This window comes from Fringilla coelebs (genome assembly GCF_963513975.1).
Source record: "Fringilla coelebs genome assembly, chromosome: 3".
Classification (NCBI taxonomy): domain Eukaryota; kingdom Metazoa; phylum Chordata; class Aves; order Passeriformes; family Fringillidae; genus Fringilla; species Fringilla coelebs.
In genome coordinates this window covers 44,734,443-44,864,492 of record NC_140030.1, presented here as the reverse complement: position 1 = coordinate 44,864,492, position 130,050 = coordinate 44,734,443, and the positions used below count along the sequence as shown (strand labels likewise).

The 130,050-nt window shown below is 38.8% G+C and overlaps 1 protein-coding gene across 1 annotated transcript; it reads left to right on the top strand.

Annotated features, from left to right (window-relative positions):
- The first annotated feature begins 13,848 nt into the window (after positions 1 to 13,848).
- PDSS2 (decaprenyl diphosphate synthase subunit 2) lies at positions 13,849 to 123,845 on the top strand. Its single transcript, XM_084202862.1, has 8 exons — positions 13,849 to 14,266; positions 60,233 to 60,364; positions 83,149 to 83,347; positions 99,877 to 99,951; positions 108,363 to 108,536; positions 110,627 to 110,758; positions 114,367 to 114,402; positions 123,362 to 123,845. The coding sequence occupies exons 1-8, from the start codon at positions 14,043 to 14,045 to the stop codon at positions 123,518 to 123,520; spliced, it is 1,131 nt and encodes a 376-aa protein (XP_084058988.1). The 5' UTR covers positions 13,849 to 14,042; the 3' UTR covers positions 123,521 to 123,845.
- Positions 123,846 to 130,050: the final 6,205 nt, after the last annotated feature.

Sequence of the window (130,050 nt, the reverse complement as noted above, 5' to 3'; positions counted from 1 at the left end):
ACCCTGATCATGTGGGAATCAGTGAAGATTTTACTCCTGAGTTAAATGAGACCAAATCTCTTGTGAAATTTAGAAGGTGTTTTAAAATCAGCCTATTAGAGAGTGTGCTCTAACTACAGAGCAGTAGAGAAAGTCTCTGGCTGTCATGATGGTTCAAGGGTCTGAAGCTGGTTGGCTTTTTGGTCACTTTTAAAACTGGGAAGAAACTGTGGGATTCTGCCTACTGGTGGTCTCTAAGTCATGGCAAGAACCTGAGCTTTTCTTTCCATTGCTCAAACCCATGCTCTACACCCAGTGTTTTACCAAGCTCCTTATTTTTGTTCTATCACAGATTTGTTTCCAGCTCTGAATTTGCACTTGGGTGTTTTGCAAGCACAGTAATTTGGACTTCTGAAAAATAAGTATCATTCATAAAATTACATGTGGAAATGAATTGCCTAAAATAAATCACCCCAAGTTTAATTTATATTCTATTGCTCATAGTCCTATTTATTAATGTTTAAATGTTTTAAAAGGGGACCTATCCACATACCAGAGCTGCTTTTAAGGTGACACAAAAGAAACACTTTGTTCCAGGTTCTTTATTTTGGCCTTTATTAATGCATAAGTCTCTTTAATATTATTAATGAGCTATTTCTTCCCTGTTTTTTCCTGCTGTGGAGGACGAGATAAACAAGCAGGCCTGATTTTTCCAGCTGCTAAATATGTAAGCAGCACGACGGCTTCAAAGAGAAAGGTTTTTAGAAGGCAACAGCAACAAGCGAGCGGTGCACTGGGGGCACTCTGGAAACAACGTGCCGGGTTTCAGAGGCAAAATGTGACCCGCGGGACCATCCCCGGAGCCGCGGTGCTGCCCGGCGGGAGGCGGGGGCGGAGGGGCCGCGGCCCCGGCGGCCCCGGCCCGAGGAGCAGCATCCCCGCCCGGCGGCTGCGGCGAGAGCTCCCCCTCCTGTCCCGCTCCTTCCCAGCGCGGTGGGAAACGCATCATGGAGCCTCGGACACCGAAACGTGTTGAAGCACCAGTCTGCGTGCGATTATGCACGTATAAACCCACACGTCCACCCACACACGCAGGGGGAAAGCTGAAGGTAAAAAGGGAGCCTGTTGTCTAATTTTTTTTCCCCCAAGTAACAGACCCAGATGTTGCAGGCCAAAGTAAAGGTGAGGCTCGTAACTGGGTTCTCTTAATATTGCTGATAATTTACCTTATTATTTCCTGCTTGCCAAGGTGTTGTCAGCTCTCCATCAGGTTGCTTGGTAATGCCAGTCACCGTGGAAAACATATGTCTATGCAGCCTTTCACCTGTATCCGAGGGGAAGCCATAATAAACAGCAATTTAAATTCAGGTATTTGGTTTGCTGAAGTGTTTAATTAAACAAAGAAATTCATTATGTGAGTTCACAGAAAAGTTCCATTACGTTGGTTTATTTTTTTTTTTTTGTTTGACTTGAAGTGGAAATGTTCTTCTGACTTTTTGTTTGGCATGCTAAGATGATAGATTATTTATGCCATCAGAAGCAAATAAATGCAGTGAATAATTAAAATATTGGCTCCCAATATATTTTTTTAATAAGTAGACAGTCATTTTCATACACATGGAAAACATATATATGCGCTTCTCTTTTGCTTCAGTTCCACCCAAACCCCACTTCCACTTCAGTGATGTTTTTTCACCCATACCTTGGAGAAGGGGTACATTCCACTCGTTCCTGAGCTTGGACGAGCGCCCACAGCATTACTCGCACACAGTAGTGTCTGTAGATTCCTTTCTGCTGTGGATACTAATCTCAATCCAGAGCTTCCTCAGACGATTAGAGGCAGTTCTGCAAAATGTCAACAGCTAGCTTTTGCAAAGCAGACTCAGTATGGCAGTTGAAATGGGAGTAGTGGTGGCTTTCCAAATACAAAGGTCTGGAAATGTTTGCAGACATTTTAATCTTGATGAATTTTTCTTTTTATTTTTTTTCTGGTGCTGCTTTAGGGTGTCAGTGTCAAATCTGTATGAATTAATGGCAAGACAGTGCCTTAACACTGTTAATGCTTTTTGAAACTTCCAGAAAAAAGGGAGAAACTTTATTTAAGTTATTAAATTATTAATAACAATGTTCTTTTGGCCTGAATCCTCACATAATTGGATAAACAGAAAGAAAAATTAACTTATTTCTATGATTCTTTGTTGAATATTTCTAAGCATTCTGTTAAAATGCCTTTTTGTTTCTTGTTTATTTTCTCATGTTCCTTATAACAAAAGTAAGTAAGAACAAGTCTTTAGCACAAGAGAACACCCATGCTATTAAAAATGAATCAATATTAAACCTTTTTATAAGGTAGCACTGCATTAAAAAACAAATTAGTAAAAATATGTCCCGGACGCCTGTATTGACTGTGGGGAAAAATCTTTATCATCTGTCTACTGCTACACTCTGCCTATCCACTCTGGTTGGTTATCCAGTGACTCTTCTGTGATGCTTTCATATTGAATGCAATGCCAAAAATCAGGTAGAAAAAAATAAAGGACCTATGGATGAGCAAAAAACTGACACACATTATACCAGACTTGAACTTGGCTGTGACAAACTGTGGGTTTGCAGCTTCATTACAGCTAAGGTCTGTACCTCAGAATGAAATTAATCTTTTAAAAAGAGATTTTATGAATTTTTGAAGTTTCATTTGGTCCAAACTGGTGCTCTACTTGGTCTGTCACACAGCTTGGTAAGAGCATATACTAAGCCCTACTTTCTTGAGGGTTTTTTCTTTCATTGTGGCTGACACCTAAAATGCTGATCTCCAAAGGCTGCTTTGGAGAAGGTCTGAGGTACGGAGGAACCCTCCTCACTCCATGTGGGCTGTGCCCCTGTTTTTTTACACACATCAAAAGCAAGGAACTGTCAAAGTCAGAAGCAAAACCCGTGAGGGGTGGAGACTTGTGCTCCCTGCAACAGTCCTAAGGTGTAAACCTCCCTCTAAGGTGAACTGAGAATGTTTGTAGACAAGGCATATTAATTTCTTCACCTACCATTTCTTGACAATGACTGTTTCCTCCCCTTCCGATTATTTTACTTCTCCGTATAGAAGAAGGCAGGAGACAGTCTTCTTGGTTTTACTTTAAAAAATAGGCAAGTCTTCCAGATGCTACAATGCTACAATGGCAGGAGAAAGAGGGGGAAAGATTGTGTGGGATTGGGATATAGCAGAAAGCTCTCCCTTCTTTTTAACTTCACTCTTTTTTTTTAAATAGATTAATTTTGCTAATTTCTGAAAATACTGATACAATACTCTACATCAAGTTCTCCCTAAAAAGTATCCCTACTCTTTTTGTCTCTCTGTGTAGAATAAAAGATTTTTTTACAATAACGATAGTGGTTTATACATTTTCTCATAATCCTGTATTTCCCCTCTAAGCTTTATTGCATGATATAGTATGTCAGTTTAAGTAACATCTGTCAAGGGATGGAAAGCAATTGCAGGTTCTTTTCATTCATAAAGTCATTCTGGAGTTTCTTCATCCTTAATTTTCTTGTCATGTTTTCAAAAACATTACATAATTTTGTCCAAATTACCCCCTGCATTGCATATGCAAGATACAGTGGGTTATTCATTTCTTTCCAAGACCCAAAGAAACATGTCAAGGGAACTACACTGATCTATACTAAATGTTTTAGAGTTGGTAAAAGTTGAGCTTTGACATGTCATTATTTGACAATTACTCTTCCACTGCAATGCTTGTTTTCCTGCCAGCATCCCCCAGAATCCTACATGACATGTGATTCCATCTCTTGATCTTCTCAGTTATATTTACATTAATTTTACACATCCTAATATACAACGGCAATGCCTTCACATTGATGTGGTGAAAAGTCTGTCAGAAAATCCAAACGTATCTTGGGCATGCATAACAGAGATATATTCAGGATTAGAATGGGACACGTATTTAGCAAATCAAAGAATTGCTGGGATTGGAAAAGACCTCTGGAGATCATACAGCTCAACCTCCCTGCTCAAAGGAGAGCAGGTTGGTTCTGTGTCCAGTTATGTCTTGAGTAAGTATGAAGGTTCCATAGCATCTCTGGGTTGCCTCTCCAGTGTTTCACCACATTCACAGTAAAAAAAACCCTTTTCTTATATTTACATGGAATTTGGTACACTTCAATTTGTGCCCATGTGCCTCTTGTCCTATCACTGAGAAAAGCCTGGTTCTGCCTTTTCGACTTGCTCCCCCCATTTGGGTGCTTATACACATTGATCATACATTCCCTGGACCTTCTCTTCTCCTTGCTAAACAATCCCAAATCTCTCAGCCTCTCAAACGTCAGATGCTCCAGTCCCTTTATCATCTCCGTGGCCTTCCACTGTCCTTGTTCCAGTGTGTCCATGTCTCTCTGACATGGTGGAGCTCAGATCTGGACCCAGCAGTCCAGGTGTGTCTCACCAGAGCTCAGTAGAGAAGAAAGATCGCATCCATTAACCTGCCAGCAGTGCTCTTCCTAATGCACCCCAGCAATCTTTGCTGCAAGGTTGCACTGCTGGCTCCTGTTTAGGTTGTTGAATACCAGGGCCCCCAGGGCCTTCCCTGCAAGGCTGCTTTTTAGCTGCTTCCCCAGCTTTGTTACTGCAAATATTGTTCTGATCTGCGTGCAGGATTTCACATTTCTTTGCTGAAATTCATGAGATTCTTTTCAGCCTTTTCTCCTGCATCTTATTAAATTTGTTTTGATTCATGATCTTTTAGGTAATTAGTAATACTATTAGCTGGAAATATTTTGTTTTCATGAACTGTGTGGCTTTTCCTAATTAAATCATGCATGTAACATTAATGATAATAATCTATGTCTCTTACCATAAGTAGATTTTGCTCAAAGACAGCCCTGAGAATCCTTCTCTACACAGGCAAGATCTTTTGCCTTAAAAGATGATCATCCTTCTCCATCCAAGATTCTTGAAGTCCAGTGTAGTTATTGATTTCTTTTCACAGTGCTACTGGTTAAAGCAGAATCGACATGTTCTCACCACTTCTTTTTAGGTCACCAGAGGGTGTAGATGGGAGACAGACACATACAGCTTCCATCCACCCAGATGGCTCAGCAAAAGCTTCCCATAAGACTTGAGACTTTGAGCTTCTGGGAGTAGAGGGTCAGGAACACCATGCTTATTAGCATGCACTGAAATCCTGCTCATGCACTTGGCAAACCCTGCCATGCTGGTGTTTATTCTGAGTATCACTACAGGTCCCCAGATGCACCACAGTTCCTGCAAGCTCAGGCCTCAGTGGCTTGCAAAGCCAAGGCTCTGTACTACGTCTTCCTCTTGGCCCCCGGGACAATGTGAGAAGTTGCCTGCTGCACGCTGTGTGTCACAGCTCCCGTCTCTTGAGCCACGGTGAGAGGAGCTGCAGACGGAGGTTCACTGGCCTTGCCCAAACTGCCAACACTAAAACCAGGTCCAAGGCCAACTCCAAAACCTTGCCACCCATACGATGAGTTGAGGTCTTCTTGTCCCTTGTTAACTAATATTATAGCTACCAGTTAATGTTACAGCTGTTTCACAGATGAGAAATCATCAGGCAAGAGATAAAGTGACAAAACACATGTACTGGAAGACGCTCATGGCCTCAACTAGACCTCAGCTCTTATGTCTTGTAAGACAGTCCTGTCACCATTAGAATGTGTAAGCTACCCTTCTTGGAAAAAAATGTAATGTGAGCCTCCCTTTGAATCAGCTTGACTTTGAGCTTCCTTATGAAACACCAACAACCTTTGAAAGAACTCGAGGATGGCACCATTGACAGATTTTACCTCAGCTGGCTGCAAATAAAGTTATTTGAAATAACTGTCAAAGTTGTAATTTATCAGACTTTTTCACAGATTCCACAAAAGCAAGGAAATTCAAAGTTGAAAGGCTTTCTCCAGGCAGCACATGCTAGGCATTTGTGCATGAATTGCAGGAGGGGAAACGATATATTTCCTTTAGAGCTGTTGTTGCCATCATGGAAAGCGAACAAGCATCTGTGCTTTGGAAATCAGTGGATGGAAGGTGTTCCGTGAAAGGCAGCATGTGGGAAAGCAGCTTAAAATGGGGAGAGTGTACGAAAGTAGCAGGAGTTCTGAATGCCACCAGGGAAAAGAAATGGAACAAGGCTGACACATAGAAAGGTGGCGAGAAAGCAAAAAGAAATGCAAAGAGGAGTACACTGAAGGGAAAAAACCCACCCACTTTTGGCTAGAGAATAGGTCTGAACAAGTTCCAAAAGAGGAACAGAGAAAGAGAAAAAATTATAGGGTAGATGGAAAGTGTATCTATTAGATGATTGTGCAGGTGAAAATGTAAGTTGAAGTTTTGGTGGTTTACTGTGAAAACAGATACAAAGCTGAAAATCAGATGTTCCAGCAGCACTCCTGATATAGCAAATCTGTACATTTATAGTACATGAAACTTGTAGGATGATTCTCCTCTGTAGCATTTTCCACTGATCCTGAAAAAAAGAATGGAAAGATTCACATTTAGGAATATTTAATTAAAGAGTACTACTTACCTAAATCACCATAAGTAAGGGTTGTGCTGCCAGTCCTAAGGCTCTTAATTTCACTTCAGGGCTGATGATTTCCTATGTCACTACACTGTGAAGCTGAATCCAGAGTAACAATTTAATACCTGAGTGCCCAGAGTCAGGCAGATGCTTTGCATAAAAGTGTTCTCTTGTGCTTGTGGAGTGCCTGTAGCTCCCCCGGAGACCTGGTGGGTGCTAAGCACCTCTGAAAATCAGGTCACTGTCATTCAAGAGCTCAGAAAGCAACGGAGGTGCCAAAGTTTAAGACTAAACTTACAAGTAAGTGACATCATTGCAGAAGACTCTGTCCCTGAAGGACTGCTGTGCTTTCAATCATTTGAATTTTGCTATGTGATAGACATGCATTTGTAAATTAGATGCCTTTAGAGCTTATGACAGCCTCCAGAAATTAGGAAAAAAGAAAGAGGGCATTACAGAGGAAAAAAGGAAGATGAGGGGAATTAATAAGACAGAAATAGATGGAGATGTTGTTCAAGATTATTTTAGACTAGTTTGGGCATTTCCCATTGGTTCTGACTGCAGATAGGAAGCTTAAAATAAATTAAATGAAGTGGGGTTCTTCCACATAACACATGAAAAAAAAAAAAAAAAAAAGCTGGGGAACACTGTGTCCGCAGGATGTTTGGAGGGAAATAGGTCCAAACAGATTCAAAGAAGAGCTTGGAAAAGACAGACTTGGAAGATCTGAGAAATCACTCCATGTTCATTTATAAAACATGATAGACTTGACAGAGCATCTGGCTCAAGAAGCCTCCAAAGTACAGTCAGGTGGAAGTCGGGGGGACATACCACAGAACTAATTTCTCCATATTTGCATCATTTCTCATCTATTGCCTGAATCATTTCATTCTGGCTCTTATGGGAGACAGGCTGTACTACTTTAAATGTTCCTTTCATCCGACTCAATGCCCTCATATTCTATTTTGTATTAGTAGCTTATGTTTTCCCTTGCACAGGTTACTTAACTGTGTGGCCTAAGTCAATAGTTCTTCCTCTTGTCCTTCTGCAGCAGTAACCATGATTGTTGTGATGTCCAAATATGAACTATTTTAGAGCATGTACTGAAGAGGCAGGCAGGCATTTTAATTACAGGGATTAAAAGGAGAACAGATGCAAGTGAGTTGAGTGCTAGGTAAACATAAATGCATCACCCCTTGTACCCTGAGAGTCTTCACTTTTGTTTCCAACAGTGACATTAGGATAAATTCAAAAGCAGAGGGAATAATGCTGGAAAATACCTATTTTTAACAGAAGCATTTACCTAGACTGAGGTAAAGTATATAGATAGCACAGTATATTACAGATGGATAGCTTTTTAATTTCCTCAAATCCATTTATTCAACGCTACTTAAAATACATTATTTTGTTCAGACACAGAATTACAAGGATGGATTCAAATGGTTTTAACTTGAGTTTTCCAACTCAAATTGAAAAAACATTTTCTGTATCATCCATGTTCACTTTCATATATTGAGCTTGGTTCCCAGACAGACATTTCTCTCCACCTGGTAGGAAGGCAGCGAGTGGGCACAGGGGCAGAGAAGTCCCTTAGAAAACTGTTTCCTCCAGTGCTCTGGGCTTTAAAGTTGATCAGTAAACAGTAAGCCAGTGCTGAGTCTCTGGTGTGGAGTGCTCGTGCTGTGCAGCTCTGCTCAGGGAGTGGGTAGTGGCTTTCTTGGGAACTGGATCTTTCAGACATGTTTCAAAGGGGACTCACAAATAGAAAGGTACAGAAACCCAGGTGGAGCTAACAAAGACACTGATTTCTTCAGCAAAATTTACTTCAGAGGAAATGTGCAGCCAGCCTTAGCTTCCAGTCTAAGTAATAAAAAGAGAAAGAAAGAAAAAGGTGTCCAAACCCAGGACTACCAGCAGAAAAAAAAACTCATTTAGAATTGTATCTATGTTTTGATTATGCATGTGAATAGAAACCAGAAAAATCTAACACTTCATAAATTACATATATTTAATCCCCAAGAAGTAAGCATTTTAACCAAGAAATCAATTTCCATTTATTTAAGTCCACATGAAATGTGCATGTTGTGTATGTTTGCCAGTTTCCTATGACTATAATCCCTAGTTTCTATCACTACCTGATAAATGTTCCATGATTTAGGTAGAGTTTTTCAAACCATTTTTCACCTAGCATAAAAAATACCATTGTTTTCTTGCAGAACCCTCCCAAATCACATCATCTTCTCTGATTTTAAGGGATAAGGAGATGCAAGTAATTGAAAATAAGTCCATAAAAAATCTAGAAATTTGTGAGGTGGGGAATTTAATAGAGGGTACATGGGTAAGCCTTTGTTCAGCATGGCTGTCACTTCCTCTTTGCTGCACTTCACTCTTGTCCAAAACATGAATTCCTTAGGCAGGGGACTATCTCCTTTGTTCTGGTTCTGAAATAAGTCTGATTAGAGTTTTCTACTGCTACTGATGCTCAGTTAAATACAAATAATAAATAGTTAATGGTTTGCTGAGCTGCAGAGGTGGGGCTAATCAGCTGAGACTTCATGGGGTGGTTAATGATGGATTAGGAATGGGGGAACTGATAAAGCTGAATATTTAAAGACTAATATTGTACAGGATGATGGATGGTTTGTCTGCTTTGATTGCATATGAGCAGAAACTAACAATGTGCTTATCTTCCTCTTCCTTCTATTGTAGATTACTCTGCTCAAAACGTTGCTGTTCTGAGTGTCTGTCCAAATTCCCCTGAGTGGAGCACTGCCCATCAGAGGAGATGGCCTGAGAGGCTCTCACAATGGAAATTGGGTGGGGAGGTGAACAGTGACTTTACGAAGGGAGCGCGTTATCAAGCTGCACACTCGCCTGTTCGTGCTCAAACTCAGCTTGCTGAAATGGGGGGATTTCAATTGATTTTGCTTTCTTTTGCAGCACTGACTGATGAACCAGTGAGGGGGCAGCTGTGTTCTGAGGGCATGTGGCACAGGAGGGGTTTGTCCCACTGCCTGTGTGGTGCTGCTGAGACCCAGTGGGATCTTTGGCGTTCCATCTGTACCATGTACCGATGAGCTACTGTATCCCTGATGAGCTACTGTATCCCTGAGCCTGGTGTGCAGTGAAAAGAGTTACATACAACTTCTCTGTCAAAGCACTTCTGTGTATCACAGCTATATTTACTTGTTTTGAAAAAATCTTTTGCATTTGTTATCACTTATTAACCAGCAACGTATCAAGTTCTGATATTGGTATTACAGTAGGTATAATTAGACTTAAAAATTAATACTTCTAAGTGTCAAATTCTGTCCAAGGGACGTGACTCCTACTGAAAACAACTGATGCTAAATGATGGTGTTTTTTCAGTGTCTAACTACAGGATCAATACGGCCTTCGCCCTTGTCAGTAGTTCTGTCAGCTGCTAGGAAGACAGGCAGCCTTGCAGACAAGGCGCAGACAAGGAGGTCAAGAGAAGTGGATTCTTTTCTCAGTTTGCCTTAGGGCTTTTGCAATGCCTTGGACAAATCACACAACCTCTCCATTAAACCTCCTGACTTCCAAAATGGAAATGATCATAACTCTCTGCTTTCCCAGAATGCCATGGAGTAAATCAGTTCTTGGGAGGAGGGAAAGGTGAGGGGAGGGAATGGGTGTTTGTGGGAACAACATCTAAAAGGGTGCTTTGGAAGGAACAGATGTATTTCTGTTCACTTTAATCTTTGTAAACAGTCTTAGAGCGCACCTGGGATTTAACATATTAAAAAATTAAGCAGCATCTAAAAGATTTGGTCATGTAGACAGGTTACAGTAACTACAATATATAACATTGCTAGTTTCATTTTCCTATAGACATCATTTATTTTGGATAAGGCCAGGGTAACTATGAAAAATTGAAAGTTCAAATGTTCCCAATCAAACAAGAGTGCTTTGCAATTGTTTTACTTCAGATGGCAGTCAGGAAAATATTTCCATGTTTCATTTGCTAGAAAAGAGATCCAGAGCTGGCATTAGTAGTGGCTTTGATGTATTCTCTGGTACATTGGTCCAGAGCATGCTGATGTAAACAGAAGTGTCTCTTGACCTGTCATCTTTGTTCTTCAACTTTGATACTGGCCCCCTCCAGTGGCTCCTTTCTCCTCCTGGGAGGCTTTAAAAAGTCAATTGATACAGAAAAAAAAAAGAGTTTCAGTTTTCTTCTTTGCTTAAGACTCTAAAGAAATAGACATGTCTATTGTACAGTCACTGAAGCTCTTGAAATAGTGCACATTTTTCTCTCCGATCCTGAGGGGAAATGAGCAAAGAGAAAAAAGAAAAAAGCATGTAGTTTTGTACACAACATATGATATGGTAAGTACATAATATTTTTGCTTCTGATGGGTTTTTTTTTGAGAGGAAAACTGAGAAGCCCTGTTTCAGAAAAAGGCAGTGCAAACAACAATGCCTATGGGTAAGTTGGTCCATCATTGCCTATTATAGGGCCCTGGCTTTTGATGCCTGTAACTGTCAAATATTAGCTAATTTGTAATGATTTTTTCCTGTGGTTGGTGTGCCTGAAGCTGATTTTTAAAATAGTCCACTCAGTTTGAAAAATAGATTAGCAAAAAAATACATTCTCCTTGTGTTAAAAAATATCATTAGGTTGCATGACTGAGAAACTCTCCATGCTCTAAACCTGAAATTTGGCAAAAGATTTGCCAAGGATTTGGAAGGTCTCACCCATATACACATATGATAAGAGAGCCTATGATTAGGACACAAGCTATGCAGACAAGAGGATTATTGATGGTGAAACAAGAAGGCTGTGACAAGACTGAAAGAACAGTAGCCTGTAGGGATGGTGTGTGGGACTGAAGCAAAGAAGTGAGAAGACTGGGATAAAGAAACTATGAAGTTGGACCAGAAGTCAAAAATTAACCACTGAAGTAAGACTCTTAGGGTGCTAAGAGAAGGGAAAGGGATGAAGGCATTGGGTTGAGAGTGAGAGTCAGAAAGTCCTTAGGTATTACAGTACAATCTTCTCAAAGAGTCTCTGTGGTCAAGAAACAATAATAAAAAACCTGGAAAATTACTGACAAAATATTTGCTTTATTCCTCTAGCGATTGCTGCTTTTAAAGAACATCAACCTACTGATGGTGAATCCTGAGGAAGCCCTAGTGATAGTATGCAGTGTTGTGGACATCAAGGGTCTTGTCCTAGTTCTAAACCACTTGGACTTAGAAGAATTCTACATAAAGAGTGCAGAGGCATTCAGATTTTTAGAATAACATAAAGAACAGCAAATTTAAAAAGTTAAAGTCTCACACATTAGGAGATGGTAGGTTTATTGCCCACAGAACCGTATTTCTCCCCAGTTTATATGTATTATTTTAAGCAGACTTTAATTGTATAATCATGTTAAGTTTTTCACAGAACACTAACCACATTAAGTGCAAGAATGGATACGGCTCAGGAAATGAATCAAGGAACTTGTCACTGTTACAGGATGAGGTGCCTTAGTAGCTCCTCTTAAGTGCATCCCTCCAGCAATTTTCATTAACTTAGGCTTTCTGCACAGAAACATGCCACTGCATTCTGTCATTTCTAAACTGTGTTTATGAGCTGAAACTCCCTATTTAGCAACAGTTTGTTCTTGACACCAGCTAACGAAACTGCCTCAGTGGCAGCTCCTGCAAAGCAAAGCTTTATTCTCTCAGAGACAGGCAGCACAGAAAGTAAAGATTTGACACCAGAAAATTAACTCTTAAGTTACCTTTCCAGTTCTCACAGGTTTTCTCTATTCTAGTTTTTCCCCTCTCCATTGGAAGAGGCCCCTTATGAGACACCACAGGTGTGTCCAGGTGTTGTTGAGTCCACAGTCAAAGCCCTTCCTTAGGACCGTACCTTTTAGCATTTTGGAGTTATCTCAAGTATAAAAGCAATAAACATCTTGTCATTGTTATTGAAATACAATGGTTTTTAGCTACACAGGTCTTTTTTAGCATCTTCTCCCTTGCAACTGTAAGGGATATATTGTGCTTTCCTAGACATCTTTCTTTGTGATGGGACTGTTTTCTATTTGCATCTTCTTTTACAGTAGTGTCCTTCAATGTAACTCTCTTTAAAAAATGCAAACAAAATGAAGTGATCTGTATCTTGTATTTCCAAAGATAAATGTAACACCCTCATTTTCAACAGGAATGTAGTCAATAGAACAGTTTTCTCCTCAAAACTTTGCTTGATTTGTTGCAACAAAGCCTTGAAGATATAGAAGGAATTGATGTCAGTGATTATAAAGACAGAACACATCATAATCTTCCTTGGGAGAAGGAGAAAGTCACTTGAACCCAATTTCTGAAGATGGCAAATGAATTTCTCCTCTGTTAAGTCTTTTCTCTGAATTCACAAAAGTTTTGGGTGCAGGTACCTGCAAAGAGGCATCATGGACGGCTGTGCTCAGAATTAAGGAAACACTACATGATATACAGCAGCCCCCACTGTGGAATTGTGGGACCCTGAAGTCCTCACTTGGGCACTGAAAATTAGCTGTCCCTTTTGATGTTCACTGTTTGGTTGAAAGTACCTCCTCAGCTCACAAGGAGAGTGTCCATAACCTCTTCAGCTGGCTCACAGCAGAGCACCATACAACACAGCTACAGTGCAAGAGCAGGCAGTAAAAAAGGACTGTTGATGCCATGCTCCAGGTAGAGGCAAAAAAGAATTCCCATACACTGCAATTATAGAAGTATAGGATCATCAAGGTTGGAAAAGACTGTCTAGATCAGAACATCAGCCGTCAGTCCGAGCGTCAGAGCAGCACTGTCGCCCCTAAACCACATCAACGCCAGATCCAGGTACCTCCTGAACACACCCACGGTTGGTGTTTCCACCACCTCCCTGGGCAACTTATTCCAATGACTGACCATCCAAACAGCGGGGGAAAAAAAAAACCGCACAGAAATTATGCCTGTGTAGCTAAAGACTACGGACCAAACACTTTAGGTAGGACCTGACCTCTCTGCCCCGCTGGTCCCTGCAGCAACCCCGGGCGCAGGCAGAGCCCATCCCGCTCTGCGGAGCACCCCCGGCGGGCCGGGAGCCCGCACCAGGCGCGGGGAGCGCTCCCCCTCTAGCAGGACCCTCCACCACGGCTCTAGGAAGAGGATATGGGCAGAGAGGAAGAGGATAAGGGCAGAGTAAGAAGAGAAGCGGCGGCGCTTTATCCGCGCCCCGTCTGAGGGCGGAGGACGGCGGACAACTCTCACTGCCTGCGGGCACCACAGCGCCCGTCTGCAGCGCCCGCCTCGCCGCCCTCGCTTTACGGCGCGCCGCGGTTTGCGACGCCCAAGATGGCCGCCCCCAGGGCACAATGAGCCCGCTCCGGCCGCCGCCGCCGGAGGAAACGCGGGGCACGGGCAGGGCCGGCCGGGACACAGCCGGGGCGCTCCTCCGGCAGCGGGACTCGTCGGCGACAGCTCGGCGTGTGGGGCCCCGCCGGAGCTGGTAGTGGGAGAGCAGAGCGTCCCCGGGGAGGCGGCATGTGGGGTGCCCTGCTGCGGCGCGGGGTCCGCGGCGGCGGGCTGCGGTGCCTGTCCTCGGGCGGCCCGCCCTGGAGCCAGGTGGTGTCGGAGGCCGAGAAGATCGTGGGGTACCCGACGTCCTTCATGAGCCTGCGGTGCCTGCTGAGCGACGAGCTCAGCAACATCGCCATGCAGGTCCGCAAGCTGGTGGGCACCAAGCACCCGCTGCTCGACACCGCCCGGTAAGCGCTGGCGGGAGCTGTGGGGGCACGGCGGGGCTGGGGCCGCGGCAGCCCGCGGGAGCCTTGGCAGAGCTCCTGCGAAGTTTTGGGCTTCGTGCCGTGAGTGGAGTGTCCCCAGGGCAAGGCTGTTCCGGGGGTGGGAGGTTTCGCCTCCGCTCCGGGATCCTCGTTTCCCTGCCGTGGCAGGTTTTCCCTGCGGTTATCCGCTGTCATTCGGAAGTTGCTTCCTTGTGACGCCACGTGCGGCGCTTCCCCCGTGCGGTGCGGGGAAAAAAAAAAAGAAAACTCCCTTGAAAAGTGCGGCTGCCTCGCTAACAGCTTTGTATTCTGTTATAAATAAGAATTGTATTGCAAGGAAAGCAAGGAAAAAAGCAGAGACACTACTTAGTTTAAAAGCTCGGTATGACCCTTCTCGGAACTGTGTATTGTGTTACCAAGTGTTTTGGACTATCCAGCTGGGAAATGCGAGTTTTTGTGTGTTGTTGAGAATTTTAGGGTTGCTAAGCTGTGTATTCACCCTTTAATTCTTAAGGCAAACTAATGGAAGTCTTGCATTCCTGCCACCAAGCAGAAATTTGGATTGTTGAGCAGGTTGACTGTAAAACAAGAACTGATTGGCAGTGAGTTTTTTATACAATAAAACTCCAGACGCTTACCAAAATGAAGGAAAAAATAAAAGTGCAATTTTCTGAAAAAATAGAAGTGGAAAAATAAAAGTGTAATTTTTCACTTTTGGTTGTGGATTTGAGTATTTTGGTTGTGGTTTTTGTTTGGTTTTGGGGTTTTGGGGGTTTTTTGTTTGGTTGATCTGTGTTTGCTATAACTGCAGCTATAGCAACATTAATAGAATCCAAGTTTAGTATGCACAGTATTTTTTAACAGGTGTAAGACAAAAATGAGCATTTGTTTAAAGTGGATGTTCAGATTTTCTTTTAAGGAGTGGAAATGGTGGCTCTTTAGTGGTCCTTGGCAAATCCAGTGTTGTAATGATATAAAAACAAGATTTGTTTTTCAAGCTCTCTGTCTCTAAATCTGGTTGTCTTGAGTGAACAAAATGAGTGCAGGGGATAAACAGCTTTTTTAGAGAAAATAACTTTCAGGAAGGGGGATGTAGACATTGGCCTTGAGTAGACTTTTCTGCATGAAACAAATCAAATTGTTAATAAAAATGGAAAATACCTGACTTTAGAAAATGGTGGTGGAGGGGATTTTCTTGAACTTTTTATAAATGAAGGTTGTGATAAAGGGGAGGGATGAGAAGAAAATGCTCTTCTGTCATTGTAAGGTCAGTTGATGAAGTGGAGGAAATTAGGAGGAGCGAAGCACAGTGTCTTTGGGCTCTTAAGTTTACACTGCACAGAAGTCACAGAAGTGTCACAGAGACCTGCAGTGGTAAAGTGGAACTTTAGAGTGCCTGTTCAATGCATGGTAGAGTTGCTGGTTTGTTTGGGAATTTTAAATGCAGTATTTTGGGGCATGGTTGGAAATTTTGTGGTGATGTTAGGGTTTGTTGGGGTTTTTTTATTATTTTAAGTGGGCTGCTTCAGGGTTAATTCTGTAAGCCTGTGGCTTGTGGAACACCAGTAGGGATATTGTCATGCCTAGGCTCAGCAGGATTAAATACATTCATTTTAAAAATTCATATGTGTTTCAGAGCACACTACTAAACTGATCTGTTGTGCTGGAAAGAAAAAGTATTTTACTCACATAAAACTGAAACCCTATGCCCTTACTTTGGACCTTCTTATTTGGTTGCACTGGTATTTCCAAGGGCTTTGTTGCAGATGGATTTCCGATGGCCTTGACCTTTGTGCTGTAAGAAGAGGTAATATCCTGCTGACAAGTTTTAGTACACCCACAGTAACGCACAAATTGTACCTTACTCACTCTGTTTTATGGTGTGATGTTGCAATAAGGTGAAATTTGACCATATTCTTTCTCAATGATCTTGATAATTTATTTCTGAAATTTAAGTGTTGTATGTTTCAATGTAAATGTGAGTGATTTTAGTTTTGAATTGGAGATCTATGCCCTGACTTATCACAGCAATTTAGGAAACAGGTAATGATTTTTCAATACTAGGATTTTTAAAAATACTTTTAAATCTGTCTCATTACTCATTCCTAAAAAGTAATAACGGTTTCCTGTTGTGTGTTCAGACAAATGTTTTAAAGCAAGGGTATCTAAAATATTTTATTTGATGATTTTTTAAAAAATACTTAAGTGATTGATATGTTCTAGAACTCTAATCTTTGAGGCCCTGAGTGAGTAAATGCTATATATATCTGAGAAGTACTCCAGCATTTAAGGAGACTTTTGTATTTGTGGAAACTACTGAAAAATATGTGCTGTAAAATTGATTAGTTGCATGTGCTGTTTCTCAAGTTTCTACTCATTTATTTTTGAGGTTATAAGTGATGACAATCAAATTGATTGCTTGCTGTCAGGTCTAAACAATTTTCTTTAATCATCATTGACTGGTGGAATTTTGTCATCAGTGGTTTTGTGTCTACCCTCCCTTCCTGCCTAAAGGCTTTGCCAGCTTTTGAAGTCTTCCTGAGACCATTAAGGGTTTCTTAAAGCAGAGGGTTCCCTGTCAATGCTTGTCTGCATGGACTAAGTTCTGAGCTGAGACAGCATAGGACATAATTGCCACCACACAGAAAGCCTTTAAGGTTACCAGGGTGTTGATGAGTGTTTTTAACATTTTGCCAAGCTTTGGCTCACTAGGCTGTTGCAATGTGATGCCTGTGCCGAGAGCCTTGAAGAAGGCAGCTGAAAGGTATCTGTGCATGTGAGACAGGACATGTGGAGAAGCAGCTGTTGGGCCAGTATACATTTCCCTGATGATCCCATCCATTTCTTCCTCTTGTTTGGATGCAGCACTGGCAGCTCCTGGGTGTAAGTGCTTGCTGTGAATCAGGACTGCAGCAGGTGTTCTTCTGGGATGATGTGTGACCCTGATACCTCCCACCAAGCTTGTGCCTGGCCAGCAGCTTTAAATCTGAGATCTATTGCTGACCCTCCTCTTGGAAGGGCAGAGACAGGTAACTGAGCCCTACAGTGACAGATTTGGGAGTTCTGTAATCCATGCGGCAAAGTTGAGTTTATATTTTAATATTTTTTGGTTTATTTCTAAGATTTTGGTTTCTTAAAAGTCAGCTATGTGAACAGCCACTGTACTAGCTTTGCCAGACTTGTTAGAAGGAGGGCAAAATGTGAGGAAAAGGTTACGTTTAGTTTTAGAAAGGCTAATGTCTAGTGGTTAATGGATCATTGGAAGCTGGGGTATCTGGATGAGATTCACAGCTGTGCTTTTGGCTCTCTGACTAGAGCAAGTCACTTAATTTTTCATACTTGCATTCACTTATTTGTGAAATGAATAATGTAGCATCTGTTTACTGGAGATATTGCACTTCATTCGTTGCAGCCTGTATTGATCACTCTGATCTTTCAGTGGAAAATGGTGTATAAGCAATATTAACAAAGAATACTTTTAAGAAATGCTATCATTAAAAAAATATTTGCCTCCAATGGATACTCTGGAAACAAAATTGCAATCTGACTACTACTGGATCTTTCTGTTTGTAGTCCTGTAAGTCACTGTATGGTTTTTCAGAGCTTTAAGATTTGCTATAATGAAGTGTCTTCAGCAGCTACTCAAAACTAGTGTTTCTTGGTTTTTCCCCCTCTTCAGGCTTTGCTGGACTAAAGCAAAACTTTTTCAATGCATGGTTGTATGACCTCCTTTTCACTTGAGAAGCAAACAAATCTCCTGTCTTTTCTCTTTCCTGTCTCCTTTCTAGGCTAGCATACATCCTTCTTAGTATAGGAAAGAGTCTGTAATTGGCACAGTGATCTATTTTTCTCAAAAATGTAGTGTGAATAACATTTTCTTGATTACTTAATCTCCCTTGAGAAGGGTATAGCTTGCTGCAAATTGTAAACAGTAAACGTTATGGCTAATGCATCACTTTTATAATATCACTAAATGAAATGGAACACTTCATACACGTAAAATTATTATGGGATACTGTTTAGCTCCAGCCATTCTCTCATTAGCCTGCGGGAGGAATGATTATATTTTAGTTCTGTCAGAATTGTTTGTTGGTGATAAATGCTTAAGTAGACATGGTTACAGTTTTCCTGTATTATTACAGAAATAAAAAGTCTGGCTAGACCAGGTTTTGTTCTGTTGCAGCCTGCTCAATGTAGATCTCTAGACATTTTAAGGCCCAAGAATGCAATCCAGAGCAGTTTCAAGATGACATGCTTTTTGTTTATGATGTCTGATAACATTGGCTTCTTGATATTTCTGTTTCTTTATCAGCTTGAGATAGCTTAGTTCAGTAACACATCTTGTAACTCCAGGTGTGGCGTGCATCTGCCTTCCTATGCAGGTGACCAGTTTCAGCATAGACGTAGGCATTTGTTCCAGCCTGTTATTGATGACATTGTTATTGCCAATTCATATTTTGCCTTAACAGAATGGTGACCTTAAAATTGTCCTCTTTTATAATTTCTGTGAGTGACTACGAGTAGCTTTTTAGCAACTTGTTTCTAATGTTAATTAATTTTTATTTTCTGAGCCAGAAAAATGATAGCATCTATTTACTTGACAGTGGCTAATGAGGTACCTTTCTCTGAAAACAGCAGGCAGCTGGACACTCAAAGTGATAAGCAGAAGGTCTGGCCAAAGCTGAGCTTCTACTACAATCTTTTAAGTTTTACCGAGTTTCTTAATCTATTACAGGCGTGGGATCATAAAGTCCATCTCCTGCAATTGCTAGATTAGAAGTTAAAACACATTGGCTTTCAATAAATTTTATTCTATTTTCAGCCTGCTATAACACTTTGTAAAAGATATTTTTGCAGTAGAGAGATGTGATTTTTGGTCAGAATGCCTGTGAAGTTAGCTATGATGTGGCAGCAGTGTCGTTTCCTGTGTTCACTTCAGAAATGTGTTTGACTTCCTGCTGGCATTCAGGACACTTCTGCAGAAAGTATTAGTGGTGATGTTACAAATGCAGAAATATTTTTCCTGCTTGATATGTTTGATACTATTTGCAAAATATACTGGTTGTAGGAAGTCTGGCTTTGTCCAGGAAGACTATTTCCCAAAGCATTGTGTACAGCTGATGGAAACAGAGGTTTTTTCAGGAGAGTTCCAGTTGACTGAAACACCAGAGTTAACTTCTTGGTTTGACTCACGCCACCCAGAAATGTTTGTCTTTCAAGGAATGCTGGCCCCTCTTAGCTAAATTAGGTTTTGTGAGTATCTCCCAGTCAGTTGTGATAGACTTGAAAAACCTCCATCATGTTACATAACTTTGAAATATTGGTACTCCTTAGGGTTTTCTGTTACCATACTCACCATCAAGTAAACCTTTCTTAGACACCAAAACCAGTTTGTGTATTTTGGCTGAACGAACTCACAAAGAGCTAAATGTGGTAAAGTTAACTTTGGAAGGTAAAAAGACATGTAAGAAATTAAACCATTGCACGTTCATATATAGACTGAAATTTTCTTTCTGATTACTTCCACATTATTCCTTGTACCTGTGGCCTTCACTATGGTTCTTAGTCAGCCACCACTTAATATTGTCTTGTACAGTTAAGAGGAAGAGAGAATCAATTTTTGTAGGTCCCACTCTTCCTTTATGCTGTAATCAGTTAGAATGGATATGTGCTGTTTGTTCTTTCTTCCAAATGTTGTGTTTCATTTCTCAACCTGCATTTCTTTCACTAGTGTATGTTTTTTAATAGTTTTCTCCAAAAACAATAACTATTACACTCATATACTTAAATGCTCATATCCATCAGATATTGCTATTCTTTATTGCTATTCTTTTGAAGAGCTGTCAGTAGATGAGAGTTGCATCAATATTTGTACATTCAGGCTTCAGGTTCACAATTCCTGTTTAAGGGATCTTAGCTTCCTTTTTTTTTTTTTTTTTTTTTTTTTTTTTTTTAATATTACACTTTGTTGGTTTTGACAGTGATAATCTCAGTGTGGAAGGTAAAACATATTGGCCAGACATGTGTGCCTATCCATCCATCCATCCATCCATCCATCCATCCATCCATCCATCCATCCATCCATCCATCCATCCATCCACACGCACACACACACATACTGCATTAGTAAATCCTAGCTCAAGAAGTCAAGGTAGCCTTTGTCAGGATCATGGGTTTTCAGCTGTAGTGGTGCTGAGTTCTTGTCTTCTCATTCATTCACAGTATTTGTGTAGAAAAAATTATGTAAAGGATGTTTAATTGTACGTTACAGCACTTAGTTTTGATGAATATTTTGCCACCATAAGCAAAGTAGGATTGAGTAGGAAATCTGCAGTATGAAGGTGCAAAAGCAAGGCTGCTAATTAAATTCTTGTGCACTTGAATAATTGTGGTTTTTTGCAGCTATTCTCATTTAAATATCTATGTTGAATCCAGGTTTTTGTGCTTATGAAGAATGTAATTTTTTAGCATGTAGGGTGGTCTTTATAAACAAAGCGTACTCAAAGTAGGTGGTAATTCTGATTTTCTGATGGAAATATTTTTAGTGAAAACTAATATGCTTTTGTGAGATTGATAATTTTTGGTATTTTGCATAGGGCATCTGAAGGTTTCAGTAGAACTTCCAGTATGATTTGGTCTGCTTAAATGAAAGACTGTGGGAGTTCTTAAGCCTGTGTTCTCAAGCATGTGTCAGAGAAACTGAATGTATAATGACCAGATCCGAATGCCAATCAGCCTTGAAAGGATGTAGTATGGCACACCTAGAGAACATTTTGCTTCACTTTGGGCATGCAGTAGCCTAAAATGAAGGTAGTTCTTAAAGTTCACATCTGTTCTTTCCTGCTTTCACATACAATTGATTTATAATGCATGTGAATATTGAATACCAAGTTTAATGTACTAGTGAATGACTGTTAGGTCAATGTTTGCTCAGCGTAGGAAAAGAGTACTGAATAAGTGGAAATAGTTTCAAAATAATTCTTTCTGTAACACTGAAGAGAGTTGCCAAATATGCCTTTCTATAAAATGAAAATGAGAACCAATGTCAAAGAATAATCAAAATTAATATTTGGGTTACTGGAAGTGGTTTTCACTCAGTGAATCTTCTATTTGGCAATGTTAAGTTAACCTCTTTACCTTACAGGAATAATGGAAAAAGTACTTTACCCAGGGCTTTCTCTCTCTCTCTGAGGTCTGTGTTTTGTAGCTTACAAATAGTGTTCTTCCCTGCTGTGCTGCCTCTTTTGTTGCTGCAGCCTCCTGGTTGACTTCTCTCCTTGCTTTGGAGGTCCTGGCAGTGGCAGGAGGTATCATAAACCATGAGCATTTTCAGAGCTCCTCCAGAAAATGTGGGTAACACTGTATTCTCTGCAGCACTTTGTAAATCTGTTGAGGAAAATACAAGTTCAGGGAGGACGAATGTGAGCTCGGGAGTTAGATGTTTCCATGCTTACCTATTGCTTGGTCCTAGGGGTTGCAGACCACTGTCTTAAATTATTAATATTTTTCCTTTACCCCACATCTGAGTGTCTTAGTTTCCCTCAGGGTAGGCAGACTGTCTGCAGTGCTTGCCCTAAAGGAACTCCTGCTAGAGACAAACCTAACAGACTATAAAGGAACACCGTGAATTTAAAAATCGGATCTATAACAAAAAATAAGTTTAAAATCTGTTGCAGCTGCTTTGCTGTCCTTGAATTGTCCCTGCCAATTGTCAGACATTGACAATCACTTTAGCTTGACTTTTTTTTTTCTCTGTTGCTGAATGAATGAATTACATTTAAGGAAAGAAAAACTGATCATATAGGAAAACAGTTGAGACTCATTATATATGTGAGCTTTTATCAAACACATGCTACTGAACTACCTGGATTTTACTTATAATGATAGATAAGGCTTAGAAATTTGCCTCGATACTTAATTTAACTGAGAAACTCTAGGACCTTTTCAGTTGCTGATGATTCTTCAGGTGAACCATAGTCATCTTTTCTTCAATCCTCAGCTATTCCTAAAAAACATCAGGAGCTCCAGCATTTGCATTCATCTTTCTCATTTCTTTCCCGCGTAAATTACAAGTGATGGTTGTTCCCATTTCCTTTCTCGTCCCCCCAATTCCTTTCTTCAAAATAGCGCTAATTGGTTCTATTCTATGGCAGCTCTTCCATTTTGGGGAAAAACACAGAAAGTCCTAAAGATAATCCTCTGTTTCTTAATTAAATGAAAGTTTATACTTTGTTACATCTAGGTTTTTTGTTCCCCTCCTTTTTCCCAGCTAGGGAAGGAAGTCCTACACCATGGCGCCACTGATTCAGATTCATTTTTCTAGTTAAAAATATGAACAGGCAAACCCTTTAGCATTCATCTCCAATTTATTTCAAAAAGTACTGCCTTTAGAAGTAGATTTCTTCGAGATCAAGTGTAAATTATTTTAAATTTTTTATTGGTTAAATGATCCTATAAGTGTGAACTGATTGACTTGATAGCTGCCACTAAACATGTACAATTAATTAGTTTTATAGAATCTGTACTCTTCAAAGAAAAATATAATTCTCGCTAACAGCTCCCATTATTTCTTTTCTAGGTCTTCACACTCGTGGTGCAAAGTTAATTGTATGACAGCTATCTTTTTCATTAACTGCCTGTTCAGCATTCTCCATGAAATAATCATAATCAAAGGGTCAATATATCTATGTGTTGTCATTGCTCCTGGAAATAATTACCTGTTGCACCTTAAAAACAAAGAATAGAAAGGAAGATTCTGTGTTTCAGTCATAAAGTAGGACTAGGTTTGTTAGCAGGCTGTGCTTCTGTAGACCCATCCTGCACATGCATAGTCCAGATTAAGGCAATTTGAGGGTAAATGGTCTGTGCCAACACTCTTTGTGGCTGGTTGTCATATGAATTATTAGCCAGTAGTAGAAGCACCATAATCTGATTTGGTAAGACTGCTTTTAAGCAGACTTAACAGAAAGTTCAACTTGTTGGGAGCTAAATGGAAATTGTTAGGCCAAAGGCACAAGCAAAGCCACAAGTGGAAAAATCGCCTCTTTTGCACATTTAATAAATGATTGTGCTAGCATACATTTGTTAGTGGGTGGGGGTTTTTTCCTAAAGATCCATTGTTTTCCTGTTAAATTAGTGTTAAACTTTGAGATTAAATATGACCGGGCTACTGTGTTTTTCTATTATGGAGATTCATATATTTTCATAAGCTAGAATCTAAAGGTTCCTTTGATATACAAGTGCATCTTATGTTCATGCTTGTTATAAAAGGGTAAAATTTTTTACCCCAGTGACCTTCCAGTCTCTGATTCCCAAATGCTTTCTATTTAATGTGGTATGTGAAGATGAAGTTGTGCATATTTTAAAAGGATTGTCGTGATTTTAATGCTACATTATGAAGTTCCTATTTGGTTTCTTTAGAAGTTGGCTTCTGAATGTGATCTGTCTTGTATGACTTTATTTCAGTAATTAAAAATTTATCTACAGGAAAAACAAGTCTTCCCCAAACTTCATGGTTGCCTCATGGAAGTGATGCTGAAACATTTAAGTGATGGGCCAATTCATCATCTGTTCTTCATCCCCAGTTGTTAAAACCAGAAATACCAGAGAGGATTTGTATTTCATGTTTTATTGTCCACTGGAAGAATGTCACTTTCTGATTATTTCTAAGTTTAGATAGTATGGGAGTCATTGACAGGCTCTTCAAGAAATCAGATGTCATCTCTCAGTAGGAGTAATAATGTGAAAAGACCATTTTCAGAAATAAGGCGTAGAAAACTTGAGAAAGCTGGAAGCATGGAGACCTTTAGAATAATTGTGGGGAGAAGTCCTCCTTCCAGTCCTCCTTCCTTTATTCAAGGAATGGAAGACATTAAAGGAGTTTCTACTGTTAGAATTTACAGGATGTTTTATGTGTCTTTTGTCCATGATATAACTTCATAAAACTGAAACAAGTAGTCTTGCCAGTTGGAAAGTAGGAAATGAATCCATGTAATGACTATAATGTGTCGTAGCAACCAAGTTTAAAATAGTCAGATTCCAAAATAATGTTATAAGAATTACATCAGAGGGAAAAAAAATTACTGTGTGTTATGTTATAGCAACAGAAACATGGCCTTATTTGTTTGTTTGTGAATCACTTGGGATCACATTTCTGTCTGTGGATTTTTGTGGGGGAACAGGGCTGGAGTTTACATCCTAACACCACACAGTTTTTGTTTGAGGGGATGTGTGAGGTTATACTTTCTTTTTTTTTTTTTTTTTTTTGTCATCCTCATTCCTGTGGCAGTTTGAGAGGGCTGACGTTAATTTTTCCGGGTTAATTTATTTTCAAATAAAGCACCAACTGAAAATTCACCTTCTTGATTGCTTTTCTACTTCTAAGACTTTAAAGGGTTCCCTTGAATCTCTCTGAGTCTTTTACCAGGCCTTGTCAGGGAATGATAAAATTTTAGTAGCTGAAAATCATAAATGAAACTTCAAGAGATTGTGGGGTTTTTTCTAATTAATGCAAACATAGCATTAATTAGACTGTTGGTGGACACCATCCTGCAGAACAATGTTCCAATGCTTCCCAGAGCAACAGTGAGATTCACAGTGGAAATATGTGCATCCCTCATTCCTCCACTTCCATGCATTGTACATGGTGATCCAAGCCTGGAGGAGCTGCTCCTTGGGGCTGAGCCAGGCTTATTCTCTTAAGGAAGCAGCTCAAAATCGCAGTGTACATTCATAATTGTGAATGCAGGTGGTCAGCAGCAGAGCTCTGTGTCAAATTCAAAGTGTGGACACAGAAATGGGATAGGCTGTTTTGTTCTGCCTGCACAGATGTTCTGCAGTTAGCTCCTTTGAATATGTTCTCATTTGTGAGCTTTGATTTCTAACTTTCACAGGTCTCATCCTCAGTCCCCAGTGTTCTTTCCATCTTCCTAATAGTTAATTTAGAAAAAAACCTTTTCAGGTAGCTGCTAAGATGTAAACACACATTGCAACTAGGAGTTGAGGTGTCTTCATGGCAATAATTGTTCCCTTCTCTTTCCTTCTTCTATTACAATTGCTAGGTAATTTACTTCCTAGAAGTACCAAGTCTGGATTAATATATTGTCCTTGGGTGGTACCAGAGCTTCAGATTACTGTGGTGTACATGTAGGTATTAAATATTGAAAGCTGTTTTCATGTTCTCACATGATGGAGCTGTGGGTAAACAAGTCTTACTGAGCAGTTTGGGAATCATGTACACACTGGTTTGCCTTAGGAAATCTGCCATTTAAGCCTTTGTCCTGATTTCTGATGGCTATAGTAAAAGGAGTGGTAGACAAGGAAACACGGCAGTGAGTGTTACTGAGAGGAAGAACCATTGTCCTGACATTGTGAAGGAAATGTGTTTAAGCTCATGAATAACTGAAACACTTACCAACTACTGTCACTAATCCTCATGAAACAATTTTCAATCTTCTTTTTTTTCCAAAGGCATTCAAAAGCAAAAGTCCCTGATGTTGTATAGTGTCTTTGCTTTCAGGATTTGTTCCCCATGTGTTCAATCTGGAGCCAAATATAAGCCCTTCTTATAAATGTAAGCATTAGAGAAACAAGAAAATACGTTGAAGAAGTTTAATGACAAATTAGTACGTTAAGTCTACATAGAATAAACGTTGCCATGCTACAGAGTGTAATGTAAATGTGAAATGTGTGAAGGTGTTGCTAATATCTGGGAGAGTGTAGTTGTATGGTTTAAAAAACCCCAACCAACTGAAAAATCCTCCACTTTAGGGGGTGATGCTGTGCAAGTTTTATCTGTTTTATAATTTCAAATGTGTATTGTTAAAGACAGGAGATAGTCAGACCTAATACATGTTTAGTCTTAGCTTTATTATGAGTAATTTGGAGATGTTATTTACACTTCCATATCAAGAGGGGAAACCCCTTTCCTCTTTTGTGTGCTAAAGAAACATTTCAGAGCTAGTCTGGCTCTAGACAGTGTTAAAGAAAGAGTGAGCTAGATCACTTCTAGCTTTAAATTTCTCTTTTATGATTTTTATGAATTCACAGAATATTGAATATTTATTTTTGCTACTGAGACACAAAAGGTAGAAGCCTGCAGGCTTGTTATGGTGTGGGTAGCCTATTGTGTTTCCATACCTGATGTAATTTTATTTAAAAATTGAATTTTGCATTAGATTACCTCAAAAACATCATCATTTGTTGATGTGAAGAATTTTAAATTCTTCCCCTGTGAATGATGAATTATTCTTTCACAAGAGATCTAAATTATTTTAATTAATTACTTTAGGCTTTAAATCTTTAAATTTTAAATTAAGTTACAGGTGAGTTAAGCTGTTCCCTGAGGAGCTTTTACTATGTTAGCAGTGGAGAGGGATAATATTTGCTTCATAATTCTCTAATAGGCTGTTGTATCCTGCTCCATTGAACAAGTCTGCTGTTTTGCTTTTGATTTCTGGTTTGTGTCCAGCATTTCAGGGATCAGCTTGGACAGTTAGACGATATCACCAGAAGCATATTTTCCTGTCTGCTGTGGAAGAGAAAGATTAGGACCCATTGAAATACATTGCTTTCTGAAGCTGTTGAGGACCACAGAAATTTAATGTAAAACCAAACGAGGCACTGATAACAGGATGTATGAAATTTTGTAGAAAATGTGCAAAATACAGATCCAGGTTTATTGGTGTAAATTTCATATCCCGATCTCAGTATGAATTCCCTTTGCTTAAACTCTTTCGCATGTATGTATATAACTAGATACAATTACAACAAGGTAACCTAATCCTTGGTTTGTGGGCTGCAAGGATTGAACCAAGCCTTATTTTCCTCTTCTCGTGTATGATTACTTGTTGAAGATGTGATACATTTAGGTCATATTTGGCATGTGTTTAAACTGAGCCAGGGACTGATTTATGAAGAAGAGAAAGTAACAAACCTAAATTGTGTTTTCCCATGTGTGACTATTGTAGCCAAGCTGCAATTTATTTTGTAGTGTCTAAAGTTACAATAAAAGATACATTCACAAAATAAAGTAGGGTAAAGAGTTCAGCTCTTAAACTTTCTTTTTTCCTTTCCTTCCCTTTTTTTTTTTTTTTTTTTAAGTTAGCTTTCATCATTGGGCCTTTAATTGTGTTAATTACTTGAAAGAATTTTTGGGAGGCTAGTTGAAGAGCAAGAGGGAGGAGAAATTGCCTCTAGCAAAGACTTTTTTGTGAGAACATTCTTACAGTATCTTATGGGAGAGATATCACTAAAAGAGTCTCTTTTAAAATCCCCATCTTCATACTTTTTTTAATATTCAAGTATTTTTAGTTTTCTAATAATCTTCCAGAATATCAGATTTCAATGCCTGCAGCCAATGGGAGATAGCAAAATTATCCTGTAATTAATTTTTTATCATATATTTTAATTTTTTGTATCTTTTGAAAGTGGGATGCTAAGTTAGATGAGTTCAGTTGTTGAACTTTGTGTGCTCTCCCAGCATTCAGTGGTTCAAGTGCTGATTGCTCTCATGACAGGCCCAGGCTGGGTTTTCATTCTGTCTGTGTGGCTGTTGGCATGTCTTTTCCTGGGCAAATTGTGGCAACTTGGTGTGCACAGCACCACGTAGGGGTATGGACTCAGAACGTGGCAGGAGCATAACCCCCCATATGCCTTGAGATCAGAACATGTGTTCGTGTTCTGCTTCCCAGTCCTTGTGTCATGGAAGACCCCCTGGGGAACAAAAAAAAGTCAGTGTCCTAGCCTGGGTGCAAGAGCTGAAATATTAACTGAAAAGCTCATGAAAAACTTAAATGTGGGTAATTGCATGTGATTGGAACTTAACCATGATGTTGCACAACTGATAAACTTCAGTTTTGTTGTGATATTTTGGTGATTTTTTTTTTTACATTTTTAGTATCTGCTATTGTGAATTCCTCTGTTCAAACACTATTAGAAGTTAACTTGGAAAATGCTTAATTTTTTTCACTACAAATGATATGAGATTGTTTTGGCTGTTACAAACTCAGTATTACTAGGTCATTAACAGAAATGGAGTTTGGAATGTAAAATACTGGAAACATTATTTGTGGAGATGTTCAAAGTCAATTCTAAGTAAATGGGAACTTCTTATTGGCATCTTATGAAAAAAGAAAAAAAGTATTTGTTTTTTTTGTATGTAAAGAAAGTTGCATCCAACCTGATTTTTTTTTTTTTTTTTTGCTTCATGCACAAGTGGTCCTAACACATTTTCAGACTGAGGCAGAAGGTAATCTCCAGGTAACAATATTCTATGCTATTTTAAGGAAGCATGCCCACTGATGGTTTTTAAAGCACAAAATAATGATGACATACCATGCAGAGGTCTTGCTTGCCTGAGGCAAATAGTCTGAATGCACTAGATGCAGACTTCTGTTTGCTGATGAAAGTGTTGAAAAGGTGCTTGGTTTTATTTTTGTTTGGTTGGGGTTTTTTTGTGTTGGCTTTTTTTAAAGTGACAGTTATCTGTTTTGCTATTAATTATATTGCTTTCAATTAACAGCTGAAATATATTATACAGAGTAAGAAAAAAAGCATAAGGTCCCCTGGGAAAGAAGTTTGATGCTCAGTTTTGGGAAAAGTTGATTGCTTGATAATGGCAAAAAGAACACCAGGCAGCTTGGATGAAATGTGCCAAGCCAGGGGCAAAGTAGATTTTCAAGCAAAGGAAAAGCCTCCTGACAGATTTTCTAGCGAGTGGGGAATTGGAGTGTTACCACTAAATTATTAGAGAAACAGTTAATGAGGGAGGAAGGAGTCAAGGAGGCTAAGAAACCCACAGATTTCAGAAGGAAAAGGAAGAGGTGTATGTTACAGAAGGCAGATTGAAGAGGAGTCAGGGTGGAGTGTGTGTTCACTGAGGGCTCATCACAGTGGGGTTGTTAAAGACACATGAAACAATTCCAGTTTGCATCCAGAGCGTTCCAGTGGTTCCAAGAGGTTTTTGGCTGTGTAGTGCTTTTGAAAGAATGTAGTGCTTTTTTTAAGAACCATACATGCTTTTTTCATAACTTTAAATTGAAAACAACAGAAAGATGTAGTTCAGTGGACAAGCAGCTCCCCTTATGGACAGCGGTTCATGAACTTCATTTGTCTTCAGTGCATGTCTGAATTGTGCATGCACAGTCTGACAGCCTTTCTTCAGCATCAGCATGTACCTGTCAAGTAAAGCTGGAAATACTTAGTGGTTTTCATACTAATCTTCAGAGAACATATGATGCATAAAGGAATGCCATGTAACTTTTTAAATTCAAAAGGAATATGAATAATATGCTAGAAGAACTACAGGGAAGAAGAAACTTTTAATTAAAAATACAAAAGTCCTGGTAATGTCTGAACGTGCAAATGACCAGTCATTAGCATGCTGCATATACACTTATGGAGGAATTGGAAGTGCTTTCCTAGTTGGTTGGGACTTAAAAATATTTAATGTATTAGCTTTCTATTTTGTAGTGAATTGATTTCAATTTTAGACTCATGATTTGCTGAGGGATTTAATACTTCATCTGAAATCTTTTATTGGCTCTTGTAACAATTATTTCACCTAAAACTTTTGCAAAGCTTTTCCTTTGGCAAAAGAAGTTCTTGGTTATAGTGGGCTCTGATTAGTTTTATTCCTTTTTATTTTTGCCTTAGTTATTACATTCTTGCTTATTAATCTTCCAGTTCAAAAGAGCTCTGTGGAAGAGGAGAAATGGGAGAGAGCAAGAAAAACACAAAGAAATGAGATTTTTGTGAACAACAAATGAAAGCTGTACTGAAATGGAGGATTGTTATGGAAAATGTTGTTTGTATCAGGCCATTGTGTCTATCACTGTATCAATGACCCATATAGATGCTAGAGTTCAGAAATAAAAAATTTTTTTTTTCTTTTCTCATTTTCGTATCAATCTCATTTGTTCTGTAGACAATTAATATTTAAGATATATTTATTATTGCTGTATTATTGTATGAGTTTTAATTGCCTCTTTTGGGAAGAAAAAAATTTAAGGCAGAAAACAAAATCTTAGCATCTACAAGAACATGATTAATACTTTTGTGAACTTGTTTTTTAAGGATTCAGGAGAATATACTGCATCGAAAGCATGCAGAAAGAGATGTTTTTGTTTTGGTTGGCTCTTAAGTGATGCAGTAGGATAGTTTTAGCAAGAGACTTAAGGCTCATTGTGTTGAGTGCAAGAAGCAGAGTTGGCCGGAGAGGTCTTGAATTGTGGTTTCTCAAGCAGCTGAGTTGGTCTGCTGGCCATTGCTGCTGGAAGGGAGGGGTGATGCTCTTTTCTTCCCTGCTTTCACTTGTCCCTCCTGTGCTTTGGCTATGTATGATGTTGGTCTGACCTCTCTGTGAACTACTGTAACTCCCTAATCCAGGAGAAGAAAAAAACAGGTGTTTTCTTCATTTTGGGTGTGTTTTCTGTTTGATCTAATTCACTGATGGAGGTGCTTTATTGTGCACTCTCAATGCCTGGTGTTTAAGTTCCTTAGTGAGGCTGCCTTGTTCTGGAGAAGTGGCTACTTCCCTTTGTACTGGCAGTTTGTAAGGACACTCTTGTCTCTGCATCTGAAGTAGCAGCTGAGCTTCTAAATTCAGTAGCACCACCTGAGGTTCCTCCAACTGATTTTTAGCAAAGTGAAAAAAGCTTAAACAGTTCTGTTTCTCTCCTTGATTCCAAAATATGGGTGAATGGCCTTGCATATTGTAGTTGTCCTTCTTTGCTGTTACTACACATTGGTTTTATTTATATTGTAGTTCTGCAAGCAGCCATTGAAGAGAACGTCTAAATAATAAGCTTAGGTTTCTGTCTAGATGTTCTCTGTTTGCCCCCTTACTCAATGATTGAGACAGTAGCAGAGCTCAACTGTTGGCATCTGGCAGGAGCAATCCTTCTCTGTTTCATGATCATTTCATGTTAATGTAGAGATCAGTGTAGGAAAGGATGTGTCTGTCTTTCACAGGCTGTCTAGCCTTCTGAGGTGAATAGGTGTCAAGTACGCCTTGAATATTTTAGCAACTGGTTTTATCTTGGCCATAAAAAGAGAAGATTACAGATCTATTTTCTTTTTAAGGATAGCTGAGGTCATGCTCAGTCATCTCTTTATGTTTTCTGAAATTTAATTTGCCTTAGGAACTGAATTCATCTCAATGCTCTTTTTTTAAACAACTTGTCTGAGGAATCTCAGATAAACGGAGATGAGAATGGCTGCCCTCCCAGACAGGGTAAGTGGGATGCTTAAAATCTTCCAGCTGTTTGTCAGATACTTAACTTTCTGCTCTGAAACTGCTGTACCATCTGTCTATCTAAAAAAGGTGCACTGAGCAAGAAGAAAAGTATCTTTCCAACTCAGATGAGTCTGCTGCATCCTGTGAGATAATCAAGCCACAGATGATTATAGGAACAGTGAATTTTAAAATTTATAGGAATAGCTTCATAGAAAGCATGAAAGAAGAAATTTGAATGAATTCCTCTTCTGGGTATCTCAAAGGAGCAACAGTGCACCATCTTAAGTTTAAAGTTACATTTCTGTCTGCTATGTGAGTTCATTTGTTATTCAGTCTTATGTCTTGATAATAGACTTTGTTTCTTCTATTAAATATGCCATTTTACTTAAATTACTGGTGTTATCCATCCATTATTTTATACTATCTATTACAGATGCCTAATATTTGGTGACTAAAAGGTTTTTTTCAGAAATTTCTTAATAGATCTTGAAGGTGCAGCAGGAGGACAGGGTAATTTTTATCAATTTGAAGTAATCAAGATGCTTAAAAGATGAGTTCTGTGGTACAATTCAATGAACATAAAATGAATACAGAGTAGAAGACCTCCGACAAGAAAAATATGAAAGAATTTTCTTAGTCCCTAGTGCCATCTGCAGGATTACTACTGGAACAGGCAGGGAGAGCAGAGGAGTTTGAATGACAGTTTGCAGTGTTTTGTAAGAAAAGAAGAAAGTGTCACCTCCAACAAAACCTGAAGAAACACAATTTCTTTGTCATGCTGAGTTATATAACAATGTATGCATCAATTCATTTTCAGCTTGTGAGCAGCATTAGGTTTGGTGGGAAAACACCATGTCATGAGGCTTCTTCACACATTTTGTTTTCTGCTTCTGCAGTAGCAGGTGGCTTAACCAGGCTTTCTTTCTTTGCGCTTCTTGAGAGAAACATCAGTCATGTAAAAACACACGTCCATTAGAAGCCATTTTTGGGATGACTGGCTCTTTGGCCTTGCTCCCTTTTTGAAAGCTGTCTCTTCAGAGAGGAGTGGTGGACCCTAAATATTTTCCTGATATTCATTCCATCGGCATTTGTGTAAAGGTGCATAACAGAAATTAAGATGTAAATCTGCAGCTCCCCTGCTAGGTCTCTGGTATTGGGGAATTCTTTGCTCTACAGACCAGTAGGCAAGCTGACTGTAGATGTGTGTGTTGGCAGTAGGCAAATGATGTATACCTGAAAGGATAGGATATAAATAACAACCAAGACGAATCGAAGTTGTGGTTTTGGGAAAGAAGGAATGTAAAGTGAAGCCAAATGTGGGTAAGATGGAGGTGATAATGGTGATGGTATCTGGAAAATTGTTAAGCCCTACAAAGTTGCTGTGTGTTTGGCATGTGGCTTTGTTGGGAGCGTCCCCATCTGCTCTACAAGAGCTTAGCATTCACAAAGAGTGTTTTCTCTTGCCTCTCGCTGACAGAAAACTCTCCCTTGTCAGAGGCTGACCTGACCCCAATTTCTTATCTATTCATCACTTTTCTCCTGACTATTGTAATGTGATACTCCTGGGCACAAAGCCTGCAGTTCTTCTGATGCACCAGCTGGTTTAGGGTCTTGTTGTATGTCACGCTGACAGCACTGGCTGCCACAGGTTGAATCTGATCTTTCTTTCTTTGTTGACTTTCTGCAACACACCAAGCTAAGGTGTCTGTTCTTAATCTTCAGAGTGCTTGCCGTTTAGAGTTCAGCATGTGTAAAAGACTGCAGGAAGCTGCAGAGGGAAAGCTGTGGCTGCTTGCAGTGCTTTCTTGCATACTGGAGCCCTTTGGAGCGAGTGGTACATAGCAGAACGTTCCCCAGGACTGGTCTCACCAGAGAGGTAGGTCCCTTTGGGCCTAAGGACTTCTTAAGCCTTCACTGGCACATTTCTGGTAGATATCTGTTGTACACAGAAAATGAATCATGTGGATTTTTGGAGTACCATGGACTTGGGAACAAAAGCTTCAGCCTGTGTGTTTACATGTCAGTCAGGAATTAGTTTTTACTATGTCAATGTCTGTATCAAAATTTGTGCTGTGGACAGCCTTTCTAATGAGCATGGGGAACGAATGCTTCAGAAAGCACCACCTGTGGCATCCTGTGCTATGTAAGTTCAATGGTTGCCTTTTTGAGGAGCTATGCAGGAGGGAGATGAATGATGCATGCTGACAGTGTTTGAGGTCTGCAGGCATCACTACTGAATCTTAAGTTCAGTAGTCACTTAATTTGTATGAGTGGATCATTTTGGATCAGTGGAGAGAAGTGGGTGTGGGATGGAAGTACCAGAGGTCCATTGAACACTTTGCTGCTACACAAACTGAGACATAAGCCAGGCATACAGGGTTGATCTTGTGAGAACTTAAACTGAGGGATTCTCTTAATCTTTCTCTCATAAAAAGAGAGCAGATTTTTTTTCCCAGATACATGCACCAGCACAGAAGAGACACCAAGACTTGCATAACCAAAGCAGGATCAGTAAAGTGGTTTCAGCACTGAAAGAGTATCTTTACTCATGAGGCTGTTCTGATGATGAAAGTCAAGCAGAAGCACTGTACTAGGACCAGGAAGGAGGAAAGGCCTTACTTTGTAAGGACTTTCTTCTGAAGTAAGCTTTTGTATGTTTAGAGGAAAGAAAAAAGCTATAGCAGAACTGCATGTGCATATTAGTGAAAAATTATGCTTCTCTGGCTTGATTAACCTTAGTATTATGTTTCATAATTCAAAGAATTTTGCAGTTCTGCATAAGTTTTTTGCTTGGACCAGACTAAAAATGAAGTCCTGAAGTGAATTACTGCTCCTACAAGCCACCAGAGGAAAGTAACCAAATAGAAATCCTAGCTGTATTGTACGTGCAGTCTTTGTACATAATGTATATTGAAGAAGTAGACTTCTGGCTTTGAGTTCTCCACGGAATGCTATGTGTTTTTATTTTGCCCTTTTTTAAATATAGAATAAAACATGATAAAATGTGGAAGTTAACTTCTCATGCAGATCGAGCATTATCACAAAGCAAAGATGTATAGAAAGGTGCTGATGCTAAATGGACAAATTACAGGAATGTTGCCATCAGGCACTTTGTCATTCTTCACATTTGAGAGGCAGAAATCTGCTTATATGAGAGTATGTATGATGAGATGGTTCTCCATGGAAGCACAAACTCCATTTCTTCGGTTTGTATATTTTAATCTGCAAAATAATCCTGACTCTTATTGTCACTTGTGTCCTGTTTGTTTTTATTCCATCTTTGTTTAGACTATTACTGGTGTTTAGAGAGCACGCAGGGATAAAGAGCAGTTTCAAACAGCAGGTTGTAGTATGTGACATCTGTTCTGCTTCATTATAGAAAGAAAAGTCCTTTTGAATATTTTAAAAGTCCAAAAGAAATCAGTATTTATTTGTTGTTGCTTATTAGATCTAAGTAGAAATCGTAAATTGTTTGAGATCAGTAGAGCAGTTTGGGCATAGCAGAAGATGTTTCACTGTTTAAGGATATGTGTGCTGTTCTTTACTGTTCTGTAGCTTTATGTATGTATGTAAGCTCAGTCTCAATTTATTTCCACGGGCTTGTGGAGAAGAGAATAATTCCATTAGGCAAGTTTTTGTAATGAAAACAGATGTACTTTTGGCCCAAGTTCTCCTCTAATTTGAATGATTTTCTTTGAGAGAATTTGCCTATGAACGTGCCTGTGTGCATGCTGAAAAGCGAGGTTAGGATGAACGTAAAAGCAGATGCCAAAGTTGATCCTTGATTAGAAGAGTTCTCCTCTCAGTTTTAAGTGATGTAATTAGTCCTTCACAGTGACAAGGTGGGGAAGGTTTTCAGTGCAGCCTGCAAGAGTGCAGCAGTGAGTTAGTGTCCACAATGGGAATGGTGTAGTCAAATGCTGAATGTCTGTCACATCATGACACTTAATAAGGGATGAACCTACTGGGCGAACTGCGAAAATTTCAGAGGGTTGCTCTAGACATTATTAGGACCAATAATTCGTTTTGTAAGTGAGCTATACATGTATAGTCATTACTTGTCCTGTGCTGTGCTTGGATTGTAATGAAGTGACATTTTAAAAAATCCATGCAGTAGGGTCCTTTTGTAGCAACTTAAATAGTCAACATTTTGATACTTTTCTTCCAAAGTAAGAGCATAGAGGGAGATAAAAGATTTTTCTCTTTAACTCTGGTAAGATAATTTGACAAAAAAGAATTATTCTTCCTTTCATAGCTATGAAAGAGACTACCTGGACTGAGTTCAGGGCTTTGGTTTCATCTCCTAGCTTCTTTGTGTCTTTACTCCACTCTTTGTCTTTTCTTGTAAAAGAAAGAACTAACTAAGTGAAGTGCCTTTTTAATTATCTTTTTCTATATTTTTTTAAATCATTGTTTTAACTCCATTCATGTCTGTGGGAATCCTGCTAGTAGTGAATAGTGAATGTCTTAAAACTGAATTTGTTTTTCTAGTGTAGGGCCACTCTCCTGACACACAGCTTTCACTCAGCCAAAGAGAGAAGCACTGGCTGATAAAAGTGGAAGATTGCTCTGTGGCCTTGGAGCAGAGAGACAGGGGGCTTTGCCTGTGTGGATTCCTAGTTAAAATGTAAATTGAGCCACTCTCATTTCCTCTTACTTTCTCTTGAACCCTCAAAGAGACTCTGTATTCAGAATTGTGGCCTGATGGCATGGTGTTCTGATGCATTTTTGTAAAAAGAGATATTCTTTTAGAGACAAAGAACCAGCTCTCTTAAGACACTTTTTACTCCTTAATTTTTTTTCTCTCCTCCCATTCTTTCTTCTTTTTCTTCAGCACCTTCTGCTGTTCCACATGTTGCATATTGTTCAAAAGGTTTCTGCAACAGCTTTCCAAAATGAAAAAAATTAAAACCTCTGACCAGGAGCAGAGGAGATTTTTCCTGGTTGTGGACTACTGAGCTCACCTTGGTGCCTCCAAAGACATGTGTGGATTCATACAGAATAAAATACTTACAAAATGGACATTTGAATCTGGTAGAGTTGAAGGATGCTTTAATGAAAAAAGTTTGTTCTCTTTAAGTAAGTGGAACTTTTCAAACTGTCATGAAATTAATTTCAGTTTTCATTTGGGTGCAGGTTGTAGGAGTATCTCCCTTGTAATGATAATCTACACTTACAAAAACAGTGTCATTTTTCTACCAATTCAACAACAAAATAAATTTAAATCCTACATGAGAAGAGGTGGGCAGATGTTAAACAGTCTCCCAGTGGTGCTTACAGTGGAAATTCTGTTAATTCCTTCCATGGTTTTAGTATATATTTAGCTGTACAATAATGGTTTGTGGGTTTTTTTTTGGTTTTTTTAAGGACCAGGAAAGCAAAACTGTGTGCTTAATTTTCAGGTTCTTGCCATTGCATTGCCAGTGGTAGTGTACTGTAACTGTATTTTATCTCAACACATGGGATTGAGTCTTAAAACCAGAATTGTTTGTAAAGGGTGTGCAGTGAGGTTACTGCTCATGAGATGAGCTGTGAACACTGAATAATGTGCATTCATCTCTAGCCCAAAGCAAATGCAAAATAATGCAATGTAGCTTGACCTTTTCTCATTGCAGGTTAACCTGAGTCTAATTAGCCTAGGTTTGCCTCAGGCTAAAAGTGGACGGGAATCACAGCTTGGCTGAGTAATAACTTTTTAACTCTTTGTATCTTGCTTTTGTGTTTACATCCTGTACTGTTAGGGGGGAAGCAAGGAACTGGAGGTAGAACAAAGGAGGACTAACCAAAAGTGCTTGTGGCAGCAGTGGTGGTCACCTGCTAGAAATTTAAGCTGAAGTTCAGCACTAAACATCTGCTCGGTGTTGTGCAGTGGCTTCAGTAACTTACAGTCCACACAGTTTTAGGAACAATCCCCAAAATAAAAAGGGATCAGTAACTTAGTACCAACAGCACGAGAGCTTTTTTTTCCTTTTTTCCCCTTTTGACATTGTGAGAAAATGAAGCTGAATTGTAAATGTGCAGGGTCAAAACTTATACTAGTGTCTAAAGTGAAGTTCTTGAGTTTTAATTTTGTGGTATTAGGTGAACTACATCTTAAATATCATATATATTTCTTTAAACTTGTGTAATTTTTATTAGCCATTATGAAAGTGATTTCAGTTCATAAGCCTGTTTCCTTCACTGATTCCAAATAAGATCACCAAATAAGGGATTCAGTACTCAGGGCTTAAAGTTTAGAACAAAGAAATATCCAGTTTTGAGACACTTGTTTTTTCTGCGCTCTGTAAATTCACAGATTTGTTAATTTGCTCTGAAAGTACTCTAGATAGGCTTAAGAAATAATCTGTCAGTTTGTATGCTGAAGTAGTTGTTGTGGCAAAGCACTTTTGGAACTTTCCCTTTCAAAATGTGAGTAGCAGCTTTTTTTTCTTTTCTATTTTGCATGGCATGTGCTTTCCTTACTGTGTGTTCTGCAGTGAAAGGTCACTGCAGCTTGAGATACCAGTTGGAAAATTTGTAGCTTATACCGTCAAGTCACATCCAGAAGTTCATGCAAATTTTTGAAGTTCATTTTTTCACCACTGTAGCTGAAAAGCAGGAATTTCACTACCTTGTTTCAATTAATGTGTAATGTAATGAAACTAAGAATTATACTGCTACATTCTAAATTTGCAAAATGACATGTAGCTAGCATGAAATTTGGTTTCACAAGTTATTAAAAAATTCCTTGTGTGAAGATTTAAACCCCACACTTGCAAATAACTTAGCTTAGCTTGTGGTGGTATGTGCCAGGTAGTCTCAGTGTGTTTATGCCTTTATTTTGAGTGTGGTTCAAAATCTCCAACACTTCAGTCTAGTTTTTGTAGCTAGAAATAAGTATACCAAGTAAACTGCTTTCAAATGGGAATGGATTTATGCCATAGCTTTTCATGCAGCCACGACAAAGTGAAAAGTGAGGTAAGAAAGTCTTCACTGGTAACTGGACTTCAAAACTATGTTAGCAAGTTAGCCATGAATGATTTGAAAATTCTTTGTATCTCTGGACGTATAAGATATTTCATAGTGTGATATGGATGATTTAATGATACACTTGCTATGTGTGCAGCATCTCTGGAGAATTATTTAAAAGATTCAGAAAAACACTCTAGCTTTACTTTGAAGTAACAGTAGTTTTTGGGGTTTTTTCCTGTTAAGATTATGGCCAGAATCCCATCCATGTTCTCCTGTTCCTTGACTTTGCTTTGAAACTTAGTTTTGGCTTGGAAAATAACCCATTTTACTCTGAACAAACACGTTTCTGTAAAAATGTAGGTGAAGTCTGAACTACAGAACACTTCTAGTTTTGTTGCAGTTTTTTTACCTTTTAACTCAAAAAAAACCCCAGCCTTCTGTTTTCATCTGAAACAGCTTTACTTGAGAGTATTTTCAACACCTCTTGAGACTCGTATAGGGTCTATAGCTGAAGAAAAAGCAGTGTAAGCCCATTCACATAATAACAGAATCAACTAGGTTGGAAAATACCTTTGAGATTGAGTCCAACCTGTGATTGAACACCCTTATGCTAACTAGACCATGGCCACATCCAATCTGAATGCCACATCCAATCTTTCCAAGACTGCCTGGGACAGTCACTCCATCACCTCCTTGGGCAGCCCATTTCAATGCCAAATCACTCTTTCTGTGAAGAACTTCTTCCTGATATCCAGCCCAAACCTCCCCTGGCACAGCTTAAGGCTGTGTCATCTTGTCTTGTCTCTTGCTGCCTGGGAGAAGAGACCAGCCCCAGCTGGCTACACCCTCCTTTCAGGTGCTTGTAGAGAGTGATAAGGTCACCCCTGAAACCTCCTTTTCTCCAGGTTCAACAACCCCAAGCTCCCTCAGCCGCTCCTCACAGGACTTGCGCTCCAGATCTTTCCACCAGCCTTGTTGCCCTTCTTTGGACATGCTCCAGCCCCTCAACATGTTTCCCAAGCTGTAGGGCCCAGAGCTGGACACAGCACTCAAGGTGCAGCCTCACCTGTGCCAAGTACAGGGGAAGAATGACCTGCCTGCTCCTGCTGGCCACACTGTTCCTGATACAGGCCAGGATGCTGCTGGCCTTCTTGGCCACCAGGGCACACTGCTGGCTCATGTTCAGTCTGCTGTCAGTCAGCACCTCGAGGTCCCTTTCTGCCTGGCCACTGTCCAACCACTCTGTCCCCAGCCTATAATGCTGCAGGCAGTTCTTGTGGACAAAGTGCAGGACCTGGTGCTTGGTCCTGTTAAACCTCATTATGCTGAATTCAGCCCATCTATCCAGCCTGTCCAGGTCCCTCTGCAGAGCCCTCCTATCCAGCAAACTGACAGTCAAATCCAACTTGGTGTAATCTGCACTTTACTGATGGTACACTTGATCCCCTCCTCCAGATCATCAGTAGAGATGTTAAACAAGAGAGGGCCCAACACAGATCCCTGGGGGACACCAGTGGTCACTGGCCACCTGCTGGAGGCAGCACCATTCACCACCACTCTGTGTGCCCAGCCATTCTGCCCGTTCTTTATCCAGCAAAGGGTGCTCCTGTCCAAGCCATGGGCTGCAGCTTTTCCAGGAGTGTGCTGTGGGAGGCAGCGTCAAGGGCCTTACTAAAGTCTGGGTAAACGACATCCATAGACTTCCTCTCATCCAGAGGGTCACCTGGTCATACAAGGAGATCAGGTTGTTCAGGCAGGACCTGGCCCTCCTAAATCCATGGTGGCTGGTCCTGATCCCACAGCTGTCCTGTAGGTCCTGTCTGTTCAATCACACTCAAGATGATATGTTCCATAATCTTGCAGGGCACCAAGGTCAGGCTGACAGGACTGTAGTTTTCCCAGATGCTCCTTCGGGTCCTTATTGTGAAGGACATCACACTGGACAGCTTCCAGTCATCTGGGGCCTCCCCAGTGAGCCAGGACTGGTGATAAATGTTGGAGAGCGACTTGGGGAGCTCTTCTACCAGCTCCCTCGTCACCCTAGGATGAATCTCATCTGGTCCCATAGACTTGTGAGTATCCAAGTGGCTCAGCAGATTACTAACTGCTTTTTCCTGGATTACAGAGGGGCTATTCTGCTCTCCATCTCCGTCTACCAGCTCAGAAGACCAATTGTCCTGAGGATTGGCTTACTGTTGAAAACTGATGTAAATAAGGTGCTATATACTTCAGCCTTTTCCTCATCCTTGATAACTACACTCCCCACCGTATCCAATAAAGAATGGAAGTTTTCCTTGCCCCTCCTTTTGCAATAAATTTATTTATAAAAACATTTTTTATTACCCTTTATGAAAGTGGCCAGTTTAAGTTCTAATTGGGCTTTTGCCTCTCTGTTGCATTCATCAATACTTCCAATAATAATTTTTTATCCAAATTCTGCTCATTGTTTTTTACATTGGGAAAAATTTCTGTTGCACTTAGCAGCTGACATAGCAGTGTACAGTACATCTAGTAATAAAAAGTATTTTGCCCTTGGCCTAGAAGATTGAAGGATAAGCCTATCCATTGCTTAAATGAAAAACTAACCTATTCAAAACCCTCTATCCCCACATAAAAACTTAACACACAAGACCGTGAGCATGCTTTGCTGGCAGTAGAATTTTGATGGTTTTTTTTTTTTAATAGGATCCTCCATAGTGGTGGTGGTACTTTATCTACACACAGCAATTGATTTGCATAGCTATAGCAAACAGCTATTTTGGAGTAGGGTGTAGACTCTCTTACAGCATAAAAATGGTTATATTCTAGACATATTCTGGTCCTTTCTGAACAGACCAATTACTTAAAATTGCTCTCTTAAGTGGTGTTTCCCTATAGCTGCAGACATGAGTAGTTTAAAGACCTGTAGCTGTGGTCCCCAAAGCAGCATCTTGTGAACATCTTGCCTTTGTGGTTCTTTGTAGCCCTGGGAAAGGAAAAGTCAAAACTGGTGCTGCCACTGCTATACTGACATGGAGAGCAAGTTACTATGATAACACTTTGCAGGCCAGCTTGCTGAACATTTTTCCTGGGTCAGCAAATGTTTTGTATCACTGCTCTTTAGCTCTTGGTGATAAACTTCATATTTCAATTTACTCCATTTTCTTGTAAGAGAAAACAGTTGTCATTTTTTCAGTTGGTGCCTGATGATACTCAGGGTGTGGTATGTAGTTCCCTGTGCCTGACTGAATTAATCCTTTCTGTATATGTTCCAATATAAGAAACCCTGATCAATAGAGAATTCTGTGAATAGCACTCAGGAGGAAAGCCAGGGGAATGTTAGCTGTGCCTATGTGTAATGGATGTTTTGGTCCTCTTGAAAAAAAATCTCTTTGCCTGATTCCTTAGTGTGGATGGTGACATCCCATGTCAACAGTAGGGCTTCAGAACACTGCCTGCCACTAACATTTTAATTACTTTGCACAGAAATGGCATTGCTGATCACTGACCTGCAGTGGCTTGTAACATTAGCCAGCATCCTTGGATATTCATGACCCCTGGCTATAAAAGCACTTCCCTGAAGGCAGGAAAGAGATTTAGGTTGTGTTAGGAAAGCTCTAGTTTGAGTTGCTGTGTGCTTTACTACATGTTATTTACAAGAACACTGTCCTGTTGATGTGTAGTTAAAGAATCCCTTTCTCTCTATCTTTACCATTCAGGAAAATTATGGGTGATTTTTTTTTTTTTTTTTTTTTGTTTTGTTTTTTTTTTGTTTAAAAATAAGAGTAAGTAGTAAGATACGTGGCTGGACCTTCAACATTCAGGAGTTGCTGATGTTGTGCTTGTAATCTTGTACATGTTCTTGGAATAGTCATGCTACCCTCTTAGATGAAATAACAGAATGCAACAAATGTTTTTGCTATTCTTTTTAGCCGCAGACTAGCAACATAATTGTAGCAGATCCCCAAGAACAAGACAGTGTACCCAGAAGCACCAAGCCCTTGCTTGGTGGAAAGAGCTCATTTTCTTGCATTGATGGTACTTTATCCTTCAGCTATAGCAGTCCTATAAAGAACTAAAACCATATAGGCTTCAGCACTCTGTTAGAGTTACTGGATGCAGCTACTATCTCTGCAAAATTGGGAGGAAATACAAGATTAGCAAGGGAGTATTTGTTCCTGTCTCTGCTCATCTCATAAGTTACAGTGAAAACTTCCCTAAAAAGAGAGGATTCTAAGAGACTGTCACAAGCACTTCAGCCTAAAACTGGAAAGCCAGTATCACTATAAACCATTTTTCTTGTGAAATTGGTAGAAGATCATTGACTCAAAGGAAGAAATTAAATCCCAAGATCAGTTATTTTTGCATTAGCACGCTGTATATTTACTACAGTCGTTTTAATAACAGAATATAGGGCAAGAGTAAAATTCTATTCTAAGTGTTTATGTTCATGGCTACTGTTATATTTGAATATGACAAGCATATTCTATGTAGATATAAAAATACTACATAATTTCTATATGATGAAAAAGGGAAATTATGTAAAAAGAAGGAGTTTGTGCTGTTTTATAAATTGTTCAATTGAAGTAATTTAAGTCATCAGAATCTGACATTTTGATGACTCTGGATATACCTGGAATTACATATTATATACGTTACTTGTCATTTATACCACCCCATTTGAATTTTCTGCTTGATGTGCTCCTCTGCTTCAGAGTGAACTCAAAAGTGTTACAAACTCCAAAGTCTTTGTTTTTATGGTTTTTGAAGATGTGTGTGGTAAATTTCATGCAGCATTATTGACTGACAAAGAAGAATTGAGATGTTCCATATTTAGATGTTATCATATAAATGCTATCATATGCTTCTTGCATTATTTTAAATAAAGAATATTTTAAAATTTTGTGGTTCTGGTGCTGCTGCAAGTATTATAGACCTGATAAGATTGGAACACCAGTTGTACAAAATCACTGTGACTCATGATATTTGCAAGTATAGGTTAAAGATGGTGGGATATTTTGCTTATCTTAATATGAAGTCTTGGAAAGAGAGCTTGTCCTAATGCATGGAAATGCACTGTAACTCTGGTTGAGGGCAGTATATTTTAGGCAATTTTATGTTAAAATTAGCAGATATAACACACCAGGAATTAGCATGTCCTCTCTTTTGTTGCCTGGAAGAAGCATTTCCATTAGATCAGGACATTGTTATTAGATTCTCTAGCAAATAGAAATTTTCTGTTAAGAAAGACACCCAATTTCTCTCTAATATGAAGGATAAATATACTGCTTTTATTCTTTTATCAAAAGATAGGCTCTGTGGAGTCAGTTCTAAGAAGGTCAATAAGGGGAGCTAATTAAACTTTACTTGTTGAAAGTTTACACCAGGATTGACATTTTCTATACACAGTCTATTAACATTTGCAAATTCTTATTTTTAGATGGCTGACTTACCTATAGCTGTCAGATGCACCCTTGACAGTTGAATTTTCATTTGCAGTCATTAAGTCTAGAGCTGGAATCTGATTACTTAAAGACTACACACTTTAATTTGATCCCAAGTTCTGCTCAGTGAATATAACTGGTAACCACTGTTGTCCTTAAATTTAGTTAGCATTTAGTATTGTTCTAGATCATACTATAATGTTACAGTGCTCTCAGAAATTACTTTGTTTTCAAAGCAATGGGTGATTCTATATGTATTTGTGGTGGTTGAGAATGGGAAATATTTTTCTTTAAGGACATCATTCTCTGTATATTATGTAAGTTAATGTAGCTCTGTGTAAGTTAATGTAACCATATAGTCTTCTCTGTGATATAAGAGACTGTCAGTAAATTGAAGTTTTTTCTCTGTCCGAGATAGGCAAAACTGTGGCTCTCTCCAAAGATGCTATTGCTGGGCATTATCCTGCTTATTGAAAAGTGTCACCATGGTGCTATCATTCTGTTCTGTAGCACTACTTAGCAGAAGTCTATTTCTGTAGTGAGGATGCTGGTCTTGCAAAAGTGTGCAAACCACACCATGGGCCTGAAGGACCATTTGATTTTTGTCTTCTTCGTTGTCTTGCTCCAGTCCTGAAAGAGCAGCAGACTTGACTAGTAACTGATTTCAAGGATCCAGGGGTTGAGATTTGGTTGGCTTTTTTTTTCTTTGTGGCTTCCTACTTCAGTATTTTATTATGTGGTGAAAGAGGAAGTAAATTGGGGAGCTTGTCAAAATTTAGGAGGCACTGCCTGGCTTCTGGTCTGCTGACACAACAAAGCTCTTGTAAGTTTGCTTGGGGAGGGAGACCATTTGGAGTGAATGTGTGTGCAAAGAACCAGGTTTGTTCTTTGAATCTGTACCTTTTGGTAAAGTTAAGGAGGAGAGTAATCATGAAATCTGGAATAAAGTTTGCAGTGATGTTATCAGCATCTCATTAAAGTTGTAGCAAGGTATTTTAGAGTGTTGGGGTTGAACTGAAAGCTTGCCTTACTGGTTATACAGAAAAGTCAGGCTAAGCCTCAATATCTAGTGAATGGCCTTTTTTTTAATCTCTGGTTTTTACAGGTGTATCTAAAGAATTATCTGGGTCATAGAAAACAATTACCTGTGTATCTTCTTGGATGTTTTTTACCTTCTGAGATACAGAATAATGTTTGTGGCAGGAGGCTGTTGATCCATACTTGTCTTTCCACATAAGCACCTCTCCAGAGGCTCAGGTGTTAAGGAAGAATGTAGAGGGGGAGAAGCGTATATACAGATGTTTTTGTGAATTATATCTTGTGTTGGGTCAGACTGTTCATTGTGTCTGGATTTTTTTTTTTTTTTAGAATTCCTACTTTCTGTAGCGAAGTAAAAGTGTTTTCAGTTTCCTCACAGCAGGCTTGCATGTCTATTTCTCTGCAGAAGTTTGTAAGAAAGGAAGGACATTTATAATTATTATTTTTTTTCTAGAGGAATGAGTAGCCAAAATACAATAAAGCATAGAAACAGATACTGGGCTTTAGTGGAGAATTTAATATCTTCGTTTTCTGCCTACTCTTTGTTTCTGATCACTCGTACTTCACCACAAAATACAAATCACATTTCATTTTAGAAACCTCAGGATCCGCTGTGGCTGGCCTCATCGGCAGGAAGGAGATGTCTGAACATAGACCTAGAGGCACTGAAAGGTTCTAGCATTCTAGCTGGCTACCTCCTAGTCTGATGAGAAGAGAAAATGAAATTGCTGAAATTTTTTTTGGACTGGCATCTAACAATGCTAAAAAGCAGTATTTGCCAACTAGCAAAACAAAGCTGATAGGCAAAGAAAATTGTTGAGAGCACTGTATATTATAATGGTAGTGGTACTGGGTTAGGGCTTTTTCTTAAAAGCTCTGTATAATTCCAGTGGCATGCTTCTTGGATATCTGTACATTTTTCATTTACATTTTGACATTTAAATTTACGATCCTGTAATTTTGCAGCTCATCTTACATACGCTTTTTTCAATGGCAAATTGAAATCACAGATGAAGTGCGCTTGAGTACAGAAAAAAAATGTTTAGTGGGATGGGGGAAAAAAATGTTGTAGCACACAAACATATTCCTTGGCTGCAAGCTTGTATGTGCAAATTAGGCTCACTTATGAGAACGACCTTTTTCATTTTTTCTTGTGCTAACATATCCCAAGGAAAGTGCATATGGTTCCTCAAAGTATTAAAATGTATCCCGCTGCTGGCATGGGAGGGAACACAGTTAGCATACTCAAGAACTTGCCAGCAAACTGCAGTAAAGATATAACTGGACTATTGGATTTGTGGTGAAAGCTTAGCAACTTTGCTAGAAGTTCTTTGGCTATGGTCCAAAATGAAGTTTTGTCCTTCAGATGTAAGGTAACATAGAACAAAAAAAGTTCTTTACCACTTTTGTCATGCTCTCTCTCTTTATTTTTAAAAAGTATATTCTTTTTAAAAGTCAAGTGTATGAGAAGTATTTTCTGCTGAAGTATTTGCCCTGATGTTTGTGTTCTGAAAGAAACTTAGTGAATAGATTTCTACACATTAGGGCTAATAAACAGCACTACTGCAAGAAGTGTACTGCTAAGAAAATTTTATTTGAATGTATGACATTGTTTTGACCAAGGATAGCCAAATAGAAGAGTAGAACAGGCTTCTATTAGAATAGAAGACTAGAACACTCATCATAAATTTAAAATTTTGAGCATGCAATCAATGTATTTTCCTAGACTGAAATTATGTATAGAGGTTTTCATTCATCATATCAAATGTAAACTCAATCAAATGATTTTATGTGTAAGCAGCACAAAATGGCTGTTGATGAAATCTTACAAAAGGATGTAGAAATTGAAGCAGGAGTTTCAAGGCTGTCAGGTTGTGCTGAGACGGTAGTTCTGTCAAATTCATTCGTACTTACTTACAGGAACATTTGTAGTTGCATGTCATAAGCAGAATGTCGTTAGCATCATTGTGATTGATCAAGTCATGGCACATCAGGCAATGTGTATATTGGATTTTGTCTTCTTTTCCATGGTCTCCTGTGAACTAAGTGAGGTCAGGCATAGTTGGTGTTTAGCTAAAGGAACAGCTGGAAAACTGGTGGAGGGAAAACTGATTTTAACAGGTAACTTGTTAACTTGTTTCTGCAAGTCAGCACTTTATTAATATTGACAAAGTATCATTTGAGGAAAACTGCTTCATAGTACCTGATAAATTTGGGGTGGAAGTTTAAAAAAAATACTGAAATCGGACATATGAGTAATTTTTTCTTCAGATGAGATGTAGCACTGCCAGATCTGTGCCATAGTTACAGGTTTTTTTGAATGCTTCTGGTTTTTCAGAGGGTGGTGGTGATTTATCTGAACCCACTTTTTATTTTTATTTTAAGGTTCTGCTTTAATTTTTTGAGAGTATTGCAAGAGGCAGACATGAAAAACTATTTGTATTTCATTACAGAGGTGGCGTATATAACTGGAAAACCCAAAGATAAAATAATGGAACACTGGAAATTATTGTCTCTTTTTTTTTCATAATGGCATTTGCTCATTTTTTTCTTGAAGTGTCAGTACACCCAGGAGAATAAAAAGCCTGGGAATTTTCATACTTTTGTTATAACAGTTTCAAGTGAGTTATAGCTTTAGATGGGTGCCTTTTGTCATTGACAATAATAACAGTGTGCCTTTGATATAACTAAAGAATATGTAAAATACATAGAGAATTACTTTCAGAAGATTTGTTTTCTTTTGTTGGTAGGGTGTTTTTTGGTTTGGATAATATTATATTGCATGACTGAAAGCAGCATTTTGTTGATCTTCATTCCAGAAAAATGAGAAATCTTGTAAGATTTAAGATTCTAAGAGTTAAGATTATTAATACTAAGTATAAAGATGCTTTTAGGTCTTTAAAGAAGAAATATATACTCTTCAAAATAAGATGGACTTCCTGTAGCAATTTGAGTTGACATTTTTCATGTAACAAATTCTATCATCAGCTACTGCTGAAAATGCAGGTCCTATTCTGAGTTACTGTCTGCAGAAACTATTAGTGTTGTGAACTGCATGGCAAGATGTGTGCCAGGTTAGAGTAAAATACCTGGATAATCTATGTAATAATAAAAAAACCCACATGTAAACTAAATGTGAAAAAAAAAATTATCTTCGTGCGTGTCTCGGGTTTCTCTTTCCTCGCTTCCATTGTACTTTGTCTCAGCAAGTGTAAAATATCAGTGCTGTATTCCTTTGTCAGAACCTGCCAGTTTGTTTTTATTTGTTTCTGTATCTCTTGGAGGCAGGATCAGATCTGGGACTTAAATTTTCTTCCTTGTGACTCTTAATTCTGGGACAGTTTTGCTTCTGGCAGTTTCACCTTGGGCTCTCTAGTTTTCCCTAGGTAGTGGACCTTGGAAAATCTGTATTTTCAGATTACCTAAAGAAGATTCTTCTATTTTCACCTCTCCTATTGCAGTGGTTACTTGGAGGTGTTTCCAAGGCTGCCTGATATGTATAGTGAATAACAGTTTTCCTTGTACTGTAGGTAGCTGAAGTGGTAGATTTGCTTCTTTGAAGCAAATTTACAAAGGATGGCATGGCATCCATTTTTCATTTTTCGTTTCACTCATGCTTCTACTCCAAGAATGACATTTCAGTAAGGTGTTCTCTTTTTGCAGTTCTAGAGTGGCTCTTTTTACGCCTCTGTTAGCAGAGCTGCCTTCTACTTGTTTGCCATTCTGTCAAAATCGTTGGGAGTTGTGGGGAGAAATTAGGTTCCTGCTTCACATTCCAGCACTACTTCCTCTTGCCAGTTTTTTCTTGCGTACTCCAGATATTCCTACAGACTTAAGTTTCTTAACTTGCCTTCCAGACTCTGGCACCAGGCAGTCTAGGAAAAACTGGGGTGGTCAGTACCACCACCACCTTTCCTAAATAACTCTGTAACTTCAGTAAAGCAGCTCCTACTCTTTCTTTGTGTTGGTGTTCTGTCTTAGAATATTTTTGTGTTATGGCCAGTGCAAATGAAGCAGTTGGTGTGAGGGCTGAGTTGTCTTGTGTTACAGGTGAAGTGTGCAGTCCTTTTCAGTGATAAAAACATGGTTTTGCCTTTCACTCCCCACCCCAATCTGAATTTAATGCTGTTCCATAAACTTGCTAAACTGAAGTTCAGGTCCTTTACACAGTGCTTATTCTGCACTGCCATCCCTTTTGAAAGGGACTGTGTTGAATTGTAACCTGATTTATTTGGAGTACTAGTTAAAGGTTTTACCCTACCTGTGTACTTCCAACTGTCTTTGTAGCTTTCCAGCTTCTTTCTTGCCCTTCTTGAACATAGGAGTGATGCTTTCTTCCAGTCCTTGGGAACCTCCCCTGATTACCATGACTTTTTAAAGACCATGGAGTGACCTGGCAATAATGTTAGGTAGTTTCTTCAGCACTTGTGAGTGCACATCTGATTTTTTTAAACGTTACCCTCATTCACTGGCTATTGACCAAGTTCATATATCAAAGATCAGACTAGATTTATGTTTTATGATAAAACATAAAACGTGGAGCATGGAAATGGTGAATTTTGGTGTAGCCAGCAGGTGAACAACAGTATCCTGAAATAACAAAGGTGTATTAGGATTCCTGGAATGTTGACCATGGCAGTGGCCAGTGGATTGATCCTTGAAGATGTAGACAAAATAGAGACTTCTTGTCATCTGAATGTGTGCTTCTGAACAGGCTGTGCAACCAAGCCACCCTAGGAATTTTATGCCAAGTAATGTTAGGTGTCTACAGCTTAAGCACTGCTGGTAACTCTTGGAATGTTGGTGGAATGGACCCCACTGTTAGATTGTATTTTTGTATGGTTTGCCCGGTACCAAACAGAAAAACAACTACCAACAACAAAATTTGTACAACTACCAACACAAAAAATTTTGTGTGATTATCTATCTGTAGAACTTGTTGCTTAATGCAGTCTCATTTGATGTGCAGGAAGACTTCTCATCCATACACTAGCACATTTCTGGCTTCTCTGTGCATACTGAATGCTTGTTATCCTCTTGATCTTTGCCAAATATAGTCACATCTTTAGTAGTTCACACATTTCCAAAATGTATTATTGGTTGTTTTATGAAGTTGAGTGGGTTTTCAGAACTTTGGGTTGTGTGGTGATTTTTTTGAATCTCGCTTATTAGTGATAACTGGTGTGATATTGGGAGCAGATTGGAGAGGAGTGGACCTGGAAATTTGTGCTTGCTATAAAGATAAGTTTTTAGATACTCCATTTGTCCTTGAGAGGCTGCTGTTCAGTGAAAAAAACCCCACCAAAGCACAGAATTCACACAAAGTAGTTAACAAAAATAAGTAATAGAGAATTTATGTGCCAGCCCTCATGGAAAGGGCACGAATTTCAGGGGAAGTTGGATTAGAAATATCGATATTTTTATAGGCTTTTGATAATAAAATTATTTCTAATCTGGTTAGAATACAGGGGATACTTTGATCTGAAATGTGTGATTTGGACTCCTGACATGCAGTCAAAAAACCTGATGCAAGTTCTGCTTCGACCTTTCCTCTACTTTTTTCTTTTCCCCCTCATTTTTGGCACAAAATATATTAAACAACTAAACCAGTGGAGGAATCAGCTGAATTCAGTAGTAAAAAGCTATGTTAGCTTGCACTGCCAGCAGTTGGTACTTCAGACTTTTCCAGAGAAGTACCAAATTGAATGCTATACCAAATCAAATTCTCTTGATACTACCAACCATCTGTGGAAAAGAAACCACTTGTATATCATGTTCCATGGCTATAACTGAAAGATTTAAATGCAAAGAGATTTTATTTCTTTTACAAATCACCTGCAAGAATAACCTCTACTTATTATGACATAATGAAGATGAGTTTACAGTTCACTATATCTTCTCTGAATAATTCCAAATGCAATTCAACAATTCTGAAGTACACTTTAATATCAGTGGATGTAAACAGTCAGATTTCTATTCCTTGTTTGAATTCATTATTTTAATCCCTCTCAGTTCATATTTGTGGTAGTAATGTACCCTACGTGGTGAGTGCTGAGAAAACATTTATAAAAAGCTTTGCCAAAGAAATCTGCCTATATAGACTACAGTAACTTTACTGTTGAGAGTTTTCATGTGTTTATGGAAAAAAACCATAGTAGTTGAGCAAGTCTGATTTGTAGATTTTGTTGCTCAAATACCCAAGTTACTTAATAACTCTAATACAAGAGATAGAGTAGTACAGCAGTTCTATTGATATGTTGGCAAAGAAGCAAACATGACTGGTCTTTACCATCTGTTTATAATGCTATATAAAGAAGACCTTACTGGTTGCCATGGAAACCAGCATTTCCAAAACCACAAGTGTTTGCTTAAAATCTCAGGCCTTCTGAAGTCTTGCATTTTCTGAGGAAAAAAGAATTGAAAATATCTAAAGTTTTCTAGTGATTTATATTTCCTAACAATTGTTTTGCTGTAAAATACTTCCAGTATTTTTCCTCTGTATCTTCTTTCAGACTTGGAGAAATTTAAAGCATGCTGCTGGAAACTTCATGAGCTTACTTGATGCTTAGCAATCATCCACAAAAAGGTGACAGATACTTGTTGGGTTTTAGGTTAATCTTTGTAAAAGGAGGGGTTTTAGTTCAGATCAACAAGCCCAATTGTGATATTGACACAGTGGAGTGACAAATGCAGAATTTGGGGGGAGGTCACATTGAAAATACTCCTTAACCTTAAGTAAAATCCCAGATTCATCTCAGTTATCAGACTTGGTCACTTGGGTCTCACTGAAAAAAAAAAAAAGACTGTCTAGAATCAGAAGTCTAGAGAAAAAGAGCAAATGAAGATAATACTGTTAAGAGTTGCAGTCTAAGTGTGTCTGTGGTCTCCACTCTTGGCTTGAAATTGTTTGTTTTTTTTTTTAAGTTTGCTGTGATTACTTTGAACTATTGAAAAACCCTTTGGTATAGTATTTAGACTCTTGTCATAGAGTCTGGGAGTGTTTCTTTTTTTTTTCTCATTTGAGACTGTATGTTCATATTGCTGCCTTGCACTTTGTGCTAATTATCCACTATGTTTTAACGTGTTTTTTCCCCCCACTGGCATACAAAAGGCTTCTGCTGTATATAACCACCTAACTCTACTAAGTAGTGACACTGTAGAGGTGTTGCATTTGGAGTAATGCTGTTGGTTGAGTTTCAACCACCTAATTTTTATTTCTACCTAGAAGAAAGCTTTTTGTTTACGGCACTCTTGGCATGTGTTTGGCTTGAGCTACTTGAAGGGAGAGCAATCTATTGAAGCACAAAATTTGGAACCTCTTTTTCACTACCTAATAAAGAGCCTTCAGTGTTTTTAAGGAAGAAATATTAGTAATTAATTCATCTGAATAATGCTGAAAAACAGTGAAGTTGTATCTATCTTATTCAGTAAGGAAGGTTAAAGGAACTTTTTATATCATTCTGTCATGGCAATACATACCCTAACATTTTTCCTTTTTCTATTTCATCCATTTGTAAAACAAGCTGTGAGCATTTTCAGTCTGAGATAATGGCCCAGAGTTCACCTATTCCATTGTTACATTTAAAGTTTATTTAATGCAAAATACATTTTTATGACAGGCTCTACAATTGCTAAATATTGCTGAAATTACACTGAACCTCCAGAGGTGTCTGAATTCATTAGCCTTCTGAAGCCAATCATTTTTCTGTCATTCACTGAACTCTTCCAAAATATTTTTATTCCTTTCACTTAGCAGACTATTCCTGCATCTGAGAGAGTCTGTTCCCAGAAAAGTAGTCTTGTGCTTGAGTCCACCTGTTGATACTGGTTGGCAGTGGGGTGTTAGACCTCCCACAAAGTTTAAATAAAGCAAATATTGATGGAGAAATCAGACGCACAAAATTTAGGCTTCTGTCTAAGTATTTGTGGTTAGAAAAATAAGGGTGCCAGACCTGCAAGCTCCTCCTGGTCAAAGTAATTGCACTCAGATACTAACTGTATTTTTTGGTGTTAGCTTGCCTGCTATCCACATCACATTTCAAATCAAGTCCCTGACCAGGAAAAACAGCAGAGACTGGCAGTTGGTTTAAAAATACATTTTGGTGGTTTGTTTCCTGTGTGGTGCCTTTATTGTTATTCTTGAAGCGGTCCTTTTTGCCCTGCCTCTACCACTCATAGGATCTCATGGGTAGAGGGTAGAATTCCTTAAACTAATAATAGTAGTAAATAATTTTTTTTTTACTGAATAATCAATGTCTTTGAGACAAATGTGTGATTATAGCTGCCTTTTATTTTTACAGTGTGGTTTTACAGTGTCCATAGTAGGTATTTTTCAGATCTTAGATGACCATGCTACCTCAAAACAGGCTTTTTCTTGCTAAGTGTCAAACTGTTCCAGTGCATTTGGTTCTCTTCTTCTCACCAAGCAAATCTTTTTCCTCTTTGTCTTCATCTGGTCATGAGTTTTGCAGAAAAATGGGAGTTGTTTAAGCGTGGGCTTTTTTGTTGTTGTTGGGGTTTTTTGGGCTTTTTTTGTTTGGTTTGGGGTTTTTAGTTGATTGGTTTTGTTTGTTGATTGGTTTTGTTTGTTTATTGGTTTTGTTTTTAAAAGTAACTAACTCGTCCCATTGATCCTAAGGAATATCCTACCCTAAAGGAAATAAGTGCATCAAAACCCCTGTAAATAATATGCATCTATGTAGCTGATCTTCATGGGGTAATGATTCAAATAACCTCTGCCTTTATGGGAAATCAAATAAACCTTGCAGCACTCAATGGTAGACTAATACAAGTGTCTAAATAGGGTTCTACAGACTCCAGGGAAAACTTTGTGGTTTTTTATTTCAAGAATTCGAAGCCTGTATTGATTTCTAGGAGCTACAAGTGCTAAGTTACAATTAACTCCAAGTTACCATGGCCAAGTATGTGTTGGTTTGGTTTTTTTTTTGTGCCTGATCAAAAGCCTGTAGTTTCTTAAACTTGAAAATAAGATTTGGGTTTTGTGGGATCTTGCCCATTTGAATCTCCACAATTTTATTTAACCTTCTGACTTTTATAGTTTCCTGGAAGGCTCTATCTTTTGTGATCATTGTTATGTTTTAGAAGCTGTTGCAATTTTCTTCTCAAAAGTAGTGCAATATTTGGGATAGTTACTTAAGCCTGAAGAAATGACTGCATGTAGCAGTTCCAGAAGAGATCAGTCTCTCTTCTAGTCTTGAAGGGTGCTGTCGCTTTTCCTTGAGATTCTTGAAAAAGCTATGTGCAAGACTTTATCTTGTGATAAATTACTTCTGGGAATGATGCAATTGACACCAAATTCCATGTGCCTCCTGTCTCCTACCTGGGACTGCAGTCCCTGTGAAGATCACAAATAGTGTGATGAAACTTTGGATGGAATTTCCTCCATTATTTAAGAAATATTTCTCCTTGTAAGCAATATCCCATGAAAATTGAACAGTTGGAGTCACTTGAGTTGTAAAGGGCCCTAGGAGTTTTCCTCTAGGAGCTTTCTGTTCTAGAAGCTACGCTGTCACAACCTTCTTCCAAGATAAAGCAACAAAGACCACCTTTGTTATGTTTCTGTTCAGTTTGTGAAAAATATATATAATATTTTAAAGACACACTGTTATTTCTGGATTTCTGGGACTCCTGAACACCTGAATTTTGTACAGGCTGTATTTTAAATGATCTTCAGTCACTCTCTCCAACTGAGTAGGTGTCTGAGACTTCGTAAATGGAAGAAAAGGTACCCAAATCTATACAGTTCTTTGCATCCCAAAAAATGCTGCAGCTGTTGTGGAACTGAGCATTTTAAGGCCTGCTTTTTTACTGAAGACCTTGGTTTCAATTCATTCCCAAGTACTCTTTAAGTCTAAGAGTAGCCAAGTGAAAGCACAGATACAACATTTTCTGTGTGAGTTTTTCAGTGACTCTGCCTGTAGATGTGTAGCTATGAGCCCATAAATTTCAGGCAAGTACTTCCTCACAACCATTCTTGTTTTCACATGACTAAGTTACTGTTTTGGCTTGCTTTTAACTCTCCAATCATCACACCACATAACGGTTGAAGTTAGTAAAAGGTTTCCTTGTGTCATAAGTGAAAGCCACACTTCTAAATTACCTTTTTAATTTTTTTTTGCTTTCGGATGAAAAGCTAGTGTAGAGACTTCACACCAGAGCTTTGTTTGGTGTTTTGTCTGTGAAATCTTGTGTTTCTTTGTGACTGGCTTCACAAAGCTGATGGGGTGAGACTCCTTATTTCTCAGACACAGGTGGAGCAGGAGAGCTGTTAAAGACTCCCTTGTAACCTGGTCTAAGAGCATATTCCTGCAACGTGGGACAGGAACATCAATTCCTCCAAGCCTGGCATGACTCATTGCACAGGTCTGCCCTTACTGGATAAACTCTTTAATTACCAGGCAGTTACACAATGGTGATGAGCCCCATCCCATTTTTCACAAGCCTGTTTTTCAGGTAAGGAAATTTCCCAAACCTCAATATTCATTTTCCATATGCAAAGAGATGTTTAGTTGTCCAAACCCAAGAATAAGTTTCTCACCTGCAGCCTCTAGTGGGCTTTTGAATTGAGATGGCATGTGGGTGGCAGAGCATCCCCCCTTCTATAATTTCCTGTCAGCTGTGTATTTAATTTGAATCCCAATTTTTAATGCTGTTCTCTCCATGTGAAGTAAGTGTGTCTCCTCTCTCCTTCTGAATCATGCTCAAAGCACATGTCATGACAAGGCTGATTCTACTCTAAGATCTGGCTGTGGAAGTTGGAATGGGTCAGGGTTTTTAATGTGTTCTGAAGAGATATGCAGAAGGATATTTAATAAGTACTTGAAATTTGAGTAGCAGGTGAAAGCAAGTTGCTATAGATTGCTGTTAGCATATACCAAATGTATAACTTTGAATGCTCTGTTTAAATATATTCATATTTGAGTGTGATCATGTGGTCAGATGGTGAATCCTATGATTCAGATATGCACATCAATAATACAGCAGTTTTAACACCCATTTAAAAAATGAGTATGTCAGAGAGTTTTCTCTTATTTACTTCTGACAAGTCATTAATATAGCAAATTGGATAAAAGCCCTGAGGCTGGTATTTCTTGCATTTCTAATAAGGAAGCCAAGAATCTTGCCAAGTAGCTCCATGCCCTACCTCTAGTGATAGCTATAGAATTGTCTGTTATAATTAATTTCGACAAAATGGGTTGTGTTATTGTTAAAAGGTACCTGCACCTGTAACTATGACTGCATCCTGATAACCCTTCTATATTGAGCAAAATGGAAGGTGCTTTCCTGAGATGTTACAGACTGAAAACTCTGTTTATATTGTCACATCTGGGACTGTCAGTTTGAATTGAGGGGTTTCTTTTTCAGAATAGTTTGTAATTCAGCCTAAAACTAGCCGGGGTTTTCAATGACAGTATCTTGTGCTTATAAATCTTCTTCATCGGTGTAATTGATTTTGGTTGTGTTACAGACTTTCCCAGCTGCTTTTCATTAGAGCTGTGTGGACAGATCATTTTTTCCCCCTCCTTTTGTTTGACAGCTGAACGGGGAAGGTAGGGGAATGGAATTCCTCTCTGTTTTCCTTCCCCTTGTTTTCCCTTCCCCTTGTTAACTACATGGGGCTTGTGTATGGCCTGAAACAAAACGATTGATCTTGTCAATGGGACACCTTCAATAGAATGCATGGGAAGGAAGTGTAAAAATCACCAGAGGAGGTGAGGAGAACAGTGATCTGTCCACTTCAGCCCTTACCAGCAGTCCTGTGGCCATCAAACATTTCTGGATGGGGGTGGAGGGGCTCCTGTAGGGTAACTGATGAAAGGGCTGCAAGCCCCACAGCTCCTGCTTGCTTGGGTCATGAGCAGAACTTTTGGGAAATACTAACAACGTTTAGCTTGTGAGAAACTACTGCTCACTTCGAAAATTTAAAAAGGTTTATTAAACCTTAACAAAAATGCAACAAAGGACTACAAAAGGAAAAAGCTGCAGCGCTGGGAACTGCCCTCATGCATACCACGTGGCTGGTTCCTCTTCGAGATGGATGCTCAGTCTTTTATACCCCTGGGGTTTGCATCGGCCTGTCCTGGCCCCTCCCAAAGTCTGTCAGTCAGACATTTATCGGTGGAAACTGCTTTCTTGTAACTTGATTGCATCAGGTGTTGCCGTGCCGCACCCCGAGTACCCTGTGCACCCCGCCTTTTTACCTGTCCTAGACAGCCCAGGCTGTCTGCAGCTCACAATCGGGGGGAGGAAGGGAACCATGGACCATGGGGAGAACAGAGGACATCTAAACTACAATAACATCACTAAAGCTTTTCTTAATAGTCATACAATAGTTATCTTTTTATTGTGCTAGTCAATCATCTTATTATCCATCTATAACAAGCTAAACATTTAAAACCCCCCTTTTGTCGCTCCCAAAATACCTTATCACATCAGTTTTGTTGGGAAATTTGTTCTTCATAATTAAATTTGAATTAGCACTACTACCCATGAGTATGGTCTCTTCTGGTACACCCACTTGCAGAGTCAGTTGACTTTACAGTTGCCTGTGCAGGAGGTATTTTTGCTGCCTTTTGGTACCGTGAAATTATCACTACGTCCAGCTCTTCCTTATGGTAACTGTTAGAGTTTCCATATTTCCTCTCTATTGTTTAAAATCACAGTTTAATATAATGAAAAAAAAAGTGCTAGGAATGTGATTTTGTCTCATGCAAATAATTTTAAAATCTTTGTGGTATTTAAATATTTAATACAAATTACGTTTGCAATAAATAGCAGATTTTTGTTTTAATAAAAGTGTAACAATTCTACTGAAATAGCTGCACACGTGGAGCAATACACAAAAGCACTAAGTGAAACGTTTGCGTGATTTATTCTGCGCAGCAGACGGACCCTGGCAGTAGGAGGTGTAATTTGCAGCGCATTAGCCATTAGCCGGTGTCACTGGGTGAGTGGGCGGTGTGAGTCCCTTGTGCGTGTGCAGAGTGTCGCACCGCGCATGTGTCGGAGCCAGGCGCTTCTCCCCTGGGCTGTAGGATGGAAATTTCTGTTGTGAACACTGTGCTGTATTTAAAACTGTGAATCTGCCAGTTTTCAACTAGTTTTCAACTGGGTTACTCTGTCACACGGATAATATCAAGAGTAAATGCCTTTCCCTCCCCCGAATTCTGAATTCCAAAACGGAATCCTAGAGTGTTTGACTTTCCTACCTTTTTCTGGTATGCAGTCCCCCGAGGATGAAGTGTGTCATTTGCGGATACCCAGCCTGTAAACTTAAGAGGAAGCAAAATTGTGCTAATGATTGAGGGGGGTTTTTTTGGTACCCTATGCATGCGCTTGTGTTGTTCAGCAGAGGTTTTCCAAAAGACTGTCAGCTTGATGTATCTTTTTCTGTGTGCGCAATTTCACTTGGGTTGCTTTTAGTTCACTTTTTTCCCTGGAGGCACCTGTCTCCTGCCACATACCCATCAAGACTAATTGCACCATCTGGAAGACTTTTGTGTTGCTGTTACTTGTGCAGGGTATCTCTGGGGAGCTTAATTCAGAATGTGAATGTGACCCCTGAAGCCATGTCAAGTAGCTGCAGTAGTTTCTAGTGTCTAAAGGATGATCACCGGAGGCTTTATTTGTTTCAAGTCTAATGCGGTTTGCTTTAGTGTGGATATGATACATGTCAGTAACACAACATGCTTTGAAAATGGAGTTAAACTTTGACTAGTGGTTGGTAATTCATAGAAAATCCTGTCTAAAATTACATCCAAACCATATGTAACATAGAGGCTGTATGATTAGGTGTAGCCATGATAGACATACTGCTCCTTATTACTTGATTTTTGTGTTCTGTGCTTCCCCCCACCCACAGCTGCACTTTTCATTAACAGTTTTCTGCTAAGAATGTAAGGTATTCATTGCTAGTGGTGTTGGAAACCCCCTGAACAGCCCATAACACTTGCTTTTGCTATTGCTGCAGACTGAGTATTTTCAACACAGGTAATTTTCTTCTATTTCTTACCTGGTCCGAATCAGGTATAAGTGCTTCACTTCTTGTGTCTGTCTAGGCAGTGGTTTATGTAAAGGCCAGTACACCATGTTCCTGTGATGAACACTTTTTATGTCTACTTATGTAATGTCCTGTCGCTTGACAAGCTGTAGAGCACTGGACATGAAAAAACAAAGTGTTCAGAGTATCACTGTAATTTGCTATTTTATTAAAGCGTTATTCATTTCTCACAATATCTCTGCCTTTAGTAATACACTCTGATTTTATCACATACACGTGTGGAAGAAACCAATTTTTTTCCTAAAACACTTTTCCTTAAAAATGATGGAATTTTAAATAGTGTTGAGGAAATATATTTTAATTCAATTGCATCATCTGTATAACTTCTGTGGTTGTGAGTAATGTGGTCAACTGAAGTTCAAGCCAGAGAAGTACTTATATCACCACAAACAATTGTGCATTCTGTGTCCAGGATGCATACACACTATGTATTATTAATTATATGTATTTTCTGTCTTTTTCCTGGGTACCTTAATGTTCATTGTGGCTCTAACTTTGGAAATCTATAGAGTTTTAAGTGTATAACAGCCTTGGCTGCATTCTGTTAACTATATATTGGAGCATAGTAAGAAAGAAAGTATATATTTGGTTGTTTGGTGAGAAAAGAAATATGCAGGTTACAGATTCACAGAATGCTGAAGGCAAGCAGCTGTCCCCCTCCTCCTTAAAATCCTTCACTACCTGTAGCCAGTAAACAAAATAAAGGTGCATGCCACATGACTACAGTGTGTGTGCCCTTGAGCAGTGATCTGAGCAGTGCAATCTTTCATGGGTTTGAGTGGCTGGGAAGTACTGATGGCTGAGCTAAAAAAAAATTCTGCTTTGGGAAGTTATACAGAATCTCCCTTCTACTGCTTTTTATGTTGTTCTGGTCAGGGTTGCTGTGAGCATGGGGTATCCTGAGCTGCCAGGATCACTGGGTACACCTGACTTGTGCATGATGTGAAATGCAAGAGACATGATGCTCCTAGAAAATAATCAAGATTGAATTCAATCCTAAATACTTGTTTTTCTCCGCAGCAGTAGGATTTCATTGTAAGTGTCAGGTAGAGGATTACAGAAGATCAAGATTCATAATTGCAACTTATTTCCCTGCCAACATGAATATTAAAGACATGATGAATGGATGGCAGCCTGAGGTCTAAGTCTTTTTTTCCACTTTGGTTCAACCAGTGAACATGGATTGTGAAACTATGTCTTTTTTTCTTCTTCTGTTTTAGGGGTTTTGTGTACGATAGCCGAAACAATTTACAGATGCGAGGTTTGGTCGTACTGCTTATTTCCAAAGCTGCTGGACCCAGCACAGCAGAGCTCTCTTTTCAGCATGACATGGTCAGTGGAATTTATTCCAGGTATGTATGCTAAGGTATATTTGTTGCATCCTAAGTGGCCTGTTCACCTGTCAAGGAAAATCATACTTACCTAATCACAAAGCTTTGTTCCTCAGGTTTATTGTAAGCTTTCCACAGTGAAAACCATTTCCTACTCTTTGTGTAACTCTTATTGTATCTAATTGTGGGGTTTTGGGCACAACCAAATTGAAAACATTTGGGTCAAGATAGTTAGTTGAAAGTTTACATTAAGAGGTACTCAGAATAAAAAAAACCCAATGCTACAAAAGTTTTTTAAATAGAATATTTTCATTTTGATTTCCTCCAATGTTATTTGGGTACACCCGTATACTAGAAATTTCTGAGTGAGATGCCAGCCTTGTGGGACACCAGTTGGTCTCGCTGAGGACAGAAGTTTTTGTATAGCCTGTTTGGAGGGTGTTTTCTCATGCAGCAGCAGTGTAGAATAAAGTTTTTACCTCCCACGTGTCACAGCAGGTTTACTGAGCCTGCCATTAGGGTTCTTTAGGCTCTCATTCAGATATTTCAGCTTCATTGAGTTCCTAAATATTTTGTAAGCTTTTAAACTAAATTTCTTAATCTAATAACATCAGTAATGAAAATCATTGGTTGCTCTCCTTTGTATATTTGATAATGAACTATTCCATTGAAGCAAGTCATGAGATCTGTTGAAAAATTGTAAACTTTGAATTTTTTAAAAACCTTTTGAAAAATTGTGTATTGCTTGGTGGAGGAAACAAGACTGTTGTATTTTTTATTAATTGTGTTTCTGTAATACACTAAAGGAAGATGCACAAGCTTAGTGACATGTTTGTGTCCTGTTTTGTTTCAAAATGCAGAGGTAGTATCATAGAACTGGAAAGACCAAACAGATAAAAATTTTAAAATCTATTTAGTATCTTAAAATAGCTGAGAAGGAAAATATATATGAATTAATACAGCCAGAAATAAGTAAGAAAAAGGACAAGGGTTTAAAGCAGACTTGTTATGGAAAGCTGTGTTGTCCTTTTGGCTGTTTAATTCCATTCTTATTTTGTTTCATCCGTAATGTCCCCTTAGGGTTGTAAAATTTTTATATTTATATGCAAATGATGCAGTATGAAAGCATAATTTTAGTTAGTTAATTATGGCACATGAGGTATTTTAGTTTGTTTTGTAAATGATTAAAAAAGTTTACCTTAAGTATGCCTCATAAAAGAAGAGAAAAAGCATTTTTTTGATAACTAAGTTCTTGAGTATGGTGATTTTGACCATGGAGGTAAAGTTTGAGGATTTAAAGCTGCCGTTGGGAAGGTGACTAGTGGAAGTATTCATTAAGGAGCAAATAAGGCCTTGAATTAATAATGAGCCATTTGGTGTAAATGGACATCATTGGAATGATGCCAGTTCAACCAGCTGAAAATCTAGCCTAATAATCTAAGTTTGAGCAAGTCAATAGCCATTATCATATCTAGTTCAGAGTTACAAAGGTACGCCAAAAACAAAGCAGTTTTGAATACACCCACACAGGTTCACTTAAGGTTCATTACTGTCTGCAAAAGTGATGACTGTGGAGTTGTTAATTTGAATGGATTTTCAATGACACTTTAAGTCCTGCAGCATGGTGTAAATACAAGCAAATATGCCACTGCATTTTTTCATTTTGTGTCATAATGGTCACTTCTTACCCTCTACTGAAGTCGCTGTGGGCTTTGGCTTTGGAGCTCTGTCTTTATTTAAGGTACTTTTCCAACTACACTTATTGAAATGTGAGTCTAATTTCTGATTTCCATTTCTCTATTGTATATAGCTGAGATAATAGGCAGCTCGTAAAGGTTTTTTGTGATATTTTTAACGTGTATTAGAAGCAGTGTTTTACAAACTGCCCTCTCCTGAAGACAAACAAAAGGATGTTGTTTTCCATTAGTGCATTTTTGTCTGCTATCTTGGGTGCAATGTAATTATATATGGTTTGTGTATATTTGACATATATATCAAAGGCAAAATATATCCCTCAGTGATATGAAGTGAAGAAATATGCTTAATCCTTTATTGCTTATATGTCTCCAGCTTTGGATAGTATTTTTTGGAAATAGATTCTCACAGATTTTCAGCTCAGCTGTAATCTATACAGCTCTTTTTGTTGCCATGCCATATAATTACTTCATCTTTATATATAATGTTTTGCTGGAAATATTATTTCTGGCACTGTAATGAGCATCTTCACTGCCTGATACTTACGTGATGTGAACATTATATTGTGGACTATTAGCTGGGATATGGCTGACTTGATTTTAGGATACTTAGTAGTGATTGATTAATTGCATTTCTGAAATCTGAGCATGAGCTAAGTTGTTCCAGTACTTGTCAGCAACTGCACCAGCCCAGTCTTTCTTTTCCCAGTGTTTGTGTTGGAACCAGTTCTTGTTCTGTATTTAAATATTCAGTCCTGCAGCAGATAGCCAGGTTACATCAGTCCTCTGTAACTGGTACTACACTAAATGTACAATCTGTGACCAGGAAGACTGTGCTAACCATTTAACTTGAAAAAACACAAAAAAACCATGGTAGACCTTTTCATCTTGGAATTTGGCACATTCTGCATAGCCTCTTCTCACTATTTCATATTCTTAAATCACAATAAAGCAATACAAAAATTAAAGTTAAAACAGAAAGATACTGAGAGGTGAATTTGGAATAGAAAAAAAAAGATCCTATTTTCTTGTTCTCTAGATATGTCAATTCAAAGGACAATTGACCTAAATGTATAAAAATAGATAATCTAGCTTCCTAGCTGGCGTCTGTTTTTCACTCATACACAATGGAACAAAACCAAAGCCTGCTACCAGAGAACAATCTTTTCCAGAATAATGAGGATTACAATTTAGGTAGTTACAGAAGCAAGACTAGTGTAGTTAAATGGTGCTGCCTCTGGCCAGCATTGCCTTCAGCTTTAGCACTTCATAATTTGCAAGAGTCGTGATCTGCCTGCATTAATCTGGGGCCGTGGGGGTCATTGTGTGCAAGGGTATCATAGTAACTGCTGGTTGCCTTATGAGCCATGCTGAAGATAAGGGAGGAAGTGTTATAAAAGCCTGCCTGGCATGCTTTATGCTGTACAGCCACCTCCCTGTCGTGTTGGCAGCAGCCTGACTTTATTCCTATTGGCGAGGAAAAGAACCTGGCTTTGCTTCCAGCTCAGCACCAGTGATCCCAAAAGAGGATGAAGAGAAGTAGCAGCATGATAAACAGCTCAATTTCAGCTGCTGGACAGATTTCCTAAATTAAAACTTTCTGCTGGTCACTTAGCATTAAAGAAAATATTTCCTTGGCTACAGAAGCATTGCAAATATAAAGATCAATTGTAGTGCTCAGTACAGAGTATGCAAACAGTATCATGTAAGAGTTGATGTCATTGCCTGTGCTCAAGCAAAGCGTGCATCCCATATTCCCTTGAAAGTCCTTAGTCCTGTGCTAAAGAGAAAGCAGAACCCACATTTGGGTTTAGGCAGAATCAAATTAACAATAATTTATCATGCTAATAGTATCAGAGAGTGCCTCAGATGTGAAACAGGAGGCTGGAGCTTCATAAGGGCTTTGAGATCCATTTCCTAACTAGTGATTATACTTGAGTCTGACACTGCATTGCCCTCTCTCAGAGCAAAGCTCACTTGGATAGTGGAGTATGCAGCTTGCTGTTATTTTACTTTGCTGCTGGTAGTGAGGTTTGTCATTGAAACTCCAGGATCATGTAGTTCACTGACAGCTGACAGCTTCATGGTGGAGCTACAATCTCACCGCTGAAGATACCAAGACTGGCTTGGGTCCTCTCTCAAAGTACCCAAAGGGGTATCTTTTTCTGTTCACATCTGGCACTGCCAGACACTACTGTCTGGGGACTGAGGGATCGCCTTGCCTTTATATTGAGTAATGAATGCCTGACATAGCCTCTGTATTGCAGCTTAGAAAGCAAGTGACACCAAAGAACAAACTTAGGCCATCTCTTCAGCCCTCAGCATCCTTGGCTCTAGCACAGCAAGTTATTTTCTTCTCTCTGTTTTGCCTTTTTTCTTTTGTTTTTTTTTCCTTATTAGTGCCAATTTTAAAAATACCCTCTAGTATTGACATCCATTGAGTCAGCTCTGCAGATTTCCTTGGATGCTTGTCAGAGGTCTAAAGCAATCCTTTTTTCAGTCAAATCTGCACCGGCATCCACACTGGTGGATCCTATGGCCATTGACAAGCAAAGACCTTTTAATCAATATGGAATATTGAAATTGGAGTATAGGAAGTACTGTTTCAGTTCTGTACTAAAACCTGACAAATCCAGCAGATTGCTGGATTTGGACTATCGATACTGGACTCTGTCCTTGCACCTTCTTCCTCAGGATGATGCAACTGACCTTTACAGCTCCAGGAATTCATTACTTTGCAAGCTGGACATGCTTTACTACAAGAAGGTACTCACTGGATAAACTTGTCTCTGAATCAGAAGATTCATGCTTGCTGCTACTTGGAAGAGGGGTTGCAATACTGTAGTGACAGGAATCATGAACATAAATACCTTTGCCATAGCGTTTTCATAATTATTTTGGAACAGCATTGATGATGATTCCAATGAAAGCCCAATTTAAGAGTAAGCTGGCAGCAGATGCCAAATCCTTGTTATGGTGGTGCGTCTTTTTCTTGTCATGTTCCAATACTAAGTTGTCCTGAGTACCCTTTTTTGGAGGTGCACACACACACAGGGGTCACAGAGTGATTTTACGTGCTCTTTGTCATTGTGGCCATATCACAGTGCTCTTATTCTAAACTACTCCAAGGAACACGTAAAACTTAAATCCAGATCTTAACCAGAGGATTCATTCACCCTTCAGTTTCTTTTTCTCTGAATATTTCTTTATTACAAAGAAGTCAGAGGGGGGTAGGTGTTTTTCTAAGGACTGTAAGGACAGAGGACATACTGTTCTGTCACTCTGCAGTTCTATCTAGGTTTCTCCCAGCTTCTTGCAAGATATGAAAACAAAGCTTTTGCCTTAATTTCCTTTCCTATATTCCAAAGAGCTTTATGCCATCTGCAAAGAAAGTTTGATCTTCCATTAACCTCCTTTAGGGTTAACCAGATGATGCCGATAGTACATCTAGGTTCACAGGATAATTCAAGTTGGAAGGGATATCAGGAGGTCTGTAGACCCAGCTCCTTCTGAAAGCAGAGTCAGCAATGACATCTAGCTGACTCTAGGTCAGGTCTTTCAAGAACAGAGTCTTCTTCACAAGGTGATAATCAAGATGTGTTTTAAACAGATGAGTGAGCATTCTAGCCCCATCCTGTAGCCTCAGCTCTATATCTAATGGTGTCACTGGTGTGCATTCATGACTGTGGAGCTCACAAAAAGCTACACTGATGTGGGCATAATTTAGCCTGTTAGAAGTCTTTATGATCATTTGTCAGTTGAGGTAGCCAAAGAACTTTCCATCCTAAGATTTTCAGAATTAGAAATGGTGACTGTGAGAAATGGCCTACTTTAAGAACACAAGTGTAAAGGTCTTGTCTGTTTTAGGGATATGCCACTGTGTATTAGGGACAAATTGCTGTGTATTAATGGGGACACTGGGAATCTCTCTTCTATTTCTCATGTGTGACAGCTCACCATCTGCAGCTCTGTCTGTTCTTCTCCAAAACCCATGCCATGGCTGCCGTAACAGAGGTGGTGCTGTGCTTGTTAGAGCAGTCTTTAATCGCTGTATGCATGAGGAGCACTCAGGCTGCCTCCAGGGAATCCAAGCTTATGTGAATGATGGTCCTTGGACAATGCCAGTCTGCAAAGATAAATATGGACTAGTGTAGTCAAAAGCCCAGAGGTAATATGCTGATTATAGTATGCTTTTGAGACTTGGCAGTCTGCAAAAATATGCACAAATGAACATTGATTGGTTGACTTATGCCTGTGGCCTGGACTGCTGTAGGACTGGGATTTTATGGGTGAGAAGAATCTGAAACGGCAATACTTTGCTTTATGTAATTAGCATTACAGCATATGAGGTGTGAGCACACCTCTGGAAATTGAGAAGATGCAAAAGGTGTTCCACCTTGAGTGAAAACCAGAATAAATACTGCATGAGGATATTTACCTTTGGCTCTGCATTCCCTGAGAGCACCAGTTATTGGCAAGTAGCTTCTGTCCTGTTGTGAATGCAGCCAAGCAGCTGAGGTGACTCTCATCTCCAGTCAGAGTAGATGACTTCAGTAGCAAAGGGCTGCCCTCTGCTTTAGGAACAGGTCAATGCTCTCTGGGAAAGCTGGTCTTTTACTGGGTAAGTTGTATCTTTACTTGCTCAGCTCACCTATGAAGTTTTGTCAGCAGATTCTTCCTACTGTAGACAAGTTTAAAGATGTTTATAATTTTAAATAGTTGTTTAAATACTTTCCAACTGGAATGTGTCTCCACATTAATCTAGATGTGCTTATCTATGGTATCTATGGAAAGAAATTAGATAGTCTCCATTTAAAAGAAAAAAAGGAAAAAGTAAATCCATTACAAAGCCTCCTGGCTAATTAGCGATGGGAACCATGAGTAAATTTTGGTGAAGGAGGTGAAGTTTATTGTATTCCTAGAGTGTAAATGACATTTAAAGGTTACTTTGACCTGTTTGCTATTAAATTTTACAGAAGCCTTCTTTTTACCTTGCATGGTGTAGGTATATCTATGGACAAAATCTCTTTGAGAGTTATTGTAAAAGGTAAAACACAAATGAAATAAAAACCAAAGAAAGACCATACAAATTATGTTTCAGTGCCTGCAAAAATACAAAGAGCACAAGTGTGTGACTCTTCACCTCATTTCAGATCTTGCCCTTCTTTCAGTTTCTGTACTCTGAACTGCATAGGGTGTTAACTTCAGAGATTAGATTTGACTGTTTCTTACCTTCATATTTTCAGTAAAAAAAATATTCCTAACTCTACAATGGATTTTTATCATGTGAAGCGTGCTTTCATATTTGTAAGAAGTTGGGGTTTTCTTTTTCCATTACTACTTTTCTGGGTTTACTAGTAATGGAAACTAAATTAAATTTACCTTGATCTGGTGCAATGCAGAGGGAGTGGCTGTGAACCAAAGTTTGGGAGACCTCATGCTCCATTGCACCTATCCCCATCAATGACTGCTAAATCATGGTAGAACATGTTTAAACAAAATTAAAAGTATTAAATTAGAAAAATGTAGTAAGACCAATAGTGTATGTAGGAACTCAAAACTTGAAGAAAGCAGAGGTGTTATTTTTTGTGTGATGTAAGTATTCAGCCTGAGAGTTTTAGTACGGTGTAGCTGTTGCACTTTAAATTCACACTGGCTTATTGCACACAAGCCCTGGGTCTCAGCTGCAGATATTGCAGAGATTAATCTTATTAATGGAACTGCTAATTGGTGTTTGACTTCTAATTATAGTAACAATAGGCCATAACAATCAATCCTCACCTTTACTGGGGCGCATTAGGACTCTTTATCATAAAAATGATTTCCTTTGGGACTTACTGTTCTTATTTCTATCTTCTGGAAGGCTGGCTTTCAGCAAAGGTACAGTATCCCAGCTAGCAAGTACTTTGAAAGCTTAGCTAATTAACTGGTAGAGAAAATGCATGGTCCTAAAATATTCAAATCTAAGTACATTAAGAAGTACAGTGTTCTTGACAAAATTGTTTGAAAGATAATGGGAAAAGTATGTCAAAATATGAACAGTGATGTCTTTTATAATCTTAAAGAAAGATGTAATTTTGTCTCCCAGTCCTTAGTAGCTTTCCCATAGCTTTTAGTGAGAGGAAATCCAAGCAGTTGTTCTAAATTAATTCTATTTAGTTTTTCTTCTCTCCAGGATAAATCCTGTGAGATTCATCATCTCATTTACAAGATGAGTCTCAGGAGATGAAAAGCACATACAACTTGATTACATATTCCTATTGATCATCTTCCATCCACAACAATAAAAATCAACTCCAAATACAAATCTAACAATATTACTAATTCATTACAACCAGTACTTTTCTTCATTAACTTTTATTATTTTCAGCATACTTAGCATGTGCAAATACAGCAATTATATGTTGAACAAGAAAAGGTCTTCTCCTTACATTGTAGGATAAATAAAAAGGCTCTGCATTAGAGCTGATCAAAGCCTGTTCAGAGATATAGCTCAAATCTTGTTCAAAATAAGTCTTTATAGCACTAGATAGCTGAGCAAGGTAAACTCAGCATGTACATCACTAAATGTGTTTTGGTTTCCATTTTAAAAAGGAAGTAATTTTCAGTATCAGAGAAAGCATGGTAGGGATGGCTCACCTTGGAAAAATTGTGATGGTGCTTCTGTCTGTCTGGCCCTCCCTTGGAGCTTCTTCCTCCCACTGCTTGTGAAGTGAGAACTGGACTTCCACGATGTGCAGCATAGCATACGAAACCAGAGCAGCACTGGTGGAATTCTGCAGTGGGTCAGGAGCAAAGCCCTGCTTTCACCCCAGTGGGAGCTTTTCAAAGAAAGGCCCCAGGTGACCTGCGGGTAACAAGGCCTGGCACAGCCTTCCTGGGACATGACAGGGCCACATGCCAGAGCACTTCACCAGAACTGCATTTGCTGTGAAACCTTTCCCTTGAAACAATTTTCTACTTGAGAACTTTCACATTTCCTTTACAAAAAAATATAATAGTATTTGTGAAGAGAAATTTCCAACCATCACCTAAGTACAATCCAGTGCTGTGGTGGAAGCACACAACAGCTTTGGGGCCTGCTTATCCATCAGAACTGTGACATCAATGCGACCACTGGCTTCACTCCAAATTCTTAAATAACTATATCTATAAAATTTATTTGTCCTACAGTCCCAAAATACTTCCCTTGCTTTTCTACCTGCTGAAGTACCACCAATCATTTTTCTGTCCTATTAACACGTCCCTTGACAAATTTTACAATGCAGTTGTCCAGTTTCAATAGAAATCTCTGCAATTCTTGGAAAATTGTAGCAATATGAAGTATTACAAGGCATACCGCACCAATTAATTTATTTTCTTAATATGATTTGGTCAGTACTCTGATATAAGGTAATTGAAGATATTACAACATCTGCTGAGGTGGCGTTGAAAACTCCACGAAAATATGAAAATATGAGACTGTATAAAGATGATGCAATGTTCTTTCACTTCCACTTGAAATAATGGCGTGTTCTGGACCCTAATCACATTAAGTGAATGAATATTTCTTGTGGCTTCATTGGTATCTGGCCTTTAACCCTTAGTAGATTTTCATGTGCAATTTGACCGCTCTGAGATCCTTCTAGAGCAAACAATAATAAAAAAGAAAGGCAGCAATAATATACTGGTGGTGTAGACAGGGTGCTGTACAGCAAAACTTGGTTATTTTTAATATATTCCAGTATAAAGGTGGGTGTATGAGTACATAGATAAGAGTGATTGATGATTTGAGAAGAGGAATAAGGAGCTGGAGAACTAGGGATAAAGACTTCAAGAATGCAATATGGTATTCTCACTGTGTTGCATTTGAGAAGGTGCTTATGCAGTCAAAAGGGAAATCAGAAAGACGATGGGTTTTTTATAGGGTTTGCAGCAATTCAAAACTTATGATCAGCAGTGCCAGCATGATTGGTATATGTGAAATTTTGTGAGCTTGATTGCCCGGTTCCTGAAGTCCATTTAAGTATTTGGAGTTGCGGTTTTTAATTTTTCTTAAGACTTGGCCAAATTTATGTACATTTTTGTGGAAAGAGAAGATAGAGCCAAATAAATTATGCATCTATTATTGCCAGAAAGGGAAGAAACATAAACAAATTCTGTTTTATACTATATAGTATTTCTGATTACTTTCTTGTAATTGCTGTGTTTCACCTAGACACTGCTGAATGGAACGCTTGCTTCAGTCTCTTATAGCTGAAATTTCATTCTGGCTTTTCATATCCATGCAACAAAACCAGTACCAAAAGTGCAGCTACATTCATACCTGTTTCAGTAGGCAAATTAAATTTTAGCAAAGCTCCAGTATGAGCTGTTAGAAGAGGATCCTATTTTGTGCACTCTGGTAGGAATTCTGCAGAAATCAAGTTTGTTCTTGAAGGTGGCTTGTTAGCATATAGCTGTCTCTCTATCATCACTTGCTTGGGGTTAATGTTGCTTGAATTGGTTGATGTCATTTTATCCCTTCTAAAAGTGTGTGGATTAAATCATTCTGGGATGAAAGAACCAAAAAATGAAAGCCTGAAATTTTCAGATACCTTATATTTTAATAAGGTAAAAATGGATGGAAATTGTGCCAATGGTATAATAGTAAGCCATTTTTTTTAATCAAAGGACACATTTTTCTCAATATCACACCGTATGCCATTTGCATAAAGTATATACGAATAATAATGACAAAACTTTGCAGACCTCAACAGCACCAAATGCTTGTTTCTATGCTGATATGGTCCCAGAAGCAGCAGTCGTTGCCTTGCTCCAAAAGGTTTATTATCCTTTCCCTGCTGGCAATTCTGTCAACACACCTGGTGTAAGGAGCAAGGTCTCTGAGAAGTCTGCTGTCTCCCTTTAGCTATCAGTCTCTTTCCTTGTACATGGCAGGCAATACCCATCTGCTGCATACTTCTGCTTTGTGAAAAGCAAAAGTATTCCCATAAAAAAAATATTTAATGTATGGTATTAATGTCCCTGTCCAATTCTGAACATTGACGGTTCAGGAGGGGAGAGGAGAGCACTTGTGATAACCATACTTTTAATTGCTGATTAACAGAAATGTAGTTACTGCTGTTCAGAATACAACAGGTTTATTTCATAGTAGGAGCTATCTGTGGTTGTGCAACCAGTATGTTTGGAATTTTTTTATCCCCTCTGTATCTTGGATATTTATGGGTATTTCAGAATTCACAGTAATTGTTATATAAGCATGATAAAAAATATATGTATAGTTATAAAATAAACCCCAACCCTATCTGGTACGCTGTATTCTAGTGATTCACATTTTATTTTTAATGCCTTTTTCTTGTGCAGTTAGACACATGAACAATCTATTCTCTTAACAGGACTGCTCATTTATCAAGTGTTCATTCTTCATGGCATAAAAAAGGTTACCTTCTTTTTGCTCTCACATAAAAAGGTTCCATGTATTTCAGGTGTCATTAGTACTAGAGATTTAATGTCAAGGTTAGTGCACCTTATCTTTCAGCTACATTGAATGCAATTACATACAAACTCTTCAGAGAGAATTCAGAGAAAAACTGGAAGTAATAAGTCAAGGTGGCAGTCTCAGAATAGCTAAGAGTGCACAGGAATGGGAGTTTCTCTTAGCAATGGTTCCAACTGTCTCCCATAGTCAATGCAAATAAAATTATAGACATGCTTCAGTCTTGCAGGGCTGAGAAACAACTAATAAAATGTAGGAAAAATTATGTTCATAAAATTAATTGTTAGTAGCTTATTTCTTGCACTTACCTGTGAGACCTTTTATTTCCCTTCATATCTTTTTAGCTGGTTTTAGTGCAGATATTTAAATATTTTGACTAAATAAACCACAGAGTAGTCAAAACTATTTTTAAACCATGATGTGAAATTTCTTATGGAATAGATGCATGAGATGTAGTTGGAGGATACATGTTATTGAGGGGCTATAGAGCAAATTTGGGTAATCTTCGATGGATGGGCACCCTGGGTGTTGCCCACCCATGATGGCAGCATATATCAGCCATGTCTGGCTGATACATGCTGCCATCATATGGGAAGGAATGTTGATCATTTCCATAACAAAATATGTGATTTTCTCCATCATCATGTTCCTTTTGATTTCTGCTGTGGTGATAGCAAGGTCGTCCAGTCTACAACTGAATCCTTTGGTTCATACCTCATCTTTTGAGGGTTTTGGTCAACACATGTTATTTAGTTCTGAGTCTTACTGTCTATCTTTTCATCATGTATCCTACCATCACATTTTCCTAAAGCCATGCTACAGCAGCTGTTGCTGAAGCTTTTGATCACCTCCTATCTTGCCATTTTTGACTCCTGTTTCCAATACCTAAAACTTGTTCACTTCAGTAAGCCAAAAGGAAGGCCTTCATGCTAACTCCATTGTAAACTCTTTTCTTGGCTTGCTCTTCTTTCACTCCATCAGTTTTAAATGTCTTATTTTTATTTTTGACTATTAGAAATATAATACTTTTTTTTTGTTAAGGAATCAGCGGTCATTTTTTGTTTCTAATCCAGTTGCAGTTGTGCAGAGGTGGGCTTTCTTGTGAGCACTGTTTTTTAGAATTGGCTGCTGGTGTTTATTTTTGAATTAACATTGCAGAATTTAAACTTCGTCTCAATTGTCTAGAAACTTAGCGTGGAAATAACTCTATAAAACTTCTGTTTGATGTTTTCTATGCTCTGTTTAGACCTTTAAATTAGCCTGATGCCCTTTGGGTTGTATAATGAATCAGAGCTTGCATTTGTTTTACGTTGCACAGGTTTCATATTTGCTTGGTGTCTGCTTGCAGAAGTGCCACCTTGTTAGGGTAAGTGGTTTTGTCAGTAATAAAATGAACTGTACAAAGGGCAGAGGTGGTAGGATGACCTTTTTGCAAAATATTGTTATAAACTAAATGCAGTAAACGTTTTTTTTTAGTGGAGTACCTGTTCAGTTGTCATAAGACTGGCATTGCCTGGAATGAATGGAATTCTTTTTGATTTTGTAAACATTTTTTCTAAGACTCCAATAAATAAAATTTGCTTTTTGTCTTTCAAACAATTTCAAAACACAGATAAAATTTGCTGGTCAGTTTAGGTAGGAAATTTTGTAAGTGGATTGTCAGACTGGAGATGTACCATTAACATTGCTTTATGTTCTTTAGCCACTGGCTAAGCATTCACCGAGGATGCAAGAAGTCCAGGTTTGGCTTTCTCAAGAATTTGAAAGGATGCAAATGCACTTCTGTGTCTGAATTTTCAGAACATTTCTCTAAACACAGGGATATAGGACATCTAGGTCAGGAATGCCTGAGTTTGTTATGTTGTATCCCTCCTGGTAACTAACTTAGCGGAGCGGGATCTGGAGTCCAGGTGTCCCACCTTTCTCTCCCACAAGCTCCTGCATACTGACTTTTTTCACTCTTTTGCCATCTGGCTGAATGAATAATTCAAGGTTTTGTGTAACAGCAGAGTAACTCGGCAGGAGTGGCTGAGGAAGGAGGTGTGAGGATGCTCTGGCCTTGAGAGCTGGGTGGCTGCCTGATGGGAGACCCAGATTTCTGAGTGGGGCACCAAATGCTTCAAAAGAGGGGCTTGGACTGGAAAGACAATTCTCTGCAGTCGGGTTGTCAGGTGCCATGTCCACTACTTCAGTTCTTCCTCTCTTTCACAGTTTTATGACTTCCAAATGCTGGCTGTCACTTGGAGTTTGGGGGACGTTGGCATGTTTTTAAGCGATAAACATACCTATGCTTTTGCCTCATTGCATCTTTTCACCCCCATACCATCTATAAACACAAAAAGGCAGGAAAATAAATGCCTCCAATAGTCATTTTCTAACTGGAAGTCAACATAGGCAGCTGACTAGAAAGGTACTTTAAATCATCTTATAGGTGTTTTCTCAGAGATGACACTCTAGTTATTTGAGACAACTGTTTTTTCCACCTGCTGTGAAGGATGAGTTTCCTTTTGGACACTTAAATATTTCCATGCTGTTAAAGCAGCAGATTGAAAAGCAGATGAGAAAGTTCAAAGCCAAGGCTGAAAGTTCAGTTTCAGCTTTTAGTTTTCTGACTTTTGTCACTTTGTGTCACAACCTAACTGTTGTTTTCACTTAGAGTTATTAATTAAGAAATACCAAGTTTACCCATTGAAAATCTGTTATCTTTCTTCACAGAAAATGAAAGTGAATTTCATTCCTTTTGGTATCCTGTGTTAGATAATAATTGAGAGAATAATAGATTCCAAGGACCTTTGATCTACTGTTACTGTAAAATAAAAATAAAACTTAATTTTTTTTTCTCCCACTGACTGTAATGATTTTAACCTTGTGTACTAATTTGAATGGGCTTGTGGGGGCAGAGTCTTAAATGAGACAAAAATGAAGGAAAAATTGCTAATGCTGCCACTGTATATCTAATGAGCACTGTGTAATAAACCATAACCTCTTCAACATTTCTGTGGAAAATGGTGTGATTATTTTGGATGGCTGGCCCTCTGTGTACGGCTCATTACCATCTGGCATAATGTGTATTGATATAGCCTGTAATTGTCAACTCTTATTTGACATGCTGCCTTTAATAAATGTGACTTGCATGGCTAGAACCTCCTAATGGTTATATGGAAAACTGTAATTAAATAAAATATGTATACTTATGTAAAATACACACCCTTATATCCATAAAATAATTTTGTAGAAGGTCTCTGTTTTTCTTTATCTCTTGTTCTTAGTGGGAATATTTGTATGTATTCCCAGGTTAGTACTGCATTACCAGTATGGATACCTAAATATGTGAAGACAGACATAAATCTTGAATTTAGGTTGTTTCCTCTTGCAGAACTTGCTTCAAATACATTTTTAAATATTTATTTTCTGTGTACTGTAAGACAGAATTAATATACCTGCTGTAACAGAACGGGTTCCCTGCCTGATGGTGGCTTTGTGTGCTCCTGCACTGGGAATGGGAAGTAACTCTAGTGGGCCAAATGGCTCCAGTTTTGGTGTTTCTCCTAAAGAAGCTGGCTGAAATAAATGCATTTGTAAATCTCAGTGCTGAAAGTATTTATACCTCCTTAAAGGCAAATGGGCTCCTGGCCAATGATAAGTTTTCGGATAGAGGGACCAACATATGCTGCTAATCTAGTCGTATTCTGTTTATTATCTGCAAAGTTTCCTTTCCTTGTCTTCACTGTTCTTTCATACAGGAATAGCTGAGAGATATCATTCTGGTAGTCATATTGGCTGCCTTACAAAACATAGGATTTCCCCAGCTACAATAAATTTTATTATTTGTGCAATGGGTGTTCATCTGGTGTTACCTTCAATGGCACTGTTGATGGAGAATCCATTGTTGCTCTTTGTAAGAGATTTTGGAAAGTACCTTCCCTTTATTCTTTTTGGATTTCCTTAGGCTCAGGCTAGTGGATCTTATTTTGTTTGCTTCATAATCAGCATATTCTGTTAACTTTGTTTTCTTTAAATATCTGTGACCAAATCTACTGATTTAATATCAGCCTTCTCCATGCATAAAATAGCTTTTGTTCCTCACTTCATCTGTTTTCTTTGCTTTGATTGTTAGGACAAAAACATTGGGAATTCATACTTTCTCAAATTCTTGACTGAAGTTTTTTAAGTGCTAATTTTTACTGGTATCAGAAACTCAAGGTTAACTGAGATGCTGCTTTCCTAATATTCTTCCCTTAAATCATCTGTGGGTCCTACTGGTCTATTTGACCACAGCCACATTCTGTATTTTAGCTGATTATCTCGAATGACCTATTCTTTCCACCCTTTTCCAAACTTTGGGTGCTTTCTTCTTGAAAGAGTCTCTAGTTCTGCATATCTGTGGTCTGCATTGAGACATTTTGATTAATTTTTTTTTATTGCATATTTTAACTTGAGTAAAGCATATTGAACCAGCTCAGTTGAATCCGTATTGAGGATTATTCACTCTCTCCGCTGTTTATTAGCTGTGTTATTCCTTTTCTGTTGTCTTGTCTCCTGAGTGTAAGTTCTCTGGACCTGCTAACTGTAAAATCTTACCCACTGCTGCTGTTCATGACCAATATTCACTTCTGGGCTAAGAGATATAAACACCTGCTTGTGTAAATATGTTGCTTAAAATATAGCAGGCTTTCTACAGTGGCTCGCCTTTATGCAGTTTTGTTTCTGCCTAACCTTACATAATGGACCAATGCAGTCCTTAAAGTTGTTCTTGGTTTTGAGGCTTTTTTAGTATATCCGCTTTTAAATTGCTGTTGCTCAGCTCCCTCTCCATTTTTGCATTTTCTCATCCAGTCCTTTATCAATTTTCTTCCTTGCCTATCTTTTCTGCTTTGTGTTTGTTCCTATCAGTTTTTTGGTTTGTCGAAGCTAGATGGGGAAGGAATTCTAGCTGATTCAGCTTTGTCTAAACCACAATTTTTTTGCTTTTTGTTTTAGTTTTTAATCAGCTTAGTCTTTTTAATTGGGGATGTGTGGCTCTTTGGTCATATAGCAAAATATTCATAAGGAGTTTCCCAAAAGTACTCACATTTTTCTTTTTAATTTATCGAACTGATTCAGGCTGTTTTATCATCGAAAATATTGCTTATGTATAATATATGCCTGTGACTATTATCTGTCATATTTATAAAGAATGGTTGTATACTGGTTTAGATTATATTGTTTTCATATAAGACATGTATTAAACTCACATTCACTTGTACCTAAATTTTTTCTGATATGAGGTCTTTGTAGCAAATTGAATCTTTACTATAGAGAATTCAGGTTAAATGCAGCATTTCTTGAGCTAGCAAAATTCCTTTTAGAAATTCAACCTAGTGTCAATAAATTGTCAATATACCTACGTATTGCCAATATGCATTATTGCATGAGTGTACTAAACACTGAATACCTGCATCATTATTTACAAAATGAGAGAAGTAGGTCTTTGAAGAAGTAAACATCCTATCTCATGTTTGATGAAGTACTTAATATAGTCTGCATAGCTGTTCATATAGTCTAAAGCAGATACCAACTGGAATTTCAACCTGCCTTTTATTAGAAGTTTAAATCTTGATAATTGCTTTATAAAAACACAATATTGCATTTGACAGCTTTACTTCATTTTGGAAATGTGACTCTTCCCATAGGGATAATCACTGATTTTAAAATGTGATTATGACATGTGATTTTATAAGTTTGACAATATGCTTATAAATTAGTAGCTCTAAATTTTATTATTGATTTTTGGCATCAATGTTCAAGTAATCTAAGAAGTCTTTCTCCAGATAACTTACTAATTTTTTTCTTTCTATTTTTAGGTGAACACTCATGGTTTTTCCTTTGGTTTGATCAGTTAGGTTAAGCTAGCCATCCTTCCTTTAAAAAATAAAAAAGCCATAAAACCTAAGCTGTAAATCTATTTTTTTAACAATACTTACATAAGTACTGGCTCATGTCTCGAGTGTGTTTCTTCTCTAGCAGTGTAGGAATGATCTCTGAGAACAGGAAAAGTGATTGATATCTCCCTTTTTAACAGTTTCTAGTGCTTGTGAAATCTGTAATAACTGAAATAAGATCAAAGCTCTTTTCCTGGTTTGTGGGGATTAAAAAACATACCTAGGCCTGCCGCCATATCTCACTGTTCTTTTAATACCTGTCCCTTGCAGAATGTCCTTTGTATCCTTCTGGCTAATAAAGTCCCAACATGACAAAATTTGTCTGTACAACAAGTGCATGTGATTCTTAACCATGTCAGCCCAGCCCGCCTGCTCCTCATTGTTCACACAGCTGCATTGTCACTGGTTTCTGGTTCTTACAGTAGCTAGGTATTTCTTACTGAGCAGGTTTCCTTTTGATATTCCCTTCTTCATTGGTCCCCAGCATGCATGCCTGCCTCTGGGAACTGGAAAACATCAGTTTGACTTAATGATTCTGGTGGTATTTTCCTTCTGGCTTTTCAGATTTACACTTTTTCATTTTAAACTGAGCTTGAGGTAGTGATCTTTACCAGTCTTTGTCTAGATTCTCTCAGCTATTCTCCATAATTGATGCTTTTGTTTCCAGGATAGGATTATTTTTCTTTTAGGCTGTGTGACTTGAAAAGGGAGTTGCCGTGATGAGGCCACCCAACCCAAGGACAATGTGCTATAGGTTGTGATCACTGTTCTTTGGCCACTGATACTGACTATAGGATTAAGCCAGACACAAGTTCAGTAGTTAGGGCTTCATTTTGCTGGGGATGATGGTGCAAGTGTGGATTCTTGCAGTCTGGTACAGCTGGCTCCCAGGCTGGAGGGCTCCTGGCTATGCTGTGGTGACACAGCGGTGGCTGTGTTGGCACATCAGTGGCACTAGTCAAAAGCTGATACAAGTTGGTTCACTTGCGTGTTGCTGTCTGGAGTACAAAGTGGGAATTGGTTGTTCCTGGTACCCCTAACAATGAAGCCAAGACCTGTGAAAACCCTTCGTCAAAATTCCTGCACTAAGGAAGGGAACAGGAGCCTGACTTGCAGTCAGGCTTTTCACTCTCCACTGCCAACCACCTGCAATGCTTAGGGAATCTGGCTTTTCAAGTTCGGGTAAATGCCTGCCCACTAAAAATCAGAAAACATTTTCAAGTCCTATAATGGGCTGAGGTAAGATCTTACTAAGACAAGTTATGCAAAAGAACCTAAGCAATAATCAGTGATGGGGGTGACAGAGAGTGAAAATATAAGATTGTTTTTAAAATAAAGAAAGAAACATACATGAGGGAGCATTGGTAGAAATTTTACTTTAAAAACTTTGTGATACTAGGAAGGGAAGGAGATGAAAGAGGTTAGGATATGTAGCCAGTTTAAATATAAAGTGATTGTTAGGAATGCAATTAAACGGCATACTCAACAAACTTGATAGATCTGATGTCTTTCAACTTGATTTATCCCTCAGGTGGAAGATGCTCCTACATCTTAAGACCAAGACAGAAGGGACCGCAAATTTCATGGTCTCTAGCCTTGTTGAAGGATAGGGGTCGGTAGATGTTTTCTGCTGGTTAACAGATACATCAGTCACAGTAATACAGTGAATATTTGGTGTTCTGCTCAAATCTGCTGCTTTACCCTGAAAATTTTCCCTGTTAGTGAAATGAGAGCATCTGCCATACATGTTGACTGGCCCCCTGCCCCCCTGCCATTTAATTTCTTCAAAAGACACCATTCACAGAAGATGGGAATGAGACTTTCCATCACTATGATGCTATTTGTTACTCGCTATGCATTGTTCTTCTAATCATGGTTTATTAACCATGGCATTGACTTTGACAGGTGAATGGGAAAAAGAGCTGTAAAAATCACTGCCCTTTCTCGCTGTGTCACTAAGGGAACTATCTTGCTGCAGCACCAGCTAGTACCCAGAGCATGCAGGATCAACGTGAATGTAGTTTAAGCACCTCCTTGTCTTCACAGAACTTTTCTTTCTGTTCACAATTCACAAAAAAGGTAAAATCAGATACTAAGTGCTGCCCAAATATATAGTCAGTACCTGAAATTATTACTTTAATTCTTTAGTTAATGCTTTTTCATATGTAATTTTCCATTAAAGACACTATTTCTTTTTATTTCAAATTCATAGGTGTGTGTATATAAAGATTATTATAGTTGTCACTGAAATGGAATGGATGCTGATACTTTAAAAAATTTTTCAGGCTTTTCATCCAAATCAATTCTTTTTGTATTGAAGGGAAACTATTGAATTGACAATCACAAAGAAAATGTTCAAATCTTGGGTGTGTACTGTTAGTCACTTCAATTCAAAGCTTCAATGATAAGAGTTCTTAAAGAATTTTTGATCTATCAGTTTCATTATCTTTGTTCATTGTAGTTGCTTTAAAAATTTTCAAATATTGTTTTTAGTGGCTAATTTAAGTCTTTGGCCCATTTCTGTGAAATATTATGCTTAAAAATGTCATTTTAAATTATTAAATTTTTTTTGCATAGCTTGTCATCCCTTGAGAAGCCCAGTGTAGTTCTGATGATTAGCTGATAATGAAAGGTGTACTAATTCAAGTTCAGTACAACTGTACTATTTAATGTGTCTCTTGTATTATATGTTTTACAGAATCTTATTATTTCTTTTTAGAGTAGGACTTTAAATTAAGAACTTTGGTGGTGGTTTGCAGTGAAGTCTTACTTCAGGGGTGAAAGGCGTGGAAGTGTGTTAGCATTTGGTGATAAAGCTTTCCTGATTCTTAGCACGCTTCCATTTAGGAACTTTGTGTGTTTAGAAATGTTGACTATTTTCTCAGTACTACCTTGTACCAAGGTAAGTGCAGGTAATTCTTGCAGCAGCCACTTCTTTTTTTGTGACTGTGGGCTCTGGAGTGAAATCAGGATGGAGGCAGTCAGCGTTTGTCATCCCATTGCCTTCTTTCTAGGTCCAGTATTGCTAAAACATTATTTTTTTGTATGTTGGGATTGGCTGCTTTCGAATACAAAATTATTTAATCACTGAATTGTATTCAGATGGAGAAAGCTGTGAATAGTATTTCTTTAGCCATTAAGCAGCAACTTCATAGCAGCAGTGTTTATTTGTTGGATACTGGTCTTTACAAAGTCATGTCAAGGATCCTCCTGTATCTGCGGCATTGTGCACTTGTTATTGTGCCTGGGTATTCTAGGGATTATCACAAAAAGCATTAAAAAATGCATTGCCTGGGATTTCTGCAATAGCACTGATTCTTGTATTTTTAGTCTGCTAGGGAGAGAGAGTGGAAAAGCAGTATGGAAGACCAGAATTAGGCATAGATTATCTGCCTAATATGATTCTTGTTAGCACAAATAATGTGAATACTATTTGAAGAACAAACGGATTATAGAGAAAGAAATGAAAACATCCAGATCCTGAGCATGTGGAAAGCATGGCACTGATGTATTTGTGTAACCTTTTCATGAAGAGCGATGCTGAAGTCAAAGAGGGGATTTTGATTTCCTTCATTAAGAGCTTATTAAATGAAGAAATAGGACAGTCGTTGTTTTGCTTCAATAGTTGGGGGTCACAGAGGCGGGCCTGGTCTCCTCAGGATATTAATGCCTGCTTTCAGCTGGGGGAAATGAGCCGTCGCCTGAGTTAGCTGCAGCTTTATGTGCTCGTCACTAGGGATCCCCATATGTCCTGGGATCTGCGGCAGGCGGAAATGGCAGAGCTCTGCGGCGGGGAGCAGAGGGCTCTCATTGCTATTCATAACAGGTAGCTCGGCTCAATCTGCCCAGAGCAAGTCTGTTTAATGTTGATCAGCTGTCCATCTGATAAACCGAATTGATACGGACATTTCCTCCAAGGGCTGCCCTGACAATGACAGCAGGAGCATCGGGATGTCTTGTTAGTCTTTTTCTCCGAGTTTGAAAATTTATTAACCCTTTGTTAGAGCCGAGCCAAGCGTGATTACAATACTGTGACTGGGTTGTGTGAGTTTCTTCCTCATGTCTTTGAAAAGTAGCCTCAACCTTTAGATTTTTTGTCTACATGGAGAATGACTGTTTGGTTTTTGAATTGTTTTTGTCTGCATGGAGCCAGCAATTTGTGAATTATAAAGGCAGCTTTTAAAACAGCTCAGGTTTTTTTTTTTGTGAATGCCAAAATGCATCAGGAACCTCTATTTATCCTCTCCCTCCAGCTCCTCTGCCTTTTGTGTGCTGCCCAGTCCGTGTGACCATCCCATCTCTTCTCTCTTGCTAATTGGCACTGACCACTGCCCTGAAACAGTTGCTGCTGGAACTGTTCACAGGTCACATATATTTGGGGCAGAAGGTTACTTTAGACACACGTGCACTTTCCAGAGGAAACAGAATTAATTTGCCAGTACCGAGGCAGAATCTAACCTGAGTGTGTACCAGCTGGTATCTTTGTGAAGGTATGGATCAGTTTGGTTACTCAATGAATCAGTGCTTGGCCACTTCTGAGTAAGCACAGAGAACATAATTCGCCTTTGTACTATGTTGTAATTAATTAAAACTTTAAGGCCTTTAGTCATCTGTTTAATTGAGGGCATGGGTTGTATTTTGCTCATATATGAAATCTCCATGGCAGAAAGGGAACTGCTTGAGTCAGAGAAGATGTGAATGTGCTGAAGATTTTGTAAGAATGAGTCCTGTGTGTTCTAGCATTAAAAGGATGCTCCAGTGCATTGCTCTTTTTCCCCCTCCCTTTGACCCTGCTCAGTTATTTTGTCTGTTCAACACCCTATTGTTGTTCTGAGCTAAGGTGACATCTTTGGGCTTCTTCGAGTGGCAGTCACGATTGAGGACTACAGGATTGAATTGTGGGAGGAGGGGGGAGGAGAGGGCTGTGCTAATGACTCTTTTCTTGCCTTTTCCAAAAAATTAAAATAGAGAGCAAGCCTCTATGGAATAACCTCTGTGATAAGCCTCTCAGAGGGATTTGTAACCCCTAAACCCAGAATGTATCACACTATGTGTTGGAGTAAGAAGTGATTTGTAAACCTATACAGTAAAATTGGCCCCTTTGCTAGACAGTCCCCTTTGCTTCTGACTAAAACCACCCGTGAAATACCATTAGTACACAGTTCTAAAACATTCAGCTGTTTTTCCTCTCCTGCCTGAACCTGTCCCCTTTGGTAGTATTGAACTGCAAGGTATTCTTTTATTAATTTAACTAATTTGAGCAGTCATTGACTGCAGCATTCTTACGTTGTTTGGATTGGCTTGCTTAGGACTCCCCTGCTGATATGTCCTTTGTTTCTTTCCATCATTACTTTCTGCTTGGCATTTTCTTCATGTCAAGTGTCCCTCAAGCTTCTGGTAGACAAAACAGAACAAAGAAAGCACCCGTGAGGACTATATTGATTATTTTGCTTTATTTTGTGAAAGAATTCAAACAAAGGGCAGCATTCTCCCAAGTGGAGCCTGTGATACCTGTGGTTTGCCTGGAAATACTTAGTGACAGTTCTCTGTGTTTAACACCTCCTGGTTGTGGCTTCCAGAAGTACATAGAAGAGCTACATGATAATTAATAAAATACCTTTAGCACATATGGTTGTTTGTTTATTTTCACTGAAAATCTCTGTTCTATTCATAGCATCAGACATAATTGTGCTTTTTCTTTCTTTCTTTCAGTCAAAGAAGTCTTGCTGAGATTACAGAGCTGATCCATACTGCCTTTCTGGTGCATCGTGGCATAGTAAACATTGGTGAGCTCAAGTCCTGTGATGGCCCTCTGAAGGATATGCAGTTTGGGAATAAAATGGCTGTTTTGAGTGGAGATTTTCTTCTAGCAAATGCTTGCACAAGCCTTGCACAGTTGCAGAATACCAAGGTAAAAAAGAAAAATTCCTCTACTGCCAAAGCAAGTAAATACTAGCAAGTATTTTGAAAGAGAGACCCCCTAAAAATCAGCAGTTATGTATGTATATATGGAGCATCATTTCAAAATCAGCAGGCTTACCATTATAGCTGTAAATTTGGCAGTCTGCTGCTGCTGTGAACGTGTTTAAAAGTCTTCTGTGGAATTACTGTGATGATATCTTCAGTATAGATTCTGAAGCACTGAAGTAATGGATGGGTGATCAATTTGGTGAGTTTAAGGCGTATGCAGTGGCATCTTTGTGACATGTCAGGCTAGAGCACCTCTGGTAAACTCCTAGCTGAAGACATGTTTGGTCTGTTTTTCTTTTTGTTTTTTTTATCTTTGTGCTTTGTGAGAGGTTTTCTGTCTTAGATAATTTGGGGAGCAAAAGGCTTTACTGTTTTGTCTCAGATGACTTTTTGCTTTTAATATTGTTAGGGATTAGGATGTGCCTGAATATTGGATTGCCCTACTAATGTGGATGTACTGGCTTCTGAAGGACAGCTGCAATCCAACTGCTTAGCCAAACTGTTTGAAATTTTACAGGGAGATGTTTTTGATGAGGAACAAGTTGTGTATATGTATTATCTTAGAAAATGAGACTGATGGAGACATTAAGAGGTCCTCTCTGTAGTTGATTCTTCTTTTCACCAGATAGGATCAACTATACAAAATCATTCTTGACCCACATTTATCTAGCTTGTTCTTAAAACCTTCAGTGGTGGAGAGGGATTCCTGGGCATCCCTGTGCCAGCCTGGTGTAACACCTTCTGCATGTATGGCTGAACAGCTAAGTGTGCCATTCCAATGGAAGCAGGAGACAGTACGTTTTGCAGAGGTGCTTTTCATAAATTTGAAGATTGCTGCCATGTTGTAATGTAAAATAAATGTTTGTCATGTGCAATTGCCAATAATCAGCATAGTTGTAATTGTCAGCCTAAGTAGTCTATTTTTTTAGATTCTCATGCTGAATTTCCTTGTGGTAGTAGAGTATTTCTGTGCTCCTTTGATCATAAGTATGACAGTTTCTCTCAGAAGTGGTTTCATTTTCTAACACAGAGCTGAGATTCAAGAGAAGAGGGAGATTCAAGAGAAAATTAGATGTCAATCTACTGGAGTAGTGGGTTTTAAGCCATTATGGTGCTAACTTATAGTAAGTATTAGGAAAAGAAATAAATAGTGTACACTATAGCCAAAATGGGGTGTTACTGATTTTAGTAATCATTATTAATTTGTATCAGTTCCTTTTTTTAGTACCCTGTAAGTTTCTCAAGACAGACCAAAGGATTTAACCCTACATCACTTTTCTGTTTCAACATAAGAGGAAACTTTTACAAAATGTAGCCACTATTACTTTGCGTTTAGTACATCATTAAGTATTGCAGCAGGAATGTATAATCCCTGAAGACTTGCCAGGAAACAAGCCTACGGTGAAATGAAGCACAAGTGCAAAGAAATACTTTTTTTTTTTTTTAAGCAATCATTATACTGCATGTTGGAAAATTCTGCCAAAACATTTTAGCACTTTTTTTCATTTTTCTGACATCTAAATACTTTCATAGCTTCTACATACGATAAGTGGGATGCCATTATGGAAACTGATTGACTTAGTAAATTATTCTTTTTCATACGTCTAACCCTACTAGCAAAGTTAGAAAAATTGAAATACAAGCTATAGAAATCTCTTGACAGGTGCAATGATTTAAACATACTGTATTTATTCTTTTGTAAATGATGAATTTTCAAATCTGGCATCTGTTTTTTAGCAGTGTGAAATAACTGTGACTTTTTGCCTTCATAATGTTTTGTGTTCTTTGATGTAAAAAGTAAAAATCACAGTACTGCTTTTTTTGCTGGCATTTAGCAAATTGGCTAATGAAATGAGCAGCATTTTATCGTGCATGGTACTGACCATGGTAGCCATAACCTCCACATACATACCTAGCTATTGTGTAGACCAGAATTTAAATTAAAAGGGGTTTTAACATAACTGAACTCATTGCTACCAGGATAATTTTATTGTCTGTTAAATTCATGTCTGAGCTTGTGTATGATGCATTTATCTCTCTGCTTCTCTCGGGGCTGACAATTAGATGTGAAATTCTGTAGTCATAATGAAATGCAGAGCTATTTTATAATTGCCAAGGGTAAAATTAGCAAAGTCAATTATTTTCCCTTAGGCTTTTCCCTGTAGATATTAAAAGGCTGCAAGGTAATTGCCTTAGGTAACACTTTGATTTTTAAATAACATTAAATATAGGAATTGTTGTTGTTAATTCATAGTAATTTTCCTCTTCTTGCTACTGTTATAGAATATTACTGTAATGATGTTATCAAGAATCAAGGCTCGGGGTTTGTGTTTTTGGGGCTTTCTTTTAAACTAGTGCTCATATCTCTCATTAGTTTGCTAACATGCTGAAGAACGTTTTGGGGTGGTGTTTTGGGTTTTATGGTTTTTGATCTCTGAGGTACAAGGACTCTAGATTGCTTTAATTGTCAGGTGGAAAGCCTCTTGTAAGGTAAACTGCTGTTGTGCTATTAAAAAATCATTGCAAATTTTGGTTTTTGAACACATAATTCAGATGGAAGCATTCTCATTTTCTGCTTTGCGAAATCATGGTACATTAATTATGAATACAAAGTTGGTATCAACTGAGGCTTAAAATATTGAAGGACAGATGCATGTGAGTGCTACATTTTTGTAATCATGGCTAAGTCCTACATCTTTTAAGTTAATAAAAACTGTTGAAAATGAACACTAATTTCTTCAAAAGCCTTTAGTACAAAGCATTAGATTGATCAGATGTGTTAACAATTCTTTTGTACTTTTTGATTACCTTATATAAGCTAACCTTTTGGATGGTGGCTCTTCTTGGCCTGCTGATTGCAGTGATAAATTATGTTGCTGATTGAAAATTAATTGGATAAAACCTCACTTCAGAACTGCATCCTATAGCAGATTGTTTATTGCTAATTCATGGATTTAAGAACAGAATGGATCCCAAAGATGAATGGTTTGGGATCTTTTAGAGTTGTTATATCAGCAGTGGAATGGTGATCCTTTGGCAAGGGAGGGCATGTTTGTGTTTTGCTGCTTAACTAACAATGCAGTAATGTGTGCTGATGTGCTGACTTACTGCATTGGGGTGTGTTTATATGGGATTACAGGGTTATTTTGATAGGTTTTCTCATTTTGAGGCTGCAATGCTCCAATACTAGGATGATGATAAGATACATGTAATATATATGTGGAAGTCCTTGTAAACATTGTAGGTGTGGGAGTGATGGAAAAGTAAATTATGTTTGCCTAACAAAATAGGGTACCTCCTAGCTATCCTGTGGGATTTGTGACCATATGCAGTTTTAAATAAATGTGCTAATAAATTATTAAGAAGTGTAAAATGATCTGTTTAATGGTTGGTTCTTCATTGCATCTGAAGACAGTGTGTCTTTAACATTTGTTGTCTTACTTTGCCTAGCCAAGGATGTGGGGATGAAACTGCTAAAAGCAAATCTTTTAAATAAAAGTCTCTCTTTGACTCTGGTAGCAAAAAGTGTTAATTTTGTCTTTGATTTCTGCTTAAGTTACCTCCACTTCCTATAATATTTTTAGGCTGGCATTCAGATGCAAACATAGCAAAAGTAACAAACATTAATTGGCATTTCTGTCACCTGTCACGTGGATGTGGGATATGGGCATTTTACCATGAGCGATGTGTGGATACTGACTGCAATATTATCAAATAATTTGCTTTTTCAGTGTTTGTAACAGAGAAGTTGGAAGAAGTCTGTCACAGCATTAAAGCTGGTGCTTCCTTAAGCATCTGAATCATCAGGTGTCTTACAAAACTATAGAGGTGCTTAAAAGACATAATTAAAACCAGTTTTGATGCTCTTATACTCTAAAGAGAGTGATGCATAGAACTTCAGAAGGCTGAAATGGTGCATTTTAGTGCAATGCCTAGAAATGGTAAAATAATTTGCAAATGCATTTCTTGCAACTTCATAAACTGATAAGAGGGCATCCCTTTGTATTTAAAGAAAGAAAATCCAGAAACCAGCCAAACAACCAAAACGAAACCACCAAAACCCAACATGTACAAAACAAAAAAAAAACCTCCCCAAAAGAAGAAGCCTATCCCAAAACCATGAAGTATGTGTTATGGTAGTGTTCTCTGTAGTTCTTACTGAAATCTTAAGAATTGACTAAATTTTTCCCACTGTAATTCTGTAAGTTCTTCTTGAAATGATTGAACTCTTTGCAGAAACACTTCAAAATCTACAGGCTGAAAGCTTGGAACTGGATTTAAGAATCGTCTCTGTCAATGCAGAGCTCTGCCAGAAGACCACATTGTAGAGCATTGTTTTAATAAGTATTATTTGTTCATAAATAAACAGTAGCACAGATGTAGTACTTATGTAGCAGATACATTTCCTTATGCAAAGCTTATGTATTCCTAAAGGCACAAGTGTGTTTATCAAATAAGCCTTGTGTTTACATAAACATCAATAAGTTACTAATTTAAGTCCTCCTATGTCTTCCTGTTGCAACTGCCTGAAGGTGCCCTCCACTTCAGATAAGAATTGTTTATCATGAACTATGGTTTCTACTTCTGTACCATCAATTGTGGTCCTGTTGGGAAGGCTCAGTTTGGAGCTTAAGCAGCCTCGGTGTCCAGTGAAGGATATGGAGAGTATCCTCTTTCTGAAATTATTCCAGTAGCTCTTTTGATGTAAATTGACATTTTTGAGCATTGACAAACAAGCCAGGTTAGAATCTACAATTTTAATTTTTACATGTCATTTAACAAAGGTGTTACTTGTATCAGACTTTTTCTTTCTCTGAATGATGTCAAGAGAAGAGAATAAACTTGTAAAAAAAACCCATCACGAATCTGCCAAGAAATACCCTTTTTAAATGAAAACTAGATGTTAATAGTTGCCAGTCTAAAGGTAACTATTAGCAGCTACTGGCTTGTCATAGATTTAAATTACCCTCAGAACAGTGCATTTTGTTTGTGGTAAATAGAAGGTCCTTCTCCTTAAATGTAGGGGAGATGAGTTATTTTCAGAGCAATGAAAGTTATTTTGAAAGAGAGAGTCTTCTTTGTTATCTCTGGTGGAAGATTTGAACCATAAATATCTGCTAAGTGTATTTACAGCATACATTTTTAATACATTTTACATAACATAAACAGAGAACTTTATAACCTCAATTTTCCTACTGGGATTCAGTAGCTTTATTGATCAGAGAAGGCAGGATGAAAAAATCATGGAGAAACATTGAGTACCAGAAGTAATGTGTTTGGTCCCAGTTACAGTGTTCATATAGAAAACTGAAGCTGGTGATAAAACCATTTTTTAATCTTTTGTATATTTTTAATTGTTTTTCACTCTTTGTCTTTGCTCACATATTGACTATCTTTTTCTTCCCTAGTACAAGCTGCTGTTGGAGATGAGTATCTTTAAAATGATCAGCAAGCAGAGCAGCTGGGTGACAGGAATTTGGGGAGAAGCAGAGATCAGATTAGATCAAATTAGATTAAGAGACAGTTTATAAAGTTTGATAATTATGTTGTCTTCTTGAGGGGAAAAAAAAAAAGAAGAAAAAACCTTCAGGTTTTTATGTAGAGAGCTGATTAAAGAGCTTTTCTGAAAGACTTTATCATGTCTGTCTTGGTGTACTTTCCCCTGCGGCACTGTTTGATGATGATGTACTGGACAAGATAGGGAGTAAGATAGTATCTATATTGTTGAGTATTTTTGTTTTTATTTCGTATTTTAGAGTGCCACAGGGGCGTGTCTCAAAACCAGACACTACTCATAAATGCAGGCGAGTTTAGAGAGCTCTGGACTGATTTATAGAAAAGTACACTTAAGACTGCTTTGTCTGGATACTGAGGGGAAGAAGAAAACCAAGAAAGAAGTCTGATGTTTTTGGACCTTTAAACTAATGGGAGATGACACAGGGCAACATAGCTAACATGATTGAATTATTACATAATAAAGCTCTTCCTTAGGCAACCCTAAATAAGCAGTTTTGTATCTTAAACCATTGAGATACATACTGAATATTGTCATACAATAGCATAGCTTTTATTGGAGAATGCAAACACACTCTTAAGTAGTGAGAAATACATAATAATTGATAATTATGTGTGAATCATAATGAAGAAAAGTGTTATTTGTTATAATTATTATATTTAGATGGCACCAAAATGTGCTAATTTACATACCCTTTGAGAGGTAAAATTAGATTTCATTTACTGTAAAGTAAAACATAAAAGAGATGGTAATTGAAACAAACTTTATGTTCATTTAATGGACGGGTATTGGTTTTTCTTCCAAATGTTCTCAAACATTGGATTTTTAATAAGATTTATTTACTGAAGTTTTATTGACAAGTATGTGAAATTCCTTTAGTAGGAAAAAGGCAATTTTTATAATAGCTGGTGAAAGTATTGGAGCAATTGGGGGGGATATCTTGTGTGTTAGAGATAAAAGGTTAAAATCCATTGGAATCAGTATCTGGTAATCAAATTTTTCCCACACTACTGCTGTAAAACTTTTGTCTTGCATTTCTGCTGTCATTAGAGGCAACAGCTTTTATGATACATATTAATGATGACAAAAACTGTGGAATGATGCTAGTGAGTGTCCTAATTACTGCATTGTACTCTTCTCATTGTCTCTTTTGATGCCTATGTCTCTGGATGAGTTTCTTGGCAAGTGCGTCTTTTGCCATTGTTCTCAAGAAGTAGCCCCTCAAATAACACCTGACCAAATGTAGCATTCGTTGTCTGAATATTCCACAGGATTTTTTCTATTTAACATTTGCTATGTATAACCAGTAATTGAATATTTGTAAAATTTCATTACCTTAATAACTGCAGTTATATTTTTGAAAAGTAATCTTTTAGAGAAGTTAAATTAGAGGATTAGGTGACACAGTTTATTAACTTATTAATTCAATTAAAATGCTAAAAATTAGACTTAATCTGTAATTGTGATAATGTTAGAAACAGTCTGCTTTTAGATCAGCAAATGACCTGTTGTATTGTAATGAATGCCAGTTTGAGATTAAAACTGCTTAACTTTGCCTTCATTCCTAATCAGTGCATTCCTCAAATAGATTTATCCTTTACCTTGGTGGCCTTTTGCGCCTGTACTGGTTTTTAAAGCTAATGCTTATGTTAAGCTTCCCCAAAGTTAGTCTCCATGGGGGTTAGTATATGACTGCATGGAGAGAGTATATTTTTCTGATTCTTGGCCATGGCACTACTGGAAAATTTTATGTTTAGATTTCAATCTGTTTTCTGTCCTCCCACTTCTGCATGAAAAAATACTTCAAAAAAAAAGTGATTTCTGCCACTTCCCTTGTGGATGTCTGTGACTTACAAACAATACCTTGTAGCAGAATGATTGCTGCAGAACAGGGAAAGACTAAAGTTGAGACTGGTAGCAGAATATGTCATCACAGAAATAGTGTATCATCAAGTCTAGATTAGTCTTTCCCAAAAACATACTGCAAGAATATTTTTAAAGCATCAAGGCATGGTGCTGTTGAGAACAGAATTGTGAGTGTTTGAGATTCTGCCTCAATGTCGCATTGACCAAGCGACTGACTGTTGTCATCTTATTGCAAAGCTCTCTTACCTTCTCGGTGATTTCTCATGGGCAGCTCCTCACAGCACCGACAGCTTCTTCACAGCCAACAACTCCAACTCTCTTCACAGTACAACCAACAAACTCCAGCTCTCTTCTCAACTAGCTAACCCACTCTTTTGTAGCACTCTTCTTCTTATTGGACTCAGCTGTGTCCTATTAAGGGCAGGCCTGTTCCTAATCGTTGGGGATTAGTGCAGCTGCAACTCCTCAGGTGTGTGACTACCTTCTGCATTATTTTCTTGCATTCTATCCCTCACAACTGACGGCCTCAGGAAGTTTTCTCTTCAGTTCTGATGAATTTTCAGTGGCCTACCAAAGATCTTTACACCAATTTGCTCAAAATCCATGCAATATTCTTGCCTCTGAATCACCTCACTAACAATCTCCTCAACTTACATCTGAATTCACCTTCCTCTTAGTAGCAATCAGGCATGTCCTTCCGCTTCTCTGGTCTGCCCAGCAGACCGAAGTCAATGTTTACTGCTTGAGTTCATTAACCAAATACCTGTCATTATTCCAGGTAAATATTGTCTTCCTCAGAGATAAAATGCACATCTGCTTCTAACACCTGGTTTAGTAATTCTTTGTCTTATAGAACTGCTGTTTGCTTCGTAATTAACAGAATGGTCTGGAAAATACAGATATGCCATCTACATGAAAGAGAGGGCTTTTCAGAGATGACTCAACATCAATGAAGATAAAAACTAAAGCAACTGAAGAAAGGCTGAATCTGATGAAAGTCAAAGGTCATTCAACATCTTAAGACAATCACTAATGAGTTCTGGGTAGTTGGGGTCTGTTCCTCTTACATTTGCTCCCTTAATGTACAGCACTGAGTTGGCAGTTGTCTAGTGGTGAACACAAATGCTTCAAGAGTCAGAAATATTTACAGGCTTGATATATATTTGTGCATATTAAATACGCATATGTGTGTGTGTATGTGTGTGTGTGTATATATATATATACACACACACTTATATATATATACACACATCTAAATTTAATTGAATGTTAAAGCCAAATTTTGGAATTAAAGTTTTTTCTTTTTTCTAAAGTCAAACACCATCACTTTTCAGAGAAATTCCCTTTGAAAGATTTAAGACAAACATTAAAAAGTGTCTAGATTTAATCTTTCTGTGCCTGTTGACAAGAATATGTATCCAAGATCAATGCCAGAATATGAAGCAAATAGATATTCAAAAGAAAACAAGATTTATTCCAAGAAATTGAAGCAATGAAAATTTTTGAGTATATGATGTTGTATTCTGCATGAGATGCATACTGTGGGAAAGGGCTTTCAAGAGCCAGCAGTTCTGCTACTTCATTCACCACTAAATTGCAGTAGGTATTGGCACTGCCTGCATTTCTCAAACAGAGGTGTTTGTTACAGCTTTTTCTTTCACAGCTGTGAATAATCATCATAGAGGAATTCATTACTAAATAGCCTTAGCCCTTACACAAATTATAAAATGAAAAAGAATTTTCACAGAACAGCTATATGAAATGAGAGTACCAGTGAAATTTCTTCAACAAAAGCACTGGAAGAGGCTGCACAGGGTTGAGTCACCATGCATGGAGGTCTTTAAAAGATGTGTAAATGTGACAGAGACATAGTTTAGCAGTAGACTTGACAGTCCTGGGCTTAGTTTGGACTTGATGATCTTAAAGATCTTTTCTAACCTAATGATTCTATGATTCGAAGGTGATGACCTCCAGAAATTATATTTGCAATGTCAGCTTCATTCTCTTTATGGCTGAAGAAATGGAAGATCCCAAGTTTTGTTTTCATGGGTTTATTCGAAATCTGTTTCTCAAACATAGTAAGGTTCCTATCGAGAGTGCATAGGAGGATAAAAAGCAATCAAATGTGTATTGGGTGAAATGCTGTCCCAGTATTATCTGAAACAGACCTTTTTTGTGTGTGAGTATTTAATATATACTAACTTTCATCTTTGGATATGAGGGGTATTTGGTTCTAGAGGTGGATTTTCATGACAAGGCAGTTAATATATAGTTTTACAGGACTGGAGGTTATAGTGGCTGGTATATAGTCAGCTGTATACCTGGAGAATGGCTTCAACAGACAATACACTTTTAAAAAGTGAAAATATATTTTTGTGATGATTTGGTTGCAATTCAAAGCTGTTAGCAATAGCAATAACAGTCTGACACTAGTCTGCATGGCCTTTCTTAGTCTCCCAAGAATGTAGCTATCTATAATAGGGAAATCTATTGCTAGTAAAATCAGTAAACCTAACTCTTACCTATGAGTGTATTTGTCACTGGCTGTGTAACCTTGGCTGTATTATTTCAAAGGTGAGGAAAATTGTTATTGGTGCTGCAGATGTAAATGTGTAAAATCAACTGTGGTCCTCCTCCAGAAGCTGCTGGTGTCAGAGAATGGTTGAGGTTGACAGGGATCTCTGGAGATCGTGCAGTCCAAAGCCCTCGTTCCAGCAGGGTCAGCTAGAGAGTTGCCCAGGACTGTGTCCAGACAGATTTTAAATATCTCCCTAAATGGAGACTTTGCAACCCCTTTAGGCAGCCTGATCCATTGTTGGACGCCCTCACAATAGACTGTTTTCCTGTATCCAGGTTGCATTTCATGTTTTCATTTGTGCCTGTTGCCTCATCCTGTCAGTGGGCACTGTTGAGGAGAATTTTGTTCTCTCTTCTGCATTCCTTCTCATCAGGTGTTTATACCCATTGTAGTGTAGGAGAGATGAAAATCAATGTGCCATGTAAATAGGGCAATAGATTATCTTCCCTTTTCACTGCTGTAAAGCTTGTCTTTAAAATGAACCTTTCTGTGGTAACATTTTTTGTAAAAGTACCTTAACATCTGGAGTGGTTTCAGTGTAATAATATGGTAAAATGCATAAAATTTTAGCAGTAATATAAATGAGTTAATTATATTTTTAATCAAAATGCTGATGTATTTGACTTCTTGTTGGCTAGCAAGAATATTGAATTTCTCAATGGACTGTAACTGCTTGTTAATATTAGTGTTTTGAAATTCAACAGCATTTCACTTGGAGTCTAGAATCTGATTGCTGCTACCCCTGGTAAAGGAGGTTGTTGATTTGTTAGTTCAACAGACGTCAGCTTCATTAAGTGTATTCCCTCTGTCAGATGCTAAATGGTCTTACTTCTGATTCACATTTGTTCAGGTACAGACTGTTTGAAATAGTAAATGCTATTTGCAGGTACAATGTGTGTTATTCACTTTAATCCTCAATTCATTTGTGAACATATCCCAGTTTAATGGTGGTCTGCAGCAGCGTGACTGGGAGCAGCATTTTATAACCATGCTCTCCTGCATCACTCATGGATGGGGAGGTGTTTATATCTATCATTATCATTATGCCTTCTTTGTTCACTGTTTTATATAGAACAAAGTTGTAATTAAATTACCCATCCAAAAGGGTCAAGCTGAAGCAATCAGGTATTTCTCTAACCTGGGTCACTCAGCAACAGTTGTTCAGTCCTTTAGTGCGAGGATCTTCTGCTGTGGATCTGCAAAGGTATTAAGAAACTGTGTAAGGCATCATGTGGAAGTAGACAAGGAAAATTATATTTCTTCTGTTGGTTATGTTGTCCTTTAGGAAAATGACTGAATTATGCACTAAAAGTCTTTACACTGATGAAATCCAATTCTGTAGATAGTGCTGCATCAGCATAAAAAGAGTAACTTAACACTGGTGAAAATCCCTAAGGCGGACTGACCTTAAGGTAGGTATTTAACAATATTAGCAATTTTCAAATTGATAGCTGCTGATTATTTTTTGTTTTAGAAGCGCCTTTTTAACAAGTAGTAGGGTTGAATGATGTGTTTACACTGTATTGTTATATTGTAGTTTGTTACTAATTCATCATTGACAGAATGAAGAAAGCCATAACTGTTTTCCAAGATTACTGAAAGCATGCTAGAAAGGCAAATCACTGTCCTTCCTGTGTGTTCACTAAGAGAGAGCCAGATCCAAAAGACAGTAAAGCTCAAGATTATTTCAAACAATAAATCCAATAGAATTCAATAAACATTAGATTAAAAAAAAATTCTGTTTTTTTTAACAGGCTGGCACGTTTGATTACCTGTATGACTAATGATGTTTGAGGAGATTGCCAGGAAAGAAAATTGAATTTCACTGTTCTTGGAACTCCTTATAGTTTTCACTCCCCCCTCCCCCATTTTTATTTTAAAGGCATCATTGAACAATCAAAATCCAAAATCAGCTCTTTGCTGAGTTTTTGTCTTTAGCTTCCTAGTGTTGCAATGTTTTTGGGGCAGTTTCTGTGGAATTTTTGAGTGTTGGAGTATTTCTCAAACTAGTGCTTGTTTGGGGAGGGAAGTGCAAGCTGAAGGAATTTTTATCTGTATATTAATGGTTCCTGACTATCTAATTTTCTTCTTTATTTCTGTTAAGTCCTGCTACATTTTCAAATCTACACATCAGCAGCAAGGATTAGGGTCTGCCAATAGCAGATGTGTGAGGAAAGGATATTGTTTCAGCATAAGGATGGAAGGAATTACTTGTGGTCCTTCTCGGAAGGAATTTGGCAAAGCTATGGAAGTTTGTCAAATAGAAATTGTGAGGGATAAAGAACATTGCTGTGTTCTTCCTAGTGCTGCTTCCTGTCTTCCCACAGGAGCTTCATCCTTTCTGTGATGTTTCCATTGAAAATATCCAATAGAGTCTGGAGAGACACCACATTACTACTCTGAAACAGAGTGGTCTGTGTAATCAATTCCATTTCAGCTGTTGAATTTAAAATAAAATTACCATTCTTTGAATGGAGCTCAGATTCATTCCTTTTGTAAACCAGAAGGAAAACCAAGGAAAAAATCCTAAGTGGTGTTATGTTGCAGTAAACTTTAAACAAAGTGTTTTGAAGATAAGTGAAGAGAACGAAGTGCTTGCATTGCTGAATTGATGGCACCAATGTTGTCTTTTCATCCAGGTTGTTTAAAAACCTTGTGAAGGATGAGTGGGGCTCAGAATCCATTCTTTTTTCTGTGCTTGATTGTCTGAATCATATCTTTTAACTCTGGAGAAAGTATTCTACCAAAATGTCTTCTGTTCTGTGATTTCCCTGCATTGCTTCTAGCATAGTGTTTCACTTCCATTAAAATACACCTCTTTTTCTCTAGACAGAGTTGAATCTTCCTTGACAGTCAACTGCAGTCATGAACTGGGCTGCTGTACCTGCAAGAGTGAACATGTGCCCCATGTGACACCATGTGTGATGCTTTGGGAATTCTCAACTCTTATGGATAAATCCTTAGGAAACTACACAAAATTCTGATTTCAGGAAAATGAAGGAGGACATTCATTAAGTGATTGATTTGATTTCCTGAGTAATTTTCTGAACTAAGTGAATTACTATCATTTTTAATTTACTTCTTCAAATAATAGAAATTCTGAGCTTGAGTAATTAGACTCAAAGTAAAGGAGTAAAGAGTCTTGAAGGGCTGAAGCTGTGCCTTTTTGATAAATGAGTTACTACACCAGAAAGGGGTAAATTAAATTTCACAAATTTCTGCTCTTTAACCCTACAGAGCTCTTCTGGGACTGAAACACAGCATAGTCTTTTGGACTATTTTATATTTGAATGAATTGGAGAGGTCAGAGCATGTGTTCTACCTCGCTGTGGAATGAGCTATCAAATGGTTGTGTCCAGAATTTACATCATGTTATCCACTTAGTCTGCCTAAATAGCAGGAGAGAGTTTAGCTTTAACAATGTCTCTTTTCTCTGCATTCATCCTAAACTGATGGCCTTTGTATTGACTTTTTAAAAGCAGAAGAGATCACATCCCAACAAAAAGTGTTGAAGTAATGCCTCCTTAGGAAAAAAAAAAGACACTGCAGAACTATTGCAAAATGTGTTTAAAGGGTGTGGAATCACTTGCATGTGCATTTGTCACCTGCAAGTAATGGGTCATCCCCTGGGCAATACCCAGTCATGGGGACGCTAGAGGAGCAGGAAACAGCACTTAGGAAGATGCTGGTGCAGAGTGGAAAATGAAAAATAGAGTGGAAGTTTGTTTTCTCTCAATGTGTGGTTGCTCCTGCTCACCCCGAGGAACCAGGCTTCTCAAAAGCGTGTTGAGGAGTGGAACACAGTGGGAAGAGAGAATATGAATAGGCTGCCTTTGGTCTCTTTTGGGATGCTGTTTTCAAGCACTAATTCTGGCAATACTTTCTTCTCTTCCCTCATCTCTGAACCTTTTTAAAATGGAGTTCAGCTATCAAATGAGAAGAGAAGCAGTTGAGAGCACTTCATTTTTCATCTAACTTCCTCTCTCCTCAGACTTACATCTCAGAAACGTCAGTACTGGTCAGGCAGTAAGGCAGCAATGAGAATGAAGACAGCTCGGATAGTGTTTGCTGCTCTTACGCTGGCAGACTGCATGATTTTCTGGAAAATCAGTTCACTGTTGCCATTTTCCCCTTACATAAAACAGTAGGGAATAAATTTAACAGGAGATGTTGATTGCTTTCAAATTTTCTGATGAAAAGTGCTACATAAGAGCTAGACACTGTATCATTTCATGAATACTACTGAATCCGTAATAATTTTTCTTCCTCTGTCGTTTTGGGATGCAGAGGAAAATTGCCTGGTTTCCTCATTTCTCATTTCTTTCCCCAGCGCTCAGGACCCCAGGCCACTGATGTTAAGCAGGAGATACTTTTCATAGATCAGATTAAGGGTTGGTGAGGTAACAGAGCCTCATGCAAGCATCCCACTGTGCTCTTGAAACTGGAATTTCATTCCTGTTAGGGATCTGTATAGCCTTAATGGGTTTTTTTAATATATATATTTGGAAATAAATTCTCACTAACATATAATGCTCAATATGTCAGTAAATGGTATTTAATATAATAAGGATTCTTCTAAATAGTTATGTCATTCTCCTAGGATGTTTTATAAACTCTTAGAGGAAGAGGTACAGTTGTTCACAAATGTTTCACCAAGCTTGTATTAAGTCAGTTAAAATTGCCTTGGAGAGTAGAATTGCACTAAAAAGAGGGAGGAGAGGTGGAAAAAAGAAACCCCAAAACAGGGTCCTGCTCAGTCTAGAGTTTCAGGCAAGAGAGGAAAAGGTCTAGTTATCCAGAGCCAGCTGCATTGTTAAAAGTTCATACTATCACTTTGACATTTAGAGTAGGACTCTGTGTCTTTGTAAATTCCTCTTCGTATTACCAGTGTAGGTCTCTGAGCTCAGACCATTTCACAAACCATAACATTTTTGAGTGAGTGATTGATCTGTATTATGTGTCCTAGCCATCAGAAGAATCTTGGGATGTTGCTTGTATAAACTGTAATACAATCTGATCCTGGGCATTTAGTTACAGACTTTCATAGACCTATTGGCGATACTCAGTCCTCCTGGATTTGGGAATAAGGCTTATCTGATACTTTAAAAAAAAAGGCGGGGGGGGTTGAGGGTTGTTGTTAAAAAAAAAAAGCCCCTCATTTTCTCTGTACCCCCCCCCTTAAATAACTCAACACATCTGGTAACACTGTAGGATCATTGTCCTTTCAGTTCCTTCAAAGCTCATATTGCTACAATATTTCTTCGGTGTCTAGTTTCCTAAAGGGCAATGTGATTTTTTTTTTTTTTCTGGCTGTTTTTGTAGGTCTTGCAAATTAACCCATATGCATTGCAAGAAAAAACATGACTTTTAATCAGCACCATTTCTAAAGTTAGCGCTTGCTGTGTGTATATGAATATGTATATGAACCAGTGTTTAAAAAAAAGAAAACACAACCTTTCTGCTAGTACTCTAAACTAGCATACAAATGTGGTTTTATTATCAAATAAAGCATGCCTAAATGTTAGAATATCTTTCCGTTAGGGCTTTTATCATTTGACTTATTGTCTTCAGTTACAAGAAGGATAAAAATTGAAATGAAATCTTTTAATTCAATAAGAACTACATTGAATTTTAGGAAACAAAAGAGGAATCAGATACAGACTCATATGCATAGGAAATTAAACATTCAAGAAATTAAAACTTTGTGAGCAACCAGAGGTAGCCTTAAGGTGTGCTTATTTGAAATGCCTGCATTTAATTTTACAATAAATCTGAGTATTTTGTTCCAATTAAGACAGTTCATGTGCACAACTTCAAATTTTACAGTAGTTCCAGGGAGACCGTGGACTACTTGTTTTACATTCTGGATCAAGTTCAGATTTTTAGGCTTCGCTTGAATAAAATAAAAAGCCTGAACCCTGAAGATAATACAGATTGATAAATCTGATTTAAACATTCCCGTGTTGCAGACTTTCAGTGTATGTGGTACAGCTGAGCCTCGGGCCATGCACTAAATACATCCACAGTGCATTCCCAGGGCACCTGAATACCAAATGATCACGTTTGAAAGGTTACCTTTCTATGGATTCTGACTTTTCTGTATTAGCCATGAAGATTAGAATTTTAACAGCTCCCAAGGAGAGGTATTGCAAAGTGTTTACTTGGCAGGAAAAAAACAAAACAAAACAAAGCCCAGATGAGGTACTGTCTCATATTCATGAACTGGGATTTATTAGTTCTGTGAACGTCCTTGTGAGAATACACTCTATAGTTCACACTGTAGGAAAAACAAGTCTTGTTTTTCATTTATATTAACTTAAAACTTTGATAGAAGAGTTACTGTAGTAGAGGTTTTAGCAGAGACATATCACAGAATGTATCTCAGTAAATCCTGAAGTCTTTCACAATTAGCTTTCTTCATGGTTTATCTCCCTGGAAATCTGGCAGTAGCTTTGTTAGTCAATTTGGTGATAATTAAAGATGTAAGGCTTTTGCTCCTTTTCTTTTACAGGTTGTGGAACTCATTTCGAGTGCTATTGGTGACTTAGTTCAAGGGATATATTATGAAAACTCAAAATCATCTGAGGTAAGAATTTCACTAGATTTATGTACCCTAGGCATTTGGTGATATTAATGTGTGACTACTGTAAATATGATGACTTTCTCACCTGTTTAAAAGGAGGAAGAGGACACAAGAGTTGTTAGTCCTGGTGGGTTTCAGCAGCAACATCATTATGACACCTGTAAGCCCTGAGAGAAGTTTCTAGAAACACTCAAGGAGGAACTGTTTTGGTTTTGTGAGTGCTTAATAGAATACTGTCATGTGTCATTATCAGGAGCTCTAGGCACATCTTACTGCAGGCTTTCCAAATGCTTCCTGAGGTTCCTAGCCAAGGTTCTGTTAGAGGTATTCATTACAATATTGTCTACATCATTAATATTTTCATGTCAAACCTGTTGTTTCCCAGCCCAAAGAGGGTTACAGAATGCTTCTTCCTGAATTTATGACGTATCCTTTCTTCTGAGTTTTGTCCTGGAGTGCTAGGAGTGTAGCCCTGTGTTCTTCTCCATCAGAAGTCACTGTGCACATATTTCAGAAGTCAGCATGGGCCAAGATAATAGCTGCCAGCATTTCACAACAAATAATCTTGTATTTCGTCAAAGGCAATTGCAGATATTCTGTGTTATTGTTGGGCAAGAACAATAATGAAAATTGGTGAAATTCGATGTAGGTATTTTTATCTTTACTAGAATATTCAAGGGAATTTCTAGAGGCCATTCTTGAAGTAGGCTTGCATGTTGGAACAAAAAAGAGTTTTTTTCATTTTCATTTTTTCATTTACTTTCAAACTAGAGGTTTTTTCAATTTTTTCATTTTATTGCATGTCTTAACACATGCAATAAAATCAGTAATTTAAAGTTGCCATGATCTTTACAGGTTTTATCATAGCAAGTTTTCAGTCACTGATGAGCACTGTGTTTATGTGAGTATCGATCTTGAAGTCTACTGAGGTAGATAGATTCACTTCTAGTGGCGTTGTCTCACATGCCTTGGAGACCTGAATCTTACGGTTCAACAGGTTTTGTGTACTGAAATTGCAGCTCTGGTTTACTATTGCTGTGTTGTCATATGTAACAAAATTGATACCATGGTGAAATGCTGTTCTCATGGGCTGCTGCTACAGTAGGTGCCTGCCCTGATGCCTCTGCACTAAGCAAACCACAGTGGGCAAGTGGAGAGTGCCCCTGGACAGCAGCGCTGTGTTCTGGAGGGTGCTGCTCCCCAGGATGCTCTTTGTCTCTCCTGCTCTGCAGCAGCAAAGCCATGTCACTGAAACCAACCTCACTGATGTGCATCTGTCGTGTTGACTGAAGCCAGGGAAGGGAATGATCACACTGCCGAGCTGAGTGAGGGCCTCCAGCAGGACAGCAGTAATGGCACACTCAGGAGCTCCCTGGGCCCGCGGCTCCCTGGGATGCGTGGAAAGGATGGCATGCCTGGAGTGCCCTCTGGCACCTCTCAGGAGTGGATCTTGGGTGGAAGCGTGGCAGGAGGGCAGCACTGGGAACATGGTGGTACTTCTGCACCTGCTGTGTTTAACCTGTGTATATACTGACCTCAGCCTTCAGTATTGCTCCCAAAGACTGTGCTCAGGGTTATATGTTAAAATAGATGACATCTTGAGATTTTTGCCAAGAATAGTTGAAATGTTGTTTTCCATATTCCAGCAGGTTTCTAAATACAAGAAGATTGCAGGCATATTTAAAAAACACTCATCTACTTTTTCATGTGTAGAGGTAAAGCTCTACAGGTTCATCTCAGCAATGAAACTGCATTTTCTTGAAACCATGGCCCCTCTCTAAATGAGAAATCTTGTGGACTCATTTGAGTTCCTGCCACTGCAGAAGTTCTTTATCTTTTCTTAAAAATTCTTTTTCTATTTTCTGTTGCGTTACTGAAGCCCTCCACATGTGTGGATTGCAAGGGGAAGTGTGAGGTAAACTAAGTGCAACTGCATGACATTTACCCTGCCCTGGCCCAGTTACAAATAGCAAAGACTTATTTCATTTCAGTGACTATTTCTGTCTAAGGAGAATTGCAAGTACACTGTACCCTTCCTAAGGGGAACCCAGTTAACTCAAAACACAATTCCCGTGGTGACGTAATAGAGACACTTACGTGACAGTGCCTGAACTTCAGCCTTTATAATGGGTAGTGTGTGGCTTCTGATGAAGCCTACAGCAAGGTATGGCATCTGCTTTAATTTTTTTCTATCTAGTTCTCTGAGAAATTTAGGTCCATCTTGTGCTGAGACATATCCCTGCTGCTCTCCTTGCACTCTTCTGCTGAGGCAGTGTCCCATTCATGTCCTGAACATTTCTTTAGCAAAGACTAGTTCAGTTGTTGGTCTGTCATATTTGTGTCCTTTGTGCATCTTCCCTCCTTCCCTACTTGCAATCTGATTGAAACAAAATTATGAACTGCATTTCCCAGAGGTAAGACAATGGCTTTATTCTGCTCCACAACTAAATCTCAAATGTCAAACTTATTTTTCTTTTTAGGAATAGGGCAAGAGGGATGCTAGTAGTGATATTTTCATTGCTGGGCATTTCCTAAATTTATAAACGCAGAACGATGTCTTCTCACCTTGGTTCTTTTTCTCCCTGAGGCAAGAAAACTGTACTTCATATGTTAAATGTCCTTAATGCAGTTGTTTTAAAGTTCTTTAGTACCATAAAATAAACTAAGTTAGCACCAAGTTGTTTTGAACTTTGCTGAATGTGTACCTGAATGGTAGACAAAAATACAAAAATATCTCTGCAAAGTGAAGCTTTCTTTTCTGAGACCCTAAGTTCATGTTTGCAAAAAAAAAAGTTTCAGTCTCCTTCATTTGGATAACCCAGTAGGAAAGTTCAAAGAATCATTTGACCTAACAAGACTGACCCGGTTTACTCCTGAATACATTTAATGGATATAATTATTTGACAGCTCCATTACCACTGTTTTATCTCTGCACAGCCACGTGCAATCCTACAGCTGTCCCATTTTAGTACATTCTGTTTGATCATGCTTCATCTTTTCTGCATAGGCAAATCATTAGATCTGTGTGAAACCAGGAAAGAAAAGGCAAATATTTAACTTTCATGGTTATTTGAAGTGACAATACAAACCACGAAGTGTAGGCTTTGACAAAGCCTGAAGGTTAAGGCTTGTCACTCATCTTCAAAGTAACAAACAGCTGCTGTGGTTTAAGATATTGCATTAATAATATTAAGCTCATATGTTGGACTATCACCTCAAGCTGAAAGGTATGATATGATAAACTATTGCAGTTTTCTGTGCTAAATCCCCTCTCAAGTGAAGGACATTTTTCCCAGTTCCCATTTGCCTTCCCTAAATCTGGGTCTAATTTGAGAGTAAAAATTTTGCCTTAGTGAGTGCAAAGTTGAAAATTGCTTAGTCTGGCCTTCAGTTGTGATTGTGGTTATCTATTTTTAACAAAAAAAACCCCATTCCTCTGAGTCTCTATTTCCAGCTTTGAGGAGGCTGAAGGTTTCTAAAATGTTTGCTAACTCAGAGAATATTGTCATGCCTATAAACCCCCTTTGTTTTAATATTCCAGATCATTTAACAAATACTGAGGGGGGTTTACTTTAATATTCCTGTCAATTCACTTGACAGGCGTAAGCGATACAGGGAAGCTCAAGGTCAAACAGCAGAATCAAGAGAGGGGCTTCAGTGTGTTGGCTCTTGTGCTTAACCTTCCAGAATGCTCTTGTAATCTTAAAGCATGAGGGACTTTGAGGGGAAATAACTTGGTTGGGTTTTGGTGATTTTTTTCTTGTCTTCAGAATATGTAGCTGATGATAAATGTGCATTAGCAAAGCTCATTATAGTGTCAACATGGGGCTATTATGTAAGACAGGACCATTCCCAACATGTTCCACTGATCGCCAGAAGAGCTGTTAGGAATTCTTGATGCAATTTTGTGAAAGTTGTGCGTAACTAATATGTAAAACAAGCTTAAAAAGTAAAGGCCTTAGTAGCAAGTACTCATTGTATCAAACAGTGAATTAACAGGTATTTATTTTAGACCACAGTAGGGTTTTTAATGAAAATTAGTTTATTTTCTGGAAAAGGATGGGCTAAATGCAGTGTGCTGTGCCAGTACTTCTTTGATGTGTGGTCCCTGGCCCTGCTTTGAGGAGTAATGTTTTGGAATACTGCACATGTCCATCAACTGACTGCTATGGGTCTGTACTAGTAATGGATTTGTTTATTATTTTACTATAGGAAGTAAATCAAATGTATTTTGAGTTATGTAAACCACCTTTTAGCAGGGCAGCAGAGCCAGAGCTTTCACTTTTTTTAAACAAATGTTTTTGTTGCAAGACTAAAGGAAAGCGTAAAATATGGAATTTGAGTAAAGAGCATCTGTGAAAAGAATAGGAAAATGTGTTTGGGGGAAAAAGAGCATAGCTAGAAAGAAGGCCAATGTTATTTATTTACTGCTTTTGTTCTTTTAAATACTAAGTTTTTCCAGGGAGATTTAAGAGTAACAGATGTGAAGAGATATTTATCTTTATGATAAGTTTACAAACTTTTCTTTTAAAACCAGGTGGTGTTGTTTTTACCATGTCATGATAAAAGTAGTCAGTAGCTTGCTTTATTGACCCATTTGCAGACACCCTTGTTACTCCAAAAGCAGTGAAGACGGGTATTAATAGACCAATAAAACATGCCCTGTCATGTTCAGCAAGCATGAATACATCTGCTGAAAGCTCATGTGAACCATGTGTGAAATGTTTTGCAGGGTCTTGCTGCTGGTAGAGTGATTCATAGTTGCACTTGATTTTATTTATGTAAAATAGAAGTTCTTGAACTACCTAATGTAAAACTTCGAATATGCAATGTAAAATTATTTCTATGTGTTTCTGTGGATTATTTGCCCATTGAGAACTGAACTAATGTTTGATATAAATGATTCAGACGTTTGGATCATTTTGTGCAGCAGCAGATGGTTAAGAAAGAGCTGCCATGGTACGGAAATAAATGATGGGCTGTGTTACAAACTATAGCTAAAGTTTAAAGTCTCCAACTTCTGCTCCTTCTCGATTTTGCAAATGGGTTTGTGCACTTTTAAGACATGTTTTTCATTCATATTTCTGTAGTAGGTTTTCAGCTGAGCCTCTTATAAGAATCTTCTTTGGTGAGATAAATCAAACTGTGCTATTTTAAGTGTTGCTTTTGTACTGGGAATCCTTGGTACTGTCACTGAGAGCTGCCATTCCTGATGGTTATGATCGCATATTTTGTCCAACAGTTTAATTTTCTAAAAGTTTTTTGTTTTGAGGTGATTATTTTAAGCACAGTTTAAATCATGGAAGTAGTTTAATAAAAGAAAATGCCAACTAGACAATTTCTAACAAAGCAGTAACTGACCTTGCCAATAGAAAAATGGGAGTGCCCTCAGCTGTTCTTCATTTCCCATTGGAAGTGATGATCGACAGCTGTATTTGGGTATTTTCCCTGTGCACTCACGCTGACATTGTGCAAACTGTCTCTGGAGATGGCTGTTTTCTTCCAGTGATGGTGAGGGGTTCAGCTCTCTTCATCCACCACTTCCTGCCCCCTTGACAGCATCAGGGGTGCTTGTGATCTGCGCCCATTTCTTGGTGACAGAATTTTTGAATGAGGTCAGTCCACAGGCATTTGTTAATGCCTGAGCACTGTCATCTACAGCTAGAAGTCATTTGACTTTAGAGAGGTTTTTATAAGAAAGTCTTGGGAGTCTTCTGGGCCAGCTAATGTCCACTTCTATACCCACTGCTGACAAAACAAAACAAAGCTTACAAAGCAGCGAAAATTTCTCTAGAAGTAGTAAGAGCTGTCGTGATATCAGATTTTACAGCCTTTGCAATACAGAAGTAGTTTGGGTTTTCCCTTGATGTTTTTAAAATAGTGTTTAGATATTGTCCTACATACCCTTGTAAGAATGTGGTGTGGTTGGCAGACACTTTATGGTATAACCTGAGAGTGGGAAAAAATGTCATTGTTGGAAAATTTTGCTGAAGAAAGGATGTGTCTGCCTTTGTCTTAAGCAGCAAAATCTTTAGGGGTATGTGGTCATAAGAAGTTATTTAATTAAAATCAGCTATATTCAGGCATGCAAGTTCATATGCTAAAGCACATCCATATGGACATAATACCTTTTTACGACTGGCTTGTTTCTGTAGTCCAGAGATGTACAATATTTATGTTTTTAAGATTTCAGTCTTCAAATATGTGTTCAATTCTTGTGGGTTTTTTGAAGTTGGATGCTCATTTTAGGTGCTTGAAGCTTTTACATAATGTAGTGGACAGTAACATTTTCTGCCATCATTTTCAATCCTGTTAATGAAATTGAAACTTGTTTAGGAATATAATTTTGTAACAAATCATAGAAATAATTTTCTTGTATAAACTGAGTTACAATGACTGCTTAAGCTTCTTCAGTTCCTTCAGTTGACATGGGATAATGTTTGCACTTCTCTTGCTGCTCAAAGGCTACAGAAAGCAATAATTTTCAATTTATGAGTCTTCTGAAATATTTTGTTAACTCCATAATTGTTCCAGGATACTTTTCTAGAGTATTTTTTTCTTATTTGATGTAAAACAAACGATTATAAAAATCACTGCCAATTTTCAGAATCATCCAGCGAATTTTAGTAAGTACTGTTTTTTCACTGAGCAGATTGGTTGTTAAGGAAAAGATTGTGTTTCGTCTTCCAACAGCTCCTGATTTTAAATTTAAAATAAATTGACCTATATCTAAATGGAAAAAAAAGAGACTTGATATATGGGAAACTACTTGAATTAAATGCTCATTTTGACATTTTGCCAGTCATGGGAATTTGCACATGCTCTGGGCTGAGTTAAAATATTAAAACAAAAATACAGAAACAGAGGAAAGTTTAAGCTTGACTTTGTAAGTTGTCATATGCATAATAGCAAACATGTGGTTTCACTGTTCTTCACTTTCCTTGTATAACTTAATAGTATGTCTGAAAGCAAAGGCATTTTGATACAGCTCTGTGTTACTTGGCATTGCAGAATTCTCCTACTTTTTCCATTAGTCTCAAATTATCCTCTCCCTTGTAACACAGCACTTCTGGGTGATATCCATAAGGGAGGAAAATTAGAGCTGAACGGATGGATTCTATTTCATTTGTTACTGATTTCATGACAGATAATACCTTGCTAGAAAACTAGAGGGTCGCACAGAATTACTTCTTGCTCATTTCTAAGTAATTTAATTGACATCACTTTGAGGGAAAAGGTTTGTTGTATAAGAGGGGTTTTTATATTACTCTGTTAAAGAATATCTTTTGGTTTAGTGCACGTTACAGATTTGGCTGAACTGAGAAATTACAAAATTTTAAACATTTTTGTGCTTCAATTTTATTTTTCTGTAGCTTCTCATTACTGATTTTATTTTTTCTAAGCAAAACAGCTGTGATCTTTTCTGGTTTTGCGGTTCCCCCCCTCCTTAGTGAGTACCTAAAGGCAGGACAGTATGTGATACAGATTAGAGTAATGTCTAGCTTTGAAGACATGAGTGAATTAGTAGCATATTAACACCTTATGAGTCAAAGGAATGGCAACTGAATTTGGATTTTGGGAGAAAGTATTTGATTTGTGTTAATTAAAACACTGTGGAAAGTTATCCAAATAAATACATTGGATACAAAAGATTTTGAGACAGTTTGAACATCTCTGACCTTACAGGCAAGGTGATAAAGTTCAGCAGAGGCATAACTGACATGCCTCTATCAGCCCCTGAGAAAATTAATTAATCCCTGGCACTTCTGAATTGCAACTTTATTTCTTTTTTAATACTTTCAGTTGCTCCTCACCCTTAATAGGGAAGCAGAAGTACAAGTCCTCTCTCCCGGCCTTTCATTTTTTCAGTGCAGTCCATACGAATTTTCAACATCTGTTTTGATTAGTTTTTTCCTTGCCTACAAAGGAGAAATTGTAGGGACTGCTCAAGTTTGTTTGGGATTGTTGGTTCTTGGTAACTGGGGAGAGGCTGAAGTACAGGTGTACTCTGGGTGGGCTTTGCTTTTTGGATTTGTTTTGGAGTTTTGTTGTGGGTTTGTTTTTTTTCTTCTCCCCAGTCCCTCATGAGGGCTATAGTTCGCTGTTAATGTTCAGTGTGATGATACAGTAATTAAAAAAAATATATTTATATTGAATCTGTTGACAGCTCCACATATTTTGCATTGTACTTTTTGAAAGGAAAATGGAAAAAGTTTTTGTTCGAAACTGCCAATATATTTATTCTGATACTTTCCTCTGTTCATCCCTAAAAGAATTTATTTGGCACCATGGCACCCAGAGTTTGGTTTGTTTTGTTATGTACTACATGTTACTCACCCGTGCCACACTGTTAACTTCTGGGAGCTGACACACGAGTGTTGGTGTTTTCATGTTAGCCTTTGTTTCATTTTCAGGAGAACTGCCTCACAGATGACATTGGCATATCTAGGTGGAAGGAGCAGGTTTTCCTGTCGCACAGTGCCTTGCTGGCCAAGAGCTGCCAGGCTGCAATGGAGCTAGCAAAGCACAGCGCTGAGATCCAGGACATGGCATTCCAGTATGGGAAGCATATGTCTATGAGTCATAAGGTACACCTATTCCTTTTGTTCTGGGAGCTTAAATATAGAAGGAAAGGCTTGTAAGATGTGTTGCTCGTGAGCTCTGTCGTATACTGCATGACTTATGCTGTAGACTTTAGCCGGCAGGTGAGTGTTGAGAAATTTGGCTGCTGTATGGAGTGAGATGTTTGCAGAAACTGTTGGTATGAACAGAGCTTGTGAACTACCAAAATCACACTCCCAGCAATGGAACTCATTACATTAAAGGCTCTGTTAACTTCCTTCTAGCACATCTTTCTGCAGCAGCTTAAAACTTTACCTTTTCTGCCCCTTCATTATTCCTAAACCCACTGTCCCATTAACAGGAGTTGCGGGAGGAAACATGTAATAGAATATGTTGAATTGGAAGGGATCCACAAGGATCATCGCGTCCAACTCCCAGCCCTGCACAGCACCATCCCCAACAGTCACACCCTGTGCCTGAGAGCATTGTCCAAACACTTCTGAACTCTCTCAGGCTTGGTGCTGTGACAACTTTCCTGGGGAGCCTGTTCCAGTGCCAAACCACTCCCTGGGTGAAGAACCTTTTCTAATATCCAGCCTAAACCTCCCCTGACACAACTTCAGGCTATTCCTTCAGGCCCTGTCCCTGGTCACCATAGAGAAGAGATCAGTGCCTGCTGTTCCTCTTCCCCTCATGAAGATGTTGATGACTGCAATGAGGTCTCCTCTCAGTCTCCTCCAGTCTGAACAGACCAAGTGACCTCAGCCATTCCTCATACGGCTTCCCCTCAAGGGCCTTCACCATCTCTGTTGGTCTCCTTTGGACACTCTGACAGTTTAATGCCTTTCTTGTATTGTGGTGCCCAAAGCTGCCCCCAGCACTTGAGGTGAGGCCGCCCCAGTGCAGAGCAGAGCAGGACAATCCCCTCCCTTGCCCAGCTGGCCATGCTGAGCCTGGTGCCCCCCAGGACACCACTGGCCCTCCTGGCTGCCAGGGCACTGCTGATTCATGCTCAACTTGTCATCGACCAGGATCTCCAGGACCTTTCTGCAGCACTGCTTTCCAGCATCTCATTGCCCAGTCTGTACATAATGTGTTGGGTCTTGGCTGCCACCATGCAGAGATTTGTGCTGTGAGGCTCAACTGCCCATGCAGCAGCATGGACTGAGCCATATCCCCTCTGAATAACCTGCTGTGGAGGGAAATTCCATAGAGGGCAGCTAGGAGATAAGGAGAGAGGTCACCATATCTGGACAGGACCATCCTACACCTCTACAACAGTAGAACCTCCTGGACAAGGTCTCTGACCTCTACTAGAAGACATTGAGTCTCCAGCTAGAGTTAGTCCAGAGGAAAACACAGATCTGCTTCTGCTGTATTGCATCACTTGTGAGGTTAGATGTAGCTTGAGACAAGCAGACAGACCTCCCATCTGCTTCAGCTGAGTTGATTAATGCAGTTTCTAGTTCCTACAGGAGAAGGAAGTGGTTTTATAAAGCACAATTTTACTGCCACAGGAAGGCCACTATATGCTATTACTAGGTACAATTCTACCAGTAAATTACTTCAAGTGCAGTTATATCCTTAATATTTTGTATATGCTTTAATATTAATATATTCACCATTGACACATAGTTGTGTATTAAGGATTGCATAATTTTCATAGAAAGCTCCTAGCTATGTAGCATTTGCTTTGTCAGAAGGAAGGTCATACTGCATCTGCTTCCTCAGGTACTCAAAAGTAGAGTATAGCACTCTGCACAGATTAAAGCCTGATCTTCTTCCCACCAAAGACTGGATCCTTCTCTCCTTTATATTTTTTCTGTTTCTTGCCACTCTACAGTCTCCTACCTGGCTATGTCCCATGGCTTGCCCAGCTCTGTGTCTTTGCAGACTCTCTTTCTTCTCTTTGCCACATCTTTCCACCACTGCAAGGCTTTAAACATCTTTCTATTCCTCCCTCAGACTTGAAAAAGTGCAACCAGAGTACAAGTGTCAAAGTAGGAAGTGGTGAGTAGGTGTAGAACCATTAGGTGTAGGTCCTCCATTTGAGGAGTGGGTGGATACATATAGACTGGTCCTGGGAACTGAATGTGCGTGTGTTCTTCTTTTCCAGCTACATTCGGACCTGCAGCCATTTGTTAAAGAAACTTCTAGTGACACCATGGCCTTCAGTTTGAATTCTGCTCCTGCAATCCTTCATCAGGAATTCCGTGGAAGGGAGGCATGGCTTAAACAGATTAGAGAGGTAAAATAAAGCACCGTTTAGAATTTCCTGGGTTTGCCATTTGTTTATTTCCTCCTATCTGTACTTTCAATCTGCACAGGAACTTAGAAATTAACAAGAGGTTTTCCTATGCTCTGCAGTGCTTAATACCTCTCTCATCCACACTTTAAACAAGGGGAACGTACGGACCTGACGGTCAAGCTCTGTCAGACTTTTGTATATCAGTGTAACAGGCAGATTCATTTGCGTGGAGCATATGTGTGTTCCTCTTCACTGCTTGTGCAGTCCCACGTCTTAGTAAAGCTACTTTCACTGGCAGCTTAAAGCAGAGAACTTCAAGCATCACTGTGGTTGAAAGGTAGGCACGCATTTCCTTCTGCCAAAATTATGCATGGAGTAGTAATTTGCAATGGAAAGGGAATGATCTGTGCAGTTTGGCTTTCTGACCACCACAAAATAGTTTTGAGATCTAGCTGTCTGATACTGTTGTTCTTAATTCTCTTATTTACCTATTTTTTTCCCTCTAATTTTTACATGAGGAAGGCAATGAGAATAAAATAACTAGGTGGTAACTGTCATGTACCACAGCAGGATTCAAGTCCATTAATAGCTCCCTGGATGTTGCTGAAGCACAAATAGATAACTGTAGAAGGTATCAAGAAGGGAAAGGGGGAGCAGGAAGCACCAAAATGGGCAAAAATAAGCATTCAGTTGGGTTCCCACATCAGTTGGACGTGTTTTGTCTGTCTAAACAACAGTGATGACTGCCGTTTGGAAATTCATGCTTGTTGTTATACAGTTTGTTAGAAAGGCTGCTGCCTTCAATAAGAAGCTGGCTCTGTGCAAGTATATTCATTCAAGAAGTGCTTGCTGATGGCTCCTTTCTCTGCTGGTTTGAAAGCAGGAATCAGGAGTGGATGTGAATTCTAAACCTCTGCCTAGTTCTGTGTTCTGACCTGTCTTCACATATTGCAAGCAAGAGGCATGGTCTCTTCAGCCGTGAGATTTTGGGAGGTGTATGCAGAATCTACAGTCCTACAGTGGTATAGAGTGGGGGATCTTAAAATGCAGCAATCTTCTTGTCACTTTGAAATTAGGGGCTAGTAGTTCATAAAGCATGATGAGGATTTTTGGAACTCAACAGTCTCAACACAAGGCTCATTTGCGAGTTGAATGTAAATGGATTTGGATTATTGCAGTTGGAGAATAATGGCATTTCCACAGCACAGTGTATAAAAGCTTTGAAACAATTTCCCATCTGCAGAATCTAGAGGAGGTTGCAGGACTCCAGGAGTGCGGTCTGTCTGCTTACTAAATTTTCATACCAAAAATGGGCATTATGGAAACAATGAAGCACTTCTGTGTGAAAAGGGTGGGGGTGCCAAGTGACATGCACTTTGCAAAAGTATTTACTATCTACTAGTACTGCTGTACTTCATACATTTATTTATTATACACATACTTTATACAGGGTATTTACTATGCTACCATTACTGCCAAATACAATATGGAACACTTAGTCCAGGAGCCTTTCTTGACTTGTGCTGGTTTAGAGAGGAAAGTTATCTTTGATTAACTACATGCGATTAACTGCATGATTAACTACATATCTCTTTGAGATACCACCCACAGTCACATTCACTATGTGATATTCAGTGTAGGCCAAGCACTCAAACCAGAGACTTCCTCATGCTGGCAGTGCTCAAAAGGATGCACTCATAAGCTACCCTCTCATGCAATGTCATTTGTATGGTTTTAATAGGTAAAGCACATGCAGTGCACTCAGGCCCTGTCAGAAGCTTAACCAGTTGAGCAAGTCTGATGTAAAAGGTTAAAAAACCATCTGTGTGTCTGAGATGAGGGTCAGAAAAAGTTAGAGAGCCAAACTACTACTGTGAGGATAAAAAAAGTTTAAAAAAGCAGTGGTGCAGTTGTAGTAAAGAAGGCTTAGGAGACATATTGTGTGAGGTTGCTGCCTGGAGGACCACAACAGCCATTGACTGGAATGCTTGACAGGAGCAGATCATGAGAAAATATTCTTGCTGTTGGTAATGAGAATAAGCACAGGAGGAGGCACACTGAGCACACCTTTCCTGCTATTGCTGCAGCTGAAAAGCATCTTCCTCAAACACGTTGTCAGATTCTCTGCTGCGGTGTGAATCTGCATATAGGCAATCACTTCTTAAGGAACATGTTTCTGGTGTTCTAATATACAGTATAACTACCACATATATTTTGGAGAAGCTGTAAGATCCAATCAGGTGAATAAAAATTGGCAAATCAAAGAAAATGGGAATATACAAATAAGAAAGCACTAATTGGCAGTAGGTTTGCTACTCCCAAGTGCTATCAGGCTGTCTTCTTAACATGCATTCCAGAAAAGCTGGCTCTTAAGACTAAAGAGAGAAGCAAAGGGGTTTTGTGGATCAATCCCCTTTATCCTTCAGAGGAATCAGTTCTGTTATCTACTGTTCTCCTTCATGTTCAGTTTGTTTAGTCGCTCATCAGTTATTTTCTCTATTTTATTTTTCCTCCTTTACAAAGATTATTTCATTTTTTCAAGTCTGGGCCAACTTGGCAATATCTCTTAGAAGCTATGCTTGCCACACAGCATTCCTCTTCAGTGCCGGTCTCAGCTCTTCTCATTATCCCAGTTGGTCTGCTCCTTTGGGCTGATCTCTGAAATTTCTACAGAGGGCATGGAGAGGTAGTGGTCCTAATCTACATCTTTTCAGGAGAAGAAAAGATTGGAGAAGAATTGAGGTTTGGGGTCTTCCCTTGAGGAAGCTACAGAGAAAGAAACAGGTTAATTTTTTTACAGAGAAAGAAACAGGTTAATTTTTTTTCCTCAATGAATATGGAAAAAGAAGAGCTGGAATTGGATGAAGTGATAATGGTACATCCAGATCAGATCTCAGGGAAGGGTTTTCAGGTTGGTTAAGTGCTAATGCTCTGGTTCTATTGGAGCACAAGTGAGAAAGAACATTTTCTACATAATTTTGTGACAAAATTCAGAAAGTTGGACACCATATTTGCCTGCATCTGGACAAGAAGAAATTTAAATTTTTTTTTGTATTTCTTTCTGAATGTATTAGGAGTTACAGGTTGTATTTACCTGTCACTTACTCAAAAGGTGATGCTGATACTTAAATCAAAAGCACCTCCAGCCTGGTCACAGCTCTGACAGGGTCCATCAGCCCCTTTTGGGGGCTCTAAACTATTGCCTCATGCAAGACAGTGTAGGTATACAGAGAGTTCTCTCTAAAGGAAGTAAATCCTGTTATTGCTGATAGGAAGTAGAATTTATTACAAAATCTCATGGGAGAGATTCATTAATGCAAACAGCAAGATTTCTTGAGACCAAAACATTTTGGATTCACCAAATGTTTAACTACAAGTCATAATGAAAAAGCCTAAAAATTACACTGAGTATCTGCATCTCTCATCTGAAACAGAACCATGTTGTGTAAGCTGGTAACACGTTTGGTTGTATTTTAAGGTTTTCTGTATAAGATTCCTAAAGAAAGTAAGTAATGTTCAAAGTAGTACCTCATTTAATTGCATTCTTTATTCTTGCAACTCTGGTTTGTAGTATGTAGTGTCTGATAAAAAATCTCTTTCTTTTTAAGGCACAAGGAAAAGGAAACATTGTGGACTATAAGAAGGTTGGTAAATGGCATTTATATCTCATTTTTAATATTTTAAAAAATATTTTCACGAATATTCTTGACAGCTGAGAGAAACTTCCTTATTAAAGGTAGGTTGTAAGTTGTATGTGTGTATATGAAGGGAGGAAGAGTGGCTCCTGCAATTTCTTGATTTTAAAAAGCCATAAATAGACAGCTGTTCTGTAACTATGCAATGTAGCCATTTAATAATAGTAATTTAATAATGTACCTAATAATAGTAAATTAACAATGTAGTTATTGAATAATTATTTTTACTGTCATTTCTCCCATTTACTTCCCCAAACTCAATTTTCAAACCAGGCTTCTGATGGCTTTTGCTGTCTTTTTTTCCTGGAGTCATTTGCAGGTTAGATCCTATCAGTGGCCTCTCTCTATTGGTAGAGTACATTGCTACTTTTTTTTTTTTTAATCTCTCCTTAGTTCCATGCCATCTATTAAGAAATATACATATACAATAATCTGGTTTCTTCCAGTCCCCATTACAACTTCTAACTTTACAGCACTGTATTTGCTACTTCTCTATAATAAAAGCAGACCTGAACTAAGTAGCTTTACTGAAAGTAGCTGGGACACCTTGAACCTCTCAGAGGGCTGCAGGAGATGGCTGACAAAGTTCCCCTGGTTAAATATTGGAGCAGAGCACACATGTGGTGGAGAGAGATGACACTGTGTCCCAAGCTCACTGAGCATGAGCCTGACTTGTTCTGAGGCTTAAGCAGATCATGAAGTCCTGTCAGTTATCTCCAGCATCAGTGGGAAATCATATATAAATTACTGAGCCAGGTGCATGATTGAGAATTGCTTCTTGAAGTAGGGCCTGAAGAGTGTTACAGCTCTGACTGATTGCTGCTCATATGGAAGGCTAACACACAAGTATGGGTCAGATTATTGTAATTGTTCTGTATTAAGAAAAATTGCTATTTGGATTATTTAAAAGCCTCTCTGCCCTTCCTTCCTCTTAAAATGACAGAGGGATCTTAACTTTGCCATTTAAAATCATCATGCATTTAGGTTGTTCTCTACACCAGTCACTGTTGTATCAGTTTTCTTTCATCTAAATCACCACTGAAAGCAGCACCAAATTTATCCTTCAGATGTGTCTTGGTGACACTCCTGAATGAGTGAATGTTTAAGCTAGATTACTTTTGCAAGTCCAGAATGAGATTTCTCCTTTTAATTGTTATAACTGTGATCCACAATTGTCATTTCCACAAATCCACACAGTGTAATTTCCACATGAAAAAAAAAGGCAAAGGGGAAAGAAAAATATCTAAATTTGCTTTATTAAATCAAAATATCTAAATTTGCTTTATTAAATCAAATTTGCTTTATTAAATATTACAAGATCTGAAATTATTTCAGATCTTGTATCCTTCACATGAAATTAAAAAACTTACATTATGCTTATGCCACTTGCACACTTGAATAAAATGTAAAGAAGGAGAGAAAGCTCTTCAAGTTTTGTATTTTGAGCAATTGACTTCTGCCAGAAAGCACATGATTTTTGCTGGATTTGGGTAATTATCTCTTGCAGAAGCACAGATATTTTGAGGTGAACGATAGTGAAAAATTGTGCATGATTTTTGTGAGTTCGAACCACTTCCAGCTTTTTTTTTTTTTTAAGGTCAGTTTCAAAAGCCTAGGCTATCACATCCCTCTTTTCTATGTTTGTTGGCTTAAAGTAGAAGTGGTCATTAGTTATATCTGTGCTAAATGAACTCAGGAACCTGCAGCTGTCCCCAGCAGAATAACTTGACCAGCACATGCACACAGCCAATTAGAGGGCATGTTGTGCTCTACAAATTAGTATTTATTTTTTTGCTTTTTGCTGTGTTGTCTTTCCTCTTCCATCACCAGAGGCAGTGCTTTGCACATTGGTCAGTCTTTTCTTCTCAGCATCACAGTCCCTTCTCATCTTTCTCTTCAGTTGATACAGTTAAACTTTAATGTTCCTAATCAAATCTGTGAGCTTGTGTCTCTTTGAGCCTTCAAAATATCTCCTCTTTAGTTTTGTAAAAGCAAAGATCACCAAAACTAGCTGTAGAACTTTTGAAAATTATTTTTCCTCTCTTAGTTTTTATTATGAACTTCATTGTGCCACTTAATTGAGATAAAAATATTATTCCTTTAGTTAAACTCATAAATATATGCATACAAAAGTTGTTAGCCTACTTAAGAAAGTTTTACCTTGCTTGCTGCACTTTCAATTAAAATAATGAAAGTAAATTTGAGAAATTGAGATCCACATATTTAACATCCCTTCTTAAAAGGCAAAAGTTTTATTTCAATTGTTCTTTTGATGCGTGTTATATTAAAATGGTACCTCTGATTTTTTTCACTGACAAAAAAATACCTGCATCATACTAGTAAGTTTGGTGAGGTCTCTGACACAAATTCTCACAAAAAGTGAAAAGCTTTCTATTAATTTGATTAGGTCTGAGACTGCCAGGTTAATAAAGTCACTATGTTTTGCAAAATTTTTTAGGGATTTTTCATCCCAGCTTTGTTGAATCTTTTTATCAGAAGGATTTTTGATATTGTCTGTGTTCTGAATATATATCTTTTCTCACATTAGTATCTGAGGGTTTCACTCTGTTTTTTCCTATGCTATCACACTGCATCCAGGCAAATTATTGATCCATTGTTGTGATGTTTGAAAGTCTCTGAAAGAGATGAAAAATTTGTTTCAGCTGTTTTTGTGATGTTTCTCAGATCACAAAAGGGAAAGTACCAATGCATGTAAGGGACAAATTTCATGTATGTAATTGAAAGAAACAGCAACTTTCCTGTCCTCCTCGTTTGTATGTGGCAAAAATCTCAGACTTCTTAAAGTCAAGAAGCTTTTATCTGTGTTACGCATACCTTGCGTGCAAGATAAGCTGTGTAATTCTCAAACAACAACTTGAGATTCTCAATGTAATTGTTACCACTTTATAATATCGATTAAAAACTCTGCTAAAGCTGAGGCCTTAATACTTGGCATTATACAGGAATGTAACAAAGGCCCAACTAGTAGCAGAAATAAGTAATCTAGGAGTAATTCTTGTTTGCCGGCCAAGGTTCTAGAAAAATTATAATATAATACTAAATACAGACATAAATCTCGTATTTTGCGGCCAATGACTGTGCTATGCAATGATTTGTTATTTTTCTAAATGCAATATTCAGAAAATATAAGTCAAGTGAGAGACAGCATAGCAGAACTTTTTTTTTAACTGTATCCCTGTCCATTTGCTCTGCTGTCTGTCATAGAGGCCTTTCATCCAGACTGGCATGGAAAGTATGGCATAGTGGCATGGCATGCTATGACATACTTTCTTGGTTTGTGTATGAAATATTGTGCACTACATCAACACCAGGAGCTGAGTTTGTACAGTGCTGGAAGGCATGAGTCAGGATGGGGTAGATCCAGCTGTTCGTACACTGCAAGGCACTAAAGTCTTGACTTCCCAGATGGTGGGAAAGAGAGAAGAAAAATGGGAAAGGTCACATTTGGTTGCAAGGAGGTTTCTCAGTGGTAGCCTACTGCCATGCTGCTAAGAAATAACAATAGCAGGTGCCAGCCAGAGGTGCCAGCCAGAGGTGTGGGCTGCCCTTGCCCACCCCACTGCTGGCTGCCACGGCAAGTGCAGCCATCCTGTGCAGTGCTGGCTGCGGGTCTGCTGCCCAGTGGGGTAAGGGACAGTCATCCCATGGCTTTGTTAACATGCCAAGGAGTCATCATGGCACTGTAGGCCACAGGCTGCTCATCCTCTTGCTCCTGAAATGCAGCAAAGAGTTAAAAACAGAGCGTTGTTGTTTGTCGATGCTTGTGACCCTCTTGGTTTTGCATGAAGATTTGTCTTGTTTGTTTTGGAGCAACCACTGCCATTAGCTCCTTTTGTTATCTATAATAAAAAACACAGCATAGTCAATCAATGGGGCTTTTTCGATGTGTTAGTAGTATTACAAAAGCATCCAAAACTGTTCAGATGAAGCAATTTTCTTATTTTTTGGAATTAATATCTGAACTATCAAGGTGCACATCGAGTATCAACAATCTGTTGCATCTTTGTTTGTAATCAGTGGGTATTTTCCCACTTCTTTGGGGTGACAATCAAACATAACTTTTGTTTCATTAAAACAATTAATATGTTTCAACATAAATATGAAGTTGATTGCTGTGTGCACTAGGATGACAATTAACAAACACTGTTTGTATTAGGGGGATTTAAGAAAATTATGCTTTTGGGTAAAGAGTCTTCACAACTGCCATTGTTTAGATTTAAAAACTAGTGGGTCTTGTTAAGTTCATTGTGAAAGACATAGAAAGGCTTTGGTGTCCCTTCCAAAATAATAAAGAATCTGTTCAATCAATCAGTGTCTCGGGATGGCTTGTTCCGTAATTTTTTTGGCAGAGTATTATAAGATCTGTGTAACAGCAGTGTTCTCTGTAAGCAGGCCATCTTTCCTCTCCTGTTGGGGGTGACCCTCCCCACATTTGGTCTCATCCTTTATATAGTGTGGGTTTCAGTTTGAAGTAAAAAGAAATTTTACTGTTTGTCAGATGAATAAAGAAAATAAATTCTACTCTATTAATGGGGGCTTCTGCAGGGCATTTGGGCCCTTTGAAGATGCATTTCTTTACCTTGTGTACAGAAAAAGTTTCTCAGGAAATATTTGATAAATACTGCTCCAGTTTCAGCTGGCATATCATGCTGCATACAGCAAACAAAAGATTTTAAAAAAAAATAAATTTATATCCTATGATGTTATGAAGTGATACAAATAAATTATTGTCCAGGGTTTTTTTGAGAAGGAAGAGCTCAACCACATGTCCAGCCACAAGAATGGATGCTGAAACATTCCAAAGTACTTCTTTAGAAAACAAAAAAAAAATTGACAAAATTGATCTACTACCTATGAAATATGTTGATACTTTTTTAAGGTTAACATTTCAGCAGTCTAAAACACCAGTGCTTATTGAGCATGGTGCTCCCACAAAAGGGAAAACAAATTTAGGAAAGCCAGTGCAGAACACTGCAGACACTTTGAGCATTATTCCATCACTCAGCCACAGATCAATTTAGGTTTTTGGGGTTTCTTTTTGTTTCAGCAAGTACTGTGCACTTCAGAGATGTAGAATGTTTTAGCTCACTTCAGGATCAGAGAGAATGCGTGATACTCAAAGATTTCAGTAGATAACAAATTATCTGGTTTAGGATCATCCTTTTAAAACAACATCAAAAAATCTGAAGTTACTTTTGATATTTTGCCACTGAAATAATTAATCATAAATAATTAATAATAGGAAATAATTAATCCTAGGTTGGACTAAGGAAAAAAAATATCAGGAATTTCAGTGCTCTCTTTCTCCCTTTGCATATAAAGTCTATTACAGCTAAAATATTCACCCCATATTCAGTGAGTCTTCCCACCCCGCCCCACCCTGCCCCTGATTTGTTGCTCCCTACAGGTAGGACTGTGTGAAAGGAATCTTCTTTCCTTTGGCTCATGAAGCAGAAATGTCTCAGCAGAGAAGATTTGAAATTAGTTGACTTTGTGCTTGAACACCTGCTCAGTTTGTGACTCCTTTAGTTCTTCAGTCTCCAAAATCCAGCAGTTCCTAGCTTTCCTCTCTGACCTCTTGCTGCCCTCAGCTGTTCCGTCCAACAGCAATCCAGAGCAGTTGGTCTGAAAGGCAAATCCTTCACTTCTGTGGTATGGATGAGAAGCCCTCTCTTTGCCTTTTTAAAACAAACAGACTGAGAAACATGGTACTTTGAAGTCTCTTCACAGAATCATACAGTAATGGAAGCTGGAAGGGACCTCTGGGGGATGTCTGGTCCAGCCTCTCGCTCAAAGCAGAGCCAGTGTGGGTTTACTCAGTTAAGTTCTGAGTATCTGCAAGGGCACAGAGTGCAAAACAGTGCAGATACATGGTGGAGGAGATCACGTCTCATCTGAGCCTCAGCTTGGCTGTCCTGTTGCAAGACTATTCTTTAAGCTGAATTTAAATAACCAAAACCCAGGTGGTGATTTTTTTCAGAGTCTTGGCACTTCTAGAATGAAGTAAGGCTTTAATGCCAATGGTCTGAACAAAAGTTGAAAAGCAAAAATGCAGTATTCCAGCATATCTAGCAGTTCAACTGGAGAAAAGTGTAGCTAAGCAATCTGTGTTTTGACTTGTATTCAGTTTTAATTACTGAATATCTTTCTGAAGAAGATTGTGTGGATTAAATTGTTCCTACAAGTGGAAATATGAACAAAATTAAATATGCCATATAAGTAGTCTAAAAGAGCAGATTCTTATATTTAGAAGAAATCAATGAGGCAGCTTAAAGTTTATAAAGTTAAAAAATCAAAGCAGTAAATTCTGCTTTTCTGTGCATTTGCTGTAAAAATCAGCTGCTCCTATCCAAATTTAAAAATAATGCATCTATACTGGATACATTGATTTTTTTTTTCTTCTGTGTCCTTAGTTTGTGAAGCTCATCACATAAAATTATTGAAGCTCAAAATCTGAGAGACAGAGTCTGAAAACATAACTGTAATATAACCAAGAGTACAACTAAAGTCTTAAATTAGGGAGCTTTTGCATACAGCAGGGCTGCTGAAACCTGGTTTGTTACAGAGTTAGTTCCTGTATTTCTTTAAGAACTTTCCCACTACAAAAAGCCAAATTTGTACTTCTTTTTTCCCTTTTACAACCCCTGCTGAGACAGAGCTAGTGTGTAGTCTGGTTAGTTCAGACTGCTTTGCCTCTGTGTATGCTTATTTGAGCTGACCAGCTGCTTCTGCAAAGGGAATCCAAACCAGGTACATTTTGAGGCCTATAAATTGTTTGTTACGTAGGAGGATCTCTAACTGAAAAGCTGTCCATGTAAGCAGGTATTTTCCATGTTGACATTCCTTGAACTTTGCTGGGAAACACTCAACAGCGGATTAGTCTGATTTTTGTGTAGTGATTCCACTGCCTATAGTTTGACACGAGCTTTGTGATTGTATTGGCTTCAAAGCAGTGCATGTGTCTGAGGGCTTACACAAGACAGGCGTGTAAAGGGATTGTGTCCTTGTGTTAGGATTCTCCCCCTTTCCAGACTCTGCTCTTTCAACTCAGTCATGGTACATAGATGTGAGCATATATATGCCTAAGCTAAGCTTCTCTGGCTTTTCACCAATTTGAAGACTTTCTAGGAGCTGTTTCTTTCCTGTTTACATCCCCAGTATATACTTCCCTGAGTATTAGAAGTTATGCTAATCCTTTGTAATAAGCTTTAGCAAATCAGCAGAGTTTGCTTCAAGATGTATGGGGTTCTAGTGTCCCACAAGGTTGTGCCTCAAAGAAGAGGGAGGGACACCTTTGCACGCTGCTAGAGCACCTCATCTCACCTATCCTCACCTTTGCTGCAGAGCCCTGGAAATATGGCTGATTCCCACTCATTAGAAGACATGTGGAATTAGCTATGTGATGCATTTATGCCTCGGGGCAAGTTCCTTTCCAGCACATAGTGCAGGAAGATTCCAGCTGAAGAGGAGAATAAAATTTTTATGAACTGGGACTTGAACATTCAAGTACTGTAATATGCTTTCAGCTAATTTCATCTTTAAATACAGATAATGAATCCACTTTCAGATAAGAAGCATCATTCATTCTGTATGAATGCAAATATGTATAGGAAGTGGGTAACTTACGATTCGGTCACATCTAGGATTTTTTTTTTAATAGATAGATAGATAGATAGATAGATAGATGGTTTAAACTGGATAGGTAAGGTCATAGTGATGTATTTTTTTTAATAATTTGGCCACTGAGCTGTGAAAACATTGATAAAAAACATTACTTAGGAAACCTGTATAGTTTGTTATCTGTATCCAAGAAAAGCCTTTTTTTAAAAAAGTTGGTGCAGTGATGTTAGACAGTTGTGAAAGCTGTATAGGGCATGTTAAAGATCATGAAACACTGTAATGCTTTTGGAAAAATCAAATCCCAAAGATTCACCTGGCCTTTGTTTCCAGGCTCTTGGATGAGGCATGAGGCTGGAGCTGGTCTGGGAACCACCTGTATTTTAGAGTAGAAAATGTAATCGTGTTTCAGGACAGTCTCATGATGCTGTTCAAATAGAAAGTACTAATTAAAAATAAAAAAGCCCTTAATAAAAGCTGTTTAGAGTTCTGCTAAGTTCAGGTATGGGTAAAATAACATGCCTTATTTTGTCAATTTTGTCTGTATTATTTTAGAGGAAATTTAACCTATCATTTACCCAAGTTTTTTAGGTGCCAAATCTTTCCAGCAACTTGCTATGAAATGTCAGTTATTCCATGAAAGTATTTTCTTTCTCCTATGGTGTATCACCAAGCCTTTGTCAAATTCCCTGGCCTTATTGATAAGATGGAGTTTGCATGAGTTCAGTATGATAGTTTACCATATTTTACTGACAAAATTTGCTTTTGTCCACTATGAGCAATGTAATCACATGGTCTATAAATAGCAACCCCTATTACAAAATACAGTCATTCCACCTGTGTCGTCCTATGCTGGTTTCTGAAAGCAGGGGATGGAATGGGTATTCACAAAATGCAGGTTTTCATTGCAGAAAACAGGAGTGTGAGCAAATGGCTGGTTTGCCAGTTCTGAACAAAAGCTCACAGGCAGTGGCTGAGGTATGAAATGTTCAGTATTTAAAAATTTAATTTCATTTTTTTAGTTTAAGCGTGCCCTTTGAAGAGTGAGCATCTTTCATGTGATGAAGTAACGGGTGGTGTAGTTTACATTCACACGGTTTCGCTGCAGTGGGGAGCTAAACAGAGCAGCTGAGAGGATTTAAGGGCTTTGTCTGATGGCTTTGGCTTTTTCCTTTACCTCGGGAAGAGGAGGTAGAAGCCCTGTGCTCCCAGAGATAATTGTGCACGGCTGAAACACCCCCCACACCGATGTGCCTGTGTTTTCCAACAGCTGCAGGAAGCGATCAAGGCTGGCAAAGGTGTGACTTCTGCCATCGACCTCTGCCGCTGCCACGGAAACAGAGCCCTGGCAGCCCTGGAGCGATTCCCTCCCTCAGAGGCCAGGGATGCCTTGGCCAACATCGTCTACGCCGTGACCAGGTTTCCCTGAGCTGCTGCTCCGGGAGGAGCATCTCTCCCTCCACAGGTGGAAGCAACCCGGCGGGGACACCGGTGCCGCCTCACACCTCTGATCGCCTCATCCCATCCCGGCAGAGGAACGCGCGCTCGCTGCCGCCGCCACCGGCAAAATTTGGGAGAGGAACGAAAAAAGGTCACAGACGGTTTTCGCTTGTCGTGCCAGAAGCGCACTTGAGGCTGCACCGGTAGAAATAATTAATGAGTCCCGTTTCCGTGACCTCAGCAAATGGACAGGAAATAAGGCGGTATTGATTGGGCACCAGCGGGGACGGCGCCAGGGCGGAGGCCGGTGGTTTTCCTGCCAGAGGGAGGGAGGGAGGGATGGATGGAAGGGCGTGAAGATCCAGGTGTCACGAGAAACCCGCTCAAACCTGCCCAGAGAGAGTGAGCTGCCGAAGCCGGGAATTAACGTACCCTTATCCAAGGGGAAGGGCAGTTTGGGGGATTAATGGGGGAAAATCCCTCTCTGTCTGCACGAAGTTATGTCTCCTCTCACTCTTTATGTATTCAAATGTAAAATTACCCTGTGCCTAATGAGTTCTGTATTTGAGAAACTTGCTGAGAAAATGTGTCAAGCGTGGTAAGTAGGAGCTTTAAAATATTTAATCAAATATTAATTTGGCTCTGTTAAGGGAACTGAGTGCCTGGAGTTTCTACTGTGCCTATGTAAAATGTTGTTCTGGGTCAAAGAATGAGGTTTTTCCAACTCTTCTGGGGGAGGGAATATCCCTCCCTCGGATCCAGCAGTTTGTTTCAACAGAGTCTTACACAAAAGAATTTCCTATGTTTGTGACACTTGTGTTAACTTAAGCCAAATAAATGTTAATTTGGAAGGCTAGACATCAGCCTTTGGCAAAAAGGAAGCAGGAATGCTCCTCTGTGAGTAGTGACTGCACTGAATAAAATGCAGAAAATACTGGAGAAGTTTTGAACCTCAGTGTGTTGGATTTTCAAGTCCAATTACAGACGGCTTATAAGGTGTATCAGAAACCTGCAATTTGAGACCGTCTCTGTTTTGTTCATAGGAGATGATTTTTGTGGTTTGCACTCGTGCAATCTGAGAATGCCGTTGACAAGAAGGCTGAGTTTACATAAATGATCTAGATTGAGACTCAGCTACCTTTCTTCCTTCTGTGGTGTAATTACAGCCCAATCTGGAGACAGCTAGCACAGCAAACAGATTTCATTACATCCCTCACTCAAACACTAAGTGGAGTTATTTCTGTTAAATTCTCTCCTCCCTCCTTTTCCCCCTGCGCTCCCTCCCCGTCGCACAGCTTGTTTGTCATAGATCAGAGTGTTGCATTCCACCAAATGCAAAATATAAATAAAAACTCTATCCTCTAAAAATACACTGAAAATACATCCTGTGTAATGTACATAATATTCTGTGTACATTCTGCCCACATTGTACCATGATATTTTATTTATAATAAGCAACCTTAAGTCCCAGTCTTTGTTTAGGAGCAGCATCCAGAACTCAGGACTCACTTTGTTCTGGAGAATGGCTTCAACACCAGACCCCTTCTTGCACTTACTTTCTTTCCTGCCCTGACATCTTCTCTTTTCCCAAAACTCTGGAACTTGTCCCCGAGTTACTGTTGTTACTGCAGCAGGAGGGCTGAAGACAGAAGAGAAGCACTGAGAAGCGTGGTTTATTCCAGGCACTTACCCATTAAGTTCCCTGAAGTTCTAATAAAAAACATGCTTGAAAGAACTACCTAAGTTCAACCAGAGTCACATTTCAGCTTTCTTTGGCTCTTGTTTTATATATTACATGAAGTAAGAGCCATTCATCATCTTTTCTTTGTTTTACATCTGTGTTAATTGGTTCATAATGATTTAGGGCTGCAAAAACTTGGGTTGCTGGACATATTCTGAGTCACTTCACCTCAGCTCTGTGAAAGAAACACCAAACATACTGCAAAACTATGTACACCTTGTTTGTACACCTCGTTTATTTTTTCATGAAAGTACAAGTTTTTATTTGTACTTTTTACCAATAAAGGGAAATCACCAAAATTTTTTTTTCTATCTTTATCACCAGAATGTTCTGATTGCTCTTAAATAATTCAACCTTAATTTTAAAAAATACCAAACAATGTGAATTGTCCCTTATCAATATTATAAAGTAATCTTCTATTTAAGATATTTGCCTGTAATTCTTCAGAAACTTTTGTTGTCTTGTTTCCTCCAGGTAAACTACAAGCAAAGCATTGTACCTGTCTGTCATTGTACCTGTCTGAATTAGTCATTGCTGTGTACTAGTGTACTCCTTGCACCTCATACAGTTTCTGAGCAATGTGTAACCTTAGGGCTGTTCTGGTCTGGTCATGGTCTTATTTTTGTCTCCTTGGTTCCTTGTCCCCACCTACCTCTAAAGCAGGTCAGGGAGAGGGAGGCCTATGGTCTGAGGAAGGCATTCACACCATTTATTCAGTCACCCAGCTACTCAACCAGACATTCCTGGTGCCTGCTCCTCTGAACCTATCACCACTATGGAATTGCTGCACCATTCCACAGATGCACAAAATACAGGACAAGGTCCCAGCTGCCTTTTAAACCAAATTAAAATTAAAAAGTTATCCTGATCTACTGCATCCCACTTGTGATGGCGTTAATTTTCTTGGTAGTATCCTATGCAGTCCCATGTTTTGGATGTGTAACTAAAACAATGTTGCTGACCCGCTGTGCTCAGCAGTGCTTGCACACTACCGTGGCTGTCTCTGCTCCTCACTCTGACACCCAATGAGGGGCTGGTTGTAGGCAAGGGGCAGGAGGGGGCACAGCTGGGGCAGCTGACCTCAGACATAGTCTGTTCTGTACAAGATCATGCTCAGTAGTAAAAACCGGGAATGGGCGAGGGGGAAAATTCCAGGGGTCTGTTGCTTGGGGACTGTCAATCAGCTGGTAGTGATTGCTTTTTCCTTGCTTGTTTTTCATGGTTTGGTTTTCATTTTTTCCCCTTTTTATCTATTAAACTGTCTTTTACTCAACCCACAAATTTTTTCACTGTTGCTCTTCTCTAGGGTAGAGTGTGAGGACACTTCTCTACCTGTTAATGGTTAGGGATTTTTAGAAGGTTCTACTAAAATAGTGTCTTTTATTGGTGGCATCAATTTCAGTTTCCCACAATATTTTTGACCTTTAGGATTGCAGACTTAAATTGTTCCAGGAACAGAAGCAGTTCAGTAAAAAACTCTCTCTTCTGGTCTGAGAGTCTCCTTGCCCCCACTCATGCTCACTGAGCTGAAGCACCAGCAAATACCAGGGGGAAAGAGGCTTTAATCATAAGGCACTTTCAGTAGACTACCTTTATACTCTTCAGATCTCCCTCACCTGCTTGTAAACACTCTTTGAGTGATTTTGCATTCACTTCTAGTAAAGCAGCAAGGCATGCAAATACAAAAACCCCTTGTTTGCCTGCCTCTGGCCTCACACTGCCTCAGCTGGATAGAGAGGAATGCTGCTCCCTGTTCTTCTGTGCTGGGCACAGAGGATGGGATGTACCACACTGACCTTGGTTGGGCATGTCTAACCCCAGAGGTGCTTCATCTCAGCCCAGGAAATACCCCCATGAGGGACTGTATCCAACCTTTGTCTGTACAGAACTAAAAACCCACAGTACATCCCATAGTGGGGAGCACTGATTGAGCAGCTCTGAGGTGCTTAGCTGCTGTCCAGCACAATTCTTTTTGATACCCAGAATGGACACTTAGGGTTTAAGATAATAAGATGTTTTACCAGAGTGTGCTACAGGGAACCTTTTATGGCTGTTTAGCTGTTGCTGGTTGTGATGTTGACTTCCTCACTCTTGATGCAGGTTTATTTGTTCCCTTACCCACTCCCTGTCTTGCTCAAGAGTAAACATGACAATTTGAGAGCGTGTTGAAAGCTGGGTTTGTCTTTTGCAGTTTGCTGTGCTGTGTAGCTCTTGGTTGTGTTTTCCCTTGGAGAACTATGATGAAAGCACTGGCCCTGAGCCTAATCTGGTATTTGGGCTCTGCGTTGCTGCTGTCCCAGTACTTTGGGAACCATCTCGTGGAGATAATTAACAATTACACCTTTTCTCTCCTTTCCTCTGAGACACAGTTTGTGGAGGAAACAAGCACCTTCCCCTTTGCCTCCTGAAGGGTTGCTTTCCAGCTTGTTACAATGACTCTTCCATATTTTGAACACTCCTGGGTAATCAGAATGTTCACATCAGTGTGTCTCAAGAATCTGTATCCAGCTTTTCCTGGGATTAACTGAGTATTTAGGAATATCACATAGGGATGTGCCCTGAAGTTGTGTGGTCATGGGTGGCAAGGTATCTAAAACCGTTTTTACCTCTGATCATGAGGGACCTACCTGACTGCCAAACAAGTGCAGGATCCTGAAGAAGTGATGGTACACTTGAGGAAAGGATGCCCTGGCTGCGCTAAAGGGACACAACTTCTCACACTGTGCTGGGCCTGGCCTAACCCTGCCAAGAACTCTTCAGCACCCTTAGAGGGCAGAGATGGTCTCTGTGTCTGCAGACACACAGAAAGCACCATGGCTAAGCCAGACACCCACCTCTCAACTCTATCAGTTACCCCTATTGTCACAAAGAAACGATGGAGGCAGAAGTAAATTACCTCAGTCAGGGGGAAAGTTTTTCCCAAGAGAGTGCAGGAGGAGGATTTGGAGAGGCAGCCTGTTGTGCAGCAGAACAGCCACAAGAACAGGAGTGGAAAGAGACAGAAATCATGAAGAAGGCAGAAATCATCAACTTCTTATCCCTGAGTAAGCTGCAAGATACACATAAATGTTATAGCCATCAGCCTGGTGAGCTAATTATCAGCTGGCTGCTGCAGTGCTATGGTACTGGAGCCAACAGTCAGGAATTAGAGAGCAAGGCAGCCCAGCAGCTGGGATGCCTCACAAGGGAATGGGGGATCAACAAAAGGATTGGAAAAGGAGCAAAAATCAGCAGCTTCTGGAGGCAGCTTGTGTTGAGTGTGAAGTATCCCCTTGAAGAAGGTCTTATAAACTATTAAGGCAAGAGTGGACAACCAGTGAGAGTATGCAGTCTCTGAGGGAGTTAGCAGTGGTGGAGGTGATCTGCAGCAGCCTGGATAACACCCAGGCATCTAAAGACCCAAATGAAATCCAGTGCCTGTGGTGCATGCAGTGGAAGTTTGTATGGAGCATAGTCATCATATGCCAGCACCTGGTGCTTGTGACTTGGCCAGACATCAAGGCCCCAGCTGTGGGTAGATTGGCCAGTCTGCTCCAGCATTCAAAGAGAATCACTCTCCCACCCACCCGTGCAGACCTGTGCCTCAGCTGGGGAGGGACTCCCAAATGATCCAGCTATTCAAAGACCATGTGTGTTCTCCTCCTCCCCACCAGCCACCATCCAGGGTGACAAGGGAGATGTTTTGTGCTCGGGGGGGAGGGTACCATGTGCACATTGGTGTGCCACCCTGTGGTTCTGTCTGCATTACCATGAGGAGAGCATGGGGCAGTGGGATGCCTCAAATGTGGGAGCTGGGGTATGTGAATTTTGAGGGATTTCGTGGCCAAAAAGTGCCCATACAGGAGAATTAGCACTCTGGTTCTATTGAGCAGTTCCCCAGACAGTGGAGAAGGACTGATACTGCCTTTGACCCCAGGGTGGAACTTCTGGTTAGCAAAAAAAGGATCAGCTAATGAATGCACCATCCAGGAATTGAGGGGCCCTGCCTCTGGCCAGGGAAGGAAAGGGTTGATTTGAGTGCATGGATTTGATGGCCTGGCACACCTGATCAGCTGGCTGTGCTTCTCTTAATGTAGCCCTCTATGTGCCTTGCCTTACTGGCAAGAAAGAATGCACACGTGGCTCATATTTGACTTAGTGCTGAACTTGACAGAAGTTGCTAAATGATTGAAAAGCTCTTTTTGGCTTAATGGAAACATTAAGGAGGCATTCTCTGGAGCTGCTGGGAAGTGCTTCTTGCCCCAAGCGGTGCTAAGGATGCCAGACCAGTGTTCTCAGGGGTACACCTGCTGGTGAGATCTCCCCGTGACTTGTTCTTCCGAGCAGTATTTGAATTTTCATCAGCACAAAAGGCTAACTCGGGCAATTGTGCCATGCTGCAGATTTGTCAAGGAAGTGGCTTCTGGGTCAGAGCAGTGGCTGTCACTACTCTCGTCAGGTACTTCAATCTCACAGAAGAGTGAGGCATCAAACTTTTTTTATTCTTTGTAGTCTTCAAAGTCTTTTACCTACACAGTGTCTTACCAAAAATAAAGAGCTAAAGCTTTTCAGTCTCTCAAAGCAGTTCAAAGGAAAGAATATTTCCAGTTCTGAAAGTCATCTGTTCTGACGGTCTTTGAATTAAATTATCCTTTTTTGTTCCACCTTTCGGAAACCAATCCCTAAAATGCATTAATTATTTACATAATTAGCATTCACGCGTTTCTCTTTTAGGCTAAGCCTGGTTTTCTAAAGCTAAGACAAAGTGGCCATTAAGCTAAAGTTCTTATAGCAAATTC

Coding starts and splice junctions, on each gene's coding strand:
- PDSS2 (XM_084202862.1), top strand. CDS start 14,043: ATGTGGGGTGCCCTGCTGCGGCGCGGGGTCCGCGGCGGCGGGCTGCGG. Junction 14,267..60,232: donor CCGCTGCTCGACACCGCCCG/GTAAGCGCTGGC, acceptor CTTCTGTTTTAG/GGGTTTTGTGTACGATAGCC. Junction 108,537..110,626: donor ATATGTCTATGAGTCATAAG/GTACACCTATTC, acceptor CTTCTTTTCCAG/CTACATTCGGACCTGCAGCC.